This window comes from Eptesicus fuscus, chromosome 13 (assembly GCF_027574615.1).
Source record: "Eptesicus fuscus isolate TK198812 chromosome 13, DD_ASM_mEF_20220401, whole genome shotgun sequence".
Lineage (NCBI taxonomy): Eukaryota > Metazoa > Chordata > Mammalia > Chiroptera > Vespertilionidae > Eptesicus > Eptesicus fuscus.
In genome coordinates, this window is record NC_072485.1 from 46,313,735 (window position 1) to 46,455,856 (window position 142,122).

Here is a 142,122-nt window from a genome sequence, read left to right on the forward strand (position 1 = left end):
TATTGGCCGTCCATCAATCCTTCAGAGAAAGAACATCCTTGGAGGCTTGTCTTACAACGCATGGCTCAGGAGCAGTGGCTTCTGGTTCTGCAGTGTTTGTGGGAGGGGCAACACATTCCATACATTCTCCAGACAGGGAGGTTCCTCCTCAACCCCCCCTCCCCCCAAACAATGAAACAAGGCTTCACATACTTGCAACATGTTGTTTCTGGAGTCCCAATCGAGCACTCCTGAGTCTCACCATCAAGATGCAGTCAGGAATAGGAGTCCATGCATGTCTGTTACATGCAGCATTTTGCTGAGGACCTGGCCCTTGGTAAATACTGGTTAATGCGGCATTTGGGCAGCTCTGAGGGCCATGGAAAACCAGTGATGACAGAGATGGCTGTATCCTACACGGTGGCAAACTCTAAAGCTGTTGAGACCAGCAAGTTATGTGAGGGAGAGAAGCTGGATGGCTGGGGGCTGAGGCCCATTGGAGAAGACATGCTCCCTGTAAGGGTAGCAGCCACTTTGGTGCTCTATGCCTGCTATGCTGAAGGCAGGCCCAAGGGCACCAGATTTTCAAGAGAAGACAAAAGGCTTGATCTATTAAATCTCCCACTTTTTAAGTGTTGTCAACTTAGCCATGGGAACGCCTGTGCCAGACAAGCAAAAAACACCTGTGGGCTGGATGCAACAGGCGCACTGCCGGTTGCAAGTCCTGTAGCTAAGGGTTAACAAGCAAGTCTAGTTTCACAGGAGATGCCCCTGATCCTTGGATTAGTGTAGCTCAACCCCTACTGCCCTGCGCGCCACCTCCAGGGAATTTAGGCGCCTCCACCTGCCTGCGTCCCAGCGCCTCAGCGCAGCCTCTCCACAGCTCACTGAAAGGTCCTTCTTAGGCTTCCATGACCTTGCGAGGAGATTATACCTGCAAATCCCCGCAGTTGAGGTGGGGTTAGGGGAGGCAGGGGGAAGGAAGTGGATTGGAAGGCGGCGGGCCGCTCTCTCTCCCTCCCCAACCCACTCCACACAGCTGCCCGGTTCTCCTTCCTTTGGACCAACCTTAGCCAAGTGTAGACAAAGTGTCTCCGCTTGTTGAGACAACACAGCTGGATTTCATGAAAACACCGAGGGAAACAAACAGAAAGGGATGGCCTTAGAAATGGGATTGTTTACAGAGCTTCGTCTTCGGAACCCAAGGGTCCCCATATGCTGAAGTGCGGGGCCCAGGGAGTCCAGTGGGGGAGGGGAAGGGAGAAGAGGATTTCCACTCGGGTAAAGAGGGGGCTGAGTTCCTACAGTTTTAGGAGAGGCGGATCCCGGAGGTTAAATAACTTGCTTGCAAGCTTGGAAGGAAAAAGGCAGGGAGAGGGAGGTGAGATTCCGAAATTCTGGGGATGGATATTCCTATTCCTGAGAAGGGGACAATTGAGGTATAAAGCTGGGGGTTCTTGAACGGATGAAGACGCTGTCCCCCCGCCCCCCCCCCCACGACGCGGGAAAGGAGGGGCCATCTCTAGAGGGGGTCGGGGTACGGGACCTGTACCCGGGACTGCGGGAGAAAGGACAGCCTCCTAGCAGTCCCTGTCCCGGGCAGGTTTGAAAGCGCAGTGCCCTAGTGACGCCAGAAAAGATGGAACGGTTGCCATGGCGACGTGGCGCACACATCGGAAATAAATAAGCAGTCCAGGCTGCAGTAGCCGCGCCCCCGCGGGACACAACGCGGGGGAGGGTGCCCCTTGGGCCCGGGTCCCCGCAGCCCACGCGTCGGCGCCATTGGCGGAGCCGGAGGGGGTCCGCCCCCCAGGGGGGGAATGGTACCGTCCTCCGCCCGCGCCTGGCCCGCAGCGAGCGAGCTGGGAGTCCCGCGCAGCCTCGCCCTCCGCCCGCGGAGCCCGGAGGCGGCGATGGAGGGAGTCAGCAGCCACCGGACCCTGTCCTACAGCCGCTGGAGCTACGACAGGTAGGGCGGGCCCCTCCGGGTGGCCGTGCGTGGGCGTCCTCGGCGCTCGCCTCCCGCGGGAGAAGCCGGGTTCCGGGGGATGAGAGCCGGCGAGAGCGCCCAGACCCCACGGTGGACTCGGACCCTCGAGCATCCGCAACGTCGGTACCGAGAGCCTCGGATGTCCCAGACCCGAGCCGAGCGAGGGCGTCCTCACTCCGGCGGGGCGGCGCTGTCCGAGTGGGGCGCGGGGCAGAGAGACCGGCGAGCTGCCGCCCACCCCCCACTCGTGGCGTCGGTGGGCGCTGGAGCCGCGTAGAAGGGCGCGGAGGGGCGGGCGGGGCGAGGGGTGGGGCGCCGCTGGGCTCCAGGCCCGCCTCCCGGGTCTGCGCCCCGCGGGACCCTCGGTGGGGACCCGGCTGGCACCCGGCGGAGTGCGGCCCGCCCGCCCCGCGGGGACCGGGAGCTGCTGCGCGCGTGGGCGGTCTGGAGCCGCGCTGCCCACGCGCTGGTCTTGGGGGAAGGAACATCCTTCCTGGTGACATGGGGAAAATGAGGACGTTGGAGTGAGTTGGTCATAGAGCAGAGTAGATTTCTTCCAAGATTTTTGTCCTTTCTACTACTATTTTCTGGTGTGTTAGACGCTACCCCCTCTTTTAAAAATTCAACCAGGATCATAGTTGACAGATTTGTGTTGTGTTGTTTGTTTTTAAAGTTTGCAATCCCATGTCGATCTCCAGAATTCTGGAGTTACCTGTTTGCTCCATGGCCCTAAAAGGTGAGAACTGGAAGAGAAACTTCCGTAACTCGCTGCCCCCTGCTGCTGCCTTTCCCTTCGCTCTGCGAAAACCTCCTGCATCTCTGGCAGCCCTTGTGGAATTCCCTCCGATATTCCCCAAACAGGCTAATTCCCCTTGAACCACCCCCCCTTACTCTCCCCTTGATCCCATCTCTTCTCCATCCCACCTCCCTGTCTTTATTGGAGATCTGTCCTCGGCCTGTAAACCTACTCAGGTTTGTCCTGCCCTCAACCCCCGGCCCGCGAGGCTCAGTGGTTGAACGTTGACCTATGAAACAGGAGGTGATGGCTCATTCCTGGTCAGGGCCCATGCCAGGTTGTGGGCTCGATCCCCAGTGTGGGGCGTGCAGGAGGCAGTCAATCAGTGATTCTCTCTCATCATTGATGTTTCTATCTCTCTAGCCCTCCCCCTTCCTCTCTGAAATCAATTAAAAATATATAAAAAAAAAAAAAGATGGGTGCAACTGGGCCACCTCTTTCTTAGCGTAAAAATATGTTTGATTCTGTTTCCTCGTCAACCCTTCATTGCACAGTCCTAGCAATCAGCTTGCTGTCCCTCACAGTCCCAGTGTGCTTGCCCTTTTGAAAAGCCGTGCTCTCTGTGGAGAGGAACTCTGAAATGGTGGGAACAGTAAACTTAAAATAACGCAACCTTCAAGCTGGTGTTCCGCGATCCCAAATCACATCCATTCACTTACTCAGCAACGTGTGAGTGCAAACTGTGTGTGGGGCCTTGGAGATAAAGAGCTAAAAAGGCATACATCCTTCCCCCAGGTGAGCTCACAGTCGAGGTCCTAGGAGAAATAAGTGGTAGCATGTGCCAAAGGTCTAATACCTGTATGGGAGGAGACTTTTAAACTAAGTTAATTCTATATACTTACTAAACTTTTTCCTGCAAAAAGAAACAAATAAAAGCAGCTGTGAATAGTTAACCGTCACTTTCCAACCCTGTTCTCTGGCTTCTGCTCCCACCACGTCTTTGAACCTGGAATCTGCTCTCCTTCCTTCAGGTCCCCCCTGAAATGGGCCCCTCGGCCTCCGGTTCTCAGGGAACCACTGACCTGATCTGTTTGCACTTCCTCGAAGTTTGTATAAATTCAGTCGTTCAGTGTGTACTCTCTCTGTAGCCTGGCTTCTTTTGCGCAGCAGAGCAATTCGATTTTCTCCCAGGTGGTGGCATGAATTGGTAGTTCATTTCTTTTTATTGCTGAGTCATATTCCATTATAGGGAGGTGCCTTTGTTTGTTTATAGGTTCACCTGTTGGCGGACACTTGGGTGGTTTCCACTTTTTGGCTATTACAAATAACGCTTTGTGACTTCCTGCAGAAGTCTTTGTATGGACGTATGTTTTTATTTTTCTTGAGTACACACCTAGGAGTAACGAGGTCATGTGGTAGGTGTACGTTTAACTTTTGAAGAAACTGTGTAACTTTCCAAAGTGGTCATACCATTTTACATTCCCGAAAGCAGTGTATGAGAATTCCAGTCCCTCCACATCCTTGAGATAACTTAGTCTTTTTCATTTCAGCCATTCTAATAGGCATGTAGTGGAATATATCATGGTGATTTTAATTTGCCTTTCCCTAATGACTGGTGATACTGAGCGTCTTTTCATGTGCTTATTTGCCATCCATATGGGAAGTATGGGGTAAAACCTTTCTCGTATTTTAATTGGGTTATTTTTTTCTCCTTATTCTTGAGTTTGGAGAGTTCTTTGTATATTCTGGATACATGTCCCTTATCAGATTTATGACTTGCAAATATTTTCTCCAAATCTGTGTCTTTCTTTTCATTCTCTTATGTTTTCTGAAGATCATTTTCACTTTTAATGCAGTCCGATTTATCAGTCTGTTCTTTTATGAATTGTGCTCCTGGTATCATATCTAAGAAAACATTGCCTACCTCGAACTGACAGATGTTTCTCCTAGGAAGGAATCAACTAATTTTAGATTTAATATTTTAGGTCTGTGCTCTATTTTTAGTTAACTTTTATGTATGGTATGAGGTTCATTTAAAAAAAAGAGAGAGAATATATCCTATTGTTCCAGCACCATTTGTTGAGAGGACTTTCCCATTTTTTCACCTTTATTGAAAATCAGCTGTCCTTTTATTTCTATACTATGCGTTCTGCCTCATTGGTCTGTTTGCCTTTCATGACACCAATACCACTCTGTCTTGATTGCTATAGCTTTGTAATAAGTCTTGAAATCAGGTTGTTCAGGACTTTCAACTTTATTTTTTCAAACCAGAATGCCTATTTATTACTCCACAGTTGTGAAGATCCCTTTGTAGTAATGCCCAGGGCCCATCCCCAACCTCGAATCAAGCTACTTGGCAAGTAAAATAAAAAAGCTGCTTGGTGCACTGCCCAGTGTGTCTTGGTGGTAGAGCATCAGCCCAAACACCAAAGAGTCACAGGTTCAATTCCTGGTCAAGGGCATATACCTGGGTTGCAGGTTCTCAGTCCCACCTCAGGGCCTGTTCAGGAGGCAACCAATCAATGTATCTCTCTCACAATCATGTTTCTCCCCCACCCCCTCCCCTCACCTTTCCACCCTCTCTAAAAATCAATGGGAAAAATACCCTCTGGTGAGGATTTTTTTTAAAAAAAGTTGCTTGGTGAGTGTGAAGTCAGAACAAGAGAGAAGTAGTGATTTGGAGAGACTCTTTTACCCAAGTCTTGGAGAAACCAGGATGTTCTTCTTTCTCAAAATTGTTTTGGCTATTTTAGGTCATTTTCAACTTCAATTTAATTTTAAATGAAATTTTCAAATTCTACAAAAACAAAACAAAAAAACAAAAAGAACACAACTTGCTGGGATTTTGATTATAGATCAATTTGGGGAGAGTTGACTCTTAATAATATTGGGCCTTCCAATCTATGAACATGGTATATCTCTGTTTATTTAGATCACCTTTGATTTTTCTCAGGCATATTTTATAGTTTTCAGTGTATAAGTTTTTCACCTCTTTTGTAAGATTTATCCCTAACTATTGCATATTTTTCAATAATATTGTAAATGGTATTTTAAATGTTTTATTGTTCAATTGTTCATGACTAGTGTATAGCAATACAGTTGAGGTTTTTGTGGTAAAATATGTATAACATAAAATTAGCCATTTCACTGAGTGTACAACTCAGTGGCATCCATTACCTTCACAACGTTGTGTTAGCATCACCACTATTAACACCTTTTTCATCACAACAAAGAGGCTCTGAACAGTGGCTCTGGCTTCCGCTTTCTCGTGTTCCAGAAAGTTGTTCCTTGTTTCCTTACAGTATTCTGATCACCTGCACAGCACACTGTTGACCTTAGGAAAACTACTGAACGGCTGTGAGCCTCCATTTCCTCATCTTTAAGTTGGATGTAATAAGAGTATGTATCTCATAGCATTGTTGTGAGGATTAAATGTGCTAATGTGTGTAAGGCTGAATAGATGTAGTGCTTGGGACCGTGACAAGCACATAGTAAGTGCCATGTAATTGGTAGCTATTGTTATTTCTCCCTGGCCCACAGCAGGGCTCCTCCACTAACATCAGAACTTTTCTGTTGGATTGACTGAAAGTTAGGCCATTCCTACATACAAAGGTAAGCGTGGTGACTCAGGTAGGCCCTACCTTTGTAATCAGGAGTTCTGTGAGGCGAGTGGGCAGGAAAGCAGGGGAGGCTGAGGTAGGTAGGTCAGGACCACGTCTAGGGAGGCAGTCCAGGGACTGGAGAGGCATGACTAATAAAGACCTGGTGGGAACCAATTGGGACCCGTTGGGTGAGAGGGACACAGTTACAGGGATGAGAAGCAGGGCCAGATGGCGGACTCCAGGGCTGGGGACTTTAGCCAATGCCTGAGGCATGGGTGACAAGATTCAACTTCTCCAAGAGGGACTGGGCCTTTAGCCCCAGTGGGGAAGTCACAAGTAGATCAGGAACTGAAATGGAGTCCTCTCTTAGGACTTGGACCCACAGGCCAACTCCAGTCCTGACTGCTGGGCTCAGAAACGGCAGAGAAGGTGGCACAGGCTGGGGAGCAGCAGGGCAGACCAGAGGGGCGAGGGGGAGGGGGAAGGGGAAGGCAGCCGGCCTGACTGCTGTGACATGTAGGTTCATTAGCAGCTTGTCCTGACCCATCTCAGCCTCCCCTGCTTTTACTGTCTGTTGCTGTGTTTAAGAAGCAGGATGATGTATGAGAAAGAGCTCTGTGAAGGGAGTCAGGGGTCCAGGATTTGATTCTAACAGCCCTTTAATTCCCATCCTGACCTGGGCAAGCCACTGGCTCTCTGGGCCTGTTCCCCCTGCAGTTGAAGGGGCTGGACTGGTAGACGAAGTACTCTTGTAGTTCTGGGGTTCTGTAAGTATGTGACCTATGACCTCAGAGTGTGTTCTATGATTGGAAAGGCCATGGAAGGTTGGGATTGGAGGCCTTGGCCATGGTGGTGCCAACTTAGGGGTTGTTGGCAGGGGCAGCTGAGGTAGCCACCAGAGGCAGGTGATTGGAGGTTCTGCTTTGTTCCAGAACTTTTAGCAGCTTTTGGTGAATTTTTAGCAGCACAGGACCTAGCCTGGGTGGGCAAATGGGGGTGGTGGTGCCAAGGTCATTGGAGGAATAGCTCTAGAGGAGGCGGTGGGTGGGGGCTGGTCTGTCTCCCGTGCAGCTGGTGTGATTGGGGCTCAGGGTGATGAGGGGGAGGGGAGAGAAGTCAGTCATGGCGGTGAGGCAAGGACTTCTCAAGCCCTTTGGTTCTTGCCCACACTGAGGTTTGAAGTCATCAGGCACTGCGGTTCCCCAAGTAGGGTCACTGGAGGTGTTCAAGCAGAAAGACCCTTCAGAAAAGGGTCTTATACACTGAAAACTATATCTGTGACAAAGGTAAAAGGAAGGGCCAGCTATAGCCATAGTCTGGAGAACAATTGATAAGCAGGGGCTCACGGGCACCCAGAGACACCTCGTTCCTTCACTCTGGAAGAGCCTGTGCCTGGATGACAGATAATGCCAGCGGAGCCTGGGTCCCATCCGGGATCCTGGCCCAGCGTGAGCTTGGGAGGGGAGCCCTCCTTTCTGTCCATCCCGAGCATCCTGAGCAGCGGGCTGTCCTGAAGCTGAGCAGGTAGATCTGGATCAGGTGTGTGTTCCCAGTCAGCCACGCGCCCCCCTCCCCCCAAGGCCTTGGGCAGATGATCTGGTCTTGTTTCTCCTTTTTTTTTTTTTTAATTTGCAATATTTATTGTATTTTTTATTGCATTTCTTAATATCCATGGTACTCTTTAATCAAGCGTGTAAACTAATCTACTTAGGCTTTGCCATTCAAAGCTGGGAACATTATTAGAAGCACATTATCTTAAAGTAACAGACTGGAATGATGAGCAAGTAAGTTTGAAAATATAGCCATTATCAGTACCATACATTTTCCCAAATCATAACTCTAACATCTATCCTATCTAATAATAGAGTAACATGTAAATTACCATCACTCCGCTACGCCCACGATTGGGTGGCAGGAGGCTGGAGGGTGGGACTCGGGGTGGCCTATCCGGCCATTGAGAGGCACAGATCCGCTGCCACTGAGGGGGGCTACCCTGCTGTTGAGAGGCGCAGGGGGCGGGACTCCCGCCCCCTGTGCCTCTCAGCGGCCAGATCCGTGGCCGCTAAGGGGGCCTGCCGCGGACACCCAGCAGCGCCTCTCCACGGCAGGGTAGCCAGGTGTCCGCGGCAGCCCCCCTCAGCGGCCGCGGACCATCAAAAGCGTGGGAGCTGGGTGCCTGTCTGCCGCGGCGGAGGCTTCTGAAAGGCCTGGTGCACCAGCGGACAGGCACTCAGCTCCACCGTGAAAAGCAAAAGCGTGTAGGGGACCCTACACGTGCATGATTCAATCATGCACTGGGCCTCTAGTATATATATAAAAGGCTAAGCAACCTTTCAACCAGCCGATAGGTATGATGCGCACTGACCACCAGGGGGCAGATGCTCAACACAGGAGCTGCTGAGCTGTGGTGACTTGGCAGTGGCAGTTCTCGGGTGACACACCCCGGAACCACAGAGGAGGGAGCCCAATTCCGGGATGCGTCACCCAAGAACCGCCCTCCAGCAATCCGGGACCCCTCGGGGGATATCAGAGAGCTGGTTTCAGCCTGATCCCCACAGGCCAGGCCGAGGGACCCCCCCCCCCCCCCGCCGGAAGGACCCCGCTCACTCCATAGACGCCCTTCCAGCCGTGCACCGCCCCAGGTGCTGCTGGCCAGCTGGGGAGGGACCTTGGGAGGTTGGCTCCAGGGCATGTCCAGCCTGTCTCACCCAGTCCAGCCCTGCTGGCCACCTTCTAATTAATTTCCTTTCAGTGTGCACGAATCCGTGCACCGGGGCACTAGTACATATATATTATTCTCTAGATCTCACAAGTTCATTTTACCAGAACTGGGAGAGTATGCTTTCAACCATGAGGCCCGTAGGAAAGACTATTTTAAACATGGAGTGTGCTTCTCAAAAGAAAAAAAGCCTCTTTCCTCCCTCTAATACCGTGCATGACACAACAGTAGCTGTATATGAAGAGAAAGTGAGTTTCAATGACAGCCATCACCAAAAAACATGCATAAATTCCTGTATTCTGAACGAAGAACAACCTAGATGTGTGGTGTGTGTGTTGGGGAGGGGGCGGGGTCTGTTGGTGAGTGGCAGGCCAGGTTGTGGGGAAGTCAGCAGGCTTAAGGCTTTAGGGAACTGCCTGGCCTTGCTGTTGCCAGGAGACAGCTTTCCACAGGTGTGTGATGCCAGAGGACCGCACCAGCCGACTGGAACCTCGTGTAAGAATGAGGGGCACGGAGTTGAGGTCAGGGGGACGAGGGCCCGGCATCTGGGAACCTTGGGAGCCAGGGAGGGTCTACACGAGGGTAACTGGAACCCAGGATTATCATCTCGCAAGGTCACTTTCCTCAGCAAAGACTTAATCCCAACCTGGCTCTGCCTCCAGGCCCTCCCTCTCGGCACTGCAGACCAACCAAACACCACACCAGGAATGCCACGGGCACCAAGAGGGCATTGCCTTGCCCCGACACTCCCTCCAAAGTCCAGTGTGCCCTGGGTGGGACATTCTGGGCGGTGTTCTCTCTCCATCCCAAGTATCAAGAGCAGAGGCAGTGATGGGTTGGGCTCCTCTGGGAGAAGGCTTCCATTGGTGTGTATCCCTAGGTGTGCAACTCAGTGTGTGTGCCAGAGAGTGTGTCTGGGTACGTGCATGCTATGCCAGGGCATGTGTGCACAATTGAATGTATATGGACGAGTTTGGGCACCTTTGCTGGAGGGGCGTGTGCGCCACCCAGTGGCGATGTGGGTGTGTGCAAGTGGTGTGCATTCGAGTGGAGGCAGATGTGCTGGAGGGAACAGGACTCTTAAGTGGAGACGAGCCAGCTCCCACCCTCCCTCCCTCTTTTGCCCCCAGACAGGTGGGAGAGGACTGGGAAAGGGGGTAGAAGGGGCACGTTGCCCCTTCCCCTGGCCCAGGACTAGGCATGATTGGGAAAGCGGGGGTCCTTGGATGGAGGGGCGGAAAGGTACCTGTGTGGCGTCGGTGATGAGTTCCCATGCCGATCCTTCTCCAGGATTTGGGAGCTGGGACCCTACGCCCCCCACGAGGGGCTCTGGGGCAGCCGGGGCCGCATCAATGTTGGATGAGCCCGCGCAGCCTCCGTGCGCCCTGATAGCATCTTCCCCCGTCTCACTTTTAGTGAAACCGGAGAGGCCAGGGACCAGCCCGAGCCTGCGACTTGCGATCTTCTCGCAAGGACGCCACCTACGGGGACCAGAGCTGGGGTGGGCAGGCTGGCGCGGGCGGGCCCCGGCGGCGTGTCCCAGGACCCGGTGGGCGCCGGCTGGGCCCCGCCTGGCGGGGCGGGGGTCGGTTCCAGCCTGGCCCCTCCTGGGCCCCTGGGTCCCGGTGCTGGGTTACGCCTCCTCCCCCCTCCGGCCACCTCGTCCTCCCCGGGGTGTCATCTGTCCCGTGGCGTGTCCTTGGGGCAGTTCAGTCCCATCCCCCACCCGCCTTTGAGGGCTTCCTGCTTGGGAAGGGGCTGGAGGGACGTCAGCTGGACGGTGAGAGATCCCGGTGGGGAAGGAAGGGGAGTAGCTGCGGCTGCGCAGAGCCTCCCTCTGCAGGTGAGTGTGTGTGTGTGTGGGGGGGGGACTGGAGAGAGGGCAGGCCTGAGGTCTGGGGGTCCCCTGGCCAAGCTTCTCACCACCCGACCTGTCCCACCCCAGCCCCTTGTGACACCACCTCCAGCCGTGCTCGAGGAGGCAGCGGTGAGCTCCTAGTCCCTGAGCCTCGGGTACTTGTTGGCAGTTTGGGGATGAAGTTATGACTGGGCCGTGGCCTCGGTGGTGGAGCGTGGACAGCCACTGCGGTGGGTAGTGAGTTTGGATCAAATAGGCAACCTGGGGCCGGTGGGCTGGCAGCCTGTTTTTGCAAACAGCTGAGTGGAACACACGCTCGCCTGTCTGTTTACATATGGTCTCTGGCTGCTGTGACGCTGCAGCTTCAGAGCTGAGGCACAGCCTGGGAGCCTCAGTATTTACTGTCTGGCCCTTTAAGAAAATGTTTGCTCACCCCTCTCAGATATTCCCCAGTGCATGTTCCTCTTTACCCTACACTTGTCTGTTCTCTTCCGCTCCCCCCCTCCCACTCCTAGGCACATTCCCTCTCTCCTCCCCCTGCACCCCCACACACCTGGCTCGCCCCAGGCTGGCTGCTCTTCGAGCCTGGGCACTGTACGCTGAGTTAGCTGTACAGGTGAGTGAGCGGATGGCGAGCACAGCTTCTCTGGGCCCCACATCTATCGCAGCACCTGAGGCTGAGCTGGCCCGTTCTGGGTGTGGGCTTCCTGTCAGCTCTCCCTGTGGGCCAGGCCAGGATCCGCGGACCGCGCTGAGGTCCCAGTGAAGCAGTGGGGAGACACTGCCGAGGGAGCAGAGAGTTATAGGGCACCAGTGTGCCCTGGAGGGTCCCGGGAGCCCCAAGGGCACAGCCCCTCCCCTGCCTGCTGCCCAAGAGCTTCCAGATCCTGGGCTTAGCGTGCCTCTTTCTTCCAAGTTCCAGCTGTTGTGAACAAAGCCGGACCACTTTCCAGTTTCCATTTGCACAGCTGAGTTCTGGGATCTGCCTCCGGAAGGAGAGGAACAGAGGGGTATCCCAGTGCCCAAAGGCAGAGCTGCATTCCCGCTGCGCCGTCACTAGGTGGCGCCCTCGAGGTGCCGGCTCGCTCTGCGTAGGGTGCTGAGTGTTCTGGCACTGCCTGTGTTTCACTGTCCAGCTCCAACCTGAAAGGTTGTGGACACATACACTCTGGACCCCTCCAGGTCCCGTCAACTGAGGCAGCTTAGCAACACCTCCAGACTGCAGTTCAGGACGTTTTTACTCGGACTGCCTGCAGGTGTAGAGATCAGCCATTACCTGCCTGCTTATCCTCCTCTCTACGGCTCCTTGAGAGCAGGGACTGCCTTATTCTCCTCTGGGCCACAGGGCCTGGCACAGCGGAGAGGGCAGAGGTGTGTGTGGTGAAGATACGCCACCACTGCACCAGTGTGGTGGGAGGGCAGCCTTTCCTGTCCAGCCTGGTTGTGGGTGGGGCCAGCACTTTGGGGCTCCCCAGATAGGGTGAGAGGCACCGAGGAGACACAGGCGAGGGCCGGAGAATGCCGCTTGTTTCCAGGGAGAGTTTCCAGGCACACCTGGCCTGGTCTGTCACGGAGAGCAAGCACACGCGGCTCACCGGGGTGGAGACGGGCCAGGGTGGGCTGTACGCCTGTGGTGGCCTTGCCCCAGCTCAGGCCGATCCAGGAGCCTCCTGGTCTAACAGGGGATAACTGTGTGGCTGTGCAAGGGTCCCTGACAGAGACTTCAAGGGCTGCATGTGAATACAGCCACCACCCTCCCCCTCCCCGAACCCAGAACCTGCTTTTGACAGCTCGGGACAATGTCCTCAAGGGACCTCCACCGGCCCAGGTCTGGGCAGTGAGTGAGGTCTGAGGTCGGGATTCTGCCAGGAGGCCAGGGACGATGGGTGGGCGATGGGTGGGCGTCCCTCCCACTGCGGTGCAGGGAGAAGGGTGGGGTTTCCGTCGACTGTCCCCCTGAGTGAGGGAGGCCAGGCCAGCTGGTGCCCTTGGAAAGAGGCGGCCTGAGGAAGCCCCTCCCTGAGGGCTGACACCGACATGCAGGTGCCATTTCCCTGCCTAGAGCAGGCTCCAGGGAAGACTGGCATCACTCACCGGGTAATTACTGGTTTGGGTTCGATTTCCATTCAAAACAGTAATCCCAGCCTGAGCTGGGTGTCAGATCTGAGGGTTGATTATTAGTAACACTTATCAACAGCCTCTCAGCTTCAGGCAATTACAGCTGATCTGCCATCCCTGCTCCCAGTGGTGCAAAGCTGCCAGCCTCTCCCCTGCCACCCCTCCGCCCCTCCGTTCCCCTCTCCCCGCCCCTCCCCGCCCTCCCTCTCTCTTCCCCTTCCCTCTACAGCCAGCCTGAAGGAGGGCAGGAGGCGGGAGCCCCCCTCTGAGTTACTGTCACCACCCCCCCCCATATTGGGGGGCCATGTGCATGCTAGGCACCTGTGCTCCCCAACAGCAACCTTCAAGTTGCACAGTCTTGTAAAATCTGCATTGGATTCTGTCAGAACTGACAGGAACTCATGTCTCCTGGCTCCCTGTCACATGACACCTTTCCAGCTGCCTCGGGCTCCCTCCTGCCCCTGACTCAGTCTGTCTTCCCCTCCAGGCCTGAGACTAGGGTAATGAGGCAGGTACAAAATTTAAGGAACCGCCAAAAAGCTCAGTAACCCAGATAAGTAATATGTTCATACGATAATTTTTAAAAAGCAAAAGAATGCAAAAACATCCCTAATGAACAAACCCAGAAATTTAGTCAAGACAGGCTGGGGGACGTGGCCTCCCTCGCCTCACCCTCATTCCAGCCCTGGAGGACCCTGTCTGTGCTTTAAAAATTGATATTCTATTGAAGATAATTTTGCATTCATTTTGATTTAAATATCATTTATCTTGATCACTGAGTTTTTTGGCACTTTATTAGATTTTATACCCCAGGTGAATGCCTCATTCAACTCACCCTAGTCCTGGCCCTGCTCCCCACTTCCTGTTGGGCCCTGTACCCCTATTCCCTTCAGTTCTCACTCTTTACTGCCTCAGGTTGGGGCTCAGCTTCTGTATGAACTGGGGCCCCACCCTAGGCTGTCCTCCCTGAATGCCCGTTCTCCACCCCATCCCTCTGGACCTGCTTCCTCCTCGGACACCTCCAAGAGGGTCTGCAGGTTGCCATGGTAACTACCCTGGTAATTGGAGGACAGAACACGCTGGGCTTGCTCCATTCCTATAATCATGCCCAGCCAGGGCGGGATAAGTACAGGCATGCCCGATAGAGTCCCTGATGCACGAATCTCAAAGGAAGCTGAGACATTGCTGGACGTGGATGGAGACAGAGGAAATTACATGTACCTGCATCCCTCCCGGGGAGAGGACAGCGTGTGGCTAATGGAAGACTGTGATGATCTGTGTGACAGGGAGGCGAATCGCTGACGTAGACATGGATGCTGGCTAAGCAGCCTTCTGCAGAGGGTAGGTCCGATTCGCTGAAGGGCTTTTGCTTTGCTGAGCAGGAGCTGACAGCTGAGGCACACGGGTCATGGGAGAATGCCCCTGCCCCTGTGCGCTGCCCCCTCCCTTAGCTGTGCTCAGGGTGTCTGAGGGTTAAACATTTCAGAAAGATCCATGTCGAAGGGGGTGCCCAGGATGCCAAGCCCTGTCTGGGACTTGCGGCATTGTCATGTCAAGGCCCCGGCCTGGGCGGCTGGGCCGCTCTGTGCCCAGAAGCCATCACGGTGGGAGGCCCGGGCGTCTCAGGTGAGATGTGTTGGGAGCGCTCTGCCCCACAGCCTCCCTCTGAGGCCTCCCTAGCACCTGAGAGCCGCACACTCCAGTCGCCCAGCCTGGCAGCAGGGCACCCAGTGCCTGCTCTGCCGCTGACGAGGCGGGTCCCTCCCCTGAGCCTCAGTGTCCTCTTCTGGGAAATATCAACAGTAGTGCCCTCCCTCGAAGGCCGTGCTCACCATGAAAGCAGCCACCGTGTAAAAGCGCTCTGACACTGCCAAGTGCCGGGCCGGCCGGAGCGGCATGTCTGCAGGGCTCTGGAGCACAGAAGGAGAACCCAAGGGAAGTGTGCTTGGACTTGGTTTGAGGTGAAGTCATTGCCCACCACAGAGGCGGAGGGACCACCCAGCAGAGAGTGAGCCCTGGCGCTGCAGGTGTGCGCACAGAGTCACCTGTCCATCAGCTTCCTCCAAAGGGCTTCCTGCCAGGGAGGCGGACCCTTGAGGGATGCAGTTGATTCAGCGCTGAGGTCCCCTGATTCCCTTTGCCCATCCTTCCCCCAGGGTGTCCTGTAGCTGAGCCCCACCCAGCCTCCAGGTGAGGATGGGCCTCCTTGGAGGCAGCTGGCTTCACCTGCAGTCGATAGGGCTTTTCCCGGGTTTAATGTGTGGACCAGTGTCCAAACCTGAGATCTTGGGCAGGACGGGGACCATGGAGTACACTGTGCTTGAGAAGGTGGTGGTCTGAGTGTCGGCTTTGAGATGCCCTTTGACCCTGACTGGAAAGTTCCATGCAGTCTGCAGCAGGACAGAAGACACCTGAGAGTTTATGAGAGACAGAGGCGTGAGGTCTCCGGTCCCAGGCAGGCACACGCATACGGTTCCCCACCCGGAAGCTGCCGGCGTTGGAGCTCTGAGACTGTGTCGCAGCAGAGAGGACGGCAGACTGAGGCTGGGCGACCTGCTCTGTCCTTCCTCCCTCTGACTTCCCCACCTGTGTCATGAAGGGTGGGGTGAGATGCCCTTCCTAGCTGACAGTCTCAGCTGACCGTCTGTGGTTCTCTGCTTTCTGGAGGCCAGGGGCATTAACGGAATGGGCTGGGCTGTGCACCCTCCTCCCCAGCCGCTGACCGTCTCCCCACAAGTCTTTACCGGTCTGCTTGGTAAAGGCCTCCAGGGTCTAGTCGGAGTGGGGTCAGCCACGTCCAGTTAGGCATCATTTCCTCTCAGAAATTTGAAATCGAATCCCAGAGTCCTGATTATTCTTCTAAGCACCCACTGAAGAGTGTGGACAGGGTGGACAAGAAGGGGGAAGAAGTGGACTGGATGTAGGGAAGAGGGGACATGGCCCGGACGTAGAGTGAGCGCCTGGTGGCCGGTGAGGCCGGAGGGCTGGCAGGACTTGGGCAGAGCACCGCAGCTAAGCTTCTGCCCTGAGGCGGCGGGAGCGGCGGAGGGTTTAGGCAGGGTCCGAGTCGTAATCAGATGGGCAGTTAGCACGCAGCTCGCTCTGGTGCCAGCGGAAGGGGGATTTAGAGGAGCACGTTGGAGGCAGACACCATCCTGCTGCCCAAGATCTGGGCGGCAGACAGGGCTGCCCGACCTCGGGTGTGGGCCTAGCGAAGGGGGTGGTGCAGTTGAGAGCTCGGTAGGTGACTCCAGGAGGGTTTGATGGCTGTCTGCGTTGGCAGAGAAGGTGGACAAGAAAAGCGGGAAGCTATGGTGGTGCCTGGGGGGCTGGTTGTCACTCACAGAGACAGAATGTATAAGATCGGTGCTCAGACTCACGGAGGCCCCAGCTGCGCACCTCAGTGTGAAGTGCCGTGGACATCCAGGGCCATGTGTCCAGAGAGCACGTAGATGGAGGGGTCTAGATTTTAGGAGAGGGATGGGCCCATGATGTAGCATGGAGATCCTTGATGTAAGGGTGTGGGAGTTGAAGCCCTGTGAGGGGGTAAGATCACTCAGGTACTCTTTAGGTGGAGAGAGAGGACAAGAAACTGAGGACACAAACGAGGAAACCCTAGATCTCCCATCGTCCCTCAGATGGACAAAGTGTGTGTCCCTCAGCACAGAGCCTGCTGCGGAACCCTGCCCAGCCCAGGGCTGGCCACAGAGTGCCAGTGAATGCGGTCCTCTGGCTGAGGTCCTCCAGGTGGGGCCTTGATCCTCCGTGCATCTGGCTTTGCCTGGGTTGCTATGGTAACCACAGATGCAGGGATATACCCTCTCTGTGTCGCTGTGGAAATTAGCAGCTGGGTGTCCCTGAGTGGCACGGCTGCTTAGGCCTTGGGGACTTAGTCTGACCCTGAAGGGCCTAGGAGGGAGACTGTGACCGGCAGAGAGGGTTTCCATGTCCTAATGAATCCATGTTAGTCTAACGCAGGGGTCCTCAAACTTTTTAAACAGGGGGCCAGTTCACTGTCCCTCCGACCGTTGGAGGGCCGGACTATAGTTTAAAAAAAAACTATGAACAAATTCCTATGCACACCGCACCTATCTTATTTTGAAGTGAAAAAACAAAACGGCAGAAACCCCCGCATGTGGCCCGCGGGCCGTAGTTTGAGGACGCCTGGTCTAATGATTGCCACGGTGATGGAGGAAGACACCCAATGGCTTGTGCTAGCTTCGGGACTGAGCCCAGGGAGACAAGGACCTGCACCAGCTCCAGGCTGTGTGTGCAGCCCGAACAGGACCGGCCCCCAAACTCTCCTCATCCTCTGGCTGCCATGGGGCCTAGGATCCCTTTGCTTTCTTTCTGGGTTTGCGCCCTTTTGCCAAGACCGGGATTTTGTTCCCAGGAGGCACTCCCCGGCCCATGGGATCTCAGCATTCAAAGCAACAAAGGAAACCTGGGCCCCTGAAACGGGGCCACCGAAGAGATCGGTAAGCACTCAACACCCCCACCTTTAGCCCATGGACCCCGCCTCATGTCCACTCCACCCCCACCCCCCCAATGACCTCACCCCTGAGCAGTTCCAAGGCCTCCCCTTCTCCATCACCACAGGGGGTCCCGCCTCGCACACCTTCCAAAGCCTCGGCTGCCCACAGGTGAAGGAGGAGGCTTTGCTCCTCTGCCTGCCCCGGACCTCGGGGGCTTCCTCCACACAGAGGGAGGCCTCTGACCTTGGCAGCTCCGGCTCCTGCCCTCAGCCTCTCCGGTGGGCTCCTCCTCCCAGCCTCCACCCGCCCCTGCTTCATTCCCACAGCTCTGGTCACTACCGCCCTCATTCTGGGCTGCCTGCCTGCTGTCCTGGGCCCCACAGAGGGAGCACCCGACGGAAGTCCCTCCACCCCGATCCCACTTAACTCCCATCTGAAGCGGCTGAGACCGGGGCCCTGCAGGAGGCCTTGAGTGACCACGGTCTGGCCAGGCAAGGGGCAGGAATGCTGAGGTGAGGCAACACGGGCGTGGAGTCACCCCTGCTTTTCCTCCTCAGGAGAACAACCAGGAGGAAGTACTGGAAGGAAGGAAGGGAGATCGCTCGGTGAGCTGGCTGGGGAGAAGGGAGCGCTGGCTGGGAAAGGCCATCCCGCAGGACGCTGTGCAGGGAGGTGGTGGGCAGGACGTGGGCGTCGTGGTGCCATGAACACCATGTGTGCTCGGGTGTGTGTGGAATGGGGTCCAAGGGAGGGTGTGACCCCTAACCAGAGTCTGCACTCACTGTGGCTGTCGTGGCCTTGGTTTGTTCCTGCTGGATCCTCCTGTGGCCCCTTTGCCCTGACTTCAGCCAGGTGATGCTCAGGCGAAGGCCCAGAGCCCTGGGCTCCAGTCCTGGGACTCTCAGCCAGCCCTTCCCTGGACCACGGAGGGAATTCCTTCCCACTGTCTGGATACCCAGACCTGCATCCCACTTGCCCCACCGGCACCCCAGGCCTGCATTCTACAGTCAGGAGATGGGTCTCACCCGGGACTCCTGGAGGGGACCTCATTTGCACTCTACTGATGGCAGGGTGCCTAGGATGTAGTTTTGGCCCAAAGAATGGGCAGAAACAGCTGCCCTGTGAGGGAGGGGGCTCAGCCCTGTGTACAGATGAGACAAGATGACGGGGTCCCCTCTCCACTGCACCATGGCTGCTGAGGGTCCCAAGCACCTGTGGATTCTATCTGCCTTTCCAGGGACCAGGCCAGAGAAATAGGGGGGCATCTCGGGCTCTGGTTTGCCCCCTCAGGGATGTTGGTCCTGGGTGTCTGGTGGGGTCTGTGATGAGGTGTCCTGAAAGGGAAGCTGTGTGCAGAGCCATGGGTCTCAGGTATGGCCCCATGGCCACGTGTTCTCCTTTTCTACGCACAGCCTCATGGGAGGTGTGTTGTATCACTTGAGCAACTTCAGAGACTCTTGGGAAAGAGGAGGGGGAGGAGGAGGAGTGCAAGTGGGAGCCCCAGGTGGACGGCTCCTCCGCTGTCTGACTCCAACGAGGCTGGGAGACTGCAGCGCATCTGTCTTCTGCAGCTGGTGCACCCACCCTCCATACACGGTCAAGGTTGCAAGCATCTTTGAGATCTCACATACAACCCCTCGTCTGACAGGAAAACCGAGGCCTCAGGGCAGGGTCACACTGCAAGTTCATGGCAGAGTCAGGACTAGGAAATAGGCCCCCGGCCCCAGGCTCATTCTCTGCACTGCAGGCCAAGAGCCAGCCTTGCTGTGTGGGGAGGAGGCGGGCCTTCCTGGGAGTGAGTGAGCGGTTCTTTGACGGTGGCCTGGCTTCATAGAGGCCCTGGGCATACTGTGGACGGTGCCTCTGCTGCTGACGGCTGGCTGGCAGGGACCCCTGGCCGGGCTGCGTGTCTGGGATGACTCCTTTCTGCCTCTCTTCCCGCGGCCCCCAACACCACTCTGCCCCTTCACGTGGAAAGGCTCTGCCAGTGTCCCTTAAAAACCGCATAATTCAAGATGGCACCAACGGTGTGATGTTCGCCTGTGGTGGCCAGTCCTGAGTGGGCACGCAGGGCTGTCAGTGGATGGACCAGGGAGGCGAGAGGCCAGGCAGCCTCAGGGTTGAGAGCGGAGGTGTAGGGACAGATCTCCCCCGGCTGGAAATAGGCACAATTAACGGTGAAGTCAGATGGTTCAGCCACAGCTATGAAGGGACCCAGCCTTCCTTCTCTCCTCTGTGTTTTCATTGGCCCCACTGGCTCTTCCATTGCAACCCAGTGAAGAACCAAACCAACATACCTGGACCTCACAGCTCCCCTCTCTCCTACCCTTCTCAGCCCGACCCACTGACGTCCGTCAGTGATTATCTCCACGTCCCCACATCCTGCTGAGTCCTCAGTACCCTGCAGCCCGGCTTCTGCCTCCACGTCCCCACCACGCTTCTCATGCCCAGGTCTCCAATGAGTCTATCAAATCCGGCGGAAGCCTTTCGGTTCCTAGTTTACTTCTCAGCAGCATTCATCGAAGCCCAGTGCCCCTGCCTCTGGGCGCCCTCCTCCCTTGCGCTCCATGACCCCACACTCTCCTTCCCGCCTGCCACGCTGATCATTGTGTCTGTTTCCTTCATGAGATTTTGTCCTCTTTCACCCTGGACATGCCGGTGTGTCTCAGGATCCTGCCTGGTCTCTTTTCTCCCTTCCACTAGTCTCTGGTGGTCTCATTATTTACCGTGGCGTCAGCTTCCGTCTCTAAGCTGATGGCTGGAGCTGCTCCCTGGACCTTTCTCCTTCATTTCATTGTTTCTTTTCAGTTCTGTTTTTTCTCCCCGTGCTTAGGTATTGGAGCTCTGTGTTAGGTATGTAAACATTTAAGTTTGTATGTCCAATTAAAAACTTAACCCCTTCATCAATGTGAAATTCCTCCTTTATCCCTGGCACTGTGTCTTGTTCTTGAAGTCCGGTGGTCGGATATTAATAGAATCGCTCCAGCCTTCTGTTGATGAGTGTTTGGATGGCATAGCTCTTTCCATCCTTTTATTAATATCTCTGACTTCGTATTTAAAGGGGGTTTCTTGCAAATAAGTAATTGCATCATTTTTGTTCAGTCTAACAAGTTTGGCTTTTTAGTTGGAGTGTTCAGACCACTCACATTAAATATCAGGATGGTTGAGTTTGAATCTACCATCTTGTTATTAGTATGCCATTTGTCCCGCTAGTTCTTTGACTCCCTTTTCATCTTTACTTGCTTTTTTTGAGATTGGGTAATTTTTTTATGATGCCCTTTTATCTCCATTGTTAGCTTATTAGTTGAAACTTTTTTTATTATTTTTATTTGTTTTTCTTAGTGATTGCTCTAGGATTTATAATATACATCTTCAGCTTGTCACAGCCCATCTTAAAATACTATTAAACCACTTCATGCATATCATAAGAACCATGCAACAGTAGCTTCCATTCCCCCTTCTTGTCTTTTGAGCTGTTATCTTCATGCATTTTGCTTGTACCTATGATATAACCCAACAATACATTGTTATTATGTTTGCTTTAAACAGTCATTTATTTTTGTTTTTTAAAAACACTTTTATTGGGATGTGATTTATATACCATACAATTAACCTATTTATAGTGTGTAATTTAATGAGTTGTGCAACCATCAATTTCAGAACATTTTTCTTTATTTTCCCCCCACCCCCGGCCAAAAAAAAAAACCTTCTCTCTACCTACCCCCAGCCCTACACAACTAGTTTACTTTCTGTCTTTATAGACTTGCCTATTATGGACATTTCATATAAATAGAACCTATACTGTATAGTTTTTTGCGACTAGCTTCTTGCCTTAGCATAATGTCCCCAGGGTTTAACTGTGTTGTAGCCTATACCATTTCTCTTCATTGCCAGATTCTATTCTACTGTTTGGCTATAAAAATTTTATTTATTCATCCATCAGTTGATGGATATTTGGGTTGTTTCCACTTTTTAGCTATTATAAATGCTGCTGCTGTGCACATTGGTGGACATGTTTCATCTTTCTTGGGCATGTAGGAGTAGAGCTTCCGGAAAACTCTATGCTCACCCTTTTGAGGAACTGCCACACTGTCCCCCAGAGTGGCTGCACCAGTGCACACTCAGTTCCTAGCGATGTTTGAGGATTCCAACTTCTCCACTTCCTTGCCAATACCTGTTTCATCTGTGATTTAGATTGTAGCCATTTAGTGAGTGTGAGCTGGTCTCTCATTGTGGTTTTGGCTTATATTCCCCTGATATAATGACTAATGATGTGCCTATAGGCCATTTGTATGTCTTCTTTGGGAAAAAGTCTATTCAGATCCTTTGTGCATTTAAAAAAATGGGTTGTCTTTTTATTATTGGCTTGTAAACATTCTTTATATATTTCAAATACAAGTCCTTTATTAGTAATGATTCGAAAATGCTTTATCCCATTCTTTGGGTTGTCTTTTCATTTTCTTGATGGTAAAACACGAAAGTTTTAAATTTTAATGTATCTGTTTTTTCTGTTGTTGCTTTGTGCTTTTGTACTAAGAAATCCTTGCTTAATCTAAGGTCACAAAGATTTATGCCTATATTTTCTTATAAGAGTTTTATCGTTTTAGCTCTTACATTTAAGTCTGATTAATTCTGAGTTAATTTTTGTATGGATCTGTTCTGTGAGGTGGTAGGTCTCAGGTCATTTTCATTTTGGATATTCTGTTGTCCCAGCACCATTTGCTGAGAAAACTGTTTTTTCCCTATCAAATAGTCTTGGCATCCTTGCCAAAATTCAGATGACTGTAAATGTAAGTCTATTTCTGGATTCTCAATTCTACATTGATTTGTGTCTGTCTTTATACCAACACCACACTGCCTTGATTACTGATTACTGTAGCTTTGTTGAAAGTTTCAAAGTCAGGAAATGTGAGCAGTCCAAATTTCTGCTTTTCAAGATTGTTTTGGCTATGCTGGCTCCCTTGAATTTCCATATGAATTTTACAACCAGCTTGTCAATTTCTGCAAAGAAACCAGCTGGTGTTCTGATAGGGATTGCATTGAATCTGTATATCAATTTGGGAAAGTGTTGTCACTTTAACAGAATTTAATCTTCTGATTCATTAAACACAGGATATTTATTTGTTTATTTAGGTTTTCTTTTTTCTTTAATATCTTTCAAAGAAGTTTATAGTTTTCAATGAACTATCTTACACTTATTTTTAAAACAGTTAATTCCTGCCCTGGCCAGTGTGGGCTTTGAATTAAATGTTTTACATAGTGTCTTATTTCAGATTTATAATTCTATGAAGTAGGTGTTAGCATCCCTGTGAATTGCTGTGATGTAGTTGAGCCTCAGGGCAGGTAACCCCAAGGTCGAAGAGCTTTTACAGAGCAGGATCTGATCCCATCTTCTGTTCAATTCCACAGCTGTGCTCTTTCTTCTTCTTTTTTAAATATATTTTTATTGATTTCAGAAAAGGGAAAAGAAGAGAGAGATTGAAACATCAATGATGAGAGAGAATTATTGATTGGCTGCCTCCTACAAGCCCCACAATGCAACCCGGGCATGTGCCCTGGCCCGGAATTGAACCTGTGACCTCCTGGTTCATAGGTCAATGCTCAACCCTTGAGCCATGTTGGCTGGGCCATCTGTGCTCTTTCTTAAAGGCTTTGCCACTCTCTCTCATGGTGTCTGGCTGAGGCAGGGATACCTTGGGCTTTCTAAGCTCTTGTTTTCCCAGGAAACTCCCAAATCCTAGGGCATGGTCCTCGCTTCATAACCTTATCTGATGCGGACTCCCCGTGCCCCAGGCGGTTTTCCCCAGGCCCTGTCCACTGGGGAAAGTGGACGCTTGGCCAGTTCAGACATTATGGTTCGTGGTCCCAGTACTTTAAACTTGAGGAATACCATGTTGGACCCCATTCTAGATCAAGAAAATCAGAATCTCAGGGAGTATGGCCCAAGAATCTGAAGTGTTAAATAGCTCCCCAGTGACTCTAATGTTCAGACAGATTTGGGGGTCACTGGCCCAGGCACAGGAGAGCGGAAATGGATCCTCAGGAAAAGAAGTGGTGGCCTCCTGCCCAGGCCAGTTTCACTGCACCGGTGAGAAGCACGGTGGCCTCCTGTGTGTGAACATATACTATAAACTAAAATCACAAAAATTTAAGGCCACATGTTTACTGCAGTAAATTTGGAATACATGAAATAATACAGGAAAAATACGATTACCTATAATTCCAACACCCAGAGCTTACTCCTATTAACATTTCGATTTATTTTTCATTTTTTTGAAGTATGTATAGTATACATAAATATGCACAAACTTTTTTTGCACAATTTTCTTTAAGTGGAAGAAGCAGTGAGACTGAGAGCGGGCTACTCCACAGACAGAGCAGCCAAAAATGCACACATTTCAAGTGCACAGCAAATAATGAGTTTTCACAGCTGAACAGAGTCATGGTAACAAAACCCAGACTAAGAGGCAGATATTGCCAACACCCTTTGACCCCCTTCTCCCTCCTAAAGAAGTTCTCCCGACTCCTAACGTCATAGATGAAGTTTGCCTTTGTTTGGCTTTTATATAAATGGGATAATTCATCATCTACTCTTCAAGTTTGGCTTATTTTACTCAGTGTTATATTTGTGAGGTTCATCTGTGTTAGGCATGTAGTCCTGTATTCATTGTTACTGTGTGGTGTTTAATTATGTGACTGCAGCACAATTTATGTATCTATTCTACCGTTGATGGGCATTTGGAAAGTTGAAAGCACTTGGCAGTTATGACCAGGGCTGCTGTGCACATTATTGCACATGTGTATACATTTCTGTGGGGTATGTGCCTAGGAGTGCAATTGCTGAGTTTTATGTTCAGCCCCTGTAGATGCTACCAGCGTTTTCCAAAAGGGTTCTCCCCATGCACGTTACCGGAAATATGAGTCCTGGTTGCTCCATATCCTCCCAAAACTTGGTCTTTTCTGTCTTTTCATTTTAGCGCCTCTGGGGATCGTGTAGTGTATGGTTTTGTGGTTTTACTTTGCATTTCCCGGGTGAGTAATGAAGTCGAGCATCTTTTCCTTCATGCATTTCTCTTTAATCTTTTCTTAAGAGCCCACTGTTGGTAACTTAATTTATTAAAAGAAAAAGAAAAGAAAAGAAAAAAACAAGTAAGGCCAAACCACAAAGCAAAAAACATGCGATAAAGAGAAAACAAAATTCCGGTAAACGCTATGTTACTTTTCCCTTCAGTGAAGTCTGTCATCTTAAAAATAAGACCTTAAAGAAAATAATATGTTCTGTTGTTCTGTCCTTTAACTCTTTCTTCCTATGATTTTCTCAACCGTTTAATTTTTACTTGCTCCACCAACAGCACTTATGTCCATTGGGGATGTATTTTTGCAAACTTTGCATGAATATCCTTAACAAAAAAGCTGTTTTGAGAAAGGAAAAGCTTGGACTCAGGGTGAGGCAGGAAGCCTCGGGGAGCTAATGCCCAGAGCTGGTTCCTGTTGCTCTTCTGGGAGCAGCAGGGAGCTGTGCAGAGTGGAGCGGATGGAGTAGTGAGCATGGCTGAGTAAATTCTAAGTTAGGTTGTATTGTGCTGTGTTGTTGCTGCAGAAAACTGTTGATTGAAAAAAATGGGTTTAAACTCTGTTTAGTTGCTATTTTTGGGGGCTGGGGGTTAAATCTCAGGCGTTATCTGGAGAAAAGTATGCAGTCTGAGTTTGTTCACAAGTGGTGATTGTATGTTGTTGATATGTGCATATATCCTTTTCACAGAGTCACATAGCATGTTTTGTCACCGAAAGTGTTCATGCAACATAGTTTTCCACATCCTTAAATGTTATTACACAGATATTGTTTTTAATGGCTGTATAATAGTTCTTTTATGGACTTATTGAAACTCATTTAAATATTTGGTTTTATTTCAATAATTTCTGAGCTCTCAGTGATGGACATCTTTATACATAAATCTCCATGCTCACCTGATTACTTCCTTAGAATAGCTTCAGAGACGTGAAATAAATGGCTCAAAAAGAATGACTATCATAAAGGTATCCATTAAAGGTCTTTGATCTACTCATACGACCATATTTCCTCCCAGCAAGACGGTCAGTCAGCTCTCTCCCCAGCGTTTATGAAACGCCTCCTCAGTGCATGTTTGCCAACTTCACATTCACTTCAGTTGTGTCTCTTGCCATAGAGATAAGACCGCTGTTTTTGACCTGGTGAACTCTGTATGGTTTCTGGATTTACAGATACACTTAGAAAAGCTCCCCTACTCCCTACACTTGATTAGAAAAACAGTCTCGAACACTTCCTACTTGCAGTTTTCTTGTTTCCCTTTTCCTAATAAGTCCTTCATCCATTTGTTACCTGTACCTGTCTATGTGATCTGAGGCAGGCACATAACAGTTACCCCTAAATGGCTAGCAAGTTGGTCTCCAAACCATGTAGCAGAGAGCACAACCTTTCTTCACTTTTTGCTCTCTTTATCATAAACCTGTTCCCTCTGCACTCACAGGCCTGTCTCCACATTACATTGGTCGGTTTGGTCATTCCGGGCCAGTGCCACTGTTTATTGGTTAGTTCAGATACACAGTCAGGTTGATAGCGGATGTGGCAAGTGCCTCCTTATTTTTTTTTTTTCCGTTATACAATTTTCTTGGCTATCTTGGAAAATGGGCTGATTTTTCCAGATGAATTTTAGAATAAGTTTGTCCAGTTGAAAAAAAAAAATCTGACTGTACTTGTGATTAGAATAGTATCAAATCTCTAAATTAATTTGACGAAATTACAATACCATACAGAAAGAAAGGGTATTTGTATAGTTAATATTTCTAGTTTGCTTTAGTAGAGTTTTAATGTGTTGTTATGTATGTCTGAGACATTTCCTAGATACTGTATGTTATTTTTTCTGTTGCTTTGGTGAATAAGATTGTTGTGGTTATAGTTTAACTAGATGTTTCTGATATGTAGGAAAATTACTTAGAGTCGGTGAGTCAGAGCTGGAGTCAGTGTGTCAGAACTGAAAAGGTCGGGATGTCGTGTCACCATCACTGCGCCCTGGGGACACTGCGGCCAGAGGGTTGGGGGCTTGCCCCAGGCCACAAGGTGAGCCATGGCCAAGCGGAGTCTGGAGCTCAGGCCTAAATGCCCAGCCCGTATCCACTGGAAACCCCCCAAGCTAGACAGAGAGAAGGGCTTGTTGTAGCTCATCATCCAGGAAGCCAACTTCTGTTGCCATGGAAGCCTGAAGGCAGCGTCTTCTGGGAGGACCAGGGTACAGAGTCCAGAGAGAACTGGCTGCACTAGAGTGGGGCCAGTCTAGGATGGCCGTCTCTGCGCGTGCCTGTGTGTGTGTGTGTGTGTGTGTGTGTGTGTGTGTGCGTGTGTGTGTGTGTGTGAGAGAGAGAGGGGGGGGGGGCGCGCGGGGGAGGGAGGGAGACGCGGGGGAGAGGGAGAGAAGGATGCTTTCTAAACGAGGAGATGTTCATCTCTAAGGACGCCTGGTCCATGCCTCTGCCTTACTGTGGGTGGTGTTAAGAAGGGATGTTGTGCACTGAGATGACTTTCCTGTGTCCATCAGGGCCATTCCAAAGCTGCTCTTGGACTTGGACAGAAGTGCTCCGGGCAGAAGTGCTGGCATCTGCCCACCATGGGCCCTGGAGCCCACAGGCATCTGTTGGACACTGACTCCTCCTCCCTCAGAGGATGGGGTGTCCACACAGACATTGGGAGTGATGGGAGCACAGACAGATGCCCCACTCCAGGACTCACCTCTGTTGCTGATGGCCGGAAGGCAGGGACCGTGCAGGAGTGCAGGATGGTGTCTGGGAGACAGGACAGGGCTGACCTTCAGGGGGAGCTGAGGGTTGGAACAGCCAGGGACAGGGTGGGCCTCTGCCACAGCCTCAGTCTGGCAGGACACAGGCGAAGGACACTCCCTGAAGTCCCGAGAGCAGCTGTGGGGTTTGCAGCTGAGAGCCCTCTCCCCCGGGATCCTGTGCCCTCTGATCCTCCCTGGGAGCCAGGAGAGCCTGACGGCATTCACTGCAGCCCGAGCAAGGCCCGCAGGCCCATGGAGCGTCCCAAAGCAGGCGGGCATCTGGGTTGGAGGTGGGGTGCTGGGGAGAGCAGGGAGGAGGTGGGCTGCTGGAGCCACCTGCACCTAAGGCTGATCTGAGGGAAGCTTCCAAGGTGTTTAGCCACAGCCCTGACCCACCCTTCCCAGGCCTTGTGTCCTCTCTGTGCCTCCGGCCATGCCCTGAGCTCCAAGGAAGTGAGCTGTCACCCAGGGGAGCTCACTGCAGCTTTCCTGCCTCCTGCTGCCAGGACCCCGGCATGCTCCTGATCTAGGGCGTGGGCTTAGGGGGCTGGGGAGTGTCCTTCGTCTTGGAACATGGCAGCATGGGAGCTCTGTGTATGTTTGAGCACCCATGGTATGTGAGTGTGGAGAGAAACAGATGACATGCGTGGTGAGTATGTGTATGTGCGGGGAGGGGAGGAGGTGCGTGTGGTGTGTCTAGAGTTGAGTGTGTGGTATATTGGATGGGGATATGTGGTGGGTAGAATAAGGTGTCTGTTGACGTGTGAAGTGCTTTGAGTGGGGGTAATAGGTACTTGGTGGGGAGAATGCATGTATGAAGTATGTGAAGGAGTTTTGGGTAGGTATATATGTGTGAACATTATGGTATGGTGGTTTGGTATGTGGATAATGGCTGCGTATGAGATAGAGTTGGAGGCTAAATATGTATGTGTATGCATGTGAGCTTGTCTGTGCATGGTCTAGAAGGGGCTGACCTGTGATTGTATGTGGTTTGGGAGGTGGAGGGCTATGTGCAGGTCAAAATACGTGCATGGTGTGTGTGAGGTAGCGTGTGTGTGAGTATGTTGGTGGAATGATGGACGCGAACAGCGCATGAGTGTAGAGTGTGGGGGGAGAAGGGACAAGTGGGCATAGAACCCTCCCTACACTTAGGAGTCAGTGGTCATGACTTTTCCCCTCCACGTTGAGGAACCTGAGGCTCATGGGGGAGACCAGCACCACCTCATTTCCGGCAGCTCACAGCCTAGATGCTGGAGGGTAGGGTGGTGGAGGCGGGGGGACTGGCCCTCTGGTGCCCCGCAGGTCATGGTGGGTCAGGCTCAGTTCCTTAGGGTTCCTGCCCAGGAGCTGGCTCCCATAGGCTCCTGAGAATCAGCTGCACAATGAAGGAGCATTGCTGTGAGCCAGGTGTTAGACAGCCATTAGTAAGAATTAAATTGCTATGTTGTTGCTTGTCTAGACTTACAAAGTGATGGGAAAATGTTACTAACGCAGATTGAATTTTAAAGTTTGTCATGTCTATAGCTGCTTCATGGGAATAGAACAAAGTATTAAAGACACATCCTTCCACTATTCAAAAACTACTAGCCAGCTCAGCAAAGAAGCCACTCAAGCCGTGGATGGGCGAGGGAAGTTCTGACCTGCCTTGGTTGTTTCATCATCTTACCTGTTAAAGGAAAATACCCACCAGCGTTCAGATTGGAGCTACACTCGTTGGTCATGGTCACCATGGGTTGGCTCCAGATAAAGAGTGAGAGGAAAATCGATGAGTGCATTGATTTCTGGGACAATCATTTGGCTCTGTGGAATTTTTAATCGTAAATTGTGTACTATACATCCTTTATATCAGCAAAACTTACAATAAACGTATGTACATATACACGCAGACAGTTTTTGGAGAGCCTGGTGTTAAACATCACTATTTAAAGCTCCCGGCGGCCCCATGTTACCCTCGCCCCAGCATGTCTCCTTCATTGTCCATGGGCTGAGGTTGGGGGCGGGAGCAGAGGCCCCGGGAGCAGCCTCCCAGATTTCCAGATAAGCGAGTCCCCCTGGTCCTGGTCCTGGGCATGGGCATGGGCATTGGGACTCACTCTCCTGCTGCCCCCATTCATTCAGCACTCGCTACCTCAGGGGCTGAGGATTCCCAGGGAAGGGGAAGACACGGTCCCTGCCTGCATGGAGCTCCCAGCCCAGAGGAGGCCACACCCAGTCACAGCCAACCACTCCCTGGAACGTACAGGTGTCTCACCCAGAACGGTGCCGCTCAGCGTTTAGTGCGCGGCGCCCCCGGTCTCTGCGGAAGATGCACGGGCTCTCTTTCAGGAGGTCTGGGCAGGGCCGTGACCGGGAGTCTGCCGTAGGTCAGGGGGAGGTGAAGCAGGTGACCCTCAGGACACGCGTGGGGAAGCGTTGACCTGGGAGAGAAGAGGGTGCGTGCAGGGGCAGGGAGATGAGGACGATGATGTTCCGTTGGGAGATCTGCAAGGAGACTTTCAGGGTGGATGGAGCAAGCAGAGGCGGGCCGGCCTGCAGGCAGGGCAGCTCATGCAGCCTCGCAAGCCTCGCGAGGGGTTTGCGTTCTGTCCTGTGGAAGGAGGAGCCGTGGAAGGACCCTTGTTAGCAGGCAAGTGATCTGTTCAGATTGGTGTTGAAAAGTGTGATGCTTGTGGAGCGGAGAGACGGGCAGGAGGCTGGAGAGACAGGAGACCTGACCCCGGGTAGAGGGATTGGGGACAGAGAGGAGGGGGCTGATGGAGGGCGTCCCAGGGCCAGATGAAGGAGGGAGGAGTTAGGGTGGCGTCTGGGTTTCTTTGTTTGTTTGTTTTTGTTTGGCTTGGTTTTGGCATCTGGATTTCGGGGGCAATCGAGTGGATGGCGAGGCCATTTGTGTTGCCAGGAAACAGGAGGAAGAGCATGTCTGGAATGAGATACGTTCGAGTTTGGAGCTGGTGAGTTAGGGGTGCTTCTGGAGGGGCCCAGAGGTCTTTGGGGCTCAGGAGAACCATCAGGAAGTGAGAGCCCATGGGGGACAGGCGGGGGAGCACAGGAGTGGAGCGGTCACCTGGGAGCACACAGCATGAGAAGAGTGTCAGAACAGGTGCCTGGATCCAGCCATGAAGGGCCAAGAACTCCGGTGTCTGTCTTGGCCTCATTTCTGGAAAGGGTGGCCCAGCCGTGAGGTCCCTCCTTGCAGGAGAGCCAGGGAGTGGGCGGGAGAAGGTCGGAGGAGTTCAGAACCATGGACAGGGTGGCCGGCTGCCTTCTGCCGGGAGCTGGAGGCCTTAGTGATGAGGAGTCATGGGGCCTTAGTTCTAGCTCCAGTCCTGGCTCTGCTACCAACTTGCTGTGTGACCTTTTTGGCAAATTACTGCCCACTCTGGGCCTCAGCTTCATCATCTGCAAATGGGAAGGTTGTACCAGACCAGTGACTTTCAATGACATGTGGAGCCCCCGGGTCACCCAGGAATATCCCCAGGGAAGCTTGGGGAGAAGGGAAGAGGCTGAGGGGGTGGCTCTCCAGCCCTGCCCTACCTCAGCTTCATCCACAGCTGCTCCCTTTTCCTGTGTTGGGGTGCGCGGATCCCAAGCCTGTGAATCCTTGTCAACATGACCCTCGTGGGGCCCGACGAGCAATAAAACACGATGAGGAACCCGAATATCCCCATGCAGATACAGTGCGAGCCTCGCCGCCCATTCCCCATGTAGTCCAGCTGTGGTTATACCCACGGTCACGTCGGACTCGGCTCTGCCTAGCTGCGGGCGATTTTAGCAGTTGGTGCAGCTCAGCTTGCTCCCTCCTCCTAGCAGGGTCGGGGAGGGGGACGCAGGGGGTCACCAGCCTCAGCCATCAGTGCACCCTGAGTGGGTCCATGTGCCGCTGACCCTTCCCTGTGGCTCCCAGGACACACAGTGTGAGGGCGAAGCTGCAGGCGGCCTCCCTGCTCCTTGATGTTCTCTGCCATTGTTTCTACAAAGACAGAGCAAGGATTCTCCGAACAGGACGGAAACGTCAGGGTTCTTCCCAAAGCCTGGGCTCCGTGACACTGCCCACCGTGTGCTAGGGGCCTCAGCCCGTGCCCTGGCTGCCCCCACCTCCTCCCTCACCCAGGTTCCCCCAAACCCCAGGACAGTGGGGCATTATCAGTCAAGCGGAGGCGACGCTGGGCCCAGACCAGCGAGTGGGAGGGTGGTGAGGGGAGGCCCCACGAGGGGACAGAACGCCTTTCCAGGGCCCTGACACGAAACATGAGGACCCTTCAATCTAGTGGCCTCTCAGCCCGAGAAGCCCGTGTGTGGCTCCCCTCCCTCAAGGCAGGGCCTCTGAGAGGCGCACACCCTCGCCCTGGGACCCTGCTCAGAGGGGCCAAAGGCCATGCTTGTTTGCCCCGTGCCCCTTCCATTCAAGCTTGTGTCCCAGATGCACGACCCTCTCAGGGGGTTGTCCTGCCCCTGCCCCTGGATCCTTTAAGGGATCCAGGCTCCCAGATCAGGCCCTAACTGGGCCCCAGGACTCCAGCGCGAAGACAGGGCCTTTGGGAGCCCCAGGGCCCCCCAGGTCTCTGCTGCCAGGGGCACAGTTTGGAGGAAGCTCTCGGAAGTGGCCAGCGTAGTAGATAGGGCTCAGAACAGCGCTCCAGGACCCCTCGGAGGGCCCCTCCTCCCCGTTCCCCCGCTGCTCTCTCCGTTCCCAGGACCATGGAGGCCACTTCACCCAGTGCCTCCTCGGCAGGGTGGTTGGATGGGGGCGGGGTGACGACTCTCGGTGTTTCCTGACAACAGGCTGGGGGACTCGAGCACCAATGTGAAGCTGAAGAGTGTCGTGGAGACAGGGGGCTGTGACACCAAGTCTGCCCCGGCCACGCCCGTGGCTGGGCTGTGGCCCTGGGCCTGGGGAGGGTCGCTGTTTGAGAGGAGGACGCAGCTCTATAAAATGACTCCGTAAGTATGCCCTCGGCAGGCGGGGCGCAGGCCTTCTGCTCCCCCCGGGACCCAGGCACAGGCCGGGAGCACCTGCAGCAGGTGACCTGCAGCTCTCAGTGGGGGACCCAGAGAGCTGGGAGGCTAGCGATGTCAGGGAGACAGGAGTGTTTGGGCCCAGGCAGAGGCTGGCTCTGGGCTTCTGGGGAACCAGGGAGCCCCAGTAATCTCAGGGGCCATTAGAGGGCCTGCCCTCATTCCCTAGGCCCCTGAGCTGGGGCCTTCCCTTGAGGGTCACGTGTGTATGTACACACATTAGGGGTTGTGGTCTCTTCCATGACTGCTGACTGCAAGCTGGTGTTTGGCACCAAATAAGAGCCCTCTGAATTCAGGAACCAGGAAGGGAGGCCGTGATTTCTTTGTGAGGCATCAAAGCCTCTAGAACAGTGATTTGCCTCAGGGGAACCTCTGGGAGAGTCCTAAAATGCACATTCCTGGGCCCTGCCCCTGTAGAGTCTGGGACAGAGCCCAGAAGTCTATTTTTTCAAACCTCCAGGTGGTTTTGATGGAAAGCTGTAGCTGAATGAGGAAACCATCTCTCTAGGGCCGTGGTGGGCAAACCGGCTCTCGAGCCACATGCGGCTCTTTGGCCACTTGAATGTGGCTCTTCCACAAAATAACACGGCCTGGGCGAGTCTATTTTGAAGAAGTGGCATTAGAAGAAGTTTAAGTTTAAAAAATTTGGCTCTCAAAAGAAATTTCAATCGTTGTACTGTTGGTATTTGGCTCTGTTGACTAATGAGTTTGCCGACCACTGCTCTAGGGGACACCGGCCCTGGGCCAGTCTTACTGTGGGCGTGTGGGGGCCCAGGCTTCTGCTCGCATTGGACACTCATACTTTGGTTCCAGAAGATGTCTGGTCGTCCAGGATTTTACGGGAGGGAATACCCAGCATGCCCTCAGTAACCTCTTCCTGAGCCCATAAGAGAGTGCATGGTGCACAGGCCAGCCCTGGAGGGAGAAAGACACCGGGAGGAGGGGACAGAGCCTGAGGAGGAGGGGCTCCCGCATCCCAGCGTCTGTCTGGGGCCTCCCACCAGGCCCGTGGCTCTCGGAGCCCTGGGCACCTGGGTCTATACCAGCCTGGACACCACCCCCTTTCAGTCCTGTGGGCGAGCCTGGCTCCTTTTGCTCAGACATAAGGAGAATAGAGGTTAGAGACAGAACTTCATGGAAGGTGAGCATGCCCAAGGGTAGTTATGAAATTTCATCAACACCGTTCCTTTTTAACATTGCCAATGCCTTTTAAAAAAAGAAACCACTTAATTTAAAATGACCTCGAAAGCCCTCCTAATTACCAGGAAGATTACTGACTTCACTGAATCAACATAAAATAACCGACTGAACGTTGCCATGGTGAAGCTGGAGTCTGAGCTGGTCTGAGCTGGTTTATGTCCCGTCTGGCCTCCCAGGGATGCACATTCCTCGGGACCCCGCACACGTCCACGCCTCCCCGGGATGCACATTCCTCCGGACCCTGCACACGTCCACGCCTCCCCGGGATGCACATTCCTCGGGACCCCGCACACGTCCACGCCTCCCCAGGATGCACATTCCTCGGGACCCCGCACACATCCACGCCTCCTGGCGCAAAGCATCGAGGTGCTCACACGACCCAGTTTGCTCGGTTAATCCCCAAGTGCTGAGCCTTTGGGCTCTTTCCAATTTCTTGCTATTATAAATATCACTGCTATGAATATCTCTGTACAAATTACTTGCTTAATATTTTACTGGGAAGCCTTCCCCAAGTGGAATTACTGGGTCAAAGGGCATGAGCAGCGTTATGCTTTTTGTCACATATTACAAGACAGGTCTCCAGAAATAATGAACCCGTTTACCACGACACCGATCATGTCTGGCTGTCCCCTCCAATGTGAAGGCTCGTTTTGCTTTGAGTTTTCCCGTTTGGCCACGTTGGTCAGGAGCCGCGCTGGGAGTGGTCTTCACTGTGCGTTCCTGTCGTGACTGGTGGAGCGGGGTGTTCTCTGAGGACCCTGCAGGGGATGTGCGGGCAGCGGGCACCCAGGGCCACCGTTCCACGTGCTCGGAGGCCGAGCGGCCAGTGTGTTTGACAGCAGCAGCACGGGTCCTGGGTGGAGACTGAGATGAAGGGGAGGAGGACGGGCTCTGCTGGGGGCTGCACGGCCACCTGTCCGGCCGTGGGCCTCTCGGTGCCCAGATCACCATGCTGTGCGATGGCCGTGGCATGGGGCTTGGCAGGATACTTGCCTGTTATCTTGATCTGGATGATGTGGGGGGTGGGATGGTGACGGGGTGGAAAGCTGCGCCAAGAGTCTGTCCACTGTGTGTCCAACCAGGGCTTTGGCGGTGGCTGGGTGAAGGCCGGGAAGTCTGGGCCCGCGTATCTTGGCTGAGGGTCAAGCGTGGGAGTTTGGGACAAGGAGTGTGTTGGGGGTACATTGACCCACGTCAGGGCCCAAGATTGTGGCCTGCACGTCATGTTAGGAGGGCTCAATGGTGATATCAAGGACTCAAGACAGAGGCAGTGAGGTTCGGGGGCATGAAACCCGGTGATGGAACCTTGGGGTCTCAGAATAGACAGACCAGATGAAGGCGGTGGATAAGTCCGGACAGACATGGCTGGTGGGCACTGGGAACGAGTATAGGGTATGAGGTCAGCAGCCAGAGTCAATATCCAAGGACTCAGAAAACTTGAGGACAAAGAGACATGTTCACGGTGTCCTGGGTAGGATGGAGCAATAGGGACATGGGTGTAACAGGGGCGTCTTGGAGTCCCCATAGCAAGGGCCTGTCCAGTTGAAGCAGGAACTGGGGAGGGGAGGACCCAGGATCAGAATATGGTAGAGACAGCAGGGCCGCATATCTCAGAGGGGAATCGGCAAAGCTGGCCAGGGCCTCAGCCTTGCAGCCTAGAACTGGATTCGGGCAGGACTCCTGTCCCCTCAGCCTCTCGTGGCAGCAGAGAGCTGGCCTGGCTCAGCAAGGTCCTCTGGGCTTTGGGCAGGAAGCAAACCCCCTTTCCCTTTCATCCCTGGCCTGCTGCTCGCGGGGCCAGGGCTTGAGCAGGGCCGTGGCAGGTGGTCACGGACAGAGGAGACCTGGCAGGTGCCCCAGAACCTCTCCAATGGCAACTACACGGAGAAGTGGTTTGGTGCAGCAGAAGTGTGGACTTCAGGTTCAGGTAACCTGGTCTGGTCCTGGCACAATATGTTACCACGCAACCGCAGTTTAACATCTCTGAGCCTCAGCTTTCTCTTCTATAAAATGGGGATATTCATTATAGGGTGGTTGAGAAGATCAAATGGAAAAGAATACCTGGATGTGCTCAGCATAGATAGTTGTTGTTCAGCAAACGCCTCCTCCCGTATCTACTAGTAGAGCAGGTCGGTGTCTCTAGGACCAGGTGGGCTTTCGCCCTAGACCTTGGGCGGGGAGTAGGGGATGCGGTGGCGGTGGAGAGGGGGCCCTGTGCTCTTCGGTAAATCCAGGAGCAGAGCTGGACCTCAGCTTCTGGTTAATCTGGCCCGGGGGTCGTGGTGAACTTAGCCAGGTGCATGTACAACACGGGAAGCAGCAAGTGGATGGCTAATCCTAGCAAATTTCTGAGCCTCGGCTTCCTTAACTGAAAAATGGATATATGGCCACCTCACTTCCGGAGTGCGTGAGGGCTAGCGATAAGTCGTGGAGAGCGCTACCACTGCTCATGCACATAGTAGGAGGTCCATGCCTGTGTGACTGTGGTCTGTGTGGCTGCTGACACCCGGGTAAACCTTGGAATCCTCTCACTGTGAGGGACTTCTCTCTGTGACCCAGGTGTGATGGACATGGAACAGAGCTCTGACTGCTTCCGTCTGTGGCCAGTCGTGTCATCCTAGAGCTGGCTGCGGAGGGGGTGCCCAGCAGGAGGCTGCCCGAGGCCCCTGGGACCTGTGGGGGCTCCGGGGCACTGCCAGCAGCAGAATGGGCACATAGCAGTTCTCTCTCTCACAGGGTGTTCCTCGAGCGGCACGTGCCAGCGGGTGGGCTCAGGCACTGGGCTGAGGTCTCACGGGGCCCCCGCGGGGCAGCCTTTCCCCTGCGGGAAGCGTTCCCTAAACTTCTGTCCAGCCTCAGACGCGGTGTCTGCTGCAGAGCCCTGCTGACCCCGGCCAGGCTCTGCTGCCCTCTGCCCTGAGCCCCGCAGCCCCGCACCTTCTCTCTGGCTGGGCTGGCTCCCCCTGCCTTTGTGGGTTGTTATGTCTGCATCCGCCCGTGTCCTCCACTGCCCCGTGATCTTCACAGGCCGGCACCCTGTCATCTCCGGGTCCCAGTGACCGCCGGGCTGGGGGCAGACGCGCCTTGCCCCTGAAGTGACTCGGGCCGGCCGACCCTGTCGCTTGGCGATTGGGGCAGGAAAGGTCAGAGTGATCTTTCAGTTCTCCGTCTAAATCTGCTGAAGCCAGCAATGGGGCCCGATCCCAGACCGTCGCACCCCCGGAGGGCTGAGTGGGAGGGCCCGGGGGAGGTCGTCCGCAGGAATTCTTTATCTCTGAAACAGGCTGAGCCCAGAAGAGGGAGACCCAGCCCAAGGTCCCTCCGCAGGACGAAGTGACTAGAATGCCGAGCCCCGGCTTCTAGCTCAGGGTACTTTCTGCTTTGCTGGCCTGACTGTGTAGTCCAGGGGTCCTCAAACTTTTTAAACAGGGGGCCAGTTCACTGTCCCTCAGACCGTTGGAGGGCCGGACTATAGTTTAAAAAAAAAACTATGAACAAATTCCTATGCACACTGCACATATCTTATTTTGAAGTAAAAAAACAAAACAGCAAAAACACCCACATGTGGCCCGTGGGCCGTAGTTTGAGGACGCCTGGTCTAGTCTTTGCTCCTTTTCTACCTGAGACACCTACTGTAGTCGCCATGGTTACTTAGACTGAAAAGCAGTGCAGTCCCAGCTCTGGAACGTTTCCTTCTCCCGTACAGGTAACCACACGGGCGCTTTAGTTCCCACATTTGTCATCACAACTTTGCACGCTCATTTTCTTATTTAGTACTTTTTGTAAATTAGCATCTAAATGGAGCTCTTCTAGAGAACGGGGCATATTCCTGGGTTGCTTCCTTCCTTCCTTCCATTGAAGCTCATGTGACATCTGTGTCGGTCACTGTATCAGTTGTCCCCTTATGATATAGTTTAGTATCTAGGGGGACTGGTCCTCTTCTCATTAACCATCATTATGAGAAATTTCTTCACTTTTCTTATCTAGTCTCCTCCCTGCCTCCCCCCGCCCCACCCCCCCCAATCGTCTTTACCTGGGTTATATAGAGGAATGAAGGGCCGAGAAATAGTTTGTCCCAGGCTGCCCTAATCTTGGGCATCGACACAGATCAATTGGACACTTAACTCACAACTCTGAACATGGAAAAGACACTTAAAAATTTGGGGTCAGTGAACAAGGGAAGGCAGTGGAGCATTTTAGGCAGCAGGTGCACTGGTTGGTTTGCATTATGGGAAGAAGCACTCGCTGCCATGTGAGAACAGACTGCAGGGAGGCTGGAGGGAAAGGGGGCACAGATCATTATATAACAGCTCACTCACATCGCCTTACTGTGGGCCGGGCACTGCCGGAAGTGGTTTACATTTATATTAACTACTAGAGGCCCAGTGCATGAAATTCGTGCACTGGTAGGGTACCTAGCAGCTGGTGGGCAGCTGGCCGGGTACTCCCTCCCTTCCCCTGGCCGGTCCTGCCCCCTGGTTGAACTCCCGGAAGAACTCCCGGTCAAGTAGGGGGGCGGGTTCCAGGGGACAGTTTGCATACTATGCTTTTATTATATAGGATTGATTCCCCAACTACACAAGGAATCCGAGGCAGAGCCTGGTTTGAAGCCCCAGACCTGGCTCCAGGGTGCACACTCTGAAGCACACTAGCATGCCACCGGGGACATAGCTTGGATAAGGGTGGTGGCGTTGGAGAGGGTGAGACAGGGACTGATGGAAGAGATACCCAGGATTTAACAGCAACTGAACCTGGTGATGGATTAAACATTGGGGCCGGGGAGGGGATCTCAAGGTGCCAGTTTTTCACATGTCTGTGGCGGTTTGGAGTTTCTCTGGGACTTGTCTGTTCACTTTTCCTTTGGGTGGTTCATTTATGCTTATCACCTCTACCCTTTTATGTGGGAGGGAGGGAGGGAATTCACATCACCTCCCAGTCCCTCCCATCTGTCTTCTGGTGTGTGGCTGGGTAAGGGGCGGGTCTCTGCTCATCATGCCTTTTGCTTGGGGGTGTGAGAGCCAGGTAAGCCTGGTCCAGGTGTTCTTAGCCCTCTTGGGGCAGTTGGGATGGGAGGTGAGACACGGGTGTCCCTTCATGAAAATTGTCAGATGGGGCCCTGGATAATGGAATCTAGTGATATTGGGGGCCTTAGGCATGAACCCAACTTCCTCATCTTGTAGACGGATGCATTGAGGCCAAGAGAACTGAGATGAGATTTGCCTTTGGTCATGTAGGAGGCCAGGGACTTGGGCCTGGAACTCAGGTTTCCGGAAGTCCAGGACATGAACGCATCTTCGGATCAAATGAGGATGTTAGCCTGTGACATCGGCAGGTTTCTGGTCGCCTGCCTGGTGGGGGACGAGTGGATGTTATACTGTATCAGAGCTAAGAGGTGGGGTGGGCAAAGTTAAGAGTAGGTTGGGTTGAGCCAGAGAAATGGGTACTGAGAGCTCACAAACAGCCGACGAGCTGAGATGTGACTACAGGGAGCTGGCACCCAATGCTGAGACCTGGGCCATCTTGGGGCATGTGGTCAAGAGACTGGGGCAGCCTTAGCTGGTTTGGCTCAGTGGATAGAGCATCGGCCTGTGGACTGAAGGGTCTCAGGTTTGATTCTGGTCAAGGGCATGTACCTCTGTTGTAGGCTTAATCCCTGGCCCTGGTCTGGGTGCCTACAGGAGGCAACCAATCCATGTGTCTCTCTCACATTGATGGAGAGAGAGAGAGAGAGAGAGAGAGAGAGAGAGAGAGAGAGAGAGAGAGAGGCAGAGTGGAGGGTGCCCTGAGCTAGAGGAACACACAGCACCTCCCAGGGCCCTGCCTGCTGGGGAATGGAGACCTCAAAAGTCCATTCTGAGGACGGTGCAGCTTGCCCGCCTCCAGGGAGACCTTAGAAGTCCCGATGAATATGAAGGCTAGGTCAGGGCCATCTGGCCTGCGATTTCCAGGTCTGAATTCAGGACCACATCTCACTGAGCGGAGCCCCTGTCCCTAGGGCACCCACTCTTTGCTAGCCCCGGGGTGGCAGGATCAGGCAGGGGCCGGGGGTGGTGCCTGCAGAGGAGACGTGGCAGGAAGGTGGGCTATGATGCGGACTGGGAATCGGGTAGAGAAGTCTGAAGCAGCCGGGAGTTGGAGAAAGGCAGAGGTAGATACTGCCCCCGCCCCAGCCCCACCAGCCCGGGGTGTGATCTCACCCAATGGAGTCTAAAAGGGGCTGCACATGGCCTACTCCACCCCCCCCCCCCCCCCCCCCCCGTGCAGGGTTGGAGGCGCTCAGGGCCCTCTCCTCCCTCCTGGAGCCCAGGCAGGGCAGCCCCCAGGACTGCCTGTTCTCATTCTCAGCTGAGATGGGCCCAGGCCCCTGGGCACAGGCCTTGGCAGAGGCTGAGGAAATCCTTGCTGTTGTGACCACCCACAGCGCTTACGCTTCCTTCTGGGTAATAGCTCCTCGGGGTCACTGTGAGCAGTCAATGCGATAATACATGTAACGCTTAGCACAGCGCCGGCCTGCTCGAGGGCTTAGGAAGTGGGAGCTCTAATTACTGAATGTTGTCACATCTCTGTGGTCCTGTGGACTTGCGACACAGCATCACAGGTTCACGTTCGTTTTCTCAGTTCAGCCTCACACGCCCTGTGCAGTGGGGCAACACATGCATCGTTCCCACTTAACAGATGAGGAGACCGAGGCCAGCCCGGTGAGTGGTCCCTGGCCACCCAGTGAGTTAGCATCACAAAGAGGACGGGAATTCAGCTCTCCTACGTCCAGCATGTTCTCACTGCTCTGTGTTTGTTTCAGAGAGAGAGAGAGGCAGAGTGGAGGGTGCCTATAACTAATCATTTTCTCCTGTCTCCCCCCAGCCCTGCTGTAAAGAGTCAAAATGTCAGAGAAATTTAGTGCTGGAAGGTAGCCTTTGAGACCGTCCCACCTGCTGATTTTCATGGGGCACAGAGAGGCGGTATACTTACCCAAGGTCACACAGCACATTAGTAGTAGAGTCAGGTCTGGAATCTGGGTCTGGTGTTCTTTCCTCTGTACCTGCTGCCTATATAGGCCTTTGAACTTTTATCCCCACTTTAGAAATGGGAAAACGAAGCCCGTTTCACTCGAACCCCATAGCACCTCCTTTCAGGACATCGCTTCTTCCGTGAGCTGGTGGCCTTAGAGCTTGATCTTTATGAACCTTTCGCAACAAAAGGAAGGGCCATGGAGTGAAAAGAGGGTGTTTGGGGATCGTAAACATTGCCAGTAGTTTGAAATGTACTTCAGCATCTGATTCCTCTTGTTAGGAAGCCTGGTTTTGAATTCAGAGTAGGATTGTTTCAAAATGCATTTTCCATTTTAAAGAACCATGGTTTTCTTAGATGATGGGCGGGGAAACAGGTCGAAAGTGCAAACTCATAGGCTTTTCGGAAAGGTTGCGGAATAAAATGTTCTTTGCTGGAGGACACAAAGGCAGTGGCTCTGTCTGACAAAGAAGAGGTCTCTGCTAGATAAACCCTGCATTAGGGACAAATGAGAGCTCTCTGCCCCTCTCCCTGATCAGCTTAATTCCTTGTTGCTTATCTGCAAATCCAATAACGCTGGCGAAACAAACCCCCCCCCCCCCTGCCGGCTGCGCAGGGGCCCTGGGCGCTCCTCCCCAGAGACCTTGCCAATTTATATCCTCAGAGCCGGCACCCAGAAGGGCTGGGCTTAGAGGCAGTGCTTACGCTGTGGGGAAGGGGCAGGAGGGCTTGGCTGGGGACAGTGGAAGCTTCCCCAGGACTGGCCACTGTGCTTCAGCTCTGGGACTCCCAGCCCCCAGCCTGGGCCGGCTGAGCAGATCCCCAGAGTGCAGCTGGCGAAGTGAGAGAGGGGCAGGTACGAAGGTTCTGCTCCCTTCCCACACTTCCCTGCCTTCCTCCGAGATAAATAACCTGGCTGGACAGCGAAGACGTCTTCTGTGCCCGCTGCATTAGAGTGTGGCCAGCTGGTTGTCACTGTGGCAATGTATCACGCCACGCTGGGTGACTAAGGGCGTTTCAACTGCATGGCTTTTAAAATCGTGTTTATTTGTTTACCAAATCTATTGTGTACCAATAGTACTTACTGTCTGCCCCACTGTGGTGTTCGGGATGTTGGGGTGCGCTGTTTAGGGGTCCCTGGGAGATCTCAGGAGCCAAAAGCTGGAGTTAAGAGGAGGCCTGAGCCCTGGAGGGAGGAACCAGCTGGAAAGGGAGGTGTGGTCCCCAGGGTGGCCTAGCCCAGTGGTCGGCAAACTCATTAGTCAACAGAGCCAAATATCAGCAGTACGATTGAAATTTCTTTTGAGAGCCAAATTTTTTAAACTTACACTTCTTCTAACGCCACTTCTTTAAAATAGACTCGCCCAGGCCGTGGTATTTTGTGGAAGAGCCACACTCAAGGGGCCAAAGAGCCGCATGGGGCTCGTGAGCCGCAGTTTGCCGACCACGGGCCTAGCCGATCATTATGTAACAGCTCACACACAGAGTTGTCTGTGTCTTTCTCGCCCTCAGCAACTTTTTATGAGGCCGTTCACGTATGTGCCAGCGTGAGGAGCTTCTTTACAGGACTTTTCACTTCCCTACAATATTGTGTCCCGTCTCATAAACCTGTTCCCTGACATTGAATTCCCTGTAGAGGATGCAAAGGGATCCACCTTGTGAACGTAGAATTACTGACTCAACCAAGTCCCACCTGCCAGACATTGTGCAGCCCCACTCCTGCCCGGTTCCCCCATTAGCAGTAAAGCTGCGATGACGGTCTCTGTGCATAACTTTTATTCCATTGGCTATTTTCCGTGGCTAGATTTCCAGAACGGGAATTCCTGAGTCAAAGGCTAGGGCCACCATCGCGCGGCTTTCTCTGGAGGCCAGCAGTGAAGCCTGCGGGCTCCGGAACGCCCCGCTGCTGGGTTTCCATGTGAACGCTTTCATTTATTATTGGTGTGACTTCGAAGGTTATGTAACTTCCTGTTCTTCTTCTGTGAAATGGGGATAATAATACCTCACAGTGTTGTTGCGAGGATGAAGCGAGCGAAGCCACATGGAACTGCTTGGTTGGAGAGGTGACTCATGAGATGTCATCATCAAAGCAAACCTTATTTTTGTCTCCCACAGTCTCTTTAATGTTATACTATGCTCCCCCCCGCCCCTCCTAAATCTGGATGAAATTGCAGTAAGTCCCATGGCTTTCTTAGGCATTTCCAGGTAACCGAAGGTCATTCTGTCCATTGTCATTAAAAAACCTTTGAACTTCAGCAACAGAAACGCCTCTTGCCCATCACAGTGCTGCAGGCCCGCTGCCTGCAGGTAAGGGTTGAGCTTGCAGCTCTGACCCTTCCCAAGGAGCAGGCGGGGAGGGGAAGAGGAGAGGAGAGGGCAGGAAAGTCCTTCCCTGACTAAGGAGCTGGCATCACACTCTGGGTCTCTCTCTCATTGGGGTGCTCCTGTGGTTTCTTGGAGACCATTCCATCACTGGGGTGTCCCCCCAAGTACAGCTTCCTGGACATGGGTGACCCTCTCTCCCCATAGCTTCATATGACGCTATGGTTCCTTGCTCAGGCCCTGGGAAACCTGGGCTCCTCCCCTCCCCCAGTGCCACCTCCCCCCACCAGGGCCCTCCTGGCAGGGATCTACGACAGTCACATCTGGGCCTCACGCTGGAACCTCCATTGGTCCTCAGGACAAGACCTCGTGTCCTTCGCCCCACACGCCTGGGGGCACAGGCTGACCCTGAAGCAGCAGCACCCTCTTGGCCATCAGGGCAGCCAGCTGCCACCCACTGTTTGGATTTTCCAGGTGTGAATCAGATGCCCGTGCACTGTGACCCTAAGACCGTTGTGGCCACATAGTAAGCTTTCTTGGGGGGGGTCTCCTTCAAGCACCTTCACCCCTTGGGGCTCACTGGTCCTTGGGGCTCTCTCTAAAATTCCTCTTAAACCTCCACCAACCCTTTCTTCAGCCTCTTCCATTGTTCATGTACTAGAGGTGGGTGCTGGCTAAGGGCATGGACCCAGGATTTCACGCCTCCTTTCCAAGTCCCAGTTGGTGTTATCCCACCTCATTTTGAAATGTGATGTCTTTGAACTCAGAGCCGCCCTGGAGAGCCCCACTGCATCATCCCAGGCCCATACTTGCTCTTAGGAACCGTAGAGGAGTGCCCAGCAAGGAGCATGCACCCGACAAATGACAGTCACGAGTGACCCAGTCTCATAGGCTCTGCGTTTGCATTCACGTTAGCACCATTACATCCGGCTTGATCCCTGGTACCTTGTGTTAAGCTTTCCGAGTTTTATGTCTCCTTCAGACCACGGTTCATTCTTTTGAGATGTGGAGATTTTTATTTGCTATTATCTTCTGCAGTGATTTGGAAAATAGACAGATGTTTTTCATTCTACTAGTGCTTACCCTACATTTTCAAAGACATTGGTGAGTCTATGTTATCGCACTGTAATCATGTGTAAAAGGGCGATGGTCTTTCTATGTCCTACAGTTATTCCTATTGTCTGGCCGCCCACACATATGCTGCCATATTGCCACGATGTCTGCCCAGCAGCTTTGAAAAGGCACTGCCTGGGCTCTGGCTTAGGGCCCATCTAAGAGCTGGCTTATCTCTGTCCTGGACTTCCCTCAGAGCCAGCTAGCAGTTTTCAATACTTCCGGTCTTGTCTCCTCTCTCTTCTATTCAGCTCCTAATAATATCTTTCTAAAAGGGACATCTGAGCAGGTTACTCTTGACTTAAAACCCTTTAGTGGTCCCCAGTGGGCTAGAGGATAAAATCCAAACTCCTGGCCTGGCTGGTGTTCAGGGGGCCATGTGATCTGGCCCTCCCGGAACTTCCGAGGCCCCTCTCCTGTCACACTCACCTACCTGCCGCCACACGGGTCTGCACCTTGGTTTTCAAGTGCGTTGGTCACATAGACACATATCCCCATGGCGTTGCTCATGGCATCCGCTCTGTCTAGAATGCCCTCTGGGCAAGACGCCCAGCACAGCCGCTGGCCAGTCACAGAGTCTTGTTAACCATTAAGCTTCCCTCTTCCTTCCTAATCCATCAAAATCCTGGTCATCCTTCAAGGCCCAATTCAGTTGCCATCCTTTTTCATCCTAAGGAAGGGCTTGTTCTAACCTGACTTCCCGCCTTTGGTACCATTGTCTGCCCGTCCTCTGTGTCCCTGGCCCTCAGCACTGTGTTACGCCTGTATTGGAACCAGCACCTTGGCAGATAGCTCCCCAAGACTTGCAGGATTGAGCCTGACCCTGCCAGAGCCTTTCATGGACTTGTGAGCCCAGTCAGTCAATGTTTGGTTGATTGGAATTGCCCTCCTCAGATTGCAAGTGTACAGCACCAAGCTACTAGGCAGGACACCTTGGGACTTGGTGCCTAATCTGAATAGAAATTCATTTATTATTCATGTCCTCTTGCTTCCAAAGTTGACTAGAGGTGGCCTAGACTCTATAAAACTGTTCAATTAGAAATTAGAAAATGTAAGACTTCACATGGAAATAGCCAGTTTGCCAAAATGCTAACCTTCTTCCTTGGGTGAACTAGAGCTTGCACTGGGCTCCTCCGGCTGGCATGGCAGATGTGAGGTCTCCTTGGGGCTGCTTCAGTCCACGGGCATTCCTTCATTCCAGCCCTCGCCCCGCCCCACCCCCTCCCCCCCTCCCCCACCCAACCATGGCCGTGTTGAAAATGCCTAAGATGCTATGAGGAGAATTTAAATTCATGGCAAATACCTCATCCTTGCAGGATTTGGACAGGTGGGAGTTTGGTTCTGCTGTGTAGCCACATTTCAATAGAGATAACCTTGTTCCTAGGGCTAAATTTGAAAAGCTTAGGCCCTCCCTCAAGGGCCACTGCATAGCACGGTTGTATTTTAACCATGGCCTAGTACAGTTCTCACATAGCTTCTGAAGTGGCTCTCTGATGGAAGCCAAGGGCATACACTTAAAATGTCAACCCGGGAGCCACTTGACAAGGAAAACCCATTGCCAGTTCTGAGTGCCATGTCATCTGGCCCTACGGAAACTCCTGAGGCCCATCTCACATACACCTTAGAATTCACAGAAGCACACACTTTTATCCTCCCCCTGCACACACATGAACACACTACCCAACAAATAATCCTGTGCAGACCGGCTCAGCCTGCAGGGCCACCTCACACACACACTCACGCATACACTGGCACACAGCCCCTCTGGTTCCCACACGTTCCAGGCCCACAGCCTCCACAGGAGGAGAGAGACACGGAGAGCTGTCTCATTGCTGCACCTCGCTCTGCCTCCGGATTTTGCTCCCTGAGGACAGAACTGAAAGTGTCTATTTAATAGATTCAATTACTTGGGGCTCCTGAGACCTTCCAGCGTGATTCTGATTGCTTTAAGGTGTCAGATAATTTGGGAATAAAGGGGAAGAACAGCCTCAAGTTCCTGAACGGGAAGTCTAGGCTCCAGTCAGCTGCAGATTGCGGCGTTGGGAGGGTTCTTCTGGAGGGCGGGCTGGCCTCTTGTCTCTGGGGGTCTCATCCAAGGATCCTGGCTCTTGGAGGACAGAGCCTTTAGGTAGTGCTATCCCATGCTGCCTTGACCTCTAGGGCAGGGACCAGTCCCTTTCTGCTGCCCTTCCTGGGAGTCCGACAGGGGTGAAAACAGAGGCCCAGGTCAAGTGTCCCAGCAGTCAGGCACAGCCCAGCCTTCTGCCCCTGCACCCCCCACTCCAGAGTGGTTTATTTTGTCTGCTCTGTGTCCTCAGGGACAGTGATAGCTCTTAGAGGTTGATAAATAAACAGAGGTCACAGCCTTCAGAGCGCGTTGATGCTGTGCCAGACAGAGATGGATCTGAGGGTCCTGCTCCAGAGGCCTGCTGTGTGCGCGCATGCGCGAGCGTGCATGTGCAGTGCATGAACTGAGTAGGCAGGAAGGAGGCTAAGGGCAAGGGCTCTGGACCCAGATACCTGGTGTGGGAATCCTAGCGTCACGCTTTGACCAGCTGTGTGACTCTGGGCAAGATCGTTGCCTTCTCTGTGCCTCAGTTTCTTCTGCTGTAAAATGGGTATGATGATAGCACCTTTCTCCTCGGGTGGTTGTGAGGATGAAATGAGTACCGTATATACATACACCTGACACAGCTCCTGATGCTCAGCAAATGCTCCCAGTATCTTGGTTACCGTTTTTATAGAGGCAAGGCCGAAAGGCTGGGAGAGGTCTGGGTGGAGAGTCCTGGCTGTGAACTCAGGCAGAAGGATGGGGCCCTCCCTCAGCCAAGCTAGCAGTTCTCACGCTTTCTCCCACTAGTCACACAGTCAGGGCACCCTGGTTAGCACCAGGGGATCCCCACAGGGACACTGCTCTGGCATGGTCGGGGGTGGTGACCCTCACATGTAGAGTGAGCAGGCCCCGCCCTGATCCCCTGGCTTCCGGCCAGCCCGCTGTGGGTTCTTTGCCCTCCACCTCAACACGCCACACCTTACTTTAAAGTTGGTAGTAATCACAGCCAGGACCTGCTCAGCACTCGGAGACTTTGAGATGATCTTCATTGGGAGGTTTTGGCTCCTTTTAAGTGGGGCCCTTAAAAAGTGCTCTGGAGGACGGAGACCCTGGCTGCATTTCAGCCCCATCGCCCCCTAGCTTTATGTCCTTGGGCATCATAGCATTCTTGAGGCTTTCTTTTCTGGGAATTAGAAGCACTTGCTGCTCAAGGCTGTTGTGGAGATTAAATAATATAACTTTTAAGGGCCGGGAATGCATGGTATCCTTTCCTTGACTGTGTTGCTTAGACAGGAAGGACTCCCCCGCGGCGAGGAAACACCTTTTCTAAAACCGAAGAAAGAAGCCATCCTGGGGGAAAGTGAGAACTCGAGGGGCGAGGCGGGGGATGTTGGGGGTTGGGGGGGGTGTGAAGCCACTGGGAGGGAGAAGGCCAGCCTCCAAGCTTAGGACCTGAAGGTTCCCGGGACCTCTTCTGGTGTCTGCTGCCATCATCCCCGACCTGCACAACCAGACCCCCCCCCCCCAACCCCCACCCTGCAGTTCTCCCCCTTGAGCTGCAGTTCTGAGCTGCAGTTCCCCATCTGAAAATATAAGACTGAGCTGCAGTTCTGAGCTCATCTGAGCTGCAGTTTCCATCCCTTGTTGGAGATAGGTAGGTAGGTGTTGTGTTATCCGGGATTCACAGAGGAAGGACTGAGGCTCGGAGGTCGGGAGACCCGCCCAGCGGGTGGGCACGGGCGCCGGTGCGGTCACGTGTGCGGCGTGGAGCCTGGTCGCGCGGTTTCAGGAAGGGGGCTGGGACATTGAGGACGCGTGGCCGGCCTAGGGGTGGGGTCTCCGCCGGGCAGGGCGGGGCGAGGGAGGAGGGGAGGGCGCCGCAACCAGGCAGAGCTCGGACCTTCCGCGCCGGGAGCCCCTGTAGCGGCGCGGGGCGGGCGGCCCGCCTCTCCCCCTTCCACGGGCGCGCACGCCGCCCGCCCTCCCACGGCTGCCCCGCGCTCTGGGCTGTTTCTCCCGCCGCACCGCGCCCGCAGCCGCTCGGAGCCTGCGGCCGGGGCCCTGGCGTGCGGCGCGGGCCTCGGCGGGGCCCAGGGCCCCGGCCCGGGAGGATGCGGCCCGGGGCGGCCCGGGAGCTGAGCAGGGCCCCCGCGCCGACCCTCTGGGGCCCGGGCCTCCGGAGCCGCCGCCGCCGCCCCGCCCCCGACAGACATGACTTCCAAGCCGCATTCCGACTGGATTCCCTACAGGTACGCGGGCGCCGGTCCCCACCTTTTCCTTAACTCGGGGGCGCGGCCCACCACCCTCCACCCCGGAGGGCACCGGGCAGGGTCGAGGGCGCCGGGCCCGAGGCTGGCTGGGGTCACCGGGCGGGGCGCGGGGCACCCTCCCCATCTAGCCCAGAACTAGGAGCGCGGGTTGGAGGTGCTGGACCTTCCCACCCCAACTTTGGGGGCCCCGGCGGACTGAACCCGCCTGTCTTGCTCCGCCCCTTATCCTCCTGGGTTGCTGGAAGGGGCCAGTGCTCTGGGCCTACGTGGGCCTTACGGTCCATGTGGCCGCCTGGGGAGGGAGCGCGCGTGGCCGTGAGCCCCCTCCTAGGCCCCGCGCGCCGGCTCACTCGCCAGCATGGCCTTGCGCGCACTCCCGTCCATCTGCAGGCGGCCCCGCGGGACGGCCGCGCTGGGTCAAAGTCGCTCCTGCTGGTCCATTCACACACTCCAGGCGTGAATTCCTGGAGACAGTTATTCTGAACCAAGAGCCCAGGCGGCTCATATACGCATGCACCATGCAGCTCTCCACACACACACACACACACACACACACACACACACACACACGTGCAGTGGTACACATCTGTACACGTACATATGCTGTATTTGGAGAGTACCTGACACCTACTCCTCATTCACAAGGACTACTCATACCTTTCAGAGGCTCACAGGTCCACTTGCTCACAGGTCTATTCCTGGACACACACCAACTCACAATACACAGAGCTGCCTTTACCTGCACAAGAGCACTCAAGAGTCCAGGCACACTCAGATAAGCACAGCCAGGCACGTGGCCTGCCTCAGTGACAGCCGGGCTTCCCCACCTGTGTGGCGGCTGGGGTAGGGGAAGGTCTCTGGGGCTTCTCACAGGTGCAGGCCTTTCCCCCATCCACTCTACCCAATTCTCTCCATTACCACTGTAAAGCAGCTCATTGCCATGGTAGCGCCAGATCCTTGGCCACCCATTGGCTCCTCGGTTGCCATGGGCTACAGGCCTGTCTCTAGGCCTCCCCGAGAGGCATGTGTGTAAAAAGGGTCCCAGACTGCTAGGGTCCCCTCTGTTCTTGCCCAATCAGGTGCACATGCCTGTGGGTGGTAGAAACAGGCCTTCAGGGTCCGCCTGGTAACACAGCCTGCTCTCAGGAAGGGACCTGATTCCAATCACCGATAGACTGTACCTCTGACAGAGCTCTTCTGTGAGTCTGTCCAGACAGCATGCAACATGGAAACCAGCTGAAACCGCCCGAGGCTTTGTTAAAGCAGATCCTTCTGCACACAAGCACCTGTCACTGGCTTGGGGATTCAGGGTTGCTTTTGAGAACTTGCTGTTGTCTCTAATCTCGACTCCTTTGGGGGCTTCATGGCTTTCCAGGTTAGAATGTGTGGGTGCCCCTCTCACCAACACACATGTGTACACACAAGTCACCCATAGGGCTTCCTGCAGACACATGTAATCACACCTCAGAGTCTCACATAGACCAGGGAGATAGTCCTATCAGGGGACTGGGGCTGGGCTGACTCAAAAGAATGGCTGCTGCGTACAGGGGCATCTAGGCTGGGGGCACAGGAGGTTCCAGGAGCATCCTGGCTGTCTTGACACCTGTGGGCTGACCTTTTAGAAGACAGTGCAGCCCCACAAAGTACCAGTAACCTTTTCTTGCCACCCAGCAGAGGTGCCTGGATAGTAGTTCCTGTGGGCCGAGTGGCCTCTGGTGTTGTGGACGTACCTGTATGGGGTGAACGTGGCGGGGTGTTGGCCACAGACACTTAGGAGGGAGGGAAGGGGCAGCACTTGTGGCTGTGGATGTGGTGATGTGTTCAGTGTCTGGCAAACTGGGGACCAGGCCTGCTCAAGGTGTAAGGAAGCTCTCCCAGGAGCCAAGGACCAAAGCAAGCGGTTTCACGGGTCTTAGAAAGAGCCTGCCTCAGACGGGGAAGGCTTAAGCCTGCCTCTGGAAAAGTGAGACGCCTCCCCTTGTCTCTGGGAAGGACTCTGCTCATCAGCAAGTGCCCACGGCCCTGGCATCATGCAAGGAGTGATTTGACACTTGCCCAGCCCAGGCCCAACCCCTGCCCCCATTCCTTTCTTGGCCCCACACTCTACCTGGAGTGCAGAGTCCTGTCCCCCTGGGAACCTAACCCTGAGGAACAACTGGACACCCATGTGGCCTCGCCCTGCTTGCTGTCCCATTGCTCTGTCACCTCTGCCTTTTTGCTCTGCAACAGGGAGGGTAGGTGTAGAGCTGGGGGCAAGCCATGGGGCAGTTGCCAGAATCTCTTCTGTCCCACTGGGGTCTTTTTGAGCATGCACTGAGCCCGAGAAAGCATTGGCCTTGGGGTGCAGGCTTCCGGAACGGGAGACCTGGGCTGAGAGGAGATGCACCTTGCCTCCTGCATTAATGGGCTGCTGACTGCAGCCACAGCCCCATGCCTGTGTGATCACAGAGAAAACGGGGGCAGAAGTCAGGCCCGGCCGTTTACATGCAGGTTGGGGGGGGGGGATGGGCGCGTGTGCTTGTGCTTTGGCGTGAGGTTTCCTTAACGGTCGGCGCAGCATGTCAGCTGGAATGTGTCATTGGGTTTGGGGCCGAGAGGTCGATTGATTTCTTGTTAACTCTGCTGGAGATGGTCGCACCTGTGCCCCCTGGCCTGGCTCAGTTTCTCTGAAGCAGTGATAATCGCTGGCAATCTTCTTAAGGGCAATTGTGGCTCCGTTTATAATGCTCATGAATTAATCTCACATTCTGACTTAGAAGGAAGCTGTTTAGTTGGAAGTTTAACAATTGGAATGATTTGCCTTTCATTTTTTTTCTATTACAACTAATTCCATTCCTGCCATCTCCTCTTCATATCTGTTCTTGAGGAGTGTTAAATGCCCCTAGTTCACGGCCTTCTGTGAGTTGTAGGTGAGAGTCAGGAAGGACCTCGAGAGGTGGGCGTGAGAGAGCCCGTCCTCAGTGCTGCCCGCGGCTGTTGCCGGGTGTTCCTCTCGTCAGGCCATGAACTCCTGGAGAGCAGGGGCCTCAGCTGGTGCTTGGCTGTGTGCCTGGCATGACCCGGCACAGACAAGATGCCCATGACTCTGAATCAAAGTGGCACCCCCAGGTAGCTTTTAGGACTTTCCTGGCCCCACCTGATTCTCTGCTCACCGAGAGACACAGCACTCACCCTCCACCGTGGGGCTCCCCGGAGTCTCTAGGTCACAGAACGAGGCTCTCAGGGTCCTTCCAGGCCACGGAGTCCTGTGTGGGTGCTCCCCGTGCATCCCCAGGGACGCCTTCCACCAGAGGCCGGCTGTGACCATCAGAAAGGTCTTCCTGGGGGTGAGCTTAGCATGTCTCTGGTTCCCCTCCACGCGCCCTTGTTAGGATCCTCCACCCCTTCCTCACTCTGCTTTCCTGGGAGCAGAGTGACTCCTGGTGAAGCCAGACTCCTGGCTCTTGCGCTTCTGCCTGTGGTGGAGCCCCAGTCCCCAGACGCTATGGCCCATGGCCTCCCCTGGTGAGGCAGGAGGAGCAGCACCCGTGCTCCTAGGTCCACGGTGACTCTCTCCACTCCTTCCTCGGGCCCAGTCGGGGTGCCTTCTTGCTGCTCCTGGGGTGGAAGGAGCAGAGGAAACACAAGGCAGATGGAGCTGACCAAGGGACAGGACCCTGTGGACGCCCTCAGCCTGGTCTCTGCCCTCCTCCAGTGTGGGTCCTGCAGCCGCAGGCGGTTCCCGGTGTGGCCTGTCAGCCTGGGCAGAGTGAGGCCATTAAGTCCTCCCTCTGGACCCCTCCCTCTGGACCCCTGCTTCTGTTGCAGCCCTTGAGCCCTCCTTGCCCCATGGATGGCCTTGACTCCCTGACCAGTCACCTCGAGGCCTCTGTAAACAGAACCCCAAAGTCTGTCCCCAGCTGATGTCAAGCCCCGTGCTGCCTGAGTGGGCAAGACCTGGGTGTTGGCACCCACATAGGCGACTTGACCTGTCGGGTGTCTGCTTGTCTTTCTCTTTGCTAGCTTTTCGGAGTCTTCTGAATTCCTCCTGTCTTGGTGAGCCGTTTAGGACCTCTTCCATCTGTGTCAACTGTGAGGCCTGCCTTGTCGTCAGGTCATGGGTTAACATGCTAATAACCAAGAGAAGCAAGATGCTGGGAACCTCCTTTGACTCTGGCATGACCCAGAAACCTTTGAACGTTTGTCTGATTGGACTAGCGTGCCGCTTGCATCGCCTCTCCTCGCCCACACGTTATCGTCGGTTGCTGGTCCCTGCGATTCCACGTGGGTGCCTGGCTGTTCTGTCTTCCCGTTTGCCCAGTAGGCCCGAGGACCTGCACCCTGACTTGCTGGGAACTTGGGCTTACCCCTAGTGGTCACTTGTCTTCTGCTACTCAAACCGCCGTCCAGCTGTTCAGTCAGTCCCTTCCACAGTCTTCCCTGAGGCCTGCGATGGCCCGCTGACCTGCAGACTACAGTCTCTTACCCCGGCCGGCCGGCCGAACATCAGGCTGCACTCGCACGCTTCTAGCCTCATAGCAGCCCCCCACGTTCTTGTTCCTTCCTGGTGGTCCTCATTTGCATGCCGAGCATTGGAACCCCCTGGGAGACTTGCTTTACAGGAGAGAGTGAGGTGGGGTATTGAGCCTGGGCATCTGCCCCAGCAGTTCCGAATTACCAAGTCGGGGCTGATGCGCTAGCAGTTTTAATGCACCTGGCTGGTAAGTTAGGACGCCGGTGGCTGGAATGGAGGCGCCTCATGGCTGGAGGCTCGGAGGCTCGTGAGCAGCGTGGTTTTCTTTCCCTTCTCGAGCTGCCACCTCCCTCCCATCCCCACCCCCAGCGTTCCCATCCCCACTGTTTCCACAATGTTCCGAGCAGCCCTGGGCCAGTGATTTTCAGTCGGTGTGCCACAGGAATTTTTAAAACATGCAATAACCTGGCTATTTAGTCAGAGGCACTCACCTCCTTTCCCTTAGATCAGGGGTGGGGAATGTCTGGCCTGCTGACAGTACAAGGCCCGTGAAATCACCCGGTCTGGCCCTGCCGAGGCTAATGGGGTGAGTTAATTCAATGTTTGACCAAATATATAGAGCAGGCTAATTTTTAAGTTGATAATTTTGTATGGCCCTTGAACGGTATTATAAATATCCAAATGGCCCTTGGCAGGAAAAGCTTCCCCACCCCTGCCTTAGATCGTCAGCACAACAATAGCCATCCGGTGTGAATGAATAAAGATGGTGCCTACCTCTTTTGTTAAATTGGCAAAAAAATGTATTTTTTGGCGTGTCGCAGAATTTCAGTAATTAGCTTATGTGTGCCATGAGATGAAAAGGGCTGAAAGTCGCTGCCCTGGGCACTGGATGCCTGGATGTGCTGGGGGGGCTGGGAGGGTGTCTAGCGTTGGGCACAGGGGTTGTAGCCGGGCACCTGGGTGGTCTTTTCTTCCCTTTTTCCCAGGCCACTGTGCCTGAGGGGGAAGAAGGAGGACAGGAAGGGGAGGGTGAAGTGGGCATGGGGAGTGGGTCTGTCCCTGGGTCGGCCGGGCCCCCAGGCCCCTGTCAGCTCACGTGGATTAGCTGGAGCATGTGGGGTGAGTCTGAGCAGGGGCGGGAACCGGCTTCCTAACGACGTTGGCCTGTCTGGCTTTCCCAGCCCGCAGGAGAAGTGCCCCGCACTCGCTTGTCCAGCCTGGTTCACTCCTCAGATATCTGTCTGACCTCAGGGCCAGCAGGGGATGCACAGAGGCTGTCTGTCTCCCTGGCTGGTGCTTTCCTGGGCTCCCTGGTCTGGCCCCCAGCAGGAGGTGACCGGAATGAGGGAGCCACCAGGGTCAGCGGGAAGACCATGCACCAGGGCCCCGCCTCCCGGCAGAGTCTCCTGGCGGGGCTGCAGCTGGCAGCCTGGGCTTGGCAGTGATTCCATAATTGGAGCCTGAGTCATTAAAGAGCCGTTACTGTCTCCTCTCATGGTTATCGTTCCGTGCGGCCTAGAACAGCGCCTGTCGGAAAGGGGGGCTGGCGTGTTGGTGGGGGAGGAAGGTGCCTAGGAGGTGCTGCGGTGGGCGATGAGCAGGCAGGGCCTTCCTGTGTGTGTTTGTGGGGGGGAGGGAAGGGGAGGCTGGGCTGCGGAGGAGGTGACCGCAGCTTGGGTTCCGCTCTCCCTGGAGACAGCACTGTTGTCATTGTTCCCAACAACACGCTGCTGTGCACCAGGGACAGGTGTGTGCTCCAGACACACGGGTGCCAGGCCGAGCTTGTGCCTGCGGGCGACTTTGCAGCCTCCTGGGATCCCCGCTGCACCAGGGCCCTGCTTCCCTCCCCCGCGGGCCCCTCCTGGGGCCTGGTGCAGGTGTGCGTCTGTCCGCCTGGGTGGTCTTGCTCAGCCAGCCGCACTCTTACCCTCCAGCACATGCCGCTCCCCCCAGCTGCCGCCCACCCTGCGCGCCCTCCTCCCCACTGCCCCACCACCTGGGGGAAGTGAGGTGGCAGGCGGGCGGGCAGCTCTCTGGCACTTCCAGGACATCTGAGTTTCTGGAATTCTTTACAAGCCGAGCCCTTGTATGCATCCATCTTTCTCTGAAGGTCGGCGGTTAAGTCTGTTCTGTCTGTACCCTGACCCGGGGACCGTGTTATTAACGGCTGCGGCTCTTTGTCATTATCCGCTATCCGGGAATCGGGTGGGGCAGAGGAAGAGGAGTAATGTTTTCATGGAAAGCAGCCTCCTTCCCTGGGTGTAACGTGTGGAAAGTCCACGGCAGCGGGGAGTGACCTGTGGTAGGAACCCCCCCCCCCCCCCCCCCCGTGCACAGATAAGGACACGAGGGGGGCTCTGGGCAGGGAGGGCACAAGGGCTGGAACCATCTTTTGTCAGTCGGGCAGCCCCGTGACCCAGCAGTTCGGCGGCGGCTTTGCTAATGTGCGCTCACCTCTCAGCTGGATGTCAGCTTTTCTAAAGGACCCATGCACCACGGAAGTCATCTTCTTCCTGCTCGGCCAAACCCAGTGCCCGGAATGTCCCAGAGGCATGCCCCTGGCCCTGCCCTGTGAAAGGGCAGGTGGCCTGCGTCACCCCAGGAAGCCATGACACTCCTGCTGCAGGAGGAGAGCCAGCGCCGTGTGGAGGTGACCCGGGCTCCCGTGGCCACGAGCACAGGACTGGGACTGCGCGCTGCCCGGTGCGTGCCCGGCCCAGAGCTTGGCAAGCAGAGCCCAGTTGGATGTCGGGCCCGTTGCTCCTGTCAGCCAGGTGTCCTGCAGACCCAGCCCTGGCAGTGGTGCCCGCGGCGGACACGGGGACAGTAGCGTTTGGACCGGCCCTTCTCGGGCAGTGTGCACGCAGGTGCCTTGCCCTGGTGTTACTCAGACAGGGCGGTGATGGCAGGTGGAGAGGCAGGTGGAAGAGTTGTAGCCTCTCAGGCCCCGCAGGGCCCCGGGCACCTTGCTCTCTCCAGTACCGTCCCCCTTTCTCCGGAAACCCTGCTGCCCTCCAGCGGTGGGGCGTGCCTTCTGTGCCGGGACACCCATCATCCCACCCTTTGGCGTTTAGGAGCTGGTTCCCGGCCTCTGGTCCCGGCAGTGCGCTCGGCAGTCCCAGTGCAGCTGTGTGCCGTGAGGCAGGTGGGCAGTTTCAGGAAGACAGGTCTGACTTAGAGGCATGTCCGGTGGGTTTTCTCCTGGGCTGTGGCAGCTGAGGTTTTGGCGAAGAAGGCTGGTCTGTACACAGCCCCAGATCACAGTCGGGGCTCCGCCGAGTGCAGAGCCGCTGTGCGTGTCAGGAAAGGCCTTCCCATTGGCTAGTAGGTAGGATACCGTCGGTTTAAGGTATGCAGAGCCCTCGTCAGTGTGGCCAGGGGGGTGGGTGGTGGGCTGGCTGTGGTCATGGACTTCCTGCCGCTCTCCGGCTGCCTCCCCAGCCCGCAGAGACACAAATAGTTTGGATGAGCGGAAGGGACAGTTCAGGTGAATGAGTATTTCAGCCAGAAGGGCCTCTACTTTGTCAGGAGGAGTGGAAATGGCTTCACTTGTCTTTGGGGTGATTGGACCTCATCTTTCCCCCGTCCATGCACACTGCACTCACCCACACACAAGCACACCCGCCTCTTACACAGGTAGATGCACTTGCACATTTGACACCTCCCGGTGTGTGCACATGCGCGAGACATACTTATAGCCTCACATACGCAAACCTCATGCACTCGGGCACGACACTGGGCCAGGGTGGCTGGGGGTTCCCAGAGCTCAGCCCCTCAGGCTCCAACCCCACCCCATGCAGCTGGCCTGACCTTGGTTCTTACAGAATTGGGGGCGTAGGTCCCATGTATGTGCCTTGGACTAGAAAGAAAATTAAGTGGTTTGAATTACCAGCTCGCTGCTGTGCCCTGCCTTCCTGGGAGGCAGGACCAGTCTGTGAGACGACGCTGCCTGTCCTGACACCTCAAGGGTTCGATGCCCTGGTGCTGCCTGGCGCCACGTCTGTGGCCAGGGAAGGGCCAGTGGCTGGTTGCTGGGTCGTGTGTTGCTGTGCCCACCCAGCCCCAGCCCCAGCCCTGCCCTGCGGGACTGGGTGGTCACGTGGCCGCACGCTCCCTTGGCCTCAGTGGGCAGTGTCAGCACCACCCTGCCACCCGGAGAGCCAGGAGCTTGCTTTGAACAGATGGGGAGAGGGTCTGCCCCAGGGCCCAGCTTTCCCCAGAAGGACCGAGAGGCAGGGGAAGGGGTGGTGAGATCCGAGAGGGGCCCGAGTGGGCAGGTCCCTGGTCCGAAGCCTGGCCTTGGGCCTGGCTTGTGCCCGATGCCTCTGGACAGGGCCCCTTGGAATGCAGTCAGGCCCTGCTCAGGGGCCCAAGGGAAAAGCCTCCTGTAGCTCCTGGGCCCGGGATCCCAGCAGGAGCTGCGCTCCCAGAGCACAGGACTGTAGTGCAGGCCTTTTTATCTCCAGCTGGTTTCCCCATAGTAGCCTCACCCTTCCTCTCAGCCATGATGGGAGGGGTTTAAAGAACCCAGATGTGCTGGGTGGGCTCTGGGCCGCTCCCTGGCACCTCGTGGGCAGGCCCTGAACACCCCTCTCTCCCTCCGCAGTGTCTTAGATGATGAGGGCAGCAACCTGAGACAGCAGAAACTTGACCGGCAGGTGAGTGAGCCTGCGGCCGCCGGGTGGAAGGGTGGGCACTCACCATCCTGGCTGCCCCCTCCTGGGTGATCCTGACTGGTGGGGAGAGCCCCCCCTCCCCCCCCTCAGAGCAGCTCTCTCCTTTACCAGCTCAGCATTAGCGCTGACCGGTACACGGGGCTTCTGCCACGCAGGCCACTGGGGGGCTGTGGTCCTGCCAGGACAGCTTCCTGGGCTGAGTTTTGCCTCCTTTTCCTGGACCCCAAGTCTGGAGGCACCAAGGACATGAGACCTTGGCCCAGAGTGGGCTTTGGCCCCCTTACGATCCCTAGAAGCAAGCTGAGCAAGCAGGGCCTTCTCTCTGCTCCCAGGCTGGGAGCCCTCCCTCGGGTGGAGGCGGTGGGCTGCCCCCTCCAGCCTGGTGACCCCTGTGCCTGTCCGTGCCTCTGCAGCGGGCCCTGCTGGAGCAGAAGCAGAAGAAGAAGCGCCAGGAGCCGCTGATGGTGCAGGCCAACGCCGACGGGCGGCCTCGAAGCCGGCGGGCCCGGCAGTCGGAGGAGCAGGCCCCCCTGGTAGAGTCCTACCTCAGCAGCAGTGGCAGCACCAGCTACCAAGGTACCCCCTGCCCTTGGGATGGACAGCCAGACCGGGAGGCTCCACAGCCCTCGGCGACGTCTGCTAACCTGAGGGGCCAGGGTCCTCTGTCAGGGTGTGTCCAGGCTGAGCGGGGCTCCCAGCCCGAGCCGACAGCTGAGTGGGGCCGGTGGAGGGAGGCTGGGACCTGGAACCTTGGGCTCCTGGCTCAGGTGCTGGAGCCAGAAGCTAAAACTTTATTGTCCGGGTTTCTGATCAGGAGAATTTCCGCCGAGACCAGGAGGCAGTTCCTAGGAGCAGAAGGTCTGCTCCCCACCGCTGTTCTGCCTCCTGGAGGAATCCACCTCAGCAACCCACACCAGCCAGTGTCTCCTGCGGGACACCCATTGCCTCCCCTCCCAGGGCTCCCCACGCCTCCGTCACCCTGGCTTCTGACCTGCAGGTCCTCGCACAGGCCATGGTGACCGGCAGCCTCCAGCTCTCCCATCTTGGCACTCTGCTTGTCGGCAGAGCTCATCCTGGGGTGGGGGAGGGGGGTGGGTCCATTGCCTCCCTGAGCTCAGGACCCACCTGTAGGCTAGGGGAACCGAGTGCCCCAGGCTGAGCAGAGGGTTGGTCTCTCTGATCCCTAAGGAGGGACTCGGGTGCAGTCCCACTGCCCCCTGCTGGCTGGTGCAGGTAATCCCTGTGCCTTCTCTGTCAGATGGTGGCTCTGCGAAGGTGGCATCTGGCTTTCGCAGTCGGAAGGAACCGTAGCCACCACGGCGCTCCCCTCCTCTGCGGCTTCCTCGGGTCCTGCAGCGCCAGCCACTTCGAGCTCCTGTAGTGGCCTCGGCTCAGGGCTGACCTTTCTCATCTGACTGTTGGGCCCTCTCCACGGCCCGGCACACAGTGTCTCAGGGTCTGAGCACACTGGGTCCCCTTCTCTGTGTCTTGGAGGGCAGCACCTAGTGCCCAGTCTTGGCACAGCACCCTGGACAAGCTCCGTGCCCTCTGTGTGCCCTCGTCCCACTGAGGAAGCCCACTCATACTTGATAATCAAGGCACTTGCTAGTGGCTAAGCATGGTGCTGGGTGCTCTACCTGCGTTACCTCATTTATTCTTTACGGCAACTCACCATCCCCACGTGGTCAGTAAGCATTTGGACTCCCAGGGGGTCACCGACTTGCCCGTGGCACATTGCTATGAGCGTCGGGACGAGGCTTTGCACCCAGGCCTGTCGGACTCCAGACGGCCTTGCCACCGTGTGTGTCACCTTCCTGACAGGGAGGTCTGTCCGTGATTTCCCTGTGTGGGCTTCCGTTCAGCACCCAGGGCCACAGCTGGTATGGCAGCACTCCACCGACGAGGCCCTGCACAGGACGGGACAGGGACCTCAGCCCACGCCGCTGCCTGGGACAGCCGGCTCCGGCTGCTCCACGCACCTGGCCCCAGCCCCACCCTTCCCTGGCAGCCCCCTCCTCGCACTTTCTCCGTGAGCACCGTCCCGAGCGGCAGTGGTGCCCTGCAGGGAAGGCACCTGCTGCGGTGGGTCCTGTGGAGCCTGGCCTGCCGCTGGGTGGGCATCCCAGCCCCGGCTCTGCCAGGCCTGGCACCTGACCGTGCGAGGCTGCACTCGGGATGGGAGCCTGCTCCTGGGACTTCAGGCCCTGCCAGTTTGGGCCGCAGGCCAACGCCTTGAGGCTGTGAGGGAGTCTTACAAGTCACCGATGCGCAGTCACGTTGGCAGGTGCCTCTTGGCGCACGGAGCTGTGTACCAGGCCTGCAGGAGGGGCCAGCCTCAGAAGGCAGTTTCTGGCCATGCCTCTCCCTGCTCACCTGTGACTGAGCAAGTCACTGACCTTCTGGGTTTGCCTCCTGTCAGGGAGGAAAATTCTCTCCAGACTTGGAACATTGAAGCAGCCGTCGTGCTTCGAGGTCCATCGTGAGGGTCCAGGCCAGGCTGGGTCCTGCTGCTTCTCCTGCTGGGCTCTGAGGCGGACACAGCCCCAGAGGGCTGCTGCCCCTGTGGCGGGCTGGCCTGGGATTGGTGTTCCCTGGAGCGCCCCAGCCCTCCCCGCAGCACTAGCTTTCTCCTGCTCTGCCCCCTGCTGGCTCTTGGTGTTAAATACAAGGGGAGTTTCACCAACGTGAGGGCCCGGGACCTGATTACAGGTCCCAGGTCTCTTGCAGCCCCCCTGGCCCAGGCCCAGCTTCACTGGGACCCTGGCTGCGCCACGCCCAGGACCTCTGTCCCCAGAACTGTGATCTATTCATCCGATTCTGAAGTATTTATTTTGAGGGCCTACTTTGTGTCAGCTTCCAGGTTAGAGCTGGCAACCCGGGGTGAGCACAAGCGGGTGTGGCCACTGTTCCCTTGTGGACCTGATGGCCTGAGAGGGAGAGAGTTAAGCAGGTGGTCACAGGTGTGTCTGTGGGGAGCTCTGTGCGTGAGTGGCAGACCCCGCTCCCAGGGGAGGTCAGGGCGGCTGCCGAGGAGCTGGAATCTGCAGGAGGAGTGGGATCTGCAGGACGGGGGGTGGTGAGGGGAGGGGGGCATTGGGGGCAGTGGGACAGCGAGGGCGAGGCCCCTGTGGCCGGAGGGAGTCAGGTGCACAAAGAGCATGGTGTGGCTGGGACCTGGGCCTGGGAAGTGAGGAGTGTGCGGTTCGGCCAAGGCCACGGCGAGGGAGATGGAGGACCAGACTTGCAGGAGAACGTTGGTCTTCATCTTAAGAGCAATGAGAAGCGGTTCTGGGACTTGGAGCAACTAGGGTTCTATGTGGAGAACTTGGAGGCCACCAGCTGGGACCCGCCCGAGGCCTCTGTGCCGCTCCTGGTGTCCGGGATGTCTCTCCTGCCTCAGGGCGCTCTGCACCCCAGGCCACCATGGGCTCGGCCCCTCAGGGCAGGGCAGGGCAGGGCAGGGCCCCTGGAGCGTGGCCCCAGTTGTGGTCTCTTCCAAGAGATGCAGCCTTTTCTGTCTTCATCCACCTTATCCCAGACACGCTCCCGCCCCTGCCCTGCCCCAGCTCGAACAGTTGGCTGGCCCGGAGCTTTGAACGCTCCTTGGTTGGTCATGGTGTGGGCAGGCTGGGGTGCCACCTCCCTGTCCCGGGCCCCTGGGCCTGGTAGAGATGGGGGGTGCGGAGGCCCTGCTGGGTTGGGGAGGCTGGAGAACGTGCTGGGAAGTGTGTGAGTCGGAGCTCTGGTCTCACCCAGGGCCTCTCTCTCTCTCTCTCTCTCTCTCTCTCTCTCTCTCTCTCTCTCTGTCTCGGGCCCTCTCCTAACAGTTCAAGAGACCGACCCACTTGCCAGTGTGCAGCTGGGAGCTGCCCGCCCAACAGCACCAGCCTCAGCCAAGAGAACCAAGGCAGCGGCCGCCGCAGGGGGCCAGGGCGGGGCCTCGAAGAAGGGGAAGAAGGGGAAGCACAAAGGTTGGCTCGCCCCCTGACCCTCCACTGGAGGGCTGGGAGGCTTATCTTCCCCACCTGGCGGCCAGGGACGGGGTGGGAGGCCCCGGGGAAGGCACCAAATGGCACTCAGAGGCCCCATCTAGCTCACGGGGCACGTGGGCTGGCCTGGGGGTGAGGACAGGCCCTCCATACTGCCAAGAAGGGAAGTCCAGCTCAGCTGCGGCCCCCGAAGCCCCTCCCTGCCCCGCCCCTGCCCAGCCTGAGAGCCCTCTGCCTCCATCCCGAGCCAGGACACTGTCCCGTGGGGCTTGCAGCCTCCCCGTCACCCTGGGCCTCCGCCACTCCCCTGGCTCAGCGCCACCCTCGGGCCCACAGACCAGTCCCCCTGCTCCTCTCTCCAAAGGTCCCCAGGGAGAGGTACGCTGGCCCCTGCCCCGAGTCCGGTTTCTGTGGGCTGGACACCTTGTCTCCTCAACCACGTGTGTGCCCAGTGGTTTCCAGGCCTCTGGTCGTGGTGGGACGGTGGGTGCCAGGGCCACAGGCTTCCGGGCTGACTGCTGTCTTGTGGACGTAGCCCACCCGGACGGGTGGCTGCCACCGTGGGGGCCAGGCCTCGCTCAGTCACCGAAGCTATGGCAACAGGAGGAAGGGGACATGGGATGGGAGAGCCTCCGTGTGGGAAGGCGCGTGTGCCAGCCGCGGCCTTTTCGAAGGGGCCCGTGTGCTTTTGCTGACGTGGGAGCTGACGGTGTGAGTCTGTGCGAGAAGGAACGTCAGCGCTGATGGCTCGTAGCTGCCACGTCCGTGAGCGCGTGGGGGCCTCGTGTGGTGTGGATGGTCCTTGTTCTCTGTCGAGTCTTCTTCACTGTGAGCTGGCTTTGTCGGCGGCTGCCGTCTGTCTGCCTAGGGATGGGAGGCGTTTCAAACCAACCCTCAGCAACTAATTCTGGGGACAGCGGAAGTGACAGAACCCGTGCCCCTTCAGAGCTTACCGATCATTAAGAGGCCGGCAGCAATCATTAGTTTTTTTTAAAAGTCAGTTTTGCAAGTAAAGTTCTGCAGAGGGTCCCCCCACTCAGCCCTCGCCCTCTGCATGGACGTCTGTGGGTCCAGCTCTCCTCCTCCCCCCGCCCCCCCGCCCCCCGGGACTCAGAAGTGTCCCTGGCCTGCAGGCGCCGGCGGGCCAGCGGCTCTGGCAGAAGACGAGTCTGGGGCGCGAGGCCCAGTGCAGATCCTGACTGTGGGCCGGTTGGACCACGCCCCGGACGCAGGGGCGACGGCAGCTGGTGGGGGCACACAGCCCAGCGGGCAGGACCTCCGTGCCACGATGCAGAGGAAGGGTGAGCCCCGTGGGGGTCCAGTGACACCCCCAAAGCTCAGTCCCGGGTTCTCAGATGCACCCTTCTTGGGGAGCATGACCCTCCTGTGTCTCTTCCAGCCCCTCCCAAACCCTGGTGCGAGTGAGGCACAGGAGGCCGACGGAACACGTGGGCAGGGGCCCCTAATGAGGCCACGTTCAGGGAAAGAAGTATGAGCCAGGGTAACCAGCCAACCCACAGCCCAGCCCTGTCTCCCCCACTCCTGTCACCTGCCCCCAAGGAGGCCCTGGCTTTGGGGACAGATTTCCGCTCCCTTTGGTTCCTTTGAAAGCTGCTTTTGTAAAATGTTCCCCTGTCTGCTGAGCGAGAGCAGGGCCAGGATGCTGGGAGGCAGGGCAGGTCCTGGAAACCTGCCAGGGTAGCTTCCCCACTGGGAGCCCTGCCCAGGGAGCCCCTGGTCAGCGGGGGTGAGGTGGGGGGGCCGAGGGAAGCCCAGCAGTGCCCCACATTCATGGAATCAGAAGGAGGTGGAGAGGGCGTTGGGTGGGGAGAAGCACACAGACGGGACCTGCCGCAGGCTGGGAGGGGAGGAGTCCGCCCTGCGCTTCCGCCAAGGCCTCGGGAAGCCTGGGGCCAGAGGGGCTCCCAGCACAGGGTCAGCCCGTCAGGCCTGGCTGCACAGGAGGCAGGCATTGCGGGTGCTGGAGAGGAGGGGGTCAGAGGGACTGACCTGAAGCTTGGAGTCGGGGGCACAGACCCCAACAATCATGACCAGTCCCAGCATGTACCTGAGAGTGTGCCCTTGTGTATATCGGGACATCTGTGGGCATTGTGTGAATGTGTGTGTGCACCTAAGGCCTGGGGTGACCTGTGAACAGGTGTCTGGGTGTGTGTGTATGTGACCACGCCTCCCACCCTGCTCCTGCCTGGGTGTGTGTGTGACCACGCCTCCCGCCCTGCTCCTGCCTGTGTGTGTGTGTGTGTGTGTGTGTGTGTGTGACCACGCCTCCCACCTGCTCCTGCCTGGGTGTGTGTGTGTGTGACCACGCCTCCCACCTGCTCCTGCCTGTGTGTGTGTGTGTGACCACGCCTCCCGCCCTGCTCCTCCCTGGGTGTGTGTGTGTGTGACCACGCCTCCCACCTGCTTCTTCCTGGGTGTGTGTGTGTGTGACCACGCCTCCCACCCTGCTCCTGCCTGGGTGTGTGTGTGTGTGACCACGCCTCCCACCCTGCTCCTGCCTGGGTGTGTGTGTGTGACCACGCCTCCCGCCCTGCTCCTGCCTGTGTGTGTGTGTGTGTGTGTGTGTGTGTGACTACGCCTCCCACCTACTCCTTCCTGGGTGTGTGTGTGTGACCACCCCTCCCACCTGCTCCTGCCTGTGTGTGTGTGTGACCACGCCTCCCACCTGCTCCTGCCTGTGTGTGTGTGTGACCACGCCTCCCACCTGCTCCTTCCTGGGTGTGTGTGTGTGTGACCACGCCTCCCGCCCTGCTCCTGCCTGTGTGTGTGTGTGTGACCACGCCTCCCGCCCTGCTCCTGCCTGGGTGTGTGTGTGTGTGACTACGCCTCCCACCTGCTCCTTCCTGGGTGTGTGTGTGTGACCACCCCTCCCACCTGCTCCTGCCTGTGTGTGTGTGTGACCACGCCTCCCACCTGCTCCTTCCTGGGTGTGTGTGTGTGTGACCACGCCTCCCGCCCTGCTCCTGCCTGTGTGTGTGTGTGTGACCACGCCTCCCGCCCTGCTCCTGCCTGGGTGTGTGTGTGTGTGACTACGCCTCCCACCTGCTCCTTCCTGGGTGTGTGTGTGTGTGACCACGCCTCCCGCCCTGCTCCTGCCTGGGTGTGTGTGTGTGTGACCACGCCTCCCGCCCTGCTCCTGCCTGGGTGTGTGTGTGTGACCACGCCTCCCTCCCTGCTCCTGCCTGTGTGTGTGTGTGTGTGTGTGTGTGTGTGACTACGCCTCCCACCTACTCCTTCCTGGGTGTGTGTGTGTGACCACCCCTCCCACCTGCTCCTGCCTGTGTGTGTGTGTGACCACGCCTCCCACCTGCTCCTGCCTGTGTGTGTGTGTGACCACGCCTCCCACCTGCTCCTTCCTGGGTGTGTGTGTGTGTGACCACGCCTCCCGCCCTGCTCCTGCCTGTGTGTGTGTGTGTGACCACGCCTCCCGCCCTGCTCCTGCCTGGGTGTGTGTGTGTGTGACTACGCCTCCCACCTGCTCCTTCCTGGGTGTGTGTGTGTGACCACCCCTCCCACCTGCTCCTGCCTGTGTGTGTGTGTGACCACGCCTCCCACCTGCTCCTTCCTGGGTGTGTGTGTGTGTGACCACGCCTCCCGCCCTGCTCCTGCCTGTGTGTGTGTGTGTGACCACGCCTCCCGCCCTGCTCCTGCCTGGGTGTGTGTGTGTGTGACCACGCCTCCCACCTGCTCCTTCCTGGGTGTGTGTGTGTGTGACCACGCCTCCCACCCTGCTCCTGCCTGGGTGTGTGTGTGTGACCACGCCTCCCACCCTGCTCCTGCCTGGGTGTGTGTGTGTGACCACGCCTCCCACCCTGCTCCTGCCTGGGTGTGTGTGTGTGTGACCACGCCTCCCGCCCTGCTCCTGCCTGTGTGACCACGCCTCCCGCCCTGCTCCTGCCTGTGTGTGTGTGTGTGTGTGTGTGTGTGTGTGTGACCATGCCTCCCATCCTGCTCCTCCCTGGGTGTGTGTGTGTGTGACCACGCCTCCCACCTGCTCCTGCCTGTGTGTGTGTGTGTGTGTGTGACCACACCTCCCGCCTGCTCCTGCCTGGGTGTGTGTGTGTGACCACGCCTCCCACCTGCTCCTGCCTGGGTGTGTGTGTGTGACCACGCCTCCCACCTGCTCCTGCCTGGGTGTGTGTGTGTGACCACGCCTCCCACCTGCTCCTTCCTGGCCCAGGCATCTCCAGTAGCATGAGCTTTGATGAGGAAGAGGAGGATGAGGACGAATACAGCTCCAGTTCCTCCCAGCTAAACAGCAATACCCGCCCCAGCTCCGCCACTAGCAAGAAGTCCATCAGGGTGAGTAGGGTGGACGGCAGTGTGCGGCTGGTCACTCACCCAGGCTGCAGGGGAAATGAGTGTGGAGAACTGATGGTGAGTGGCTCGCTGGGGCTGGGCCTATGGAGAGCTGCTCAGGCCTGGGCTCCCCCCCGCCCCCCCCGCCATCAGGTCTCTTCGCCAGGCCAGGAGGGTGGGGGAACTGGAGTTGGACAGGATGACCTAAGAACCTGCCCCTGTCCTCCATCTCTACCCCCAGGGATGGCTGAGAGAGGGAAGGGCTAGGAAGCTAGCTGATGACCCCAGGGCCAGGCTGGCCGGCCTGCATCCAGGGACTGTGTCTCCTCTCCACCACCACCACATAAAGGGTCAGCTCTGGACTCCAGACCCCCAATTTCAGCTGCTCGGGGTCCCACTCTCTCCCCTGTAGGAGGCAGCCTCAGCCCTCAGCCCAACAGCCCCAGAGCCCTCGGCAGAAGTTGAGGTCCAGGATCTCGAGGAGTTTGCACAGAGGCCAGCTCCCCAGGGCATCACCATCAAGTGCCGCATCTCGAGGGACAAGAAGGGGATGGACCGGGGGATGTACCCCACCTACTTCCTGCACCTGGACCGAGAGGACGGGAAGAAGGTGAGGTGGGCCTGAATGTGCATTTCACCTGCAGGCTTGAGGGCCAGGGGCTGGGATGTGACCGGCAGCCTCAGATCCCACACCCACCTCTCAGCTCCCCCAGAGACAGAGGCCCTCGTGCCTGGTCAGTGCACACCTTTGTGCTGCCAGTGTGTGTACCTGTGTGCGCACCTTTGTGCTGCCAGCGTGTACCTGTGTGCGCACCTTTGTGCTGCCAGCGTGTACCTGTGTGCACACCTTTGTGCTGCCAGTGTGTGTACCTGTGTGCGCACCTTTGTGCTGCCAGCGTGTACCTGTGTGCGCACCTTTGTGCTGCCAGTGCGTGTACCTGTGTGCGCACCTTTGTGCTGCCAGCGTGTACCTGTGTGCGCACCTTTGTGCTGCCAGTGCGTGTACCTGTGTGTGCACCTTTGTGCTGCCAGTGCGTGTCCCTGTGTGCGCACCTTTGTGCTGCCAGCATGTACCTGTGTGCGCACCTTTGTGCTGCCAGTGCGTGTCCCTGTGTGCACACCTTTGTGCTGCCAGCGTGTACCTGTGTGCACCTTTGTGCTGCCAGCGTGTACCTGTGTGTGCACCTTTGTGCTGCCAGTGCGTGTACCTGTGTGCGCCTTTGTGCTGCCAGTGCGTGTACCTGTGTGCGCCTTTGTGCTGCCAGCGTGTACCTGTGTGCGCACCTTTGTGCTGCCAGCGTGTACCTGTGTGCACCTGTGTGCTGCCAGTGTGTGTACCTGTGTGTGCACCTTTGTGCTGCCAGTGCGTGTACCTGTGTGCACCTTTGTGCTGCCAGTGCGTGTACCTGTGTGCGCCTTTGTGCTGCCAGTGCGTGTACCTGTGTGCACCTTTGTGCTGCCAGCGTGTACCTGTGTGCGCACCTTTGTGCTGCCAGCATGTACCTGTGTGTGCACCTTTGTGCTGCCAGTGCGTGTACCTGTGTGCGCACCTTTGTGCTGCCAGCGTGTACCTGTGTGCGCACCTTTGTGCTGCCAGCGTGTACCTGTGTGCACCTTTGTGCTGCCAGCGTGTACCTGTGTGCACCTTTGTGCTGCCAGCGTGTACCTGTGTGCACCTTTGTGCTGCCAGCGTGTACCTGTGTGTACCTTTGTGCTGCCAGTGCGTGTACCTGTGTGCGCACCTTTGTGCTGCCAGCGTGTACCTGTGTGTACCTTTGTGCTGCCAGTGCGTGTACCTGTGTGCGCACCTTTGTGCTGCCAGCGTGTACCTGTGTGTACCTTTGTGCTGCCAGCGTGTACCTGTGTGCACCTTTGTGCTGCCAGCGTGTACCTGTGTGCACCTTTGTGCTGCCAGCGTGTACCTGTGTGCACCTTTGTGCTGCCAGTGCGTGTACCTGTGTGCGCACCTTTGTGCTGCCAGTGCGTGTACCTGTGTGTGCACCTTTGTGCTGCCAGTGCGTGTACCTGTGTGCGCACCTTTGTGCTGCCAGCGTGTACCTGTGTGCACCTTTGTGCTGCCAGTGCGTGTACCTGTGTGCACCTTTGTGCTGCCAGTGCGTGTCCCTGTGTGCGCACCTTTGTGCTGCCAGCGTGTACCTGTGTGCACACCTTTGTGCTGCCAGCGTGTACCTGTGTGTGCACCTTTGTGCTGCCAGTGCGTGTACCTGTGTGCGCACCTTTGTGCTGCCAGCGCGTGTACCTGTGTGCACCTTTGTGCTGCCAGCGTGTGTACCTGTGTGCGCACCTTTGTGCTGCCAGTGCGTGTACCTGTGTGCGCCTTTGTGCTGCCAGCGTGTACCTGTGTGTGCACCTTTGTGCTGCCAGCGTGTACCTGTGTGTGCACCTTTGTGCTGCCAGCGTGTACCTGTGTGTGCACCTTTGTGCTGCCAGCGTGTACCTGTGTGCGCCTTTGTGCTGCCAGCGTGTACCTGTGTGCGCACCTTTGTGCTGCCAGCGTGTACCTGTGTGTGCACCTTTGTGCTGCCAGTGCGTGTACCTGTGTGTGCACCTTTGTGCTGCCAGCGTGTACCTGTGTGTACCTTTGTGCTGCCAGTGCGTGTACCTGTGTGTGCGCCTTTGTGCTGCCAGTGCGTGTACCTGTGTGCGCCTTTGTGCTGCCAGTGCGTGTACCTGTGTGCGCCTTTGTGCTGCCAGTGCGTGTACCTGTGTGCTCCTTTGTGCTGCCAGTGCGTGTACCTGTGTGCACCTTTGTGCTGCCAGTGCGTGTACCTGTGTGCGCACCTTTGTGCTGCCAGTGCGTGTACCTGTGCGCACCTTTGTGCTGCCAGTGCGTGTACCTGTGTGCACACCTTTGTGCTGCCAGTGCGTGTACCTGTGCACACCTTTGTGCTGCCAGCGTGTACCTGTGTGCGCACCTTTGTGCTGCCAGTGCGTGTACCTGTGTGCACCTTTGTGCTGCCAGTGCGTGTACCTGTGTGCGCACCTTTGTGCTGCCAGCGTGTACCTGTGTGCGCACCTTTGTGCTGCCAGTGCGTGTACCTGTGTGCGCACCTTTGTGCTGCCAGCGTGTGCATGTGTGCGCACCTTTGTGCTGCCAGTGTGTGTACCTGTGTGCACACCTTTGTGCTGCCAGTGCGTGTACCTGTGCGCGCCTTTGTGCTGCCAGTGCGTGTACCTGTGTGTGCACCTTTGTGCTGCCAGTGCGTGTACCTGTGTGCACCTTTGTGCTGCCAGTGCGTGTCCCTGTGTGTGCACCTTTGTGCTGCCAGTGTGTGTACCTGTGTGCACCTTTGTGCTGCCAGCGTGTACCTGTGTGCGCACCTTTGTGCTGCCAGTGCGTGTACCTGTGTGCACCTTTGTGCTGCCAGTGCGTGTACCTGTGTGCACCTTTGTGCTGCCAGTGTGTGTACCTGTGTGCGCACCTTTGTGCTGCCAGTGCGTGTACCTGTGTGCGCACCTTTGTGCTGCCAGTGTGTGTACCTGTGTGCGCACCTTTGTGCTGCCAGTGCGTGTACCTGTGTGCACCTTTGTGCTGCCAGTGCGTGTACCTGTGTGCACCTTTGTGCTGCCAGTGTGTGTACCTGTGTGCGCACCTTTGTGCTGCCAGTGCGTGTACCTGTGTGCGCACCTTTGTGCTGCCAGTGCGTGTACCTGTGTGCGCACCTTTGTGCTGCCAGTGTGTGTACCTGTGTGCGCACCTTTGTGCTGCCAGCGTGTACCTGTGTGCGCACCTTTGTGCTGCCAGCGTGTACCTGTGTGCGCACCTTTGTGCTGCCAGCGTGTACCTGTGTGCGCACCTTTGTGCTGCCAGCGTGTACCTGTGTGCGCACCTTTGTGCTGCCAGCGTGTACCTGTGTGTGCACCTTTGTGCTGCCAGTGCGTGTACCTGTGTGTGCACCTTTGTGCTGCCAGTGCGTGTACCTGTGTGCACCTTTGTGCTGCCAGCGTGTACCTGTGTGCACCTTTGTGCTGCCAGTGCGTGTACCTGTCTGTGCACCTTTGTGCTGCCAGTGTGTGTACCTGTGTGCACCTTTGTGCTGCCAGTGTGTGTACCTGTGTGCGCACCTTTGTGCTGCCAGCGCGTGTACCTGTGTGCACCTTTGTGCTGCCAGCGTGTATACCTGTGTGCGCACCTTTGTGCTGCCAGTGCGTGTACCTGTGTGCGCACCTTTGTGCTGCCAGTGCGTGTACCTGTGTGCACCTTTGTGCTGCCAGTGTGTGTACCTGTGTGTGCACCTTTGTGCTGCCAGCGTGTACCTGTGTGCACCTTTGTGCTGCCAGTGCGTGTACCTGTGCGCACCTTTGTGCTGCCAGTGCGTGTACCTGTGTGCACCTTTGTGCTGCCAGCGTGTGCATGTGTGTGAGCACACGGTGTTCAGGAACTGAAGCAAGGAAGGGACAGTCCCTCGTGTGAGCGGCACCCGTGATTGTGTGCGGATCCGAGGCTGGGTCTGGAGTGTAACTTACTCTGCTTCCCCAAGGTGTTCCTCCTGGCGGGAAGGAAGAGAAAGAAGAGTAAAACATCCAATTACCTCATCTCTGTGGACCCTACAGACTTGTCTCGCGGCGGGGACAGCTACATCGGGAAACTGCGGTACCAGCGCTCCCCCAGGCAGAGGGGGGGCAGGCTCTCTAGAGGGAGGAGATCTAGGCCAGGAGTCAGATCCTCTCCTCGGGTCCTCTGTCCCTCAGATCCTGCTCCGCCAGCCTAGAGCCGGACTTGGAGGTGGGCCTCACACACCCACCCCAGGCTGCTCCCAGCCAGGTGGGGCACAGGCCCACCCTGAGGACGGATCAACCCCCAGGATGTCACTGATGATGTAGGCCACCACGAAGGCACCTTGGCCGTGGTCAGTGCTGAGGGGCAGGGCTGAGAGTGAGGCCTTGACGGAAGAGAGAACCACCTTGGGAGAGGAAGGCTCTGAGCCAGCCTCGGGGGAGGGGGGTTTTGCTGAGGAACCGAGGGCCAGATTTGGGGAGCATAAGTCAAACTGAGAGGTAAGGAGCCACAGCTGTGGAGATGGGGCTGGACCGAGACTCAGGCGGGATGGGACAGGCCAGCTTGCCCAGTCTGCATGGCACGCTGCGTCCCCTCTGCGGTCTTGCCAGCTGCCATTTTGTTTGCTCACGTCTGTTCCTCCAGGGAGACACTCTGTGGCACCCTGACTTCTCTCCCTGAATTTACCCCTGAACCAAGATGTTCTTTGATTCAACTCAGAGCAAGTCCAGGCCTTTTGCCCTTTAAGATGGGGAGTCAGTGAGCAGTGTGCCCCCCCTCCCCCACTGGCTCCTGGATTCGCCCAGAATGCTTTGCAGACTCCTCATAGGATAGACTGTTAGCTGTTTGCTGCCCTGGGCAGAGGGTGGGTGACCCTGTACTGATCGTGCCTGCCCTGCAGATCCAACCTCATGGGCACTAAGTTCACCGTCTATGACAATGGAGTCAACCCCCAGAAGGCATCCTCCTCTACGTTGGAAGGTGGGACCCTGCGTCAGGAGCTGGCTGCCGTGTGCTACGTGAGTCCCGGTTCCTGGGTCTCTGGTCTCCAAGTAGGATGTGACGGTCAGGACTGGCTGCCTGATCTGTGGGCTGTCCCTGTGGAGACAAGCTGCAGGGAGGTGGGCTGTCTCCGTGGAGGGGCCCTCCCTGGGAGAGGGGCCCAGGCCCTCTCCTCTCTTTGAGTGCAGACCCCAGGAGGCCATCTGCCTGGGAGAGCCCAGCCCCAGAGCCTCCTGCAGAGGAGGGGCCGGAGGCCTGGGTTTTTGTCTGTGCATCCCTTCCCTCCTCCCTCTAGCGTCCTGATGGACGAAAGGCCCTTTGCGTTATCATCTTACTGAAGGCTCAGTCTAAGAGCTCAGTCTTATTATTTTTTTAATTATATCGATGAGGAAACTGAAGCTCAGAGGTGGGTCACTAGCCAGTGTCACACAGCTCAGACCAAACTGAAAGTACAACGGATTTCACTTCATTTTAAAATGAGGGATTGGTACCCCCATCAACTTGGGCTAATTGGGAATCCATTAGCTGTTTGGCTGTTTTGTACGATCCTATGGTGCCATCTGCTGGTCAGCTTTGGGGAGGCAGTCCGAATCTCTTAAACTACTGAGCCCCAACTATGTTCCAGATACTGTTTGAGGCACTGAGGATATAGTAATGAACATGAGACATAAACGTATACCCTTACGGGACGTAAACCCTTTGTTTAAGGAGATAAGCTATAAAATAGACAAAAGCAATATATGTTCCTGATAAATGCTAAGATGAAAAAAATAAAAGGGGGAGGGCTGTGAAGTGTCCAGGTGTGTGTGTGTGTGTGTGTGTGTGTGTGTGTGTGTATGTATGTGTGTATGTGTGTGTGAGCTTTTAGGGGGATGGCAGGGAGGGCCTCACCGAGGTAGCACTGGGGAAAAACCCAGAAAGAAGTGAGAGCCAGCCATGTGGGTGTTGGGGAGAGTACCATACAGAGAGTACCATCCAGAGTGCCTGGACGCCTGGCACATGGGGAACAGCAAGGAGGGCGGCGAGTGCAGGGAGAATAAGTGCTGCCCTAGGGGTAACGGGTCTTCAGCTTTTCCCCTGAACTAGGGAGGAAAATGATATGACTTAACAGGACTACTGGCTGCTGTGTGGAGAGCAGGTGGCAGGAGGGGGAGGGGCCAGGGGTGGAAAGGAGGAGTCCACTGAGGTTTTACTGTGAGCTCAGTGAGACGGTGGTGAGAGGGACCGGACTCTTGATGTAATTTGAAGGTAGAGCTGACAGCATTAGCTGGTGGGTTAGAAGGTGGGGTGTGAGAGAGAGGAGTCAGGTATGACCTCAGGTAGTTTGCTGACTTGCTATTGAGTGAAGCAGAGAGGACTGTACGGGGAGCTAGTTCGGGCAGGGACTCGGGAGTTCGCGTCTGGACGTGCTAAGTTTAGATGCCTGTTAGAGGTTCAGGCGGAGATGGTCAGAACTAGCTCCTCTCTCTTCCCTTCCTCCGGCCTCCCCAGTAAGTCGAGTCCTCAGGTGGCCACTGTTCTCTGTTTCCCAGGAGACTAACGTCTTAGGTTTTAAGGGACCGCGGAAGATGACTGTGATCGTCCCAGGCATGAACATGGTTCACGAGAGAGTCTGTATCCGGCCCCGCAACGTGAGTTTCTCCCCCACCACCCCCGCCCCCTCATCCCAGCCTCTGCATGCGCTCCTCAGGGCAGAACGCCAGCTAGTGTGACTGCATGGGAGGCAAAGTGTGAGGAGCCCGGGGGGTCTGGTGAAAGCTGAGGACCCCCAGCCCTGGGCCCGATCCCATGGCCCTGGATTGGTCACGGAGCCAAGGCCGGGCCTGGCTCAGCAAGGCTGCTCTCCCAGGAGCATGAGACGCTGCTAGCACGCTGGCAGAATAAGAACACGGAGAGCATCATTGAGCTACAAAACAAGACACCTGTCTGGAACGATGACACGCAGTCCTACGTACTCAACTTCCACGGGCGCGTCACGCAGGCCTCCGTGAAGAACTTCCAGATCATCCATGGCAACGACCGTGAGTGTCTGCCCCGACGCGTGGCTGCCCGCATGCTCGCCAGGCTCGGCTCAGGGCTCAGCTCGCCGGCCCTGCCGTGTGGCCAGTGCTGCGGACGTGGTCGCACAGCTTAGATTAGCGGTAGAGAACCGTACTGCCTGGGAGACCGGGAGGACCAGTCTCCGGGTGGGAATGTCTCCCTTCGCCCCCATCTCCTGGTGTTTGTACGCTCCCTCTGTCCTGCCCTTCGACCAGCTGGTCTGTTTCACCTCCCATGAGAGTCCCTGAGTACCTCTGCCTCTCGCTTCCTCTTCCCTCTTGTGATCTGGGTGTCTGTCTGTCTTTCCCGTCTCTCCCGTCCTGACTGTTCCGGTCTGCACGGTGCCTGGCTCCAGCGGACTACATCGTGATGCAGTTCGGCCGCGTGGCAGAGGACGTGTTCACCATGGACTACAACTACCCGCTGTGTGCGCTGCAGGCCTTCTCCATTGCCCTGTCCAGCTTCGACAGCAAGCTGGCCTGTGAATAGAGGCCTCCTCATGTCCGTCGGGGTTGCCCAGCCCGGAGCGGAGCTGCCTGCCTGCCCCCTGTACATAGGCCTCCTGCCAGATGAACCTGTGGCTCTCGGTGGGCCCCCTGGCCCAGCCGGCCGGGAACTGGCTCCGCTGCCTCCCCTGTTGAGGCAGAGAAGTGGGGTGTGTGTAAAGGGCCCACAGTGAATTCTTTCTGTGCCCCAGGATCCACACACACACCCAGTCTTGGGTTAGCGTCCTGCTGCAGTCGTGTTTGCCAAGCTGCGAAGGCAGGAAGAGGTGTAGAGAGAGAGGAAGCACAATGCCGGGCTGCTGTGGCCCAGCCACCCACTCAACCCAGGAGTCGATGACCACGGATCCCGACAGGGAGGGGCACAGTGAGTGTGTGTGTGGAGGGCCGTCACCGTCACATAGCAAAGGGCTTGGTAGCCGAGCCTGGCCCTTAACTGCAGAAAGTCCCCTGGCTTCAGCAGGCCTCAGCCAGGCCTGGGAGAGGTCACCAGGCAGGGGAAGGGTCAGTGGCGGGACGCTGTCAAGGTTGCAGGGGCCCGGCTGTGGGAACTGCCTGGTGGCCTCGGGTTCTAGCTCATCTGATTTCTCTAGGTTTTCTCTGTGCACAGAGGCGGCGGGAGGCCAGCCCTCAAGGCCAGCTGTCTTAGAGGATGGGGCCTGCAGGACACAGGCTCAGCGTACGGGAGGTGCATGGAACAGGCGTCCTGGGCCAGGCTGTCCTGGGAGCCCTGCCAGCTACCCAGGAGCTCTCTGCCCAGCAGCCTCTGTACAGGAAGCGGACAGCCTAGGTCACCAGCCCCGGACTCCACACAGGTAGGCGTGCCCGGGCCGGGGCTGGTGAGCTCCAGGTGCTCTGCCTGGGCTTCAGCTCCTGCTGCAGTGAGCTGAGGTCGTGGCTGCTGAGGGCCGCCCTGCGTGGTCCTCGGGAGGATGGGACAGGCTGAGGAGGGCAGGGAGTGCTGCAGAATCACTAGAGAGGAGAGGTCGCAGGACCCTTAGAGATCAACTAGTACAACTCTGCCACCACAGGCAAATCCCCCCAAAAATGGTACTTGCCTGGCGAGTGGCCAAGTCAGAGCTTCAGCTCCCTGGATTTCTGTGTTCCCACCATCCCCCCCAGAAACCGTTATCTATGGCTTTTGGGCCTTCCCAGGGCCCAGTGCGGATGCTCTCGCCCCAGATGAGATGGTGCGTGTTTGGGGTGGGGTGGCTATAGACTGAAATGGAAACTATTCTAGTGGATTGGCAGTTCCCTGCTAAAAGCCGTCTGGCTTTTTGCACGTCAGACGGATCAGGGCTGACCCGTGTCTGGCTCCCCCAGAGAGCAGGCCTAGCGAGGCTGCTGCCCATTTTTGGATGTGGGTGTGATGGGCGGTGCGTGTGCCGGGTGGGGCCTGATCTCTCCCTCCCCCAACATCCTCTTCTCCCTGAGGACATGGGAACTCCTCTCCTGCCTTTGTGTCATCTTCCCTGGTTCACCCTGGCGGAGGCTCCTTGCCCAGATGGAGAGCAGGTCAGTGGGAAGCAAGCAGTTGTTCCTCCCTTCAGAGTAGATGTGCTTGGAAAGGCTGTGTAGAAACTGATGCTTTGAAAACACGTCAGTGAGGTCTGCCGCGAGGTGAAGTTGTTGTTATGACTTGGGTGGAGGCAGTGTGCTCTCTGCTCTCGTTTCCCTGAAGGACAGGTTTCCCGTGGAATACTTAGCGCAGGGTTGTCTGTCACAGCCCAGATCGCCCACACCCGGGCGTTTCCTGGAGGCCCCTCCAGTGGGACCGTTCCGAGGGCGCTGGGCTTTCTGTGGATTGCTGGCCCACTTCCCAGGGAAACCTTGCGGCGCCCTCCTCCTTCCCACGGTCCCGTTTGGCTCTTCCTTTTCTGACGTGGGGAAGAGACCTGTTGCCAGTTGGGATGATGGAAACTAGATGATCTCTGTTGTCTGGTCACGCCGTTTCTCTGAATGTGATTTTAAGGCAGAACAGCTGGTGCTGTATCCCAGTGAGAGGGGATCCTGGTGGCAGAGTGGAGGAACCAGAAGCACAACGGCAAACTCCCGCTTTCTCCTCCAGCGCACGGGAGCCGGGGTTGGCTGTGTTTTGGTAGGACCCAGAATGTGGGCTGAGCTGCTCGCTGGTTGTGCAGAAGGGAAGCTTAGCAACAAGACCCTCTGTTGGGCACTGAGTGACAAGCAAGAACAGTTGTCACCTGCTCGAGACCCAGCCTCAGGTCTGTTCTTACGGGCCTGTTCCTGGTGACACTGGCTGTCCTGGACCACTGGCCCCAGGACCCACACACACACCCGAGAGCTGTGGGCCCGAAGGCTCGAAGCTGCCGGGGCCCCGCCTCTCCGTAGTGAGTTCTCGCCCTCCACCCAGATGGCCCTTGGTCGGGCAGGGCACTCGATGACAGAATGGGCAGTTCCCGTGGGCGTGGGGCAGCTGGGACCGTAGGCACCCCTTCTGGGACTGCTCCTGGCTCTGTGACTCCTTTTGGGGGCCACACCCCAAACCTCTACACCCTCTGCCCAGAACGGTTCTTCTGCAGGGTGGTGACATTCACTTCCCGCCTCCACTTTTTCTTTCCTTCTGGCTCCAAGGTGCTCTGTGTCTGTCTGCATCTCTGTGTCTGTGCGTGTTTGGGGAAAAGGGCAATCGGCTAAGAATCAACGCAAGTTTGTTTCTAAGAATGAGCAGAAAAGGGTTAAGGGTGCAGTGAACCTGCAGACTCTGTTCATGCCGTCCGGGCTCTGTTAGGAAGCGCGTCTCCCGGGTTCTGATTCGGAAACATGGTCTGAGAAAGTTGTCAGTTCCCATCCTGCGTTACCTGGGGACACCCGTGTGTTGTGTGCACGCTTTTGGATGAACCGGAGCATATTCTAGTGACTGTGCCTTAGAAAACACGACTAGTTCAGGAGGAGCACGTGAGGTCCCGCCATGCTGCGGACAGGTGCTGGGAGTATGTAACCGCAGGCGTGAAGAGGGCCTTTGGAGTCCGCCTCCCAAAAAGGGCAAGAAAATTGTGTAAGTTTTTCTTTGTCTATAAAGAGCAGGGCATTTGCCTCTAAACTGAACAAGCAACAGCGCTGATTTCACACTAAGAGCTCCGTGCGTCCTCGCAGTGGGGTCTGCAGGGAGGGGAGATGCTGGGCTGGCCGTCCGTGGCTGTTATGCAAGCACAAATCCCATCTCCCCGGTGGAGTCCTGGTGTCCCCTGACTCAGCGACACTGGCCTTCCCCTCTAGAAGTCCTCACCCTCGCCGGGATGTGGTGTGACCCCAGCTCACCTCTCGGGATAGCCCAGTGAGTCTTCCTCGTGGTGCTCGGCTTGCGTGGGCCTGACTCCCCTGGGTTCTGGTTGTTGAACTCGTAGCAGCCCCAGGAACAGGCCAAAGGATGGGCTCTGGCTTGAGTTTATTGATAGTCACCTGCCCTCGTACTTCAAGTTTTCTGTCATCTCAGGATACAGGGGCAGAGGCAAGCAGAAGTACTGGGACAGGTTTGGCTTTTTAATTTTCCAACCAAGCTGAGAAGCAAGTTGGTCTTACAGGAAGCATTCCTGTGCTTCATGGCTACTAGCATGTGATTTTGAGCAAACCAGGAGGCTGGACTGTCAGTGCTTGCAGTGGGAATCAGGGTGGCTGGGAGTTGACCCTTGCTTTCATCACCACCGTTTCTAGCTCATCATTGTGCCTTTGTTCTTCCCTAAGATGTCACACCCCTTCCCTCTTCTGTTCTATTGCTCCCTCCCCCACCCAATGCCCCAATCAAGGTCCAGGCAGAGCTGAGACGAGGCTGGTGGGAGAGTCCTAGAGTGACTTGGAGTGGCACAGAAAGGGAGCGGGACTCTGGCCCTTTCCTGTGTTTGGTGACGAAGGGGGTCTTGGTCAGGATGGGTGACACTTCTCTTGCTGAGAACACAGTTAGCCAGTTTTCATAACGCTTACAATGTGTATGTCTATTTGCACAAGACCGTCTTTTCCTATTTTGGAGTGGTCAAACATTTATTTTTGTTCAAGATTATCTGGAGTTTTAGATGAACTTGCAAAACTGTGCTTTTATTGACTTTTTGAATAAACTCTTTGGTATTCTGGAGCAAATGTATTTATTTATTGGTATGTGCAATGACAAAGTTGGTATTTTCCCACGTTATGTATGTTGTATAACTTAAGTGTTTGTCTAAGTACAGACCATATATCATCAAATTAAACTTGAACTATTTCAACCCTACTGTGTAATTTTTTTCCTATAACAGGAGAAAAAAACACACAACATGTTTTTTACCTAAAAGTTTTTTTTCTACAGCATTCAATCCTTACGAGCCTCAGGGAGGAGGCGGAGGATGGTGGTAACAACAACAGGTGGGTCTAAGCTGTCCTCCCTCTGGCCTGGGCTCTTCGAGTTTAAGGCTGGCAGAACCACACGCAGAGGCTGGGAAGGGCTGGAAGAATGGTAAGGACAGAAGTGTGTGCATTAGAACAGTCCTCCGCAGGGTCAGCTGTGCCAACCGGAAGAAGGCTGTTGGTTCCTGAGTACCTGTGAGGGCCTGGCCCTACCTAGAGCCCCCCCTATTTAAACAGGACTCGGACATGCTCGGGAACTTTCCTGTCAGCCTGTGGCAGGCCTGAAGCCAAGCACGAGGGAGGCTGCAGTGGTGGCTGGAAGCAGACATGGAAGGTAACGGTCTGCTCCTGAGGGAGGTCAAAACTGAAGTCACCCAGAGCCGTGGAGGGCGTCCGGCGTAACAGCCCCGAGGGATGGCAGTGAGGATGCTGTCGTGAGCACCTACCACATGCGACACCTGGGACAGACAGACAGCCTTGCAAGGTGGGTATTACTCCAAATTCATACATGTTCAGAGAAGGAATAATCTAAGGAAAAGAATAAGTTTGTCCTGCTTGTGAAAAAAGTGAGGAAAGGTTAGGTGCCTTTTAGAAAGATCAGTATAGTCAAGGGAACATCATGGCTGCTTCATGTTTTCTTCTCAATATTGCTGACTAGCTGAAGTACTAGATTTTTCTTTGGCGTATAGTCTGGGTTGAGACGGAATTTAAGAATGTGGTCATAGGAGGATTGGTTTATAACCCTCAGTTTTCCTGTAGCCACAAGCACTTCCTGTATGAACCGGGGCCTGTCTCCTCGGTTCTGCCTCTGTAGGAAATGGCACACGTGGGGTGCTGTGGAAAGGGAAGAGGTTTTTATTGTTTAGTGGTCAGGACAGTCCTGGTTTATACCTATTTTCCTGACATAGTTATTAAGTGTCCCAATTTGGACCACACCTTGTTTGAGCACCCCACCAACTTTTCTAGAGGCCAAACGTGCCTCCTGCTACGGCTGCCTAATCTGAAATAATTGAAAGTACAAAACATTTCTGGACTATAAATATATTCCTGCTAATAAGCCAAGCAAGGGGTGGGGCAGCAAGAGGGCTCAGGAGGTTGTAACACATCTGGCAGGACCTCCTTCCATAAGCCAGTTTCCCCCAAAGATTAACATTCAAATAAAGACTTGGTTATGTAACACCTTCCATAACAGCCCCATCAAAATACCTGAACATCCACACACTTTGTCTGAGAATGCCTTCTCTTCCTTGTTCACTGGAGAAGTGCTTCCTATGCCTCAAGATCCAACCCCTCTGTGAAGTTTCTTGGAAGTACTTTGGCAAAATGATCTCTGTTTTCCTGTAGATTTGGGTCCGTGTCTCAGTTCCAGGATAAAACCACAGCTACCATTTACTGAGTGGTTGTCATGTAGGACCAAGGCTGTTTACAGGCATTGATGATGCCATTTAATACTCGTAACCACCTGGGAGGCCTAGACCCTTGCTTTAGAGACAAGAGCCCAGACAGAAGGCTTAAGGAGCCGACAAGATTCCAGTCAGAACAGACGGGTGGATTCATGACTGCCATCGCTCTGCCTGCAGAATTCATGAGCTTGAGCCCTTTTATAGTGTACTAGAGGCCCGATGCATGAAAATTTGTGCAAGAGTAGGCCTTCCTTCCCCTGGCTGCCAGCACCTGCTTCGCTCCAGCCCTGGCTTTGTCTGGAAGGACATCCGGTCTAATTAGCATATTATTACCCTTTTATTATAGTTCATTAAAATAAATTGGATAAGGTTTCCCCCATTAAACTGAGTTTTTAAAACAGGAATTGAGCCTTCCATTCCCACTGCCTGCCTCTGGGAATGTCTGCCAGATGAATAAATGAGTTGAAAACTAGAAGGAAACATATGCATCTCTAATACAGGAATCATAGCCTAAGGCAGAAAAAGAAATTTGAAACAGGGACCCAGAACTCTAATAAATCAACCCCTGTGAATGAAGGGACATAACATGGAAAACAACTTATCTAAACAGAGCACCTACATTATTTTTTACCTTGAGCATTACATCTAGATGGTTTTCAGTACATTTTAAACTGCATCTGTTACAAGTGAATCAAATGTCCCACACAAAGACAGATGCAATATGCTTTCTATAAACTCAATCTTCAATGACTTCTCTGCAGTTCATTAACTAACAATAAATGTCTAATAGTAGCTAAACTTATCTTAATATGATCCCATACCTTCTGACAGCAGGCTGTGTGATTAAATATGTTCCTGGCATCTTGTGCCATATCTACTTTTACATAATGTCTTAATTTTCAAGTCTTCCAAATTTCATGACTGGGAATGCGTCCTCTTTAAACCCTCGGGTCTACCACGGGAAATGGATTCACTCATCCTGTCTCAAGAACACAGATGGCAGCTTTGAGATCAGGCCTGTAGTTTGGTCAAAATCCTCCCGGGCCTAACCTACTTCCTATCCCCCAGCTCTCTCAGAGGACCCAGATGTCTCAACACAGGCAAATAAATGCCTCTTCCCCTGGGCCCTACTACACTGGTTCTCCGCAGCAGACGCACTCTGCAACTTCCCTGTTGGGCTGGCACTTTGTCAACAAGTTCAGTCCTCATTTCTGTTTCAATGCATGTGGTTGGGAAACCAATTTCCCAGAGGGCACAACATCCAGAAAGAGCTTTGAGGCAAGGGCTGTCCATAAATGCGTGGCTCACTCCCCTCACTGGCCTTCTGCATCTCATGGCAGGACCACTACCCTTGGGCAGGCTTTCCTGCAGCCTCAAGCCTTGGCTCTGCAGGGCCAGGACTAAAGTCTCCACCTAAAGCTTCCTCTGGCCGCTGGAGACCAAGAGGTGGGTTTAGCAGTTCTATTAAGCAGCACAGGGATAAAGGAAGCTAGAGATCCAGGCAGTATCAGAGTAAAACTGTCCTCAACAGGCCTCTGGGCCCATTTTCAGGTCAGTCAGTCCTCTGGCCCTTGCTGTGAGGAAGGGACTTCAGCTCGGACAGCAGAGTCCTGCTTTGGCTCCATCATCCCCCAAAACTAAATGTTCTTTTCTTGAACCCAGGGAACCACTAACCTGCTCAAGGCCCAGAGAATAAGGCATCTCAGACTCTGAAATCTTCACTCTTGCAACCTTAAGTCCTCATCATGTGTAAGCTGATGTTTGTTCACAGGTAAACCACCTGTTACCACCAGTACGGAGTCGAACCTCTGCCTTGAGTGGTCCCATCTGTAATTATGATAGAGCAAACAGTTACTCAGTGGATCAGTTCTCTGATGGAGGGAAGGCAGGGAGAGAAAGAGCAAAGCCATCTTTGTGTTCCTACTCATCTCTATGATGCTGTACAGGTGACAGGTGTGTGAGCACCAGGGAGGATACATGATATCCATGGTACTGACCTGACTGGCTATAATATTTAAACACAGAGAATGAAGTACAGGGCCAAGGGTGAAATCTAGAGAGGAGAGAAAGGTCACCTTGAGACCAGAGTAATGGATACTTCACCAAACTGGCTGCTTTCACTCTAAACCCTGGGGGTTCCGCTTCCTCAATGTGCCCCCAGTACACGCTCTGTCAGCACTGACGCCCAGCCCCTCATCTCTGAAGTCCTGGGGCCACGCTTCCTGGGTGGTGTCCTCCTGCTCACTGTAACTGTCTGCCATGAATCCAGCATTCTCCACCAAGACAGCGGGGTCCTCTTCTCCGTGAAGACAGCAGGAACATGTTTCTGGCTTTGGGTCACACGAAGTAACAGAATTCTCTTCCTGGGCTCTGCCGTCAGTGGGCACTTCCCAACCCAAATGGTCTGACTCTTCTAGCACTCCCATCCTTTCAGCTAGCTCTTCCGCAGAGGGCTCTTTGGGGTCCGGGTAATCCACCAGGATTGTTTCTTGCCTACGCTTGATGCAATCTGAAAGGTCATAAATTGGATAAGTCTCTTCAGGGTAACCTAGAGAGAAAAGCAGCACAAAGTCTTACAAAGAATATCTCTTCAAAATAAAGTGTCAGACTCAAAGAGGCTTCTTGGGCAGCAGCCATCCCATTCCAACAAATCCATTCAAGAAATCTCGCAGATGACTAACAGCTCTCAAGTTTCACTTCAGTAAATTCTAAGCGCCTGGCTGACTATCCAGTGCTCTCTGAAATTCAAACCCCTTCAGATGGAAATCCCTTCTTAAGTGCAGGGTGCTTGGGGCAGAGGGTGATTCTCACACCTCCAGCTTCTGCAGTAGCACAAAGATTAAACAAACAAAGGAGCCTTCAGTAGAAAAGAGAAAGGACCAAACACCAGATGGAGAGAGCACAGCTTAAGGCTACTGTTTATAATTTCTATTTGGAACCATTTCCACATCTTCCGGGGGTGGAGGGCGGAGTGGAAGGAAGGAACGCTAAACTCTGAAAAATACACCAGGAAGCCGCCTACTATTGAAATGGCCGGCAAGTGTCAGAACAGAGGAATGCTTTAGCGAGACAGGCCCAAGATCCCGAAGGACAGCGCTGGGTTTTCAGAAGACAGGATTCCCATTGGTGGCTTCTTCGTCTTCACAAAATGGAACAAAAGAATACAACAAACTGGTAAAAAAAATTAGTAGCAGTGGTACTGAATCCCAGCTAGATAATGAGGGGAGAGCAAGTGTTGCCAAATTAAAGAGCGAAATGAAATCAATCTGTGTCAGCCTGAGCAGCAGATGGGCCATGCTGGAGCCCACGCCCGAGCTGGCAGCAGCAGTGGGCTCGCTGCTCAGTGTGGTAAAGCTGAGGACCCAAAACCCATGTGCACATTACAGTCATCAGGAGAGTCAACCCAAACGCAAACCACTTCTGCTACAAATTCTGAAAAGCAGGGGTTCTTTTTGGTACGTGTAGAGTATGGAGGGGTTTTTTGTTTGTTTGTTTGTTTTACATTTACTGTTGGTTTTTCTCATTATAAAAGTCATAGGGACTCATTGTGGAAAATTTGAAAAATACAAATTTTGGAAAGAAAACAAAATATCTAGAATCCCACCACTTATAATTTGTTGTATTACTTCTGCCTTTTTACCATATATAAGCATGTGTATATATATATATGGTTTTTTAAAAAAGGATCACCCTGTATATAAAATGTTATACCTGATTTTTTCATTCAACATTATATAATGAGCATTTCTCCATGTCAGCAGTCATTTTAAAGTTGGCTGCACAATATCCCCTCACACAGCTACAGAACTGATCTGACTTACCCTGCCTCTTCTGGAGACACTTAAGATTCCTTCCAGTTTTCCCTTATAAGTAACATAGCAGTTAAGATCTCTGAATATAAATCCATGTCTACTTCCCTATTTCGTTACGATACACTTGTAGAAATATGAAAACTAAGCCACCGGCAGAAGGAGGGCATTAGCTGCAAAGGGAGAGGGAACTTGCTGAGGTGATGGAAATGTTCTGTATCATGGTTGTGGTGTAATTACACACCTCTACACATCTGTCAAAACTCACCCAACCATACCCTTATAATTGGTGAATTTTACTATATATACATTATACTTCAGTAATAAAGCTGATTAAAAGTAATTAACGTCTCTTTTCTGGGCTGACAGCTAACAGAGAAAGGAGAAGACACTTTACCTTCCCAGTCCTCCATGTAAGGGGCCTCCTCAGCCTCTTGCTCTGGAGTGGGCCTGTCAGTGAATCTTCCTTTTTTCATGACTCTGGTGATTTCTCGGAGCTGATACAGCAACTGTTTTTCTTGGTCAGAAGTCACAGTCTGTACTCTGCTTAGAAATACCAGACAATCGAACCATTTAGTGGTAAATACTCCTTGGCAATGAACATAAATATCACTATGATCTGTCTGGATTCTAGAAAAGGAAGTTGAGCAGCAGCAGATAATTCTAGGAACTGATTCTAGAGCAGCATAGCTGGTAACTACACACATTAGTTCAACCGTTTGATTTTATATATGGGAAAAGTAAGGCCCAGAATAGATCAAGGTATTGCACAAGGTCCCACATGAGTTATGTCAATACTGGGACCAGACCCCAGATACCTCAGCTTTTGGTTCAATATTTTTTCAATGCACCTCACTGTTACTTAATAACACTCCATTTACTGCAAGCCACTTTTGTCTGACACAAGGTCATCAAAAGAAAATGTGCTGGGCCATTAGCCTCAACTAGGGGAAAATGTGCCACTAGGCCATCCCTACAATCACCAGCCTGCATATACTTGTGCAGAAATACAGATACATCCCAAAATTCCAGAGCTGGATCATTCTGACATCAATTATCTAGACCACAGACACTGGGGGAACTGAGACCCTCAGAGGGGAAATTATACATTTCTATTGCTAGTTAATGTCAGCACTTTAACTAAAACTAAAGTCTCCTGACTTCTGAAAGCACTCGGTGCAATTCTTAAAGCACAATGCTCAAGTTCCACAGTTTAGAAAACCTGGGTTTGAGTCACAACTTAGCTGGTGGCTCTGGACAAATGTCTGCAAGAATAAGATGGGCTCAAGGAAAATGGTAGGAGCATTTTTTATTTTTTTGAGAAGGAAGCACTGCATTACACGCATAGGCAGGCAAAGCCCTACAGAGAAGACAGAGAACTGTCTGTTTTGCTACAAATTTTATCTAGTGGCAGTATTTAACAGAGGCTACTTCTTTTCTTAAAAACTCAAAGCATTCAAAATCAGCATAACACTAATGAAGGAAAAATAATACCTTCTGAACAGCCTCCATGGAGGTGTCCTCTATATTTCTAGTCAGCCAGTGGGAGCCAGCATTCCTTTTTATGCTCAGCCTAACAAGCTTTAGCCTTAATGACCAATAAGGAAAAAGAACAGTGTTTCCTCCCTCCAATGGTAAGGTGGTAACTGAGGAACATAAAGGTGCACTTCTGCAGCCCTCAGTGGGAGGAAAACAACACCAGGGCTCCCCCTCTTCCACATTAATGGCCTCACAGCCTGAACTGAAGAAGCTTGTCGCTCTACATTCAGCTAAATGTATTGGGCCTCTTAGCCTCTACTCTTCCCCCATCAGTACAGGAGTCTTGACTCACCACACTGCTCACCTGCTCTACATAACGCCCAATTCTTACAATGGCCACTTTGCGGGGAGGCTTCTGGGGCAGTTAGGTCACCCCTACCTACCAGAGCCTTTGTGCTTATCACAAAGCTCTTGCTCTTGGGCTGCACATGCTACTTCTCTGGACTGGACTCCATGTATTTTGATTTTTACTGAGTGAAACAGCCTGGACTCTGTTTCTCTTTTTGTTTGTTAATCTTCACCTGAGGTTATTTTTCCACTGATTTTTAGAGAGACTGGAAAGGAGGGGGAGAGACAAAGAGACATCAATGTAAGAGATACACATCAATTGATTGCCTCCCACATGAGCCCTCATCAGAACCAGGGATCAAGCCTGCAACTAAGGTACGCGCCCTTGGCCAGAACTGAACCTGGGACCCTTCAGTCCGAGGGCCAACATTCTGTCCATTGAGCCAAACCAGCTGGGCCTGGATTCTGTTTCTTGACTAATGAAAAACCAGAACCTTAAATAAAACAGGAATGGCTAGCAGAAGCAGAAACAAACAAGAGCAGCTTTCTCAGAGAATTCCAAACTAAAGCATCTCTTTCATTTCTGAACAAGTCTATTAATGTTGCCCATGTCATGCATCAGGCAATTCATCATGGCCCACCTTTCACCTTCTGAATTTATCACAATGAATATTTGCACAGATTCCTTACTGTCTCACCTTGGTTTGCTCCTGGAAGACAGGGGTAACTGCACCTGTGTAGGCACAGGGCCACGGACACTGTACGTGCTCATGTGTTAGGCTGCTCCCTGTTTCCTCCCAATCCATTTTCTCCACCTCCCTGAAATCTGGCTTCCATCCCATCATTTTACAAAAACTTGCAAAAGTCATCAATGACCACTTTACTCTCAAGTCCAAAAGTCTTTTTCTCACATTTCATTCTTAACTTCTCTGTACTGTGGACCATCCTCTTTAAATGCCCTCTTCCTTGTCTACTGAGACATCTGTATTCCTCCCATTTCTTTAACCATTCTTATCTCTGATCATGGCTCACTTTCCTCCTCCCAATTCCTGAAACATGGTTGTCATGAAGGCTCAATCCTAGGGCCCTCATTTCTCTACTCTTACAAACACGGCCTCAGGAAGCTGACCCAGTATCAGATTAAACCACCACCTCTACACAGATGATGTCCAAACTCTACCTCTGCTCTTGACTTTTCACAAAAAGCCAGTCTCATTATTCGTTATCCCCTGAGCACTTCCACTTGGAGACCTTGCCACTACATCAAAGTTAACCTTAAATTCACCCTTCCAACCCAGTTCCTAGTTGGGCCAAATTAAGGGACTTCATGGAGGAAAAAAAAAATCACGGGCTGTATCAGGAGTCCTTGGTTACAAGCAGCCCATCTTCCAATAAATTGGCTGCTTGTATTGGAGGAGGTAGCAGAATTTGGAGGAGGTAGCAGAATTTATTGGGAGGATGTGGGATAGCTCACAATATGAGAAGAATCGCTGAAGATCCAGGATTCAAGAAGGTGGGAGGCAGAGCAGCTCTAGGATTAGGGAGCAGGAGCAAATGGATAATTTCTTTAGGGACTGTTGCCAGGGTGAGTTAATATGAAAAGCTTTCAGATCAGGTGTCACTGGGTTCAAGATCCAGTTTTAGGTGAAAGTACACTTGGCCCAGCTTGGGTCCTGTGTATACCACTGAACCCATCACTGCAGCCAAGGAGATGACATGTGATGATTGGCCAGGGACCACATAGCCTCCCTTGAAGGGGAGGTGAGGAGTGGAAGGGCTTCGCCTTGACCTTCGCAGTCACTCTCAATGTGCATAACAATGAACAAGTGCTCTGGAGATTGCTTAACAGCATGGAAATGGAAATGTTTCGTGAGAAGTAACATGCAAATGACAAATAAGTTGACAACTATATAAAATGAAAGTAAGTGGCCCAGAAATCAAAGAAGAGAAAAATCTTGAATTGATTCTCTAAACGGGAAATAGTCTGAGTCCTGAAAACCTACCTTTCACCATTAGGTCCCACTCTATTAATTAATTTTTCCATGGCTTCCTCTGTCTCCTTCAGTTTTTCTTGCAGTTGAACAAGCTCAAAATTGGCTGAAAAACAAGCATTGATCTAAGAACCATCACACACAAGTCCCTAAGCTCTTTTCTGAGACATGGCTGACTGTGACACTCTACAGTAATCCAGGCTGGTCGTGAGGCTCAGGGAAGAGACTTAAGAGTTTCTCTAGCTAATCCAATCAGGATACAAAGGTGCTGTGGTTTGGGTGCCAAGATCTAAAGGATACATGTTTAGTGAGTGATGAACAAATCACTATTACGCACAGAAATACAGTAGGACCAGCTAAGAAAATACCTAGGACTGAAAAACATACCCCTATAGTCACCCAAGAAGAAATGAAGAAGAGAAACATACCCCTTTTTCCTGTGTTTTTTTTTTAACTAAAATATAGTTAAATATATACACTGTATTAGTTTCAAGTGTGTAACATTGTTATTCTACATTAATATGCCCAACGAAGTGATCACCATGCTGTCATTATACCAGGTTATTGTATTTTGACTGTATTCCTTATGCTATACATTACAACCCCATGACTTTATTTTATAACTAGAATTTTGTACCTCTTATTCACCTTTACCTTTTCTTCCCTTTTTCCCAGCCCCTTCCCCTCTGGAAATCATCAGTTTTTTCTCTATGTCTATGAAACGGTTTCTGTTTTGCATTGTTTGTTCATTTGCTTTGTTTTTTAGATTCCACATATAAGTAAAATCCTATATAATAAAAGCATAGAATGCAAATTATCCCCTCCACCGGGAGGTTGTCTGGGAGTTCAACCAGTGGGCGGGGCCAGCCAGGGGAAGGAAGGGAGGCCCTGGCTGGTGGGGGAGGCAGGCGACCAGAGGAAGGGAGGGAGGCCCCTGCTGGCAGCCGCTACTTCTCACGAATTTCGTGCACTGGGCATCTAGTCTATATATAGTTATTTGTCTTGCTCTGTCTGACTTATTTCACTTAGCATAACACCCTCTAGGTCCATCCATGTTATCGCAAATGGCAAGATATCATTCTATTTTATGGCTGAGTAATATTCCATTGTATATATGTACCACATCTTGATCCATTCATCTATCTATCCATGGACACTTAGGTTGCTTCCATACTTGGCTATTCTAATCGAAATGATGCTCAAGCGTAAAGAACCAAATATATAAGGTACTTTAGAAAACTAAGTGAAATGAGCAATATTTCACCTGCACATGAGCTTAAAAACCTATCTAGAAGTAACAGTTTAAATGTCATGCTTCCTCAGTAGAGGAAATCTTGAGACCTCTCTGCCCAAGATTTTCTGTCCCAGTCACATGGAGTGAAGTGGTGTAACCCTGCCTCCCAGAAGTAGTTTTCTCAACTAACATAAGACCCTAAAAGTAGGACAGAAAAAATAAATCAATCAGTTCATGAAATGAACTTTAAGGCAGTAGGAAAATAAAATGTTGTTCATTATGTAGATAATCTAGTTTTTCTGTGTCATACCCAGTGCTATCCTCCACCCAGATGTATTCAAAGGGTTACTGCAGATATAGTATTTCAAAGGCCTTTTAATACTTCTGGACCACATTCTTATTCATGCAGTTAACATCTATAAAGTGTCTGGAGGACTGTGCTACATAAATGCTTAAGTTATTTTTATTTTCTGCATGATTCAAAATTGAAGGATAAGGAGCTAATATAACTGCTACTACATTATAAAATAGCTGCTCTTAGGAATTCATTTTATTTACTTCTTTCTGTTTTAAATGCATATGTGACAGGATACAGAATTTGCTACTCGAATTTACTGGTAAAGAGTCCACCAACCTTTTAAAAACGGTTTTACTGATGCATTTACCATCACTGTTAGACATTATCTCAATTAAGAACACAGCAGCTTTCTTAAAGAAATCCCTGAATATGTAAGATTTCTAAAAAGGATGCAGAGTGTGACTGAAATATCTATTTCCATAGAGACTGTGGAATAAATACAGAAAGCAATCGTGGCCGAGGGCAGATGCTTCTGTGGTCCAGCCTCACCTCATTTGGCTGATGTCTTTGTTTTAAAAACCTCTGATGAGGCTTCAGGATCCACTAGATAAAGCCATCTGGCCTCAACGACCTTCAACAATATGGCTTAACCTTCCTACTCTTCAGGCCTTCTTCCCCACAGCTGTCCTATGCCAGGCTGTCTCACCCAAGCCATCCCATCTAGCTGGCAGGCCTCCTCCACAGACACCCAGCTAGACATGATTTCCTATAAGGCTTTTATCAGATCCCTTCTGTCTAGGTCAGTAGTCGGCAAACTCATTAGTCAACAGAGCCAAATATCAACAGTACAATGATTGAAATTTCTTTTGAGAGTCAAATTTTTTAAACTTAAACTTCTTCTAACGCCACTTCTTCAAAACAGACTCGCCCAGGCCGTGGTATTTTGTGGAAGAGCCACACTCAAGGGGCCAAAGAGCTGCATGTGGCTCACGAGCCGCAGTTTGCCAACCACGGGTCTAGGTAGTCAACTCTGCACAAGTTATTTTTCCTGACATCCATCCTAGACTATAAATTCTTAGAGGGAGAGCTATGCCATATACACTGCATTTCTCCAGAGAGCACAGAATATTCTAGTTGGTAGTGAACATTTGATGATCATGTTTCAAGAGCCTGAAGTGTTAAATTCTGTCCCTGGATCTAATAACTGACTTTGGCAATGACTTGATCTCTGCGAAATAAGGATATTTGCTACCAATATTCTGAAGTCTGGACATGAGAAGGAACCCATTCCAAATGTGAAATATTAATTTATTAACATAAAAAAGTGAACTCATAGTTTTGTAATTTTTGTAACTATCCCTTTAAAGCCAACATCAATATGGAAACTTTCAGGAACTCTCAGAGCTAAGGTAAAAAATGGCATAATTTGGGACAACTTTTGAGAAATGCCTTTAGGTCATACCCAGATTGTCCCTCTGGCTGCATTACAGCTGTCTGACCATTCTGAAAGGGGCACTTACTAATTTTCCTGAAGGTGTCTCCAGGTGTGGTGGCGGTAGAGCATTTCCGGTCCACTGCAGTAGTTTTCCCCTTTGAAAGCTGAGAAGTGAAGGAGGTACAGCACATCAACAGCAGCTCAGAACCTCAAAGTCACGGAACCCCTCATATTAAGTGAAAAAAAAAAAAAAAAGGCTGGGAGACAAAAATTAAGTCAGAAATCCACTTGAATAGCAACATTACATAAATATCTAAAAAAAAAAACAACAAAGCAAAACAAAAAACAATAGCTTTCCAAGTAAAAAATTAGCAAGGCACAAGGAAAAAATACCTCTCTACAGGTCATCTGCCTTGGCCATGCTCACCTAAGACTCAACTCAGGCTGCCTGCAGAATTTCTGGGCTAGGAGGAGCTCGCCTATTACTCTAGTTAGAAGGGCAAAGTAAAACTCTTCCCCCTAGCTAGGCCCATGGCCTGCCAAAGTTGGGCTGGCGGTGGAACTTAATTAGCAGTCTACTTAAAAAGGACCCAAACCATGTCTCCCCAGAACTAAGAAATATCAGGCTTAGTTTCAGGATATGGCAGTTCTGTTTGAGAAGAATTACTGAAGATGATGTTAAAAAACAGCACTTCATACTCAGGGGAGAATTGGTATAGTCATCACTTGGCCTCACAGTGGCTACCTGAAAATCCCTGAGCCAATCCTAACAACAAAGCTCTAACAACAATCCTAAAACTCCAACAAGAGCCACTTTATGCCTTTTCAGCTTGAAAATATGCCCAGTCAAGGGCTTTTAACTTTATTGCTAACTGGATTAGCAAGTAGAAGATCCAGGCTCAAGTCCTATTTCTGCAGTGTCAGTTGTGAATTTCGGACAAATCATTTACGCTCTGAGTGAAGATTTTCTCATCTGTAAAACTTAGGATAGGATAACACCTATCCTAAGTACCTTATGAAGAGAAAGCAAGGTTTAAAGAGATACTAGATTTGAAAAAGGGTTATGAACTGTAAAGGGTTTCAATACCAACAATGATTTTATTACGATAATATTAGATTGTCACTGATATAATTGGTCAAGATGATTCCACTTACCTTAAATAGAATGTACAGTATATATAAAAATATCCCAAAGCCATAGATTGGAATAATCTGCCCCATCAGGCCTCTTCCACTACCTCCTCCTCCTCCAGTGCCTCCACCTGATCCTTTGGCCTTTGCAAAGGCCTCTGCAAGGTGAGACCTCTGGGCACGCGCTGTAGGGGTCTGGCCATCTAAGGGTGCTTGGTGATGATGCATCATAGGTGGAAATCGGCCCAATTTTCCTGAGAAAATAAATTAATCAGTCTTTATTTCTTCTACTATTTTAAATATGGCTGTTATGAAAACACCTAATGCATCGAGGTACAAATAACAGAAGCCAACTCAAACAAGTTTAAGGAAAAACAGGAATTTGATTATAAGGATATAGAGCCATCACACCGAAAATATGATGTGGCAACCTCTAGCTGTTCACCAAACCCATTTTCCCCCTTCCTTTTGGGTCCACAACTAGACAGTTTTCAGTTTACCATACAGTTAAATGTGGCCACTTGACTGAGTTCCAGCCAAGGGAATGTGAGGGATATGTGCTAGTTCAAGGCCTGGCCTATACAACTTTCCATGTATTAAACTCCAAGTTCATTTCCCTTCAGCTGGATGCTTGGCACCTAGGGAAACCTCGGAAGTCATGTGACGATGAAAACGGCAGAACCTCCATCAACCTGGACTCCTAGACACCTGTGTGGTACAGAGCCTTCAACTTAGAAATAACTTCCAGTAGGTTAGGGCCACTGTATACTTTGGAGTCTGTTACAGCAGTTAGCCACCTCTAACTAGTACAGATCATGCAATCTGGTCTCAGAAGAGAATAGAACTAGAAACTGGAAAGCCATCAGGATCCAGGACAGCTACTCTCACATTCTATCTCATCTTTCTCCCTCTCTATGGGGCCACAAGGCTTTTTTTTCTGTTTCTCTGTGCCTATCTTCTTCATTCTTTCTCTGTAGTGCATGTCTTTCAAGAGGCCAGCAGAGAGTGGACCTAATTCCAAATTCCTGAAGGGAGATGAATACTCAGCTTGTGTAGGTATGCACCCCTTTCTAGTCAGCAGTAGCTGACCAGGCAGAATGCATGCACTACAGAGTCAAAGGAGTTCTTCCCTGTGAGTGAGAGCAGGGCTTACAGAAAGGGGAGTGTATCAGTTTTCTTGCATTTATTTTTCTCCATCAGAAGAGAAGCAGCCAAACATTAACACCAACTGCCAAACCTCCTGAGAGCCAGAGGTGAGAAAGGAAAGACATCTCTTCAAAAGGCCATGTAAACAGGCTTGTGTAGTAAAACCACAGGGAGATAAAATTATAAAGCAGAGAACACTAGAGAGCAGAAAGACTCCATAAATCAGACTCTAAAAATACAAACTGTAGAGTAAAAAACTTACATTCAACAAAATTATAGATTCCTGTTCAATAAAGAATACCATGAACAGAGTTAAGATAGATGACAAGGAAAAGCTTTTGCAACATCTAAAATTCACAAGGGATTAAAATACTAGAATAGACAAGAAATTTCTACAATTAAATATGAACATCACAAGAAACCCAATAGAAAAATGGGAACTCACTGAAAGAAAAGCTTAAAAAATTGTTAAAAATAAAAAATTACATTAAGAGATGACCAAAGTAAAACCACTGAGTAAAATATAAATTATAAATATATTATAAAAAATATAAATGAGATAGCACTCATACCTGTTAGAAGGAAAAAAATTAGAATGGTGGGTAGTAGTAAAGATTGGCAAAGATGTCAGGAGGCAAGAACTCTTATGTACTGTGTGGTGAGTGTAAACTGACACAGCCATTCCGCTAAGTGATCTGGCTGTACTTAGTGACATTAAGTATGTGTATACTCCAGTGATCCCATTCTGGTGCATAAATTCCAGAGAAATTCTCAAAGAAAGCTGTCTATAACCTAATTTGAATGCTAGACTTTATAGACATGTGTGAGAATGTTTACTGTGATGATCCTGTAGCAGAAGGCTTGAAGAAACTTTACTTTTCATAATTGGAAGAATGAAAAATCAATATGGGATAGATACAAATATAGAATTCTATGTAACTTTTAGAAATCACACTTTAGATGTACCTACTGCAACATTAGGGCATCTTAAAAAGCACAACACTGAGCAAAAAATAAGCAAGTACCATTGTTATGCAAGCTGGAGATACACCACAATTATACTATATCTTCTCAAGCAAATTTGTAGAGATATAAGGACATAAAAAATACATTAGAATGGGTGCATATGGAGAACGTAATGGGCATGAGGATCGAAGATAAAGGGTTAAAAAGTAAAGAACAAAAGGAAAAAGGAAACTTGAACTGCTGATGTTAATAAGGTACTCTGGGTTCCTGGGTTGACACAAACACTGAGCCACACCAGCCAGGTGACACAATGTATCTTGAGAAAAGGGTGGCCACCACATGAAACCCTGACGGTCTACCTGTTCAGACAATAACAGAAACCAATGTACTACACAGCATTACAGAATTGTCAGAGTCAGAAGGAGCCTTGAAAGTCATCCAGACTTGGGACATAAAGTAAAGCATAAGAAATATAGTCAATAATCTATATATATATAAAAGGCTAAGTGTCTGTCCAACTGGTAGCTATGACATGCACTGACCACCAGGGGGCAGACGCTCAATGCAGGAGCTGCCATGATGCCTATTGGACATTTAAAAATAAACGGCACCACGGACCTGGTGCTGACAAACCAACACTCAGCTTCCCCCAAGTGGAACACAGGCCCCGCCACCACTCCAGAGTGACAGCCCACCAAATCGCAGCCAACCCTGGCAAGACCCCATGGTGCAAAATGCAGCCCATAGCTCAGCCCAGCCGAAAACGGTTGCTATGGGTGCCGGGTAATGACGTCACATAGCAATGCCCGGCTTCCTTTCCCTAGTGACTAGCCTTCCTTGGAGTTTCTTTAGCCCTGTAACACAACTTGCTTTATAGCCAGGTGCAAACATTTTACACTTTAGCCAAATGTCTGTGAAGCGTTTTCCCATGCCTCATCTCATTTGATCCTCACAGAAGTCCTGGAGTAGGAAGATAGGAGACTCGGTAGAATCCTATTTTCATTAGCCAGAAAATGGAAATTTAGAAAGTTTAGAAACTTGACCTGAGTGAAAAGAAGTAAGAAATGGTGGACCTTGAAAATGACTTCAGGTTTTCTCACTGCACAGAATATAGTCAAACACTGCTACAGTTAAATATTTTACCCTTTGTTCTCCCTGTGTGATCTATAATAATAATCTGCTTCATGTTGATATTTACTGCTTGCTATGTTGCTGACAATTACCTGAAAGAGAAGTTGGGGTGCTTCACTGGACTGGAAAAAGTTTAGCTAAATCAGAAAGCAGGTCTAATTAAGCAAGGTTATTCTATATATATAAAAGGCTAAGTTGACTTGCGCATGCGCGATACATATAAAGCTCTCGCTGGCGCCAATTGCATGCATGTATTTTGATCTGTCATTGTTGATTGTGAATTTGGTTGAAACTTCTATTATAGAGAAAGGGTGAGTAGTGATATTAAAATATTTCTTCTAATTAATTTTCTTTCAATGTGCATGAATCCAGGACACCAGTATTGTAATAATTATGGATGGGCCAGGTGGGTATTGGAAATGTTGGCAGGGGGGACAGTTTGTCAAGTATATGATTGTCTAATCACTAGGCTATGCACCTGAAATTAGTACAAAATAATGTTGAATGTGACTGTTACTGAAAAATAACCTTTAAAAAAGGGTATCCAGTCTTTTTCAATAAATGGTATGGGGACAACCAGATATCCACATGCAAAAGGATGAAGTTAGGCCACTAATTCATTCACACCATGTTAAATTTAAAAATTAACTCAAAATGGATTAAAAACCTCAATCTAAGAGCTAAAACTGCAAAACTCTTGGAAGGAAACAGATATATACCATCATGAACTTGGATTAGAGAATAGTTTTTTAGATACGACACCAAGCACAAGCAGCCAAAGAAAATAGGTAAATTGGATATCATCAAATTGTAAAACTTGTATGCTACCAAGGACACCATCAAGAAACTTAAGACAACCCATTAAATGGGAGAAAATATTTGCAAATCATATATCTGATAAGGGTCTAATACACAAAATTTATAAAGAACTCCTACCACTCAACAATAACAATAACCCATTTAAAAATGGTCAACGGCTCTTAATTGACATTTCTCCAAAACATATAAAAGGCCAACAAGCACATGAAAAGATGTTCAACATCACTAGCCATCACAGAAATGCATATTAAACCCACAATGAGATACCACTTTATACCTACTAGGATGCTATAATAAAAAAGATAATAAAAGTATTGGGATCTATGTCCTCGGGCAAGGGAAACAAAAGAAAAAATAAACAAATGGGACTATATCAAACTAAAAAGTTTTTGCATAGCAAAGGAAATAGCTAAACGAAAAGACAACCTATTGCATGGGAGAAGATATTTACCAATGACACATCTCATAAGGGGTAAATATCCAAAATTTATAAAGAACTCATACAACTCAACACCAAAAAAACCTAACAACCCAATTAAAAAATGGGCAAAGGATTGGAATAGATACTTTTCCAAGGAGGGCATACAGATGGCCAAGAGACATATTGATGCTCAACATCACTAAATCATCAGAGAAATGCAAATTAAAACCACAATGAGCTATCACCTACACAACTTTCAGAATGGCTATTATCAATAAATGAACAAACAAGTTTTTGGCAAGGATATGGATAAAAGGGAACCCTTGTGCCCTGTTGGTGGGAATGCAGACACTATGGAAAACAGTATGGGAGGTTCCTCAATAATAAAAAAAAAAATGGTACTGCTTTATGACCCAGGAATTCCACTTCTGGGTATATATATCTGAAGAAACCAAAAACACTAATCTAAAAAGATATAGGCACCCTATGTTCATTGTGGCATTATTTACAATAGCCAAGATATGAAAGCAACTCAAGTGCCCATTAATAGATAACTGGATAAGGAAGATATGATACATATGTACAATGGGATATGACTTGACCATCAAAAAGAATGAAACTGCCCTGATTGGTATGGCTCAGTTGGTTGGGCATCATTCCGTGCACCAAAAGGTTGACAGTTTGATTCCTGGTCAAGACACATGCCCGGGTTTTGGGCTTGATCTTGGGTAGGGGATGTGTAGGAGGCAGATGATTGATGTTTCCATCTCTCTCTTCCTCTCCCTTCTTCTCTCTCTAAAAATCAATTTAAAAAATCTTTTAAAAAATGAAATCTTACAATTTGCAACAGCATGGATGGATCTAAAGGGTATTATGCTAAGTGAGATAAGTCAGACAAAGACAAATACCATATGATTTCACTTATCTGTGAAATCTAAAGGGCAAAAGAAATGAGCAAACAAAATAGAAACAGACTCACAGATGCAGAAAACAAATTTATGGTTGCCAGAATATGCTCACACAAAAATTTGTATACAAATGTTCATAGTAGCATTACTTAAAATAGCCAGATGTCCATCAAATGACAAATGGATAAACAAAATTGTATATCCATACACTAAAATATTATTTGGCCATAAAAAGAAAGGAAGTATGATAATGCTACAATATGGATGAACTTTGAAAACATTATGCTACATGAAAAGAAAGCCAGTCATGCAAGATCACTTATTATATGATTCCATTAATATGAAGAGTCCAGAATAGGCAAACCTACAGAGACATGAAGTAGCTTAGTGGTTTCTTAGGGCTGGGGTGGGGGGAGAATGATAAAATGTTCTGAAATTGATTGTGGAGATGGTCACACAACTCGGTGACTTTATTAAAAATCACCAATTGTACACTTCAATAGGTAAATTGCATGGTATGTGAATTATATCTCAACAAAGCTATTTTTTAAAGTCATCTAGTCTAACCACCTGTGTTCCATATCCTTACTTCCCTTAAGTGGTGGTCTTGAATTTGCTGAATCCCATCCAACAGGAAACTCACTACTTCCCCCAGGACACTCATGCCACCTCTATACAGCTCAGACTGTTCGAACTGTCTTGAGTTAATGAGTGAGTAACAGGTGTAAGGAAGTACAATATAGGATTTCAAAAAGCAACACTGACTGAATCATGATGTGTCAAGAAGTAGAACAACATGATTAAGAAAGAGAATGTGGAGTGGATTCAAAGAGGAGCTGAAAAAATAGAAAACAATGTTTATAAGTCTATCATCTCAAACCTAAAAATGAAACTCATCTTCACCTTCCAAAACCTGTTCTTCTCCTGTATTTCTTTTCTTTGTAGAGTCATTCTCTCAGACCTTTAAGTTTGAGACCTATATATAACCTCTACCACCTGTGACCAAGAGTATACCTGAAACGGCAGGCTCAAGACAGAATGCTGAATTTGAAAGAGATTTTTCTCTTTGTAAAGTTAACAGTGAGCAACCTCACCTCTTGGGTCTTGGTGCCACCATGTTTCTCAGAATTTAAGAGCTCAGAATGTTTAAAAAGTCCATGACTATAAAACATTTAAAAATGTCTAGTTGATTAAAAAATTTTAATGAAATACTCCAAGTGTACAAAAAAGTATAAATAATATATGAGCATTTATATATCTACTTATCATGTACATGTAACTGGAACTCCCATGTACCCTCTCTCAGATAGCCACAACTCTGAATTTGGTGATTATTAGGTGTGCTTTTATTTTATTTTTAAAATTTTTATTTATTTTGAGAGAGAGAGAGAGAGAGATACCAATTTGTCATTCCACTTATTCATGCATTCACTATTTGATCCTGACCGGGGATTAAACTCACAAGCTTGGTGTATCAGGATGATGCTCCAACCAAATGAGCTACCCAGCCAGGGCTTAGGTGTACTTTTAGATTTTACTATGTAAGCATGCATTCATAAACAATATACAACATTATCTTGACTATTTTAAATCTTTATATTATGAATGGTAATGATGGCTGTATAACAATGTGAATGTACCTAATGCCACTGAACTGTACACTCAATGGTAAAAATAAATTTTATGTTATGTATATTTTACCACAATTTAAAAACCTTTGTATTATGGTATCATACTGTACTCATACTTCTGCAACTTCTCTTTTTTCTGGATGGGGATCAATATTTTGGTCTAGAAATGCCCCATCTTGATATATGTAGCTCTAGTTCATTCACTCAAAGCATCTCTCCTTCTGTATCCATGTCACAATTTATCCCCCCTCCAGCTGATTAACATTTAGCTTATTTTCTATTTTTCACTATTCCAAACATTTAGCTTATTTTCTACTTTTCACTATCCCAAACATTCTACTTTATAGCTACATTACAAAATTTGTGGGGTTTTTTAAAATATGCTTTAGAAAACTAGAGATCAGAACATTAAAGATAATAGAACATTAAAGATAATAGAACATTAATATTGCAGAATTTCCAAAATAGAAAACAGCTGTTTTCACTATCTCTAAATGTACTTAAGCATTCCCTAAAATGGGACTTGACTATATCCTAATTGTTTATTGAAAGCTTTCTCCATATATAGGTTTACTTAATTATTAATACTTCACTTAGCATGTCATTTAAGCTTGACTAAAAACTTAATGGATTTTACAGAGCGAAGCTTTACTTTCCATTGTTAATAACCATTCCTGCTGCTCAAAACAAAAACAAAAACTCTAGCACTGTTAACAAAAGAGCTTTCTGAAAGCAACATTAAACCATCTGCAGCATTTCATTCTCAGGGCAAATAAATCAATAAAGAACTGAATGTGTTTTTATTTCTGATTACACAGTTCAAGAAAGATCTTAATGGGCTAGTTCCGTAATGTATGTGAGCTTCTTTCTAAATACTGAGGACATTCTAGAGGCCATATTTAATTCAGTATTACTTAAGTGGAGCCTGGGACAACAGCTGTTTCCTCATCACTCGTCTCTAAGGGCCTCTTCTTACATTCCCCTCTTAACTCTACTTTGCTTACCACTGCTTTGATGTTTTCTGCTAACTTAACTAGATCTTTCTTCATCTTTCACCAGTTCATCCTAGATATTACTAAAAAAAGATATTTATGTACCTAAGTTGCATAGGGTAAGGTCCATGTACTCTATACATGTTAACTATTACTGTTTTGTTACCAGAGCAATCTTCCTGAAGCATAATTCTAACTGATCTTGCTATTTTTCTGATCAAAAGCTTTCAATGGTTTCCACTGATGACAACTGGGCATGTTAAACAGGAAGCAACAAAGTGAAGTAAAATGAGTACCATCTTTTCGGTCAGAGTTATTAGTTAAGATCCTGAACCTTTCTAGAGCTAATTTTCATTATCTGTAAAATACGAATAATAATATCTACTTCTCAGCTTGTTACAGGATTATAGATTAAGTAATAAAAACATAATCCAAGCACCCAGCACACACAGTAGGTGTTTAACAAGTTCTGACTGTTCCCTCCCTACAAACAGAATTAAAAAAAAACCTGAATTCCATAATCTAGTCCAAAAGTCCCTCTTCACACTTCTTTCCCATTACATACTCCTGACTCAGCCTAACTAGGCTCCTCACCATGCTTTGAGTATGCCCTGTGATTTCTTGCCTCTAAGCCCTTGTATTCCAGTGGTTTTGCTTTTCTCTCCAACTCCACATAACCTAAGTTCAGCCTATTTTTCAAGGCCCAGGCCATTGCCCTCACCCCAAAGCGTCTTCTCCCCATGTACTTAGAACATACTTCTCAAACCTCTTTTATTGCACCAATCACACCTGGCTTTCTTTATTCAAGAGTTATATTTATGTGCCATATAGCCTCTATGTGAATGGATTGTGAAACAAAAATAGGTAAGGTCTTCCACTAAGCACCATTTCTACCCAATTTTATTTAGTGCTGACGGAACTTACAAATCATAGCTGAGAGAAAGAAAAGCAGCCCATGGCATTCAGAAGCTGCCCTAGTCCTATCAGCTTGGCCCTGGTGTTGCTACAAGCTGGCCTGGCACTCACATTTGGGTCTTGGTGTTTTCCTGTTAAACAAGCAATTTCAGGGCACCAACATCAGACAGGCCATTATGTGTCCACAATAGATAAAGACCAAAAAAGAAAGAAAGAAAAAGACTACTCAGTAACCTGCTTGAATACAGACAAAACATGAACACTGTCCCAGCCAAGTATCAAACAGCCCCCACTCCTGGAAAATGAGTGACTGCTGCTTCTTTACCAATTACAGCTGCCGTCTTTCTCTAGTCTGCCCTCCCTTTAGATAAACTTTCCCCACTTCCTGACAGCATCGCAAAGCCCCACATCCTCAAACCTTCCTCTAAATCAGCGGTGGCCGACCAGTGGTCCGCGGACCAATGGTGGTCCGTGAGGTCTGAAAGGTTGGCGACTGCTGGTTTAAGGAAACCTTTGGAGCAGCGATCACCAACTGGTGGTCCGCGGACCAGTGGTGGTCCGAAAGGTTGGCAACCGCTCCTCTAAATCACCTGCTACAAGCCCAAATCCAACAATGATGCTTTTCAAGCACTCTCTTACTGAGAGACCGCACGCTTCTCCACGGCGTGCATTCTCCCTGGCCACAACAAGGACTAAACCCAACTTGTCAACTACAGGTGTATTCCCGTTGCTCGGTGGCTGGAGGACAAACGAAGAACTTCCTGAATAAAAGTGTAGTATTTTCTTTATGCTTGGGGCCCTACAGGGCATGCTCTGGTCTTACACACTGTACACATTGTCCAACTGATCTGGATGTCTTACACTGTGCCTGTTGGCCTACACTGCAATCTCAAGACTCAGCCCAGTCACTCTTAGGACTAAAAATAGTTTTTTATTTCATTATCTTTAGTGTTCTCAATTTCACCATTTTGAGAATAGAAAATGGCAGTCAGGGTGACTGATGAAAGTGCTCTACACATACCACACTGCTCCACACCCACTCACCTAAAAGGTTCTGAACTTGACAAAGAACATATTTACATGCATTCACAGGCTCTCAGATTGCCTCCTCTCTTCTCTGAACACTATTTCAGCATAGATATAATTTAAGATAATAAAGATTTATGTATGTATATGTGTATTATATATGTATAAATGTATATACAAACACACATATATGTACACTGAGTGGCCAGATTATTATGATCTCTGAATGCATAATAATCTGGCCACTCAGTGTATATCCTATAAAATAAAAGGCTAATATGCAAATTGTCCTCTCAACCAGGAGTTCGACCAGCAGGCAGGCCGGCCAACCGCCCATGTCCCCTCCCCCTGGCCAGGCTGGCCGGACCCCACCCATGCATGAATTCATGCACTGGGCCTCTAATATGTGTGTGTGTGTGTGTGTGTACACACACACACGCGTGCGCGCGCACACACACACACACACACACACACACACACTGCACTGAGTGGCCAGATTATTATGCATTCAGAGATCATAATAATCTGGCCACTCAGTGTATGTGTATGTATTTTCACATGTCAGAGAGGTCAAGATTCAGTGGGCACAACTCACTTGAGGAGAACATGATAGCAAAAGAGTCTGAACTATTCTAGAGAAACAGGGCTACTGGGAAAGGGCTGGTAAGGAACCCTATTTATAAGCATTCAAAGTGAAACACTCATTGGAAAACATGGGCAAGCAGAAGAGATGCCAGATGTGACATTATTGTGGGAGCTCCAAGTGGAAGGGGGTGGATAGGACCCCCCTGAAGCCGACTCTAACACAGAAGCAGCATACTATCATCTTGGAGGGCTTCAACAACCCTGGCACCCATTCAAAGACTTAATCAGGTAACACTGGGACAACTAAAAAGTTCCTGACCTAGTGTGCTGACATTTCATGTTCCACAGATACATAAGGTAAAAGGAGGGGAACTGCTACTCTGGCCAAAGAAGAAATTGGTTGGTGAAATGAAAGGAGAATCATAGGAAAAAGAGAGCAGGCCAACCTAGTATTTGTGACAACAAAGTAGAGGTTGTGTGGCATAGGCTCTAGGAAGTTCTGAAAACAGACACACAGTTCCATGGCATGAGACCCTCTCTAAAAGGAAAGCTCTTTAAATACGTTTGTTTGGGCATTCCAAAAATTGTCAAGCAGGTCGGAAAGGCAGAGGGAAAAGGCAGACGTACAGGGAGCTCTTCTAAAAGAACACAGAGAGTCAACAGGAGGGCAGCACATCTGAGTCTCCATCAACCAGACTCACACTGTTTGCCCCACTCTGGTGATTCCCTGAAACCCTGCCCCACCACCCAAGCCATTTCCAGGGGGCTTTTCCATACAAATGGCCTCTCTTGCCTCATGCTTCTGACTTTCCTAAAATCTTTCATCAAATAGCATCTGACCCCTACATAGCCTGTAACTCTTGCTAAGTGGCTCCAGGATCAGCACTGGCAGCAGCCAGCCTTAGTTCACAGCTTGGCCTCTCCTGGGCACCTCCAAACCCAGCACAAGTAGCAGTCATCTGCAGATCACTCTGTAGCTTGTGCTGGGTGGCCCCAGACAGGAGACAAGCAGTGGCTGATCTTGCACCTCCTGGGAGGCTCCTGGTAGACAGCTTCAGACCATGCCATATAACAACCCTAGCACTTCCACGAGCTACACATTCAAGAGGCAGGCTCAGTGAGCACCAAAGCCCTACTGAAGCTAGTCCTGCTCTACAGAGTCAATCCCAACAGCAGCTCCTCTGCTATAGTTGCAGCTGGTCCTCAAAGCCAGTTGGTCTGGGGGTCAATCCCTCCCAGTGATGCCAACAGCAACTAAGGCTCAATTACAACAGGGACAGTGCACACAGCCCACACAGGGGCACACCAGAAGTGCTCAGCTCAGGTGACTGGGAGGCTGTGCCACTGGGCCCTACAGGACACCTACTACAGAAGGCCACTTTGCCAAGACCGGGAGACATAGCATCTGTACCTGATACATAGAAACAACCACAGGAAAGTAGACAAAATGCAGAGACAAAGAAACAGTTTCCAAATGAAAGAACAGGAGAAATATCCAGAGAAAGAACGAAGTAAAATGAAGGCAAGCAAATTACCATATACAGAGTTCAAAACAATGGATATAAGAATGTTCAAGGAACATTCTCAGATTAATGAGAGCTTCAAGAAATTTTAGTGAGAACTTCAACAGCATGAAAAAGGACACAAACCATAACAAACAAAAATACAGTCAGAAATGAAAAATAATTTACATGGAATCAGTAGAAAAGATGAAGCCAAGAGTCAAATCAGTGATTTGGAATATAAGGAAGCAAAAAATACCCAATCAGAACAGCAAAAAGGAAAACAGAATTTAAAAATGAAGATAGTTTAAGGAGCCTCTGGGACCACTTCAAGCATCCTAACATTCACATCACAAGGGTACTGGAAGAAGAGAGAGAGCTAGAAATTGAAAACCTACGTGAAAAATGTCTGAAAACTTCCCTAACCTGGTGAAGGAAACAGACATACAAGTCCAGGAAATGCAGAGTCCCAAACAAGATGAACCCAAAGAGGCCCACACCAAGACACATCATTATTGAAAAGCTAAAGGTTAAAGACAAAGAGAGAATCCTAAAAGCAGCAAGAGAAAAGCATTTAGTTACCTACAAGGGACTTCTCACCATAAGAATGTCAGCTGATTTCTCAAGAGAAACTTTATAGGCAAGAAATGACGAAAAGCAAGGACTTACACCAAGATTACTCTACTCAGCAGAGGTACCATTTAGTATCAAAGGACATATAAAGAGCTTCCCAGACAAGAAAAAGCTAAGAGAGTTCATCACCACCAACCAGTATTACATGAAATGTTAAAGGGTCTTCTTTAAAAAGATGAAGAAGGAGAAGGAAGAGGACAAGGAGGAGAAAGATAAAAATATGAACAATAAAATGGCAATAAACACATATTAACAATTAAACCTAAAAAATAAAATAAATGAACAAGCAGAACAGAAACAGATTCACAGATACAGAGAACATTTTGACGTTGCCAGATGGGAGGGAGGGTTGAGGGGTTGGATGAAAAAGGTGAAGGGATTAAGAAGAGATTGGTTGTTACAGATTAGTCATGGGGATGTAAAGTACAGCATAGGGAGTACAGTCAATAATATTCTAATGACTATGTATGGTGTAAGATGGGTACAAGATTTTTCAGGATGTATATGTCTAATCACTGGGGTAGACACCTGAAACTAATAAATAGTATATGGCATCCATAACTGAAACATAAAATTTATGTTTTAAAAATAATATTATTAAAAATAATAAAATTATTTAAAAATTTATTATTAAATTTTTTAAAAATAATTATTATTTAAAAATTTATTATTAAAAATAATAAAATTTTAAAAATAAAAGAACAGAGGAAAGGTGAACAGAAAGACACAAAAGCAATCAGCAAGAAAGAGGAGCAAGACTTAGAAGAACCACATAAGGAGGTCAAGGTCCAAAATAAATTAGGATCTACAAAAAGGGTAGCGAAAGGGTATTTTTAGAGCAAACAGCAACTTGCCTGATAATAAAATGTAATGCTGAGTGAGAATTTCTTAACCTTTATTTTGCTTCCATATTCTCTATCAAAGGAAGTAAATTTTGTGTTAAATGGAAGAGAATTAACAATCCTAATGGGGGAAAAAATAAAATGAAGTTCCAGATGGGTGAAGAGAATAAATTCAAGCCTATTCACTAAATAATTTCTACCAAGAAGACTGAGAACACTTACAAATAAGGTCACTGAACTAAAAAAACTTTTAAGAAATTATATCAATAAAAAGAGAAATCTTGAGAGAATGGAGATAGATAACTACTGTTCCAGTTTGCAAAAATATAGAAAGTGAAGGGTGGACTTTTCAACTACAGAGAAGTGAGTAACTTAGATTCTAAAATGGACTTTTCCATTTTATGATGGAGTAGATGGAGGGGAAAAATAGTACTTTTTTCCTTATTAGAAAAGAAATGCATACCTATGGGAAATTGAGAAAGTACAAAAAAGTGTAAAGAATAACAACCACCCATACTTCATCCAGAAATAACCACCGTTAAAATGTTGACCCATTTCTTTCTGTTAAATAGTGAGTATATCTTTACTTTTCACGTGTAGCATATGATTTTCCCCTATCATTTAAAACTCATTAATATAATTTACTGGATTCATAATGGTCCACACATGCACACATAATAATTTACATAACCATAAAGAATATAATAATAACAGTAAAAAGGTAATGGCTTACAAATGCTAACAGAGGAAGCCATAATCCCTAGGAGCCAGCATTCATTAAGCACTCAATTTACTCATTATTTCATTCATTAGTAAATATTTATTGTCTACTATGTGCAGGCATGGTCTAAAACTGGAGATACAGCAGTGAACAAAACAAAAATCCCTGTCCACGTAGAACCTCCTTTGTAAGTAAGAAAAGAGATAATAAACAAGATAGTGATAAATACTAAGGAGAAAAAAATAAGCAAGCTAAGGAGATAGTACGTGTTGGGGGTAGATTTTAGCTCAAGTGGGTAGAGAAGGCTCAGGAGATATCATTCAAGAGAAGGCCTAATAAAAGATGGAGAAAAGGCAGATGGATATTTTTTAAAAGAGCATTTCAGGCCAAGAGAAAACAGCAAATGCAAATTCCCTGAAGTGGAAGCATGCCTGGCATGTTAAAGAACAGCAAGGAGGAGGCCAGTGTGGTCAAAGCAAAGTGAGAAAGCAGGAAAAGTAGAAAGAAATGGCGAAGAGGACTAAGTAGGGCCTTTTAGGTCATGTACAGATTTTGTCTTTTCATCTGAGTGAGCCAGAAGCCACTGGAGGGTATTGTGGAGGAGAGAGACTTAGGCTTTGATAGGATCAATATGGCTGCCTTATTGAAGACAGACTGAAGAGGGAAGGAAGCAGGCAGATCAAAGTCCAAAGCAGACAGTAATGTGGAATAAAATAATCAAATGACCAACTGGTGGAATAACTCTCTTCACAAAAGATGCATTCCTAACAGCAGTTTCAAATGACTGATACTTTAAGAAAATAATTTGCGTGATCTATCAAAAAAACATGCTGTCATAATCAAGAGTGAAATTGTGAAAAAAATATCATAAGGCAGTGAGAGAAATTTGAACACCGACTGGATATTCAGTGACCTTATGGAATTACTAGAGGCCCAATGCACGTGCAAGAGTAGGCCTTCCTTCCTCCGGCTGCCAGCACCAGCTTCCCTCTGGCACCAGGGACCTGGGCTTCCCTCACAGCGTCTGGTCTAATTAGCATATCACACTTTTATTATTATAGATTGATTTTTATGTGTGATAATGGTACTGTGGCTATGTTTTAAAAAGAATTTGTGTTTTTAGAGATGTATACTCTATCTTTAAGTATTTAAGGGTAAAATAATCCAATGTCTGGGATTTGCTTTCAAATAATCGAGTGTATAGGGGGGAAAGTAGGTAGAAATGCCCATGACACAAAATGATAGTTGTTGAAGCAGGGTAATGTGAATTCATTTTACTACTCACTCTACTTTTGCTTAGGTTTGAAAATGTCCCAAACAAAAGATGTTTTAAAAAATCAAGAATGGCATATAGCTAAGAGAGATGGTAAATAAATACACTGAATGGAAAAATGAATGCTCTGAAATAACTTCAAGAGGCTACAATAATAGACCAAATTTAAACAGGTAAAATGCAACAGGGAAGACTATAAAGTATATATTTGGTTCCAAAACATCAAGTAAATAGTACAAAACAAACAAAAATCTATTTTTTAAAAAACCTTAGGATTCTCATATACAGCAAGATCAGCAAGTAAAAATGCCAAAAGTCTAAAGCAATCCCCCAGGATGCATTACGTATAGGATTTTAAAAAGAGGCAGTATGCTGCTCTTCCATGAGCTAATGGGTTTACACATGCCGTTATTTACTTTCTAAGAGGCGATGTTGAGATATTTGCAACTATGTCATCATCTATGTCACGTGAGGAATGGAAGAGGGAGCTTGAGATGTCCAAGTAAGAAAACAGACTAAAGGGGACATGATACTAGTCCTCAATTTCCTGGACTCACCATCTTTCCCCTCAAATCTACTTTTCCTTCACTCCTGTTTTGGTGAAGGGCATCACCATCTATTTAGTCACCTAAACAATGACCTGAGAAAAACCCAAGATACCTCCTTCTCCCTCTCCTTCCACTCCTATTTAAAAATGTGTCTTAATATTGTTCTCCTACCCACTGCTGACAGCCTCCCCTGTTCTATTTACCCCTCTTCCTCTCGTACCCCTATTTCCCTTTGGCAATCACTCTCAACTTCAGAGCAGTTAATCAGCATATTCTTCCCACCCAAACACTGCAAATAACTTAATTCAAGCCATCAAAGTTGGTGGATATGTTAGTTGGAACCACTGGAGAGTAAGAGTGAGGTGGGACTGAAGGAAGAATTTAAAAGAGAAGACACACTCTTTCCCTGAATAGAGAGAGTGATGGCTGGAACAGTGGCAACCATTGTTGCTATCCTGAGAGAACAGTCAGAGGGCAGAACCAACTTCAGAAGGAGCCCGGAAGTTAAAAGGACACAGAAAAATCAGAGCTGCAGCCCTGATGAGATTGTGAATCTCTGGATCAAACAACACTGGAGGCCAGTTCTAACACAGAGTCTTCTCATTTATAAGACAATAAATTCCCTTTCTGTTTTAAGAGTACAGTTCAAGCTGAATTTTCTGTCAGTTGTCATGAGTATCCTAACTGACCAGCGTAATGAAGCTCATGATGTCTCCACTGGAATCCTGCAACAATCCTCTCCCTGAAGAAATCCTCACAACACAGCCTCCATGCTGCTGCCAGGCATCTTTTCCAAAACCAGACTAGACGTCTCCTACCTGGTAGCAAACGTACAACGGCCTCCTCTACCTTTGGAGTAAAATATAAACTCCTAAAGTATGGCAGAAAAAAAATCTTCAGTTTGGCCCTTCCAATTTCTCTGTCTCATCTCTTACAATTCTAAAGCTATTTCAGGGTTCTGGTTTTTTTTTTCTCATGTTCCCTCTGATTAGAATGCCCTTCTTACTCTGGGTGATAAAAACACTTTAAGAGATACCACCTCAATTTAGACAAAGAATGCAAAGTTGATTTAATATCCAAAAATAAATCATGTAATACATTATATCAACAGAACGAAGGACAAAAACCCCATAATCATCGCAATTGACCTAGAAAAAGCATTTATATAATTCAACATCCCTTCATAATAAAAACACTCAACAAACTAGAAATCGAAGGGAACTTCTTCAATCTGATAAAGGGCATCTACAAAAAAACCCACAGCACTTCTATTCAACATTGTACTAGAGAGGTTCTTGCCTGGGCAGTTAAGAGAAAGAAATAAAAGGCATTCAGATTGGAAAGAAAAGTAAAACCATCTATTTGCAGATGACACGATTATGTTTTAGAGCAAATAATTCAGCAAGGTTGCAGGATACAGTATTAATACACAAAAATTAATTGTATTTCTATACACTAGCAAACAATCTAAAATAAAATTAATTCAATCTATAACATAAAAAAGAATACTTAGAAATATATTTAACAAAATAAGATTTGAACACTGAAAATTACAAACTTCTTTGAAAGCAATTTAAGACTTCAATAAAAAGAAATATTTTGCTCATAAATTGAAAGCCTTAATATTGTTAAGATGGCAGTACTCTCCAAATTGATCTATAGATTCAACACAATCTAGTAAAATCCCAGCTAGATTTTTTTCTTTCTTTTTTCTTGCAAAAATTGACAAGCTGATTCTAAAATTTAAATGTAAATGATGGGTCCTAGGTGTCAGAAATCAATCTTGAAAGAAAACAAAGTTGAATTCACAATCTCAAAACTTACTACAAAGTTACAGTAATTAAGACTGTGGTACTGCATATATATACATACATACACACACACACACACACACACACACACACACTCACGGAGTGGGGCAAAAAGTAGGTGTACAGTTGTAAGTATGTGAAACAGTTTCTTCTTTTACTAGAGGCCCGGCGCACAAAATTCATGTGCGGGTACAGTCCCTAGGCCTGGCCTGCGATCAGGGCCATCTTCTCCGGCTGCCCGCAGCTGGTCCCGCCCCCCGCCATCACCCACCCCTGTTCCTCATTTGCCATCAGGTGACTGGTGCCTGACAGCCGGTGGAAGAACGAGAGGTCGGCTGTTCCCACCCGCTTGCTCGCCCTGCCCCTGCTGCGAGTCACCCTCTGTGTGTGGGGCGACCATGGGGCAGGGGCCTTGGCCTGGTGCCACCCATGTCCCCCACCACCCAACTCCAGTACCCCATTCGCCATCAGGTGATTGGAGCCTGCCGACTGGGGAAACGGACTGAGAGATGATCAGTGATCCTCATAGTGACTGGTCCAGTGGTCATTCTGGTCATTCCGCCATTAGGGTCAATTTGCATATTACCCTTCTATTATATAGGATTATTTATTAATTATTGTATATTTTCCATACAAGCAATGTAAACCTACTTTGCCATACTCTGTATATATCAATATATGTATATCAATGGAACAGAACTGAGATTCCAGGAATAAACTCTCTCATTTATATTCAACTGAATTGACAAGGTTGTCAAAGCCATTCAATGTAAAAAGAATAATTTTGCTGGGACAACTAACTGCATATCCACATTAAACTGGACTTCTACTTAACATTGTATACAAAAATTAACTCAAAATGGATCAAGGACTTAAATGTAAGTGCAAATACTATAAAACTTGAAAGCAAAGGCATAAATCTTCATGATCTTGGATATGGCAATGATTAATTATGAACCAAAAGAAGAAGCAACAAAAAAATAAATAAATAAACTGGACTGCATCAAAATTAAAAACTTTTCTTCCTAAAAGTACACCATCAAGAAAATGAAAGCAATCCACTCAATGGGAAAAAAATAATTGCTAATCATGTATCTGATAGTGGACTTGTATCTAGTATAAAAAGAACTCTTAAAACCAAATAATAAAAAGTAACTCAATTTAAAAATGGGCAAAAGATCTGAATAGAATTTTCTCCAAAAATATACAAATAGCCATTCAACACATGCAAATGGCTCAATTATCAGAGAAATGCAAATAAAACCACAAGGAGATACCTCTTCTCACCCACTAAGATGACTATAATCAAAAGGGCAAACAATAACAAGTGTAGGCAAGATGTGGAGAAATTGGAACCGTCATACACTGCTGGTGGGAATATAAAACAGTGCAGCCACTTTGGAAAATAGTCCAGCAGTTCTTCAAACAGAGAGTAATAAATCACATGACCCTGAAATTCCAGTTAGTTCCAGCCACACTAAAGTGTTCACATTTGATTCCCAAGAGAAATGAGAACATGTATGTACACAAACATTAACAGCAGCACTGCTTATAATAATAAAAAATATAAACAACCCAAGTGTCCACCAACTGATGATAAAATGATTTTAAAATGTGGTATATCCACACAAAGGAATATTACTCAGCCATAAAAAGAAATGAAGTACTCATACATGCTACAACATGGATGAACCATGAAAACACTATGCTAAGTGAAAGAAGTCAGTCACAAAAGATCACATACTGTATAATTTAATTTATATAAAATGTCCAGAATAGAAAAATTGATAGAGACAGAAGGTAGATTAGTGGCTGCTCTAGGGCTAGAGGGTGATGACTAAAGATTATGAGATTTTTTTTGGGGGGGGGGATTAAATGTTCTCAAATTGATGGTGGTGATGGTTGCACAACTCTGAATATATTTAAAACCACTAAATTGTACACTTTAAATGGGTGAATTGTAAGGTATGTGAATTATATCTCAAAAAAGCTGTTAGGTGTCACCCCAATGAATTAATTAAAATAAAATGAAAAAATAACCAATGTCACCCCAGTAAAGTTAAGAAATTTTTAAAGCTGTTAGAAAAACACATATACCATATTCTCCTCCGACAACTTTCTTGCCTCCCCCCCGCCCCCACCCCGGCCAAAACACCTGACCATTCTAACCATATATCTGCCCGTTCCCTGCAAGGTCTTGAGACCTGTAACTGATACTTTTTGCACTTAGTTGTTGTCTGTTTTCCTCCACTAAGCTGTGGGTTCCTCAGGCAGAGATCTGGCTTATTTTTTCCTGGAATTCACAATAATAGTAACTGTATACTGTGTGTATTCTATGTGAAAGGGTGCATCACAAATATTTGCTAAAAGACTATCTTAATAGTTGTCATGTAGAAAAGGGATTGTGCTTTTTTTTCACATACTCCAATGGGTAGAAATGGATGCTACAATGACACAAATTTCAAGAATTTTTATATAATTGAGACTGCCCCTTTCTTTAAAGCAGGGTTTCTAGGTTCTGTGAATTCTCTGAATTGATACACAAATTCTAAATGTATACAGAAAAAGTACGTGCATTTTTCTAGGGAGAAAATCCATAACTTTCATCCAATTCTCAAAGGGATATGTAAGCCAGAAATGGTCAGGAGTTGCTGTTTTTAAAATGTTAGTGACCAAGGGCAAGGGTTTTAGCAAATTCTAGTTACCAGAATATATCATTTAAGATTAGTTTTTTCCTAGATTATACTACTTCAGTAACTAATGAAAAAAGTGAGTTCACTATTATGGCAGATAGCTTCATAGTCTTAAATTATTCATTTAAAAATATTTATTAGTGTTATTTTAACCAGATGCTAAAGAAATAGTGGTAAACAAGATAAGGTCCCTGCCCTCAAAGAGTTTACAATCTAGAGAGCAGAAACAAAACAAAACAAAAATGAGTAAACAAGAAAATTTCATATCACATAGTCACCCTTGCAATCTATCTATATAATAGAGGAATATGCAAATTAGCAGGATGCAGTAACATCATGACCTGAGGCTGCATGGTGCCTGGCCAGGGTGAGGGACCTCAGGCCACGCACCCCGCCCCACGGGGCTTGACAGGGGATCTCAGGCTGCGCCCCCCACCCCGGCGCCAGGCTGGGAGACCTCAGGCCATGCCCCCCGCCCCAGTGCCAGGCCGGGGGACCTTAGGCCGTGCCCCCCTGCCCAGTGGGACTTGATGTGGGAACCTCAGGCCATGCCCCCCACCTCAGCGCCTGGCAGGGGGGCCTGAGGCTGAGCGCCCTCCCGCCTCCCCCTCTCCCCCCCGACCCAGCAGGGCTTGATGGGGGACCTGAGACTGCGCACCCCACCCGGCGCCAGATCAGGGGACCTGAGGCTGCACGCCCCGCCCAGCACCAGGCTGGGGGACCTAAGGCTGCACCCCCCGCCTGAGGGGCTTGACTGGGGTGGGGCTGGCCAGGTCTGGGACTCCTGCATTTTTGAAGCGCATGTGAATGGGGACTTAACTCTAGGTCCTGCAGCATGCCCCCAGACTCTGACAGGAGGGAGATTTTCATATATATTTTACTAATTTTCGTTCATCTCTGATACTTCTATTATAGAGAAAGGGCAAATAGCAATATTAAAATATTTCCTCTAATTCCCTTTTAATGTGCACGAATTTCATGCACCAGGCCACTAGTAAAGAATATAAAAGCCTGGACAGTATGGCTCAGTGATTAAGTGTCGACCCATGAACCAGGAGATCACTGTTCAATACCAGGTAGGAGTACATGCCCAGGCTGCAGGCTCAATCCCTGCAAAGATTCTAACAGGAGAACATTGAATACCAGCACTTGAGTTCTCAAGGGAAAGAGCCATGTCTAATCTCTACTCTCCACTCTACAACACTCAGAAGAATGTCTCCCACTCACATTCAAAAGAACTTATTAAAGATAACTCAGAATAATGGGAATTCAACTCAGTAATATGCTGTTTTAGAAAAACCTTTATTGCTCAAGATTATCATGAATTTGCTTTCCTTCATGGCAGATGGTGTCATTAGACAAGTGAGTAAACCCTTTACGATTTTGCAATAAAGAAAAAAGTAAGAACAAATATGTAAAATGTTTTTTAGGAGTCTCAGGCAAATTGTTTTGTATGTATAAAGATTATCAAACAAATTCTATCAAAAGAATTCTGGGTTTGATATGTCCTCCACCCCTAGAGCCTAGTTCTCTGTATTTGGAGTATTTATAATCTATGATGTACAAGAGGGTGGGACTACAGCTAGTGTGCACCAACTAGAGGGAAATGGATTTCAGTTTAAAGGGAGCTGTCCAAAAACCAACAGGCTGAGCATTAATGGAAGTGTTTGGAGACCATAACGCCATGCCGTAAGGATGATGCAGAGATAATGTACAGGAGGCAGTTACAGTGGCATCTCATCACCTGTTCTCCTTCCCTCTCCCAGCCTTAGGCATTCACCTTTGCACTCATTCATTACGTAAAATCCCCGGAGTGCAACCAACAAGATGAATTTTTAAACATGATGTCATCGACATCATGTCAATAACAAGGGATCAACAAATTACTTAAGAAAAGGGACCTTAATGATTTGTTCACTTCAGAAACTAACACTTGGATTAAAATCAAGTCACAAGCATACCTCGCTTTATTGACCTTCCCAGGTGTTGCTTTTTCTTTTTTAAAAAAACAAACTGAAGGCAAGACCTTCCGCCAGCAAAAAGATCACGACCGGTGTACTGCGATACTCGCTTTATTAGGGTGGTCTGGAAGCGGACCCACAGTATCCACAAGGTATGCCTGTATTATTTTTAAAGGCACACACACCCACCCACAAAGCCCGAAGCTGTGAGCACCCAACATCAAATTAAAACCACACAAGGAATTAAGGTTAACAACACCAACTCCAACGGACTTTATTACACACAAAAGCACAACAGAAAGCACACGGAAACCTCCTACACAGGGATCCCAGGAGGGAGCCCTCCTGACCCAAAGCACCTGCCGGAGATGAGCTAAGCCAGTGAGAAGGGGCAGCGAGTAGCGGGCGTGCCGGCCACTCGGAGCGCCCGGCGCGAGCGCGCAGTCCTGGCCCGGGAGCGTCAGGAGGCACAGGGCGCAGGGGAGTGGGGCCCCCCTGCCCTCTGAAGCCAAGGGAACGGCGGGGTTTGGCACCTCCCAAACGCCGCCAGGTCGGCCTTCTCCAGCCGGCTTTGCGGCTTTGCAGGTGGGGACCGGAGACTCCCGCCTCACCCCATCCCTACAGGTAGCGGGGATGCCGGGCGCTTCTGGGGAGCTGGCCCGCGCTTACCTCCGGGCGCCGGCGCCGGCTCCTGTCGCTTTCCGCGGGACAGGAAGACCTTGGGCAGCAGCAGCGACACAGCCAGGACGACCCCCGAGGCCAGGGCCACCCTCTGCAGCGTGGAGTACGCCATGGCCGCTCGCCCTCGCCACAGGTGCGGACGCGAACCGGAAGCGGAATCGCGGCGCCGGCGGCCTCCTCGGAGCGGACCGCGGGCTACGCCGACGGCGACGCGCGAGGGACAAGTGCGTTCGGCGCCCGCACCTCCCACTCCGCGGTGCCGGGCTGACCCGCTCCTCCCGCGAGGTTTCACTGTGAACGGTACCGCGCACTCCCAACAAATGAGGAACTCCTCCTGCCCCTACCTCCCCGCCTGCACCTGTGCATTCTGCCCTGTGCATCCTGCTGCCTGAATAACCCACACTGCATGCCCCCCTCCTTCATCCCCACTGACCACCATTGCTCACTACCCACCCCAGACCACGCCAGCCATTTCCTCATTACTTCAACAAACTGACAGTCTTCCAACCCCCCACCCTCATGCCCCTCGCATCCATTCTCCATCTGCGGCCAAAGCAGGGTAATGCTAAAATGCAGGTCTAATGATCTCTCTCCCCAGATTAAAATGTCTCAGCAACTCCTCTTTCTCCTCAGAACGACTGTCAAACTCATTTCCAAGACCTCAAGGCCCCGCAGATCTTGTCTTACCAGTGTTCCTTCAAACCAGATCATTTGCTATATCCCTGGCATGTTCCTTACTTTGCTTGCCCTGTTCCCTCCGCACCCCTTAAAAACTCCAAAGAACATCTGAAATATACTACCCTCACGGAACGTTTCTAGTCAGCCTCTCCTTCCTCTGGATCCCCAAAATTCTTCCTTACTGTCTGTATTATCTATTTAATAAACATTCTTTTAGTTCTTACTGCGTCTCAAACCCTGAAATGGTACCACAGGGGCTGATGAGGAAGATGGGTTCCATAATGGGGCAGATAGGCACCTCAGCAAGGAAATGCAGGGAATATTTTGGACTCTGTACATTAAAGTGAAGTCCTTCAGAGAGAAAGCCTCTAAGAAGCAAACTAATTTGCCCCTCAGGACCTAAAAAGTCTTAGGAATTGGAGGCACTGCGTTCCTTTAAAGGCAGAGATGTGGAGTGGGGCTGACTAAAGAAGGATTGGTTGAAAGTCTAACCAATTGGTTCAAAGTCCTGACTAAAGAAGGATTGGTTGAAAGTCTGGTTAAGAATCAATGGATAGTCTCCAAATCTATTCCTCAATTATTGCAGCCAGGTGGTTGCCCCTACTGGTGTGGTTCAGGCATCATCATCATCGCTATTACCAACATCATTAAATGTTATTGAGTGCTTACTATGATCCAAGTATTTTACATATCAAAACAATTCATTCTTCTAACAATGTTATGGAGCAAGCAATACCCATTTTACAGATGAGAGAACCAAAGAACAGAAAACTTAAGTAACTTAACAATAATTATGCAGTATAAATTGGAAGCTATTATTTAGACTCAGTTGTACTTACTTTAAAACTTGGCCTCTTAACTACAAGTTTTACTTTCTGGAACCAGAGAAGCTCTGGACTCACGGACAACATGTGCAGGTTAGGGAAGTAGCGACTGATGGGATACGAGTTCTAAGAGGAATCTAGGATGACCCCTCCAAAATTCGGGCGTGGGTGACTGACTGGTTAAGCACTAATTCCATATTACAAAATTTTGAGAACAGAAGAATCAAGTTTGTGAGAAATATGATGAGTTCAGATTTTGACTAGTTGAGTCTGAGTTTCCATGAAATATGCAACTGGGGCTAGCCAGTTGGATATATGGGTCTGAAGCTCAGAAGAGATGTTTGGCTGGAAACAAACGGAAGTCATTTGCCCATCAATAGTAATGAAGTTTGGAAGAAGATAATGTTAGCAAGAGTGCTCATGAAAAATGGTAAGAGGCCTCAGTGGAAACCTATGTTACATCATTATGTTGAAGTTCCCAAGTGTGAGGACAGAAACATGACAGAAAAGAAGATAGTGACCAGGTGTTAAAATCATGAATGAATGAGGAGTAACTGGAAGGTTGGAAGGTACAGGAACAGACGAGCTAATATTCCAGAGTCCAAGCTCTGGACCCTACTCTGCTTGAAGCCTTCAGTGACCACCTCCTGGTTGCCATATAAAGTCCCAGCTCATTGGGGTCCCCTTTGAGGATCTGCATAATGTATCCTCTTTTCTCAAATCATGCTCTCCTCTATATGGGTCTGAAGCTCAGAAGAGATGTTTGGCTGGAAACAAACGGAAGTCATTTGCCCATCAATAGTAATGAAGTTTGGAAGAAGATAATGTTAGCAAGAGTGCTCATGAAAAATGGTAAGAGGCCTCAGTGGAAACCTATGTTACATCATTATGTTGAAGTTCCCAAGTGTGAGGACAGAAACGTGACAGAATATTTCTCTCTCAGGATACTCACCTGGTTCCCTTCCCTCCTCGTGTGTGTGTGTGTGTGTGTGTGTGTGTGTGTGTGTGTGTGTTTTATTTAAGAGAGGAAGGGAGAGATAGAGAGAGAGAGAGAGAGAGAGAGAGAGAGAGAGAGAGAGAGAGAGAAACATAATATGAGTTAAGAACATTGTCCTCCATAATGGGGGTGGGCCTTACCCAACCAGTTGAAGACCTGACTAGACCAAAAGACTGATCTCCCTGAGTAAGAGAGAATTTTGCAGCAGGAGATCTTCAGACTTGAACTGTGGCATCGACTTTTCCGGGGTCTCTAGCCTGCCATCCCACCCTGCGGATTTTAGACTTGCCCACCCTCTATAATCACATGAGCCTATTCCCAATTCCTTAAACTCTCTCTCTCTCTCTCTCTCTCTCTCTCTCTCTCTCTCTCTCTCTCTCTCCACACACACACACACACACACACGATTTGTTCTATTTCTCTGAAGAACTCTGACTAGTCCAGTAACTTTGGCTATTTCTAAAAATGGAATTCCCCCATGAATGAGGCTTTTCCATCCCAGAGGAGATTCCAAGGATGTACCTCTGTCTCTGAGAACAATTTTAAAGAAGAGCCCATAAGGAACCACAGTAGGTCCCATTGTAGGGAGTCCCGAACCCTTACTATAGGCAGGAAATGGGGGTGGTGAGCAAGGAAATGAGACCCAAGTACCCAGGACACTGAGCAGAAGGGAGCAAGGCCTGTAACACGGAAGCCCAGAACGAAGAGGCCAAAGAAGGAAGGTAGGAGAGCAACAGGATGCACACAGCAGAGTATGCTGGATCTGGCCCCTGAAAGATGGGTAGAGCTCCTATCAGGGATAAGAAGTCTATGATAAACACCTGTCAGTTGTGGATGTCCAAAATCTTTGTAACACGCTTTTTTGTCTGATGCTATCCACCTTGAGATCCTCACGTTCTCAACGTATAATCCAACAAACTAGAGTTCCCCTTGCCACTAGGGTGCAGATCCATTGCTCTTTTCCCCCAGATACACACCCATGGCTGACTCTGGTTTGGAAATGATCTCTGAGAGGAAACAGCAATGGCTGGGCTGCCCGTTTTGACCAGCGTAGATGGCAGCAGAGGACAGATATGCCTGCGGTTGGCAGTGGCCACCAGCTGCCTCCTGACAGGCAGAGTGGAGGCCACACAGGTCTGGGGTCAGCGGCAGCAGAGTTCCCTGAGGAGGCCAGCTCCGTGGTGTGGTTGTTGGAGTTGTTCCAAGCTCTGGAGCCCCTGTGTACTCATCTGTGAAATGGAGTCTGTGCGGCTCCTCTCCCCCGAGGTGGCAAGTGTGATGGAGCCTGGAAGGCAATCGTGTGTGAGACCATAACAGCTGTAGCTCGAAGGCAGGTTGGAAGGAAGAAAATTGGAACGAGAGAGGGGAAGACAATGTCAGAGGAAAATCTATCGGGAGGAAGCCTCTACAAGGCCCATATTCCTCACCTAAAGCCTGTGCAGCTGGGCCTGGGTGGATAAAGATGGGGCGTAGGAGGACCCAAGCTTCCTGGTGGGGAAAGGTCCATGAGAGAAGGTCCTCACGCTTTCCTACTAACTCCCCTCACTGGCCCCGCCCCTGGCGGAAGCCGAGCAGAGACAAGTCACAGTTGGATACCTTGGGCCTTTCTGCCTTGAATGAGAAGAAATAGTCTTTGGATCCAATTAATTAAGCAAACTGATAGAAATTCCTCTCTTAAGTCACACTTTGCATATCCATAATCCCTGCGCTACATTTTCTGTATACTTTGCCCCTGGGTAAAAATTGGTGAGCATTTAAATGCTTCCTCACATAATCTTGCTAAAGCACACCCTTGCCTATAAATATTCATGCCACTGCCACAACATTTACAAGCTTTCCCCAAAGGTGAAATGTGCGTAATGTACTTTGTCTTCTGGGTATAAATATTATCCAATACATTCTGGTTAATATGAATACACTAATTATTCCTGTAACCCTTTTTAAAAGGGTCATCTCCATGATGTGAATTTTTTAAAAATGTAATTACAGTAATTGGATACTTAATCTAATTAAAATTTGCTTTATCTTTAATGGGAATTTTTGCTAAAGAGGCAGAATGACAATTGGCTTTTTGATAATGACTGTTTTCTTTCTGCCGGGGGATCAAGTTGGTGCAAACTGGAGAAGCAGGCAGTTTTGTGTCCGCCAGTGCCTTTCTTCTTACGACTCAGTACTTCTGTAGTGTGTATGGGTTTTAGTTGCTGAGGCACTGAAGAGAGTGGAGGAAAGGACTAGGGAACCCTTTCTATTTCAACAGGTAAAGCTGCTCCCCTTCCTAGCAAGCAGCCTTCTGTTCCCTGGACTGTGATTGGTCCACGACGGGCACTTGATCTAAGCCTGCTGGGTCCCTCATAGGCTGAGCTGGTGCTGGAAGGATTTGTAGTGGATCTTACAGCAGACCTCATTGGTCCACCCTTGAGCTCACCTGAAGACAGTTTCTGTACACAGGTTGAGGGTCCTGTGTTTCTCTGGATAAGGCTGTCCTCTGGCTTGAGGAGTAAGCTAGGCTTACTGGAGAGCAATCACCCGCAGAGCAACTCTCAGGTGACGGGCTGGAAAGTAAATACTCCAGCCTCCTTGCACATTCTTTCCGAGGCATCCCAGTAGGATGGCGCTCCAGTGGCTCCAGCTGTGACCCTCTCCTTCACACACCCATTTGGGGGCTTCCTCTCCTTCCTGTCTTACTTTCTGACTCCCTCATGCCTCTTGAGATCATCTCCCAAGTAGAGAACTGCACCCAAACTCTTGCCTTGGAGACTGCTTTGTTTAGGGGGGCCCAAACTCAGACAGATGTAAGGTTGGGGTTTCCAGGCGACTATTTTCTCCCACCATGTGGAATAGGCCTGTCTGAAGGAGGAGAGATTGAGACCAGCAGAAACAAGCAGACATGAGAGGGATGGAGAGCGAGCCTGGTGGTGTTAAATCTGGGCTCCACCAAGACTCTTCTGTCGGATAATTAGTGACGTTGAGCATGTTTTCATGTGTCTCTTGGCCTTCCTTCTCTCTTCATGCTCAACGTCACTAATTATCCGAGAGATGCAAGTCAAAACAACAATGCGGTACCATCTCATACCTGTCAGAATGGCTATCATCAACAAATCAACAAACGACAAGTGTTGGTGAGGATGCGGAGAAAAAGGAACCCTCGTGCACTGCTGGTAGGAATGCAGACTGATGCAGCCACTGTGGAGAACAGTATGGAGTTTCCTCAAAAAACTGAAAATGGAACTCCCATTTGACCCAGTAATCCCACTCCTGGGAATATATCCGAAGAAACTAGAAACACCAATCAGAAAGGATATATGCACCCCTATGTTCATAGCAGCACAATTCACCATAGCTAAGATTTGGAAACAGCCTAGGTGCCCGTCAGCAGATGACTGGATCAGAAAACTGTGGTACATCTACACAATGGAATACTATGCTGCCATAAAAAAGAAGGAATTCTCATCATTTGCAGCGACCTGGATGGAATTGGAGAACATTATGTTAAGTGAAATAAGCCAGTCAATGAAAGAAAAATACCACATGATCTCACTCATTTATGGGTAATAAAGAACATTATAAACTTGAACAAAAAGATAGATACAGAGACAGTAAAGCATCAAACAGACTGTCAAATTACAGGGGGAAAGTTAGGGAGAGGTGGGGGAGATAAGAGATCAATCAAAGGACTTGTATGCATGCATATAAGCATAACCAACGGATGCAAAACTCTGGGGGGTGAGGGCATATATGGGAGTGGTGTGGGGGGTGGCAATGGTAAGATATGTACACATATAATACCTTAATAAAAAAAAATTGGAAAAAAAAAAGACTCTTCTGCTCCTTCTTTCATTCTGTGAGCTGCCCTGAACCCTTCCCAGCCATGTGAGCCATACATTTCTCCCATTTTTTTTTGGTACATGTTAAGCTCTCTTGAGTTAGATTTCTAGCTCTTGCAACCGAATGTATCATAACTTGCAGAGAATAACTGAGTTTGGCCCAGCTGGTTTGGCTCAGTGGTTGAATGTCAACCTATAAACCAGGAGGTCATGGTTCAATTCCCAGTCAGGGCACATGCCCAGGTTGTGGGCTGGATCCCCAAGAAGAGGGCGTTCAGGAGGCAGTCAATCGATGATTCTAATCATCGATATTTCTATCTCTCCCTCCCTCTTCCTTCCTCTCTAAAACCAATAAAAATATATATATTTAAAAAAGAATAAGTGAGTTTGTATGCACAGCACTTAGAATAGAGCTTGTCTCAGATTAAATGCTACTATCATCACTATTAAGTGCATGATGTTATGATTCAATGCTTCACCTGCTTCCAGAAGGGATGGCTCAAGAACTTGGAGCCTAGAAAAGAGTCACCAAAAAACAAACAAACAAAAACCCAGCTTAATTCTTCCTAATTTCTTCCCTTTTGTTTTTTTTCTCATAATTTAATTGGGTGAATGCCCACTTTCTCACTGGGAGGTATTTATGCAATCAATAACTATAGCTTTACTGTCTTTTACTGATCACTAACAATGACAAATGAAATACTATTATTCTATTTTGCTTAAGGGTCACATTAGTTTTGCTATAATTGTGTTACCAAACTTGAGTGGCATCGACAAACTGCTCAGTGTGAATGCCCCAGTCAGGTTCAGGGTGTGGCAGGTCCCAACCGGCTGCAGGGCCACAGGAGGACCATCACCAACCCTAGGCGCTTTCGCCTTGATGAGCCCCATTCTCCATAAAATATATTTAAAATTATATTTTACTAGAGACCCAATGCATGAAATACATGCACAGATAGGGTGTCTAGGCCTGGCAGGTGATCAGGGCCGATCTGTGGGTTGACTGGCAGGGCAATTGGGGGGCCCCTGCTGGCACCCGCCTTGGCTGGTCTAGGGCCTGCAGGCTGGGGGCAGCTCTGGCATTGAGCATCTGCCCCCTGGTGGCCAGTGCACATCATAGCGACAGATCGTTCCACCAGTAGTTCCGCTGTTCTGTTGATTTGCAAATTAGCCTTTTATTATATAGGATGACTGCATTAGTATAAAAAATATGTTAATATTGTATATTTAGATATTTTCTACCTAAAATTTTATATTCCCTTCTGATTTTAAGAGAAATTAAAAAAAAATTTAGTGATGTGCCTCCCGCTTTATGTTTTCCATAACACATAATAGTTTTTAATTGTATCAGGCACCATAGAAGTAAAGAGTTGCCATTTTTAGAAAGGTTGCCAGCAGATGTGTCTGCATTCCAGGGATGGTAGAAGACTTGATCTCAGCCCAGGGAAGATGCACCCGTGAATCTTTTGGTTGGGCAAAGGCAAGGCCCAGAGGTCACCTGAGCTGAGTAGGGGTTGAGACAATGAGGACTAAGGGGCTTTTCAGAATAAATTAAAGTGACGCCTTCCTTCAAGCAGAGGTTGCCATGGAGTGAAATTTGGGACTTCTTCTGGTTGTCTAAAGACAGGAATTTGACAGGCCAGGGGCTGGGAAAGAGAAGACAGGTTTGAGGGAGGGCTTGCAGAGTGGTCAGATGAAAGCAGAGAAGCAGGCTGCAGGGTGTCTGCTCAAGAATGTGTTCAAGACAAAGGCTGTTTCTCCCCAGTGCACTGGAAGACAGTGATCCTTGGAGGGAGAGGGGCAGAGAGAAGGAATGGATCCTATTATTACGGGTCCCAAGCAGCCAGAGTTCATAAACATCCTCACCTCTCTGAGCACACCTCCCTGACATCTCTTTGCTTCCAGCTCCAGCCCATTGGAGCTCCTTGCTCTCACACAGTCCTAGGTAGCGCCACCCTGCACCCTTACACCTGTGCTCTCTGCCTGAGATGCTCTGGCCCCAGACATCTGCTGTCTCACCCCCTCACCTCCTTCAAATCCTTGCTCAAATACCACCTTCCCTGCCCAACCTATTTAAGTAAAACACTCTTTATCCTCCCGTTCTGTATCATTTTTCTTCGTGGCACATGTCTTAGCCCAGTGGTCGGCAAACTCATTAGTCAACAGAGCCAAATATCAACAGTATGATTGAAATTTCTTTTGAGAGCCCAGTTTTTTAAACTTAAACTTCTTCTAACGCCACTTCTTCAAAATAGACTCACCCAGGCCGTGGTATTTTGTGGAAGAGCCACACTCAAGGGGCCAAAGAGCCGCATGTGGCTCGCGAGCCGCAGTTTGCCGACCACGGTCGTAGCCAGTTTGGGCTGCTATAACAAAGTGCCATACACTGGGTGGCTTATAAACAACAACACTTTACTTCTCACAGTTCTGAGGCTGTTAGTCCAAGATCAGGGTGCTGGTGGATTTGGTGTCTGGTGAAGGCCCTTCCTGGTTCATGGATCGCCCTCTTCTCCACATCCTCACATGCACAAGAGGCAAGGACACTCTCTGGGTCTCTTTTATATGCACTAAATCCACACATGAGGCTCATCACCTTCACAACTTAACCGCCTCCCACAGGCTCCACCTCCAAGTACCATCACATTAGGGATTAGGTTTCAACATACGAATTTGGGGGAGACACAGACATTCAGTCTATAGCATCGCTTATCACCTTCTACAGCTTGGCACTTTAGTTTCTCTCCTGTCGCTCCCTCTAAAGTATAAGCTGCATGAGGGTAGGGAGTTGGGTCTGTTTTGCTCACTTCTGTGTCCCCAGTGCCCAGAACAGTGTCTGGCACATGGTAAACGTCAGTAAGTATTCTTTGGATGGATGAATGAAGATGACGATGTCTAGATTCTACAGGTAAAGTGCTCTGAAACAGCTCCTAAACTGTCAGGAAACAAGCCTCATGCATATTACATAGCAGCTGGAAATCACAACTGGGTAAATGAAGTGGGACCAGGTTTACACTGAATCACTGATGGTCCACATTCTCATGTTTGGCTTAGATGGTGTTTATCGTGCTGGAGCTGGTGGTCTGAATATGGGTTCAGTAGGAACTTGTGTGCTGCTGGGCTTCCTTCAATGTTTGTTCTTAATTTTCTTTTCTTTTCTTTTTTTAAACCTCACCCAAAGATATTTTTCCATTGGTTTTTAGAGAGTGGAAGAGAGAGGGGAAAACAGAGAGAAATATCGATGTAAGAGAAACACATCGATGGGTTGCCTTCCTGCACGTGCCCCGACCAGGCCTGGGCCAGGGAGGAGCCTGCAACCGGGGTACATGTCCTTGACCAGAATCGAACCTGGGACCCTTCAGTCTGCAGGCTGATGCTCTATCCACTGAGCCAAACGGCATAGGGCTGTTCTTAATTTTATTTTCAACTATTTTGAGAACAAAACACATACAGTACTCAAATATATTTTAACTATTTTGAGAATAAAATACATATATCTAGCATCTACTAAATTTGAATATATTGACAGTTCCTGATGTACTAGTCATATTAACTTTTTTTTTTAAAAAAAGTAGAGCCTAAAAAGATTCTTCTGTCATTTCCATTAAATATATGTTGATTTCCTATAAATGTGTCCATAAAAATTATAAGTTTGGAGTTTGTCATTGGTGAAACTGTACTTAATAAGAAACACAGGAGTTAGATCACCTTGGTTATTTTGTATTGGGGCGGGGGGCAAAGTTTTTACTGTTCTCTTTCAAGCCTCTGAAACAGGTTAATTTAAGCTTTTCCTGAGTTTGCAAGGTGAACTTAAAATAGGTTGTCATTCTTCTCTACATTTCTCTGGATATCAGAATGTCTTCAATACTATGTGGCCAAAACAAAAGGCAGAAATAAATTGGGTGCCAAAACTAATAACAGAAACCCTCCTCAATAGCCTTCACTTTTAATATTTTTTTCAGATGGTAATTATTTTGTATTTGTGACAGTTTGGGTGGTCCTGTATTTATATTGGTCAATAGCTGCACACAATGTTAAATAACAGTAGTGTTAGAGTACGTTCTGATCTTATTGTTGATGTTGATAGAAATAATTCTTTTTCAACATTAAGAATGATAACTTTTAGTCTGAGAACCTATGTCAAGGTGTATTGATATGCTAAATTATATTTTTAAATTTTAAATCACCCTTACATTTATGGTTTGAATTTTACTTGGTAATTGTTGTAATATCTAAAAATATGCTAACTTCTATTTGATAATATCTTATTTAAGCTTTTTGCTTTCTTATTCAAAAGTGAGATTAATCTGTAGTAGTTTTATGTCTTGTCCAGTTTTGCTATCTGTATTTTACTAGCTTTGTGGGTGAAAAAGGTGAAACAATTAAGAAGTACAAGTTGCCAGTTAGAAAAACAATCACAGAAATGTAAAGTACAGCATAGGGATTATAGTCAATAATATTGAAAATATGTATGGTGTCAGATGGGTACTAGACTTATCTAGGTGATCACTTTGTAAGGTATATAAGTGTCTAACCACTATATTATACACTTGAAACTAATATAATATTGTATGCCAATTGTAACTGAAAAATATTTTAAAATTAAAAAACATATTTTACTAGCTTTGTAACAAATAACCTAGATATTTCCTTTAAAAAAATTCACTGGAACAGTTCAATGTCATAATTGTTTGTTCCTCATAGGTATGAATGAATTCATTTGTGAAACTGTGTGTGTGTGTGTGTGTGTGTGTGTGCATGTGTGTGTATACATTTAGGAGACACCTTTTGGGGGGCAATTTTCTCAATATCTCCCATGATTATTAACATGTCTTTAGTCAATTTTGGTAATAACATTTTCCTAGAAATAATTTTATACAGTTTTACAAATAAATTAACTTAGAGTGTTAATATATTTGTGATTATTTTAATTTTGTACATATTTGTGGTTATTTCCCTATTTTGTGTGCTTGTACTTCTTTGCTTCTTTTTGATCTAATTAATAATTTATCTCTTTTATTTCAGTTCTTTCATCACTTGGACAGTTAATTAATAAATTGTTCTTAATGAATTGATTTTTTATTTTTATTAATTTCTTCTTACTACTTTTCTTAGGATAATTTTGTTATTTTTTCTAATTTCTTTAGTTAGGCACTTAAGTCATTTATTTTCATTGTTTCCTGTCTAATGCTTAATGTGTGGCTGAGACAATGCTTATTGGACACATATGTGCTATTCCCTTACGCATTATAGTGTGCCTCGAAGTTTGGTTTCAGCCATGTGACTACTTCTAGCCAATGGACTGTGAGCAGAAGTGATGTATGTTTGTCTGGGCTGAGATAGTTAAGAGGCAATAAGTTTTCTCCCTCTTCTTCCTTTACTGCAGTTTTGTAGGCCATGTGTTCCAGGATGGCCCAGGTGCAAGGCAGAAGATCCTCTATCAGCCTACATCCCTAAGTGACTGTTTGAAACAGGCATGAAGCATGAACAAGAAATAACCTTCATTGTGTTAAGCCTCTGCAATTTGGGGGTTTGCCTGTTCTGTTAGCTATTACTTATCTTGTCTAACAATGTATTTAGACTATGACTCTTCCTCTGAGTATAGCTTTAGACATACCCAGAGGTTTTGATATATAATTAAAATAATGATTTATTTTTTCTGTTCCGAGATATATGTACCAGTTCCCCTTTGTTCAGTCCAGTTCTTCAAATCCCAGTCTGGCCAGAATTCCAGGCCCTCCCACTCCACCTGAGTCAGTCTATAAATGCAAACTGTGGCTGCCCACCAGGCCCGACTTTGCCTGCTGCATTGACTCCTGACTTGCTTCTGCTCAAATGTCACCCCCCACCGGGTTACTGATTCTTGGCTCCATCTCTCCTTCACAAACCTGCTTCTCCTCCTTTGGTCTTGGGCATTTGCAATCCACCTGTCAGATGTCTTGAGGCTTTTCTATAGACTAGCTTGGATTCAGCTCACTCCCTTCAGATGGCCTCAGGCAGCTGGTGCCACAACCCAGCTCCCCCTGGCCAGCTCAGGAAGGAGGTGTGGGGGGAAATGGCATCCTCAGGTTCCCCTGTGATCCCATCCACTCTCATTCCTCCTCCTTCTCACGTTCCCTCTGTTGAGGGTCAGATGTACACACTGCACTGAGTAGGTGCTTGGGGAGGTCTCAGTGCTCTCAGCTTGGCATAATGAGGGCTTTCTGCTGCTCCAATGGGAGGCCTGAGGGAGGGGGTGAAGACACAGCGCCACCACCACCGTTTTCACAGCTTTGCAACAATCTGTATTCTTGGGCCTTTTCTAAAGAGGGAGTGTGGGAATGCATATGGTTTATAATGTAAATAATATACACTGACAAGATTGCATGAATAAAAGCTGGATAAATAAAAGTGCAGGAATAAATAAGCCTCCTACCTCGGCCTTGCTCTGAGCAGTGAGGGAAATGGTAGGAACATCACATAGTAGGGCAGGGCAGCCGGTGGCTGCAGCCTCAGCCCCTTCCTCCCCAGAAGCTGGGCGGCCTCCCTGCCCACCCATCCCCCGGGGTCCCCCTGTCCTAATTGCCACTCGGATCCTACATTAGGGGCTGACATCTTCACTCTGGGGCAGTCTGGTGCACAGAAAAAGCACAGGACAAATACTAACTAGCATTGCAACCTCCAGCAGGTCAGCATCCCCCCTCCTGTGGCCCTCCAGGCCTTGGTTTCCCCATCTATAAGTGAAAGGATTTGGCTAGATGTCCTCCAAGTCCTTCAGGAATGAGCTTTCATCATTCTTCTTATCAGAGGGGCGGTGTGATAGGTCCTATTTCTGGGCCTCAGTTTTCTCATCCATTAAGTGGGAGCTCCGATAGGATGTCTCAGAGGCTCCTCCCTCTCTGTGCCCTGCTAGGTGGCTCTGACTCTCCTGACTTCCTTCCAGATTTCACTAGCAGGGGGGCTCCCTGCTCCTCTCCTCCCGTCTTCAGTGCAGTCAGCTCTGGCATGGGCCTGGGTCTCTGGCTGGCAGTCCTCAGGCAGACTGAAGCAGCACACCCAGATAGCTTCCTCTCCGGACCTATGACAGGTCAGATACTGTGGCCACCCTTCCCTGCCTGGCCTGGTCTGGTCCAGCATGACTGAAGGGACAGACAATTCCTGCCCAAGGGGCGGTACTCCCCAAAGCCCTGTTCTGTGCTTGCAGCTCTGTGCTAGTTAGGGAGCAAGTGCCTAAGGTGGGGAGCTAGGGGAGAGGGACCTAAAAATAGAGAGGGACCAGTACCCTAAGTGAGTGTGAGAGGGCTAGGGAGGCCAAAGGAAGCCGGCAGGGAGTCAGGGAGGGAGGCTGGGGACCTTCTGTCTAGACTAGCAGGAGACAGGGGCTTTCCTAGGACGGGTGCTGGCTTGGACCCAAACGCAGGCAGGGCAGCCTCTGGGTTGCTCCTATGTCCTCCCAGCAGATGGCAGTGTCTGTATGGGAACCAAAGTGAGGACAGCTCCTGGGATCACCCGAGGAAGATTTTACAGGCTAGAGAGCAGGAAGTCGGCCACTGTCGCTCCTGTCAAAGTGCTGGATGACTCAACCAACCCGGTGAGTTGCTAAGGTGAGGCTTGTGCAGGAGAGCTGACCCAATAGTGGCGGGCCCCTTCTGTCTCCCAGGGGTTAGGTCCACCTGCCTTGCCCAGTGCTTAGGCTCCTGTGGGCCTGGGTGGAGTCAGGATTGGTCACAGACCTCAGGGCACACCCACATGGGGAAGCCCACCCCTGTATAGCCAGCTCTGTGGCTGCAGCTTGTCCCCAGCTCTCTGGTTAAAGGTGCTCTGGGTAGCTCCTCCCCCCCCACCCCCACCCCCGCCCTGTCCGTCTGTCCTATCCTGTCTCCTGGGCCCCGTAGCGTGGCTGGGCTGTGTGAGCCTGAGCTTGTTCTCAGTGGCCCCTAAAGCTCAGCCTCACTGACATGGCCACTTCTCCAGACACAGTTCTATACGTCCCCCACAGTGCCCTAAAGAATGAAGCCCAGAGAGGCAGACAATGGCCACCCCTGGAGCCCCAGGCTGGCCTCTCAGCCCACACTGCAGAGAGGAAGGCCAGCAGATGGGCCTCTCAGCCCACACTGCAGAGAGGAAGGCCAGTGATGGTCTCTTTGGTTTTACTCAGGGGTCTTTGGTGTAAAAGGAACAGAACAGCCCAAGGAAGGGAGACAAATAAGCAGTGAATCTGAGACTTCCCGGAGCCCAAGGACAGGACTGTGCCTGACTGAAAACTGTTCCAGACCCCTAGTGGCTGGAGGACCTGGGTAGCAGGTCTTCACTGCAGCTCTGTCACTAACCTGCCTGGGTCACTCTCTGTGTACCTGCTTCTCCTCTTCCACACATAGTCTGTGTGCCTTCTGAGTTCCCGGCTCCTTTTACTCATTATTTCTCAATTTCAGTTTGCCACAACCTTCCATGGCCCTTCAGAAGTTATGACCCCATCCTCAACTGCAAAGCCTTTCTAGATGCATCTTTTTATTTTTATTTTATTTTTTTTACCTTCTACTCCTGCTATTAACGGATTTTCTCCCACATTATGATCTAGATTCCAAAGGCAAGAATCTGGTTTGCCATCTCCTGGCCAGATACCAAGTTCTTGTTCAATTGGTTGTACTGGGGGATTGCATAGTACAACACTTGCTGCCAGGAGAGAGCAATTTCAGAGGCAGTGACAGCATGCCAGGAGGCTACTTACAGTTGGGCAAGTGGTGCCCTGCACAAGGGTGCCTGGCAAGCGGGGGCTGCCGTTCCATCTGCCCTCCTTGGCAAGCCATGCAGCTTCATGTGGGGCTGCAGCTGCCCAGGGGAAGGGAGAAGGGTTGTCTTTGGCAGAAGAGAAGTGGTCCTGTGATGTGTCAGATGCTCTGATTAGCACATAATCTTTTTATTACATAAGCCTATGCATCTCTTATCTCTTTCTATTCCATCCTGTATCAGCTAGTTTTTGCTGCATAACAAACCAGCCCTCCCTGCTATGGACTGAATGTTTGCATCCCCTTCAAATTCATATGTTGAAGCCCAGTGTAATGGCATTTGGAGGTGGGACCTTTGGGAGATAATTAGGTCATGAGAGTGGAGACCTCATGAATGAGATTAGTGCCCTAATAAAAAGAGTCACAAGAGAGCTGATCTCTTTCTCTCTCCTCTGCATGTGAGGTTACAACAAGAAGGTAGCCATCTACAAACCTGAAAGAGAATTCTCACCAGGAACCAAATCAGCCAGCATCTTGCTCATGGCTTTCCCAGCTTCCAGAACTGTGAGGGGAAAAAAGTGTTGGTTGTTTAAGCCACATGGCTTATGGTATTTTGTTATAGCAGCTCAAGCTAAGACACTCCTCCAAATTAGTGACTTAAAATAAAAACCACTCATTGCTCATGAGTCCATGGGCTGGCTGGGTGGTTCTGCTGATTTGGCCCTGGATTCATTGATCTAGGCTAAGCCTCCTCATGTGTCTGCCATTGGCTGGAGGCTTAGCAAGGGGCTGGATGACCCAGGATGGCATCACTCACATGGCTGACAGCTCTGCTTCTGAAAGTTGGCTGGCTGTCAGTTGGGGGAACAGGGGCAACTGGCTACATGTCACTCATCAACTAGCAAGGTATTCTGGAATTGTTTGCCTGGCAGCTCAAGGTTCAAAGAAAGTAAGTGGAAGCATGCAAGGCCTTTTTGGTACAGGCTCAGAACTTGCACAGTATCTCATCTGCCATATTCTTTTGACCAACAAGTCACAAAACCACCCAAGATTCAAGAGGTAGAAAAAATACTCTTTTTTTAAATATATTTTATTGATTTTAGAGAGGAAGGGAGAGGGAGAGAGAGATAGAAACATCAATGATGAGAGAGATTCATTGATTGGCTGCCTCCTGCACGCCCCCTACTGGGGATCGAGCCCACAATCCAGGCATGTGCCCTTGGCTGGAATCGAACCCGGGACCCCCCAGTCCGCAGGCTGACGCTCTATCCACTGAGCCAAACCAGCTAGGGCAGAAAAAATACTCTTGATGGGAAATGCTACAGGTCACATTTCCAAAGGGCGAATAGAAAAAATATAAGTTGCAGCCATTTCTGCAACCTACCACACACCAGTAACTCTGACCATGAGTTTTCATTACAAGCAGGGAAATGATGACCAGAGAGGAAACCAAAGCATAGCCCCAGGGAGCTCTTGTGGATAGAAACACACAGGTCTGCTCCTAAGCCTTAAATACAGATCTAATGCCTTAGATATAGGATGGGTGTTGGAGGAGGGGTGGGGGTGAGGAAACCATGAAACGTCCTGTTCACTAAGTGCCCTGTCTTTGCTCTCACAATTCATATAACACGAAATTCTCATAGCTGTCAATGGCTTCCTGAAATCTGTGCCCTTCCAGAACACACTCTTAGACAGCATGGGTGGTAGAGTGAGAGGCTCTGGTATCTATGGGAGGGTCCACTTACTACCCTGACTTCTCAGGGTCTCAGCTTCCTTTTTCCATCTGCATCTGGCTTCATTCCCACCTCCACGCTACTTTAGCAGCCCTTGCCTAGAGTCACACTCTTGTCCTTGTCCTTGCCCAAACTACTTCACCTTTTGAAGCCTTATCCTCTGGTATTTCCTGGCGACCACAACCTTACATTTTTAGGATGTTCACACCTCCTTGAACCTGAAAGCTCTTCATGTTCTTTTGTCCTAGAAATGTTTTGGTCTTCTCCTGGCTTTAGTTCTTCTGGATCCTTCCATTGACCCATCACAGTTACTGCTGTCTTGTCAACACACTCAGTTCAACTGACCTCTGTTTTCCCACTGCCCTTGTTAGCAAACTCCTAATCCTGTGTCAGTCCAAACATTCATCTTCCCTTCTCTGCATCCTGGGAGCTGAGTACTACTGGGGACAATCACCCAAATACAAGGAGCAGGATGCTACAAATTATGGGCCCCTTTCTGCCAGGCTCTCAGGACTGCCCATCCTTCCCTCTGTTGGTCCCCAGTACCCTGTCTCCTGCTTTCCACAGAAACTATTTCAGATTTTCTCCCTCTTCTCTAATTTCCCTCTTATTCACTCATATCACAAAGCCCTCTGAATAGAAACCTTCATATGGTAACTCCTTTGATGGCCTTCTCTGTGAATAATGAGTTGCGACCTCTCCCAGTCTATTAGCTCTGATCTAACCTGTTCTCAAACTCCAGCTCTTCCTTCCTCTCCCAGGAGCACCACTTTGATGATCTGACCACATTGATAGTCTCTTTAGGTTGAGCCTAGAGGGGACACAGCCATGTAGCTGATGTGAGGGTCTGGGTGCGATGTGGGGGGTCTCACCCAAGGTAAGACAAGGACAAGCTAAAGAAGGAAAAAAATCAAATTTCATGCCCTAGAAACACCCAGAACAAACTAAAAGTCCAAAAGGATAGTGGCAGGAACATAGTTTGGGTTGTGGAGCGAGAGGTTAGAGTCACATGAGATAGTATCACAAGGAAAAGCAGATGAGAAAGAGACAAGGGAGCGTGTGTCTGGCTGATTTCTCAGCAGCCTTGGAACATCCAAATATTCTTTCTTAGCTTTTGGATGCCATAAGGCAAATGGATGGGGGTATAGATTGATTTAAATGTGTGGGGGAAGCAGGGTGAGACCAGGTTTCCTCTGGATTCTCCAGAGGAAAAGAGAATGTTCCCAGGAAAAGAGGAGGAGGCTGAGGTTCTGCCTTCTGCTGGATACCTCCCTTTGACAAGTGCACTGAGCTGTCCGTGGTACCTTCCCTTCTGGGTTGTGACAGCCAGACTGAGGGCAGCCAGACTGAGTGTGGGAGAAGGGAGGGGGAAGAGGTGGGGGATTGTGACAGGATGTCTTGCACATCCAGGATGTCCTGCAGGACAGTGTGTCGCACACAGTAGGACCTCAGTGAATATTTGTTGAATGAATGATAAATGACTCAGGACACTCATACAGGGGTGTGGGCATATCTGGAAGATGATTTGTCCATTTGTTGCTTTCTTCTATCCAAATGAGGCTATTTGAAGCCTGGCTTCATGAAGACTCATGCTCTCTGTGTGGGCCCCCAAGGCCAGATGAGTTCCACCCTGTTCATATCACACCAGATCAACGCTAGCAAAGCAGAGTTCGCCCCCTCTCACCCTCCCATCCCAGGAGGTAGTATGTTTTTATGGGAGGAGTTTTGGACTCAGAATTAAACACTGGTGTCCTGGTCCCTTCATCATTACTAACTTGTTGAGTGAGTTTGGAAAGGTCACCTATTCTTGGGGTCTCCATTTCCCTTGGGAGTAATGATCTTTACCTTTATAGGCTCATTGCAAGATTAAATAATCTAATGCGTTGAAAGAGTTTTGCAGGTCATAAAACATGGTGATGGTAATGATACTGAGTGTAGCATCCAAGATAAGATAAGGTCTTAAAATATGCAAGCTCGGTGAGAGCAGAGCATGTGGGTGATTCTTCTCTGGAGTCCCTCAGGACACAGTAGGAGAAGTACATAATGCCAAGTAAGTCAATGAATGGAAATGAACTTCCTTCTTCAAAAGATGCTAGGAGTAACCCATATCTGAAGGTTTTAGGCCTAAGGAAGGTGAGACTCTCCATCGCCTGTTATTCTCCAGGGATTAGCTGTTCTTCCTTTGGCTCCCATCCACCCATCACTCTGGGCCTCAAAGAAACAGCCTAGAGTCTGAAGCCTCCAACTTCACCAAGTGCCTCTTCTGAACTTTGTCACATGGACTGCTATCATCACTGTGTGTAGTGTGGCTGGCTACCCAAAGGGAGGGAAATGCACAGCATCAGCATCTGCTAATCAATCACTCCCTCATGGAAACGCTACCCAATGCAAAACCGAAAGCAATACTTATGCTAACTACATCCATCTCTTGTTATTGGGAGCTATTCAATAGGGTAGCTGGTTATTGTATAGCTATGTGTCATTTTACAGTTTTTAACTTCTTAATTATATTTGACCCAAACTTGATAAAATAAATAAATTGAAGTACAACGCACTGATTAATACCATGCATGAGACCATTGGGCACCCTCTGGAGCTGGCAAACCAGTGCCCACGTACCTTCACCTCCCTCCACAGCTGGCCATTGAGGATGCCCAACCTCAGCCCCTGGGCATTGTCACAGGTCAACATTAAGGGGAGAGAAGAAGCTGAGGTTCAGGTGGCTGTGAGAGGGCAGATTTGATCTGAGCTCAGAGAGCAGACCTGGGCTCAGAAAGAAAGCACTCCAAGTGCTCTGGAAGGACATGTGGCACAAGGACTCTCTGATGTCAGTGGACATTTTACAGCCCGTTTGCAGCTGGTCTGGAAGGGGAACCCAGATCCAGGGAGGTTCTCCTCTCCCAACCTAGTTGCGGTGGCTCATGGCATGATGGTTCTGCTCAACCTCTTCTCCCTTCCTCTGCTCTTCCAAGTCCTAGTGCTGTGCCCCAGCCATGCAGCCCCTGGGTCTATCTCCCCCACGCACCCCTCCAGCCATATCTGGCGCCACATTTGACTCTAGTAATGAACCTGATGGGGGCAGATTGGGAGAAGAGAATGTGAGGAGCCTCAGCCAAGCATTTGATGGCTGAGCAGTATCTGCCCCCCTCCCCACCACCCATTTCTGTACACTGTTCTGATACTGGCACCTCCGGCACCCCTGTAATCAGCCCTTTATTCATGATATAATAAACATTAATTGAGCACACAGTATGTACCAGGTTCAGTTTAACCTCATTTGTTGATTGAAACATTTCAATGCTTATGGAGACATGTTGGTAATAAGTAAAGGGTCAGGGTTAGATGCCTGTGGAGTCAGAGCTCTTGGTCTTCCAAAGATGGCCCCTGGCCTCACTTACTTGCTCTGAAATTTGGGTAAATTATTTAACTTCTGTGCCTCATTTTTCTAATATGTAATAAGAAAAGAAGATTAAGAACTAGAGGCCCGGTGCACAAAATTCGTGCACTGGGGGGGGGACCCTAAGCCCAGCCTGTGCCCTCTCACAGTCCAGGACCGCCCCCCCCCCCCCCCCCCCGGTGATTGGGCCTAAGCTGGAACTCAGACATCTCTCTCACAGTCTGGGGCTCTTGCAGTCTAGGACCCCTTGCTCCTTACCACCCACCTGCCATGGAGGTGGGAGATGCTCATGCCAACTCCGCTGTGCTCGCCATCTGTGAGTCTGACTTCTGGATGAGCAGGGGGGCGGGTGGGGAGAGTGTGGCTCAACCAGAAGCTGGGCTTGCTGCTTCTTAGCACTGGTCCCACCCTCCGCCCACTGGTGGGGGAAGCGATATGGGGCCAGGCTGGCTTGGGGAGGGGCTGTGGGAGGTTGAGGCACTGCGGTAGCACCCCGTCCAGCCTCTGTGGAAGGAGGGGGCCATGGTGCTGGACTGGGACCACCATGGCTGGCCTGGTGGAGCAGGCTCACTGGCCCCACTCCCGCATCCACTGGTCATTCTGGAAGGTCATCTGGAAGGTTGTTTGGCTGTTTGGTCTAATTAGCATATTACCCTTTTATTATTATAGACTAGAGACCCAGTGCACGAATTCGTGCACAGGTGGGGTCCGGCCAGCCTGCCCCAGTTGGGGCTGACCAGGCTGGGCCAGCTGGGAGGGGCTGCAGATGGTTGGCCACACCCATTGGGGTGTGGGGGGGAATCTGTGGGCGATTGGCCAGTCGGCCCCACCCCCTGGTCAAACTCCCGGTCGAACTCCTGGTCAAGGGGACAATTTGCATATTAGCCTTTTATTATATAGGATGGTAAGGGTATGGTAAGAATCAAATGAGATATTAAGTAGAACCATGTAAGATTACAACCAGTTGGCTATTTTTGAGTTGCAAAACACTAAATTTATGTGGTTTAACATAACAAAGTGCTTAGCACAGGGGTTGGTGCAAAATAACTGCTCAGTATGTGGTAGCTTTACTTCTTATTATCCAAATGGTATAGGCCTGACAGTGGGTCTATTGCTAACATTTGGAGATGAAGCTCTTTCTAGTAATGAGGAAAGGTTTTGACTCAAAATTTACATACTCAGCGGCTTAGTTGGGGACAGTCATGTTAGAGCAGGCAGTGATGGACGACAGTTGAAGACCAGCCGAGGAGCTACCTAATGCTGTCTAGGAGTTGGCATTTCATTAGGTGTTATTAAAGTGGTACACATCGGTGAAACAGAAACTTAACTATTAATGCTAATTAATCTCTCTCGATTACTTTGAGTTTTATTTCTAGGAAATCATAATGGAATGGGAATTATCTCTATACCTAATCGCAGCTAATGTGCCCATTAATCACAAATGTATATATAGTGCCAGGGAGAGGCAGAAGCAGGAGCATGGTGGCCATGAGCTAGTAAGAGTGCAGTCCTCAGTTCGAGGGGTAACAAGGGGACTAGGAGGTGGGGAGAGTCTGTTTTCTGGAAAGCTTGAATCTCGGAGTAACACAGAGCCTGGAGGCCAGGGCCCTGGACAAAGCCCTTCTTTCTCTGCACCTTTTTCTCTTGAAGGACCAGGCAGCGCTGTCCCTGGAAACATCAGCAGTTCTACCCTGCCAGGAAGCAGCCCGCCTAACCTTGTGTCCAGAGCTTCTCCCACAGCAGCACTGGTCTCTGCTCCGACGCCCAGAGGTGAAGAGCGAGGTAGCATCTGTCAGCCTTCCCATGAGCCCCTGTCGGCAAGGCCGGCTTCCCAGGGCTCCATGGATTTTCCCAGGGCTCCTAGGGCTGTCTTGCATTCCCTCCACCCAGGACCCAATTCCTAGTTCTCCAGGAAGTGAGGCAAGGCTGCTAGCTCTGTAGTCTCCTGGAGCCTTCGGCTTGGCAGAGCAAAAACGGTACCAATACCTGCAGCAGCTGCAAGCCCCTTCCTCTTTGCTCTCATCTCCCTCCCCCCAGCACGTTTCCAGTTCCAAGACGAGTATTGATGGGGACCCTGAATTTCCTTTGGCTTTTAACAAAGAGATTGTACTTTTATTTGTGGTGCCAACAAGCTGCGTGGCAAAGAGAAAGCAGAAGTACACTGTGGTTCGCCAGCCATTGACTCAGAGCAGGAAAGCCCCACCCATGTGTTGCTCAGGAATCAATGGAAGCTCAGAGAAGGGGAGGGGCTCACCCAAGGTCACACAGCGAGTCTCTTTTCCTCGCTCTAATAAGCTTTTCTTTCCACAATTTTGTGCTAAGTGCCAAACTGTAGGCCACCCCCAGAGAAGAAGAAGAACAAGAGAGCCAATCTCAAAGTTTGCATCTCAGCCATGGAACCCTCTGTGTTACCAGGCCCTAGGGAAATGCACCGCCTGCCCCCCCAAGTTTGAAGTGAGGAGGCCCCCCTCTTGAAAAATCAGTTACTAGTAAAATGCCCTCCTTTATGCACATGCCAACTTTGACTTCAAAAAGACTTTATTCCCAAGGATAAACAACTCCTTGTTTGTGTAATATAATTAAGTGAAGGCATCTTTAAATGTCATAGTAGCTTGTGCCCATTTCAAATTGTTATGCATCAACAGAACTTAACGAGATAGCCAAACCTTCCCCGTGCTGTGAGACTGAGATAAGCCACCGCACTGTGGGCCCTTTAATAGATTGCCAAAATAAAGCATTTTCTATGCAAATTATTCATGCCGTGGGACAGTTAATCGCTTGCCAAGAGCCCGCCCACTGCCTCTCTGCAATTAGTCGTGAAGTTGAAGGAGCTCCAGACTCTGCAGGCGCACTCAGGCCCTCCTGCTCCGGCTGCTGGCATTCAGGTGAGTGGAAACTTCCCTGGTGGTGGGGCCTGGATATCCCTGCACAGAGGCAGGTGAGGGGAGTGAGGGGCTGGGCAGGAGGTAGGTAGTGAAGGGAGAGAGGGGAGGGTTGTTCCTGGAGTATTGCACTGGCCCAGCACCTGACTCAGTGCATGTGGTGTGCCCTTGGGCAGCCTCAGTTTTTCCACCTGTAAAGTCAGGGTGGAGGCTCTGATGTTTCAGGGACAAGTGGCAAAAAAACAAACAAACAAAACAAACAAAACCAGGAACAAGCTTAGGCCGTCCCCCGCTTAAAGGAGAAGCCACTTTGGGCTCACAGGAAAGCAGTCTCTCAAGATTAAAATCGGGGTTTGAAGTCAGGAAAACCTGCAGGTCCCAGCCCACCACCACTTCTGGCCTGGCAGCTGTCATCATAGACACAGGAAGGAGAGGCCCCACTAACATAAGCAATAACAAGAGCTTCCCCCCACCGCACACAAACCAACTTGCTCTCTCGAGGCCCCCCTTCCTCTCTCCCAAGGCTGTCTCTGAGGCTCTCAGTCTCTCTCCATGTCTCTGGCTGTCACTGGCTCTCGCTGTCTCTCTCTCTCCCAACAGCTGGCTGTGGGAGCCTCCCCGAGAGGGGGCTGGATCCAGCGGCCCCGGAAACACAACCAGAACAGATTTGATGTGGGAAAAGAAGATTGGGGTGTTTTGCTCTCAAACAGCCTGTGCATGGCAGCACCCCCGACCTGGGACCACACGTTCACTCCCCAAAGGGGATGGTGCCGATATTGTAGCCTCCAATCCCGATTTGGTGAGACGGGCTAAACCCAAGTTGTCCAAAGGAGCAGACTTGCTCAGTGAGGGACCAGGGAGCCACATGAGGGTAAAAGTCACTGGTGTGCACACACGTGGGAGAAGGGATTGTTTTGGGGTTCTGGGCAGTTTTCGAGGCTAATTGCTCACTTGGGAGGTTGGGGCCTGTGCAAACCCCTGGGTTCTTAAGTCCACGCTTTGCTTACTTAACGCAGGGTGATTTTTCTCATTAGGGTTTGTTAGTACATCAAAATGGCAGTCATTTCACTGAGGAGAGTGAAGGGTGATGGATACTTGCCTTGATGTTCTCCCACAGCCGTTTGATGCTCCGGGAGCCCCCGGGAGGACGCCAATGAAAGGATCATCTGGTTGGGATCCCGTGCATCCTTCCCATGCGGAGTGCTGGTGATACCAACAGCCCACACGGGCGGAATGTGCTGCTGAGCCTCCCCCACAGGCCGGGGGCAGCTCCAGAAACACCGGACACCTGTTAATCCTCCCGGGCAGAGGTCAAGGGCCTGGAGGCTGCTCTCCACATAGAAACAGCTGGGAGGAGCAGCCCACTGAGTCCTAGCTGCTGAGTCACATTAGAGACAAAGGAACTGCTCAGATTAGCCAGTTGCCGCTTCCCTGGGCTTCCTCCTTCCTCTCTCCTTGGCCACTAAACCCCACCCGTGGCCTCAGGGTGGCCCAGGAGGCCTCACTCTGGTCTGGCTCAGTATCACATCTCGTCTTTACCGTGGGCCCCAGGGCTGATCACTTTATCCTAATGTGGAATGGGGCTCACCTGATTCACCTGCCCAGGATGCCAGCTTTCTAAGCTTAGAGATGCCCTTTGCTCAGACCAGCTTTGCCCCACCAGCCCTGCCTCCAGCTGCTGTGCCTGAGGCCCTATCACCTGCTGATGCTCAGCCCTCCTTGCCCACCTGGCCATGGTTCTCGGATTATGGCCCTGAATTCCCATCACTAGGCCCAGCAATCTGCAGATACTTCTCCCGCTGCGTGGGATCCGGGGCATTGAGCTTGAGCTGGGTTATGCCTGGTGTTTGCCCCTATGGCCTCCTCGTTGCTATGGCTTGGCTAACTCTCAGGCAGTGTCTGGGAGCAGGTGGAGGATGATCAAGGCGGGGGTCCTCCCTACTTCCTCATCCCGGGCTGGCTCCAAATCCAGGCCCCTTAACGCCCTTCTCCCTCAGCGACTCAAGCTTGCTTTTTTTATTTGTGGAGTCGCCATCAAGCTGCCCCCTGAGTGCTTGTGACTCTGGATATGTGGTCTGGGCGAGGGGAAGGCAGGGAGAAGGCAGAGCTATAGACTCTGAGCCCTACCTGCAAGGGCAGGCCTGGGAGGCTGCAATGATAGAGGAGGGTCCAGGGGGTGAAGAGAGAAGATGGGGCAGCAGGGGCCTGTAGGACGCTGAGAAAACTGCACACTCAGGAAGTAGTCGAGGCCTCACTGTGTTGTCAGCCTTGGGAAGAGAATAGATAAGTCTCCCTCCATCCTCCTCCTCCTGTCCCCATTCCAGGGACCCTTCTGCTAAGGCGATGCTCTGAGACAGATTCCCGGTGGGCCTCACAGTGTCTGGGGGTTAGCCTGGGGACCCCTCCTCCCACGTGGACATCGTTTCTGTAGAAAATGCATTCTGAATACCCGATGGCTCCCAAGTGGGTTTCTGCCGTATAGATCCTGCATAGCCGGAGCTCGCTCTGTTGGACACGTGCAGCCTTGTTCCACTGGACAGGACTCCTGATGGACCGTGACCAGGGTAGCCTGTTTCCCTGCCTCTTTGCTGGCCAGCCCTACTTTCCCCAGAGTGCCCACCAGTGCTCAGGGCTCACGCCTCAGTGACCCAGGAATTTGTATACTTAATTCCTCCCCATCCCGGTGAGTCTAAGACACAGCCAGGAGTGGGGACTCTGATCTCCTCAGTTGCTTCTTAAACTTCGGTGCGCATCCGAACCATCTAGAGCAGCGGTCGCCAACCTTTTGGACCTCACCGACCACCAGTGGTCCATGGACCACCGGTTGGCGACCGCTGGTCTAGAGAGCTTACTAAAGTACAGATTCCTGGGCCCCACCTGGAGTTTCAGACTCAGGAGATCTGAGGTGGGGCCCAAGAATTTGTGTTTCTAACAAGTTCTAAAGTGAAGGACAAGCAAGTCCCATGGACCACACTTAGAGTAGCCAGGGTCTGGTCCAACCTCTGAGCAAAGCAGGGCGGGAATGCTGGCCACCCGTGTAAATGCCTGTCTACAAGGGACCCGATTCCCACTTGAGGAGAGCAACAAAGCTCAAGTTCAACCCAAGTGGGGCCTCTGCCCTGGCCCAGACGGCCAGGGCATCAAGAGCGTCAGCCACTGTCATTGGCTGGCTCCTCATTGACTGATTGTCACCGTCGTCGGAAACTTGGCCAATGGCAATCAATCAGGGGGCCCGCGCTGCCTTAAATACCAGCAGAGCAAACAGCCTTAGACAAAGCTGTGCCATATATCAATTACCAAGCGGCTGCGTGCTCCTCTGGGTGGAGGGAGCTGGAGCAAGCGGCCAGGGCTGCTGCCCCAGCTGATAAGGGCCCGCATTGTTCGGGGACAGCTGGCGGCCCGATAAGGGCCTGCATGCCTGAGATAATGGCAGTGGGCAGGCGCCTCGCGGCAGTTTAGAATTTCTTGGGTCTCCAAGAAAGGTTCTATTAAGCCCACTGACCCCAATTGAATATTAATTAGCTAATTAACGGATTTATTGTTCCACGCCATTTCTGGAGAGGCCATTTTTTTCGAGTGCCATTATTTTTGTAAATGATTTTTTGCATTGTGCATAATTGAATCTTTGCAGCTGCCAGCATCTTCTGCATGATTTGGCAAAAAAAAGGAAGCAGAAGCACTTAGGGTCCCCCCCCCCTCTCCTCTCTGTGAACAAATGTTTCCAGCCCCTCCTGCTAATGCTGGAGACGGGGGAAGGGGGGGTGGGGGGGGACTGGCTCTGTTTCACAGGTTTATTTTTTAAGCTGAACTGCAAAGTCCGCACTCTTTTTTTCCTTCCTTTTGTAGGCAGCTGAGGGCCGAGGCACTCCGGGCGGTCCCGCGCTGGGCCTTTGTCTGGCTGTCTTCAAACTGGCCAGACTTAGCTTTTCTCAGCCCAAACTCCTTAAAGCATTGTGTTTTATATTAGGGGCTAGATAGAGGGAACAAGGCCTGAGCTTGTCCCACCCAGAGTTCCCAATGGAGGGATGCCAGCTCGGACCAGCAGGCCAGGCCAGACCCCCTGTGGGCTCTGCCTCTGTTCCTGCCCTTACCTACCCCAGCCTAGCCTTCCCTAGCTGGGGCCTACCCTGGGTCTGGTTGCAGGAGTGGGGATCGGGGGACCGAACCCCACCTGGCATCTCTCTGCTGCTCTTTAATAAATCTTTGCTCCAAATTCCACGCCAGGGCTGCCTGACTCCCTGGAGCTGGCAACTGCCCATAATAAGTTGGCCCGGACAGCCCCACAGGCAAATGGCTGATTGAATCAAGCCCATTCCGAAGCAGAGGGTCTGGAATGGGGGTGGGGTACGTGCGATGGGATGGGGCTGTCCCCAGCACCAGACACCATTGCTGTGCATGGCTCAGCAATATTGTCAGGCAACACTGAGGAGACCCCGGACCTCTCAGCCCCTTCAGCATTGTTAATGAAGCCGGGGGCAGGTGCAAACTCCAGGAATATTAGTAAGGGCCCCCACTAGGTGGGTCTAAGGAAGGCTTGTGCCCAGGACCTGCCCCTGGCCACCAGGGGCCTCAGAGCTTTATTGGGATTTTTTATTAAGCCACCTCTTCCTGCCCTTGTCCCTGTCCCTATCCTGCTGCTTG

General features: G+C 50.6%; 2 protein-coding genes across 5 annotated transcripts; one reads left to right on the forward strand and one right to left on the reverse strand.

Moving 5' to 3' along the window:
- Positions 1-1,709: 1,709 nt before the first annotated feature.
- On the forward strand, positions 1,710-75,026 carry TUB (TUB bipartite transcription factor). 2 transcript variants are annotated; one of them, XM_054725379.1, is made up of 12 exons: positions 48,213-48,250; positions 57,331-57,382; positions 57,814-57,976; positions 61,228-61,371; positions 62,523-62,690; positions 65,591-65,712; positions 66,122-66,319; positions 70,212-70,324; positions 71,130-71,247; positions 72,763-72,861; positions 73,080-73,251; positions 73,626-75,026. In XM_054725379.1, exons 1-12 carry the CDS (start codon positions 48,213-48,215, stop codon positions 73,757-73,759), a joined length of 1,521 nt encoding a protein of 506 aa, XP_054581354.1. In that variant the 3' UTR covers positions 73,760-75,026. The 2 variants fall into 2 exon arrangements, 1 of the variants encoding a protein (XP_054581354.1); XR_008557977.1 differs by lacking the exons at positions 48,213-48,250; positions 57,331-57,382; positions 57,814-57,976; ... (7 more) ...; positions 73,080-73,251; positions 73,626-75,026 and adding exons at positions 1,710-1,948; positions 17,396-17,480; positions 17,804-17,989; positions 28,798-29,174.
- Positions 75,027-81,631: 6,605 nt separating this feature from the next.
- RIC3 (RIC3 acetylcholine receptor chaperone) lies at positions 81,632-114,556 on the reverse strand. 3 transcript variants are annotated; one of them, XM_008151066.3, is made up of 6 exons: positions 114,433-114,556; positions 91,264-91,493; positions 90,194-90,272; positions 87,154-87,247; positions 83,721-83,866; positions 81,632-82,062 (listed from the first exon to the last, which is right to left on the reverse strand). In XM_008151066.3, the coding sequence occupies exons 1-6, from the start codon at positions 114,554-114,556 to the stop codon at positions 81,632-81,634; spliced, it is 1,104 nt and encodes a 367-aa protein (XP_008149288.2). The 3 variants fall into 3 exon arrangements, with proteins under 3 accessions (XP_008149288.2, XP_008149287.2, XP_054581355.1); XM_008151065.3 differs by having other exon boundaries at positions 83,721-83,869; XM_054725380.1 differs by lacking the exons at positions 83,721-83,866; positions 87,154-87,247.
- Between the last annotated feature and the right edge of the window lie 27,566 nt (positions 114,557-142,122).

Excerpts from the sequence above, each read along its gene's own strand:
- TUB (XM_054725379.1), top strand. The coding sequence starts at position 48,213 with ATGACTTCCAAGCCGCATTCCGACTGGATTCCCTACAG. Across the intron at positions 48,251-57,330 it reads TCCGACTGGATTCCCTACAG|TGTCTTAGATGATGAGGGCA; the intron begins GTACGCGGGCGC and ends CTCCCTCCGCAG. Across the intron at positions 70,325-71,129 it reads AGCTACATCGGGAAACTGCG|ATCCAACCTCATGGGCACTA; the intron begins GTACCAGCGCTC and ends CCTGCCCTGCAG.
- RIC3 (XM_008151065.3), bottom strand. The coding sequence starts at position 114,556 with ATGGCGTACTCCACGCTGCAGAGGGTGGCCCTGGCCTCGGGGGTCGTC. Across the intron at positions 90,273-91,263 it reads TACTGTACATTCTATTTAAG|CTTTCAAAGGGGAAAACTAC; the intron begins GTAAGTGGAATC and ends TTCACTTCTCAG. Across the intron at positions 87,248-90,193 it reads AGACACCTTCAGGAAAATTA|CCAATTTTGAGCTTGTTCAA; the intron begins GTAAGTGCCCCT and ends CTTGTTTTTCAG.